The 144,179-nt window shown below is 38.1% G+C and overlaps 1 protein-coding gene across 1 annotated transcript; it reads left to right on the forward strand.

The window, feature by feature from the left end:
* Positions 1–22,366: 22,366 nt before the first annotated feature.
* Positions 22,367–113,241, forward strand: znf804a (zinc finger protein 804A). The gene is made up of 4 exons (XM_067443572.1): positions 22,367–23,085; positions 102,964–103,107; positions 107,230–107,360; positions 107,763–113,241. The coding sequence occupies exons 1-4, from the start codon at positions 22,975–22,977 to the stop codon at positions 110,764–110,766; spliced, it is 3,390 nt and encodes a 1,129-aa protein (XP_067299673.1). The 5' UTR covers positions 22,367–22,974; the 3' UTR covers positions 110,767–113,241.
* The last annotated feature ends 30,938 nt before the right edge of the window (positions 113,242–144,179 follow it).

Here is a 144,179-nt window from a genome sequence, read left to right on the forward strand (position 1 = left end):
CCAGCGTACAGTTTGTAATAACACAATAATCATAACGTGTTGTTCATTATAAAAGTGGGATTATGAATTATATTGAGAACGACATACATACAAAGCATGCCGCAATATAAATAACCTTTTTTAGCCGCATTCATCATGAAGCATGCATGAGTTTTAAGCTACACTCACTTCTTCTGGAGGGGCAGCAGAAACACAAATAGCTAGTTTATTCAGAAGCAGCTTTTTAGCAAAACCTGCTTTATACTGACTCTTGGTTATAAAGCAGTCTGGTGAGAAATGCTTCGTGGTTCGCGCAAACATAAAAGCATTGACAAAACAAAACTCAGCCACTGTGTCTTCAGCGGTTCGGATTTAGGAACATCAAAATTACTGCTGTGTTCATTATTACACCCACGAACAGAACACCACAAACGCTTAGATGACATTCTGCTCCAGCTTATCAACAATGGCAGACTGTGATGAGCTTGCTCAGGACGGGTCAGATGTGAAACACTGCTGTCAATCAACAATTGTGGGAGGGGTGTCCGACCGTGTGACGTCAATGTATTGACGTGAATTGAGACTAGTGGTGGGCGATAATGCAAAATTTGGTATTGATCCAATATGTCAGTATTTCTGATGTAAATGAATGATCAATTTTTTTAAGCAATATATATTTTTTTATCAATGTATTGAAGTCCACAATATTAATAGTAATTAGGCACTGTAGAATAAATTGTAGAAAAGCTCAGCATTTTCCTTGTCATGTGTTTGTATAGGTTTGTAGTGTTGCCATAGTATCGAATGATCTTTTTACACGTTTTACAAGTTGCAGTATTATCATTTAGTGCCATAAAATAGCTCCACACAACGCTTCTCTTCCTCTCGGCCATCCTGGTCTCTCATTCAATGCGATATCAGCTTCGCTCACTCAGCTCGGAGCGTTGTGTCAGTGAGTCACGTGACGACACAACAACGAATCACAGCAGAGCAGCAGGAGGGGGGGGAGTAGTAAAGTGGGCCAGGATGTAAAAGCAGCGTTTTTGTTCAGGATTGTGGAGATAGAAGACACAAGCAATGTATGCAAATTCCAAAACGAGTATATGAACTTAGAGGAAAGATATTTAAATTAAAATACTGATTCAATTACAACTGTATTGATCTGATTCCAATACCAGTATTGGCATCGATATTATGACTTTATCAATCTGCCCACCCCTAATTGAGACAGGAGAAAACGTATAAGGAGATTAAAAATAAAAACACTGGATGGATTTTTATCATTATATGATGGTTGTGTACAGGCACTGCCAACACATTTCCATACAGTCAGCTTGTAAAAGTGCATGTACCATTATATGACACCTTTAAAACCTACACTAAGGTAGTGGTCTGTTTTTCGCTGTTTTGCACAGGGGGTGTTATTGCAATATACCTTACATGTCTGTGGTCAGGATATTTGTTTTTGGGAGTTGCAGATATTCCATTACCCAGAGCTGTGCATGAACACCTCCAAATGCTCCAGCCGGGAGGATCAGCACTCCTTTCAGTGGTAGATGAATGAGATGAACTAAGATAGGACAGAGCTACGGGGGAGATGCTATCATATGGTCCATGTTGATGAAGAAACGATAAAAATCCCTGCTGCATCAAAGGAAGAAAATGTGTTTAACCCAGGACTCATGGTAAAAAATTCAGTAAACCATTTTAGGCTAAATCCCAATGGACATGAGTAGTTTACTTGGGAGCACCAATGTTAATTAATTGGCAATGTGATAAAAGTTGAATCCATTTGTAAGTTAGTTTAACTGTGCTGGTGAGTTTTAAAAATTTTTAACGGTTTGTTAATTTTTTTTATAACTTTTTTTTAAATGCATAATTTAGATAGCTGAGCTGAAAGTCTTCAGTGCTACACATTTCACTAAATAATGTGACAATGTTCAGTAAACAGAACACATACAAATCCTTTAGCTTTATATTTTAGGTTACTGTGTCTTACATCACCTTTTTTCCCCTCTAAAATGCTTTCTGGGAGTATTCACTGAATCATGCACATGCACTGAATGATTTGGTGCAATTTGAATTTTAAACCACTTGAAAGGATTTAGGATTTTCCACAGGAACATGGCAGTTGGCATGTTTCCTGTGCTGGCTTTGCTCATGGTGTATGGATATTAAACAATGACAAAACTAGTACATGCAGAACAAAACCCATCCCTGGAGGACGAGGAGGTGTTGGGGTTTCTCCACACCAGTTTCACCTCTGCAATTACTGACAGAACCCCCGAGGACTTGGGAATAGGAATACTTGGAAATAAAAGCAATTTAAAATATAGCCTTAGACATCTTCTTGGGAAATCCTGCTTGTCAGATTGAGGGAAGAATGGGATAAATTATGCTCTTGCAAAGTAACCTATAATGGACTATTATAACCTAACCTTTACATTATTTATATAACTTTAACTTTTTATTCCTTTATTATAATTTAAATAAGCTTAAAGGGGACATATCATAAAATCTGACCTTTTGCATGTTTTAAGCTATACACACAGGGTAACTTTTTGAGCAATGTTGCCAGGCAATGTTCCTGAATGATGTTGCTGTGGGCTTTTCCCCATTGGGAATGGGCAAAGAATTTCTCTTTGGATATCCAGATAGAAACGTGTTGCCCATTCTCAATGGGAACGTGCCCAAGCAACATCTTTCAGCAACATGTCAGCTTAAGTGCTATAATCGGGCTCCTGCAGCATCTACCAAACCAGAAGACGTGAAAAAGGACAACTCAGTAACTTTGTTTTGGTGTAGTATTGGGAGTTTTTATGTCAAACAAATTGTTCCAGCAAACTTTTATTTGTTTTATTGAGTTGGTGTAAACGGATTTGGAAAAATGTATTTCTTGCATTGTTACTTTTATGCATTTCATCTTTATTTTGTTCTGCAAAACAAGGGGGAAAAAAGTAATTTTGTTAATTATTAATTTGAGAGTTCGCTCTGTGAGTGACGTCATTGGTGAGGGACTGGTCGCGCCTGCTCTCTCAGAACAGAACAGTCAGGTATGTCTTTGAAGTGCTCTACATTAAAGAGCGAAAATATGCTGTACTAAGATAAGTTTTGAGATGATGATAATTCTAGAAGTGTTATGGAATCAGAACAAGTGTATGTATTCATTTTTCGCCAGGGGTTAATGTATTTTTAGAGTTTTATAGATTGCACGTGTTTGTTTAATGTTGCCGCCCGCGCGCCGAATTGAAGCGCATGTTTTTCATTGTTAAAAAGTTTCTCCACTTATAATTTTGGAGGATTGAGTCTGTGGAAATGTAATGTGTAGTGAATGTGTATAGCCATTATTTTGAATTTAAAATGCAAGTTTATAGCCATTTTTTTTTTTTACCTGTTAATTAGATGCATTGCAGTTGCTGTTTGGGAGGGCAGTATTTAACATGTATTTTCTAATCCATCCTTCAGCTGGAAAAGAGTTAACCTGAAGGCGTGAGTTAATTGTCTGTCCTCTGTTAATAAACTGCAGGTATGTTGAACAACAACACAAATCCACTATACGATTTAACGAATTGGGACATTTTGGCTATAATATTAACCCTTAAATGCATGACTGTTTTGCTAAAGCGGCCCAGATCAATATTTAACATGGATAGACCTCTAACTGTCGTGATAATATCCTGATGTTAGAGTAACACTTAAAGAAGAATAAAATAAAACCTATTTCATTACCTTTTGGAGCTTGGAAGGATTCAGTTTGAGCAGATGTTTAATACCATCATCATCTGTCCTCGTCAGAGCTCGTTTACCAGTATATTCAGTATCGGCCTCATATTCGCGATCTCCAGCATATTCTCCAAATTCATTTTCAGCGTCTTCAAAATCAATATTTTGATCACTGACAGCTTCTTGAGCACATACATCATCAAGATACAGTGACACTAATATTTAATTTTGTGTTTAGTACTTACTCTCTGCAGTAAATCACTAAGCCATTTCAAGTTTTGAAGATTAGAATTATTATTGTTTCGTTTTCTGAAATGTCACTTCATCATTGCCATCATCACCTTGTGGTGTTATAGATTAATTTATCATTGTGCAAAAAAAAAAAAAAAAAAAAAAAAAAAGAAAAAAAAAAAAAAAAAAATATATATATATATATATATATATATATATATATATATATATATATATATATAATATGTACAATCCTACACACCTCGGGTCGTTAGTGACCCTATACAATTTTGACAAAAACTAGTGAAAAAAAACAGGCATTCAATTATAATTCTATAATTTTTTTCTTGTTATATTGTTTAACATGGATTGATTGAGGAATACTAAGAAGGTTGATGTCTAACTTTAACAAATGAATGAGGAGCAGGGTAGTGAATGATGTCTTGGTTTGCTAACGACCCGATGTATGCATTTAAGGGTTAATGCAGATGAATGTACTGTTGATGTAATTTTATTTTTACAATTTAACTTATGTTTTGTGTAATGTGAATTCTTTTTTTTATTGAGTAAGAAACAGAAAGCAATGTATTTGTGGTACGAGACTTTATTGTAATGAATGCTCAGAACTGCCTGTGACTGAAAGAGTCAGCTGGAAAAGAGTAAACCTGAAGGCACGTGGAGGAACAGCGTCTGCAGTTTATTAACAGAGGACAGACAATTAACTCAAAGAGCCTTGTGTCAATGGTTCATTTGTGGTGCTGGGAGAAATCTGCTACATTGGTTAGCCTTTTTCTACACACATGTTTAAATATTTGTTTTCTGTTAGTTGTAAGTAGGAGTGTCCCCGACTAAGGATTTACACATTCGAATCAGAATTGTCGAATCTCTCTATGGTCAACTAGTATGAATCGTGTGTGTGAATGGGTTGGGAGGGGCACAACACTAGTCAGTAGGAGGGTAAAACTATTTTTATTTTCCTTTACATATTGCTCACAGCAACAAATTTTAATAAAGCGACCAAAACTGCCTGCCAACTAACAGACGAACTGACAACAGCTTTCTTATTTAGCTTTAAATAAAAGGTAATGTGGTGAATAAACATTCGTAAAACCTTTTTTTCATAACTTTTTAAAGCCGCGATCAAAATACAGAACATCACAAATATAAAAGAACGTTTTAATAAATGAAACCTAAAAAAATACCTGCCTAGAGAGGAAAATAACACTTTGAGTGCGTTTACATGTACGTTCTTAAGCCGATTATCCCTTAAGGGTTGTCGCACACCAGACGCAACGCTTAGCGCCGCGCAGACCTGCACCACATCTTTAAAATTCAAACACATTGTTTTCAATGAGTGTACATACGCTGCGCGGCGCTGAGCTTCACGTCCGGTGTGAGACCCCCCTAAATGTGGTCGCACACTGGACGCGAAGCTTAGCGCTGCGTCTCAGGTATCTCACACCGGACCCATACATTATATACACGCAAGCTCAATTTTGAATCGACTTCAGACAGAAGAGCTGCACGATGGGTGTATCTTAGCACTGGGTGAAATTAGTATGTACATTGACGATTTGAGGAAAATATAATATAAATTTAATATAAAACTTTGTAATAAACCCAGAAATGGCTCTGTGGAGCGGCAGGATTTTAAACAACTTCCTGAGTCGCTGTGTGCAGGCGGCAAATGCCGTTGCCGGTGTGTGTACAATCATTGAAAACAATGTGTTCGAATTTTAACGAATGACGACGCGCCACATCTTTAAAATATTGAGCACACGTATATTGCTAAAATGGTATGATCCTCGTTTCATAACACCCGCGAAGATTCGACTGTGAGATCATCATCGAATCTTCGACTATTCCGGGTCACCACGAGTTGTAAGGAGTGTTTTTTTTGTAATTCGCTGTGAATGCTGATCATAATCAGAGAGAGAGAGAGAGAGAGAGAGAGAGAGAGAGAGAGAGAGAGAGAGAGAGAGAGAGAGAGAGAGAGAGAGAGAGAGAGAGAGAGAGAGAGAGAGAGAGAGAGGTTAAGACTTTAATGCGCTCTACTATCAGTAATTGAACTCTTACAGTGATTTTCCTGAGATAAAATAGATGCTTCATCTTTTGAGAGATGAAAAATAAACTCTCACATGCCTGTCCTGTCTTGTTGTGCACATGTGGGTTTTGTGATGTTGAGCATGTGCTCATGTCATTTTCAGATCCCTCCCCCTTGTTATCTGATTAGTGTTTGATTTCTCCCACCTGTTTTCCCTCGGTCCCTGCCTCATTTGTTCCCTCTTATAAGCTCCTGGTATTTGTCAGTCTTGGTCGGATCGTTGTTATGTCTACGCCTCCCGTCATCCCTGTGATTCCTTTCTGGTGTGTTTAAGTTGTGTTCTGTTATTTCTAGTGATGGCCAAATGAAGCGTTTCAAAGCATTATTGCTTTCTGATACAATTGTGTCGAAAATGGTTCGTTACTCGAAGCTTCATTCAGATAGAAATTGCAGCACCATCTCCTGGTGAAGTAAATGTAATGCAACAAAGCTGACAACCATAAAATGCAAGTAGGCTTATGTTCACGCCCCGTTTATACCGGGTTTACCGAGGCGATCGAAGCTGAAACAGTGTTAGTGCTGTGAAGCTCGTTTATGTAGGTACATTTTACAGATACTGAGGAATTTCATGTGTTCACCTTGATAATAAAACATTAATGATGTGTGCGTGTATAATTATTTCTTTAGACAAGGACAGAAGATCAGACCAGCTTTAAAAAGCTGGAAACCATCACAGAAATTCTATTGGTTTCTATTAAAATACCAATAGGAACCGTTGGCTTTTACAATTTAAACCACTACAGATTTTTTTTTTCTTTGTGTGTGGGACATATTCCATTAGGATGTGATGCCCCCACCAATAGAACCCAACACATATCAGAAGAGACCCGCAGAGACCACAATAATTCCCATTACAACCAATAAAATTCCCATGAAAACCATTAAATGCAATAGAATTTCAGTAAAAGAGTTTTTTATTTATTTTTGTGTTATTTTATTTATTTATATATTTTTTAGCATGGCAGTATCATACAGAAATACAGCCGGCAGGTTTCAAACCTGTCAACACTGATTGGGCTGTCAAAGCAGTCAGGTGGTTCACTACAGGAGTGAAGCAGTTTGTTTGCTTCAGAAGGCATTTTCACGTGACTAGTGACGTAATGATACAAGCTCCGAAGCAGTGGTTCATTTCAAGGACCGTTCGAGTTTGAAGCAAGCTTCGGAGCATCGGTGTCAGACGTAACATCCCTAGTTATTTCTAGTTTATGTGTTTTGCCCCCTTGTGGGATTTGTTTTGTGTTTGTTTTATTTTTTGTTAATAAATCTTAATTTATCTGCACTTGAGTCCGCGCACCAATTTCCCTTATATGTACGTGACAGAACGATATGACCAAGCTATGAGGACTCAGCAGAGAAGGTCTTCCTCTGTGCCAGTTCCGGGAGTCCCTAGTCCGGTGGTCCCATTCCCTGTGATCCGCCCCGGCGTCCTGTTCTGACCGCACTGCCCTGGCAACCTGAACTCTGCAGGCCATCTCGGCCAGCTGAACTTTTTGTTTTCCCCATTCCTCCCTTGAATAAGAAACGGGCGCACCTTCAAATAGTGGGATTAAGTTAAAGAACTTAAATTGTTCTCTGTAGCGTTACCTCATACAAAACTATAATCACCAGAGAGGACTGCGACTGCAACACATCGTCACTCGGACTACTGTTGGTACCGCTTTTGACATTTTCACAATAAAGAAATTATTGTGATTACACTTTTGTTATGTTTTTCTTTATATATTTTTATTTTTTTAAAAAGTGATTATGTGTAGGTTTAGAAGTTTAAGTGAAATTAGTGGCTCAAAATATAATTTTAATGCTATATTGCTACTACGAAGCGTGTACTAACAGTGGATTAAAGCAATTTGCAACACAAGTTAAAACCAGAATTTAAACTAAACTATACCTGTTCTATTTCCATGCAGCATATATTCTCTGGCTCTGCAGGCATTATTGTCCGAGTCCAGTTCAAACTGTCCAGTTCAAACACCATTAGTTTCTGACATGTTCTGTTGTTGTTGCATGAGCTATTGAACCTCCGCCCTCTTCTTGAAAGAACAGGCAGGGTGCAGCAGCTCATTTGCATTTAAAGGGGACACATACAAAAAAAAACAACAACATGTTTTTGTTCACCCCCCAAAAGTGGCCATTGTATCTGTGGGGTATTTAAAGCTAAAACTTCACATACACAATCTGGGGACATCAGAGACTTATTTTACATTTTGTAACAAGAGGCATAATATGTCCTCTTTAAAATATATTCAAAACACATTTTATTTTTCATTTAAATGCTTGATTTATTGTAATATTTATTTGATTGATTTTAATATTTATTTATTTATTATTATATAATTATACTAAATTATTAAGGCAAAAAAAAAAAAGTTTTGATGTGAAAGGCTCTATGTTGCCTCGAATATGAAATGGCTTTTAGACGATCAATATTGTTGATTAATTTTTGGTGTCTCCCCCACTCACTTTATTATGCTTCAGCGTCACAATTGATTTGTTTTTCTTGTTCAAGTAGCAAAACATTAATCCGTTACCCTGACATACCCACTTTGAATATTGATAGAGATTATACATCTGCTTTTTTCTCCTCAGATGAATATCCTTCCAGTGATGAATGTGAGATTTTAAAACCAATTATAAATCACTTGTATACACCTTAGAAAATTGCATCACCTTTCGCTGTAATTTATATGAAGAACTGCCCTGTGTTTATTTTTTCTCAATGTGTTTGAGAGGAGTCAATGTCACTGTCTGTATGTTAAGAGAATGACTCTGCTTCCTCTAGGCCCTGTTTACACCTATTAAGATTGGTCACCATTAACACCATTTTGGTCGATCAGATCACAAGCAGACGAGACACATACCCATTTACTCCTGGTATTTTAATCAGTCTCTTTTTTCTACTTTCAACCATGGGTGAGTATTTTTTTTCTACTTTCAATCTATGGGTGAGTAGTCTAAGCCTCAGACGTCACGCCCACAGGCTGTTGACTAAACGTCTGATGCATAAGGCACACTTATCTGGAAACAATTTAGGAGTTTTAAAGTTGTCATCTGATCTGGAAGAATTCTACAGGATGTCCACGAGACAAGTGTGTTGCGTTCTTTAATGGTCCGCAATGAAACAAATGGAGTAATGGCAAACTCCCTCCTGGAAGAAGAGCGCCGTTGTGTTTACAACTGTGACATTGAGCTAGCCTGACAAGCAAGACCCACATCAAGATGTTGGGTCTAGAAACTCACCATTGACAGGGCTCAATTCGAGGGGCGGGATAAACGGTTGTCTTTCAAACTTCCACGCAAGTGGATAGCGCTACAACCAACCAGAGCAACGAAGAAGGCGAAGCGGAGCTAGTTGACAGATTAAACTTTTGCCGTATCCGGTCGGCAAAACTCAGAACACATCTTCCCTTCTTAAGTATGACTTTGGTGCTATTCTTTGTTCTTTTCTTCAAGAAAAGCTTAACTCTAAGTCTTCCAGAGTCGCGGTCAGGGCTGATTCGAAAGACAGCCGTTTGCCAGCTTCTTTATTTTCAAGTAGCACGCAACTCTGCCGTCATTATGTTAAGCCCACCCACCGACTGTATACATGATGTGATTGGCCTGATCAGAGTTTTGTTTTTACAGCTCAGAAGTGTATTGAGAATTGCTAGACGATACTCGCGGCAGATTAGATTTGCTGCATCTAGGGTGTGTCTAGATTTATAGGTCAACAGTGAGCACTTATCAGGATCAACTAAAGGTTGGAAGTTGACAGCTCCATTGTTACTGTAAACTTGTACAACGTTCTTGAATGAATGCACACCGGTCTGTTATTGAAGGGAAATCAACTTTACATTTTACTGACCCTAAACATGACGTGGGAACAAAACAATCTGTGATTGGTTGCTTTACATGTCAGTCAAACATCTTTAAACATCGTTAACCAATGAAAGCTTATAGAGTCCAGACCTTCTGCCGTCAGTCTGAAGAGCTGATATGTTGTCTTTTGATCTGATGGACAAAATAAGCTTGCACAGTAAATGTTTCGATTGTTTCTGCTCTGACAGCAGCGTTCAAAATCAAGAGTCGTGATAGAACATTGTTCTTGGTTAGTTCTTCGTCTTCAAACCAAACGTAGGTCTTTAGCCTTAAATCCTGTCTGGCTAGTGCGCTTTCCATAATGTTTACGCATTAGGTCAGTAGGCGAAGAGGCGGCGTTTTGTGGCTGTTTAAACACATTCGACCACATGAGGATCTACACCATGAAACCAATCCGGTTAAATGTGTCTAAAAGTGGTCGAAAGTGGACAAGCTTAAAACGTTTTAGACCCCATTTACACCTGTATTTAGTGTTGTCCACTTGTGATCCGATCGACCAAAATGCATCTTAATACCATGTGTAAACAGAGCCCTAGATTCAGGATTCCTGACATGAGGCCATAGTCTGATTCAGAATGAGGTGATGTATTTTTAACATACATGTTTGCTCTCCCCAGAGACTCTGAATGGAGGCACAATATGTATGCTAATGCGGTTTGTCTGCTCTGATAAGAATGATATCACTCAAACGTAAGAGAACGCACAAAAAAAGACTGCAGGGATTCTGATTCTATTCACTTGTGCATTTACACTTTTTTATGTCTTTCAACCACTGTGTTGTTTTACATTCTTTGTGTATTTTATTCCCATATAAAAGAAATTTTATATGATATAATTTGATATGAATTTAAAATGATCTAAGATTATAGAGCATGTTTGACACCAGTGTTGGGGAAAAACTACTTGCCTGCATTATTCAGTAACTTGCAAGTAGCTCAGCTGTTTTGAAAATATTATAATAACATATTACCAGTAACAAGCCACTTTTTTGAAATTAGACAAAATGATACATTGCTATATTTGTCGTATTGTTGTCACATTCATGTTGCTTTAATTTCTGGCAATATACTAAATAATAACAGGCCTAATCGTAATGTCGCTGTTCACTACAGCTTTAAATTGTTATATAACTTAGGGTATTATGCAAATTAAGAATAAATTGTAGAATAGAATTACAGCTATACCAAAGTTGCTTCCGCATCACAGTAAAGTAATGTATTAGCTTGTTAAAGGTTTTATGAGCTGCATTGTTGTATTATTTGATAAAGTGACCTGTGCTGTGGTGCGCTTATAATGTTGGTATAAATTTTTAAAACTAAAGGTTCTTAAATGGTTCTTTGGCAGGGTGTATTTTCCATGAAGAACCTTTAATATCCAAAGGAAAGGTTCTTTGTAGTAGGCGGCTGCATATATGAAAGAAAAAAAAAAAAAACACCTAACCCTAAAAAATTTCTAACAAAAGTCTTCTCAGCTGTTTTTTTTATAGTATTAGGTGTTGTTAATAACATACTAAAAGTTTACCAAAGTTTGACCACTAGAAAGGTGTAATTTTAAGGATGGCATCCAAGATGGGCAGGAATCCCTTAAAATATCCTAACTCTTTCATTATTGGACCTAGCCAAGTAACCTTGGTATCTAACCCCATGTTTTGTGGGTCTATGAATCCATTGGACTTGTCTAAACTGCACTGGCATGATTAAATACTTATAGAATACATGATTTTGTGGTTTTTATCTTTGTTTGGGGTGAATCAGATATCTAAACGATTTAGGCTATGTCATGTAACTCCTACTCAGTACGTGTTTTTGCTAAAACACAGACTTGACATTTAATGTTAAAGTTATTGCACCCAAGAGTAACTTAAATTTGAGTTGTATAACTTTGACCATAAACAGCTCTGAATTAGCCCAAAAAGAGGCCTGTGTGTGTACCCTCTAAAATGGTCACTCATTTCAATTTAAATGAGGTAATACATATGTAATGCATCATCTTTAGATATTTTTGAGTATAAAGGTGGCATTATACTTAACCCAGCAAAACTAAATTCACAATTTTCAGTGATTCAGAAGATGGTGGAAGAGAATAATGACAATTGATATTGCATGCCTCATTGAAATGTTGTTGGCAGCACAGTGTTTACCATTTTGCGCTAACAAAATTCATCCTTTACTACTTTAAAGGGGTCATGAACTGAGAAAGAAAAAAAAATTATTGAGCTTTTGAGACACCTAACCCCAACTGCTCCCGACGAGCTGGATGGTGCCTTACATGGCTGACATCACCGTCGGTGTATGAATGGGTGAATGTCAGGCAAAAATGTAAAGCGCTTTGGATGGCCATAGGGTCTGTTAAAAGCGCTATATAAATACAGTCCATTTACCATATAAGAGGTCATTATACTATAAGAATATCCTGTAAGTTTCAGAACTGAAAACTTCCCTGTTAGTTCCATAAAAGCTTTTATTGACACCAGGCCTAGCAAATGACAGGTTTTTCAAAGTGGGGATCTATGACGTCAAAGGGAGGCAAGCACCACCTCTGCAGAAGAATATCAATGCCTACTTCATCACTGCATGTTAAGCTCCGCCCACCGATTTACACATGACATGATGCAATAGAATAATTGAGAGAAAAGTACCAGGAAAAAGTACATTTCACTGAAGGGGAAGGCCTCAATGATATAGTGACAATGAGAGAGAAGACATCACAAATTATGTTGTTCAGCAACTGAATCTTTTGAAATTGAAAATGATGAGGAATCCCAGAAACAAGCAATCATTCAAACAGCTCCATGACCGAACAAAAGTAATATCAATTCCAATATTCCATCCGTTATGGATCAGTATCTGAGCACAAAGTCTCTTGAGCTTGACTCTGCCCTTTCATTTGTTCCGGAGACTCTCCGCGTACATTTTTTAATGGTCTTTTTGTGGTTAAGGAGACAAGCCGAAAGGTTGCAGAAAGGTTGCTCCAGATATGTTAGCGGATGACATAGATGTGCTGGACATGGCACTTCTTTTTGCTGGGGACAATGTTGACCACAACATCCTTACTATTGATGGTAATGGGACCTTCCACAGAATGGGAATAGCAGCAATCTCTCCAGGGCGAAAAAAGGACCGTGACAAATGTGTTTCTGCTCCCACATCAACCCAGGAATGTCATAGAGAACCATGGGGCCAAGGCAATGGCAGTGTTGTTTGGCAGAAAGAGTACCGATTCACTTGCCTCTTTGCGCTACAATCTCTTTAGTAAGAAAATGTTTACAGCCAAATAATTTGTTACGCCAGAATGTTTGCCTCCAACTAAGTCCTAAACCAAATACCACTGCCAAAGAGTTTACTTTCAGCTCATGGTGTGGATTTGAAAGGAAGGTGATATGAATACAGTGGATTGGGGATAGAAACTTGTGTACAACTGGTTCCCTGCCAGTTATGACCAGTACGAATGCTGCCCCAGAAAGCCTCCTACAGATAAATGAATGAAGCATTTATGTAGCGCTTTCATATGTACTACTGCACACCCAAAGCGATTTACAGTAATGACGGGGATCTCTTCTTAACCACCACCAGTGTGCAGCATCCACTTAGATGATGCGACGGCAGCCACAGTACAACGACCACAGTACTCTTCTTAACAACTCACCACACACCAGCGATAGGTGGAGAGGAGAGAGTGTGATAGAGCCAATTCAGTGGATGGGGATTATTAGCAGTCCATGATTGGTAAGGGCCAATGGAGGGATTTTGGCCAGCACACCGGGGTTACACCCCTAATTTTTACGAGAAGTGCCATGGGAGTTTTAATGACCACAGAGAGTCAGGACCTCAGTTTAACATCTCATCTGAAGGATGGTGCTTGTTACAGTATAGTATCCCATCACTATTCTGTGGTGTTAGGACCCACACAGACCACATGGTGAGCACCCCCTGCTGGCCTCACTAACACCTTCCAGCAAAAGCCTAGTTTTCTCAGTTGGTCTCCCATCCAGGTACTGACCAGGCTCAAGCTTGGGCCCTGCTCAGCTTCAGTGAGAAACCTGTCTTGGGCTACAGGGTGATATGGCTGCTGGCAGATTATCCACTGTAATTACACAACTGCATGCCAAACACAACGGTGCAGTTGCAGGGCAGATGGACTACCATGCATGCCTACTTTTGGCTCATGTCAAGTTGGGAATTGTGAGAATCTCAATAATCAACCTTTATGGGTGGAGTGTGATACTATCATGTCAGTATGGACCCTAATCTCTGAGGAATGTTTCATGCACCTTGTTAAATATAAGCCACAGAAAATTAAAGCAGTATCAAACTTTTCTAATTAGGAAAACAACCTATACTGCATGTATTTCAATCAATGCTGTCAGCTCTGATGTGTTTGGATGTAGTGACTCAATCATTAGTCATCTCGACAGTCATGCTCAGAATGTAAAGAGGTGCTTGCTCAGACCTTTATTGCTTAAACAATAAATTAATTCAGAAATAAAATAAAGACATCATGTGTCTTAATTTGGGGCCAAAAACTGGTGTCAAACTCAGAAAAACACAATATTGTGTCTGAAAGGATATTTTATTAACTGTATGTATACTGCATTATATACACATCATGCAGGTTTTTTGTGTGCATAGAAGCAAGCATACTTAAGCGAAGCTCTTAACACATTATACTCCATCAAGTCTATTGCGGTCTTAAAATTCTGGCCAGTTGATAATACCTAGGAATATCAAATTCATTTTCAGGCAGTCGATTCTTTTGCTATTTAGCACCTAATCTCTGGAACAGTCTTCCTAGCATTGTTCGGAATGCAGACACACTCTGTCAGTTTAAATCTAGACTAAAATGCATCTCTTTACTATGGCATACACATAGAACACTTTGAACTTACGTTATTCAAATCAATTGACTGATTGTTCGGCTGCATTATAGGTCAGCCGGAACCGGGAACCCATCCAATAACACCTGATGTACTTGTTACATCATAAAATGAGTAGCATCTACACTAATGTTAGTCTCTCTGTTTATCCTGAAGTTTACTGCAGTCGGCCTTGTCCAGATCGGATGGTGTACCTGCGACCAGACATGACCAACACATCCTGGAGTGTCTGCAGAACCCGTGTCAATTGATGTCTCCTCTAAATTTGCCTCAACGGCACATCATCCTCAATAAACCCATCTCGGCGCGATGACTCCGATCCTTCAAATATTTATATTCTTGTGTAGTTGATGCGTCATCCTCAACAAACCCTTCTCTTGCGTGATACCCCAAAATGTTGAATATTCCAATCTAATATGATTTCTGACCTATAAGGTTGCCAGAATAATAATCTTACACTGTTTTTAATAGGCCAGAGGAGAACTGGTTTCTCCCAAGGGTTATTTTTCTCCATCATGCCCTGATGGAGTTTTGGTTCCTTGCCACAGTCACATTTGGCTTGGCTTGCTCATTTGGGGACACTAAAATCTGATCTCTGATCTAAGTTATTTAACTAAATATTCAAATAAAATGTATGTATTAGGTCTTAATTCATTGTATAAACTATAGTACTGATCTACCAACATTGCCGCTATATGATAAATTAAAATAAGCTGATAACATCACCGTTTTCTCCAGAACGACTGCAGCCAAATCAAATTTTGGTGCAATATTGTCCTGTTTAACACTGTGAAGCTGCTTTGAAACAATCGTCATTGTAAAAGCGCTATGTAAATAAAGTTGACATAATGAATAATACTTTTCCTCCTTTGAGATGAAATAACAAGCAATAACAATCTATTTTTTATAATGCTTTCTTGTCTCATGATTTGGTTCAATTGCTAGAGGTTAAGTGGAATGAAAATGTGAAGTTCATTGCTCATCACCATTTACTCAATTGAACATGCAACAAAAAGTGAAGTCATGCCACAACAACGCAGTGTACTTTACTACTTCAAAATATCTAGCTTTGCATAATGCATACTCTAAAACAGCAGTATGCTAGTAATTCAGAGCATGGCTGTTAACATCACCACGGGCAGTAGAGAGCACCATACATCTTGCATGCACATCAACTTGTGTTGAGGGAGATGGTAGAAGGTAGAATCCGCCACAATATCAGCAATTGTGACAAAGACACTTGAAGCCACTATGTGTCATTCTTTATGCCATTCTTCCTGAATCACTCCATCGTCAGAGAAGATCCTCAGTGCTGTGAAGTGTCATTTACAGATTTCTTGCATGCAAGGAGGGTGTGCGCTTTATACAGCCACTGCTGAGTATTTTTAGTATCCACCTTTGTAGTTGCCGTGGAAGCTGTGCTAATAAACTGCTCGTCTCTGAGGCTCGTCAACTTTTCTGCTCAGAAGTGAGGCGAGAGCAGATCGGCTAGATGCAAGATTAGCACCCATAGGAATATCACACTCTGATATCAAGTCAGGCAGAGACGACTGTGTCCAGATCAATAATTTTCTAAAGGGTAAAGTGATTACTGTGTGGTTATTGAATTTGAGCTGCAACTGTAACACAGAAGTCCATTTACGCACTGACTGTAAAACTGGGTTAGAAATGACAATTTCCCGATATGACTTCACCTCAGATGTGGACTCATCCATTTAACTAATTAGTTTGTCTCTGTGCTTTTCGCTTTAGCTATCGTTGCAGTTATTTTCATAAATCGTAATGCAGACATGAATCGTAATGTGGCATCAAAGGTGTTTCCCTTTGAACTCTGTTTCTCAAGGTTTCATCAAAGGTTCAGCTGACCTTCTGTATGCGGCTGTATACAGACTCTATCAGAGTTGTTTCACAGGTTGTCACAACCCATTATGTCAGACTTGCATGATAGCATTAGGGCGACATCGTGACAGATATGTTCAAATAAACTTGAATACGACAGACTGTGACACGAGTTAAACCATTTTCGAATGTTCCCTTGTGCTTCAAATTAACGACTTAATTAATTTGAGAGCAGGCTACGGTTCAGAACGCCACAGCCTGATGTCCATATGGCACACTGAGAGGAAAGCTTCAGTTCATATCTGCCAGACAGTATAAAATTCTGCAATCCAAATGTGCTAGGAAATGAATTATAGTTTCGCTCTTGGAAGCTATTATTGGATAATGCCGTTCGACTATCGGGACACCTCGGTATAAAGTGGCTACTGGGTTTCTTTAGTTGCTCTTATACTAAGATTTTTACACCCCAGCACCTCGAGAGACTTTCTGCAAATATGTCTGAGATTAAGCGCGGTAGAATCTTCCAGCTGGTCAGACCCTCTGACATTGTCTGTTCTCCTGTCAGCTGGGTGAAGTTTGAGTAGTTTTCCCCAAGCAGCGGTCGGCTCATTGCTCCATATGTACTCTTGAGCTCAGAGCTTTAAATCTGTCGGAACTGTGTGGTTGTTGCCAAAAAGTTCCCTTGTTTAACAAAGCTCTCCGTGTGTTATCCTTTTAGATTCACTCCTCTCCCTTTGCCAACATGAGCTACTGTAGCGAAACAACATGGCATAGCTGCTGTTCAATTCGAAGGGAGAAAATCCCCCATGGTTATGCGTTTTTAGCTCTGAGTCTATATATTTAGGTGTAAGCATGGTTACACACACTCTGCATTAACTCTGTGCACTGTAAATATTACAGCAGTATATACATGTTACTAAGGTAGCAGTAATGGTGTTTCATTCATGAATGAATCAGTGCTTTAGAAGACAAAAATAAAGAAGACAAATAAAGTTAGATCAGCCTTGTTGTCATTTGTAACACTCCTCCTGGAGTGTCTTGAAATTTGTAGACACATTTTAATAAAGCATATTAAAGTCAGTATGAAATGGAAATCTATTGTCTAAATGCATGTTATAGATCTTCTTGTGAAGGATTTGTGATTTTTTTTCCCCAGTAACTTTCAAAACTCGATCTTCCAGTGAAATGACAAACTTCCCTCTGTTGCTGTATGCCGGACTTCTCCAATCATTTCATCTTCTTAAACCCCACCCCTTTCTTAAAATTAACCACAAACTCACATTCAGATTGGCCTTCATCCAATCAACAGCTGATAAACAGAACCACATCCCTGCTCAACATTTTCCCCCCCGATAATCCTTTACAAGATCCGTCGTTACATTGGTTGCAATGTGACTTTAAAGGCATGGTTCACCCAAAAATGAAAATTAGCCCATGATTTACTTACCCACAAGTCCTCCTAGGTGTATATGACATTTAATTAAAGCCTTCTGAAGTGAAGCGATGTGTTTGGGTAATAAAAATATTCATGTTTAAATCTTTACAAACTGTAATCTTTAACTTCAACTTCATAATGAGGGTGCTCCGATGAGGGCACTCCGGTGAGAATATGCTATTTCTTGCGAGAACCAAATTTTGCTTTGCTCTATCCTCTGCGCTTTTTAACTTTCGTCACTGAAACTTACGCTACGCCTACGTCCTACATCCTACATCCTACATCCTACGCTGAAATGCCAGCCTCTCATGAACACGCATACGACAGTTAGCAGAAGTTATTGATTACAGTTTGCTTTGTTCGGAAAGGCCTTTATTAACCTTCGGGAGCTGTGTGGAGCACATTTATGATGGATAGATGCACTTTTATTTAGCCAGTACATTTTTAAATATAACTCTGATTGTATTCGTCTGAGAGAAGAATGTCAGATACACCTGGGATTGCTTGAGGGTGAGTAAATCATGGGGTAATTTCATTGGCTGAACTGTCCCTTTAAGAGTTGTTTTAGTTATAAATGAATCAGTTGAGTGAGAGTTTCTATGATTTAATTCTCGCAACAGTGTGGCATTAATATAATGCCATAAATTACATGGATATTGGTTTAACCTGCAGAAAGAATCAGTGAACAAATCTAAGTAATCCTTTTACTGAATGGATTTAAAAGAATAGAGTTACTGACATAATAAGAGTCATTGACATAAAATCACCAAACCAATCATTTTACATGTATTAGCTTTATTTTATATAAACATAATAAAAAAGAGTAAGTTGTTTAATTAATTATACTTTTTTTTTTTGTATAGAGTTGCACTTCTGATTTAAAGTCACCATGAAATAAAAATGGATAATTCCTGTTATTTTTGTTTTTATGGAATATTGCGCCATTTATAATAAAAGTAATTTATCTTTTCACGTCACTTTAAAAAAATATATTTATTTGCCGTCATAATCTTTAATCAAAGTAACTTCCTTCCCCTCTTGTAGTAATATCTCTTCTCTTTTTTTGATGATCACGTTTACTGGCATGATGGCAGGACAACCTATCAATCACATGACATCACTGCAATAGCAAACCACAACCATTCAACGATCCAATCAATGCTCGTAGGACAAAATTCTCGCCGACTTTAAACCCTGTCCACAATCGGTTCTATTGAAAACCAGAATATGAACCCCTCAGCAGAATTCCTGCTCCTCTAACAACATCACTTCTGTTGAAAGTTTTCTGTCATGCCTGCAAAAACTTTTCCACTACCTCTGAACCACGCAGGGGGAGATGACAGCAGATCTGTTTAATTGCCATGTTCACAATTCCTGGAACTGCTGTGCTAAAACATAAGAGAAATGAAAGTTGTTGCATGCATGGCTGCATATTATAGAAGAATAATGGGGTTTTGTAATTTTCTGGTTTATGAAATGTCATGCATGTTGGGTGGGAGGCAGCGCTGAGGCGATCGCACAGGTAGCAATCAGTCAAAGCTAATTTCGTGTTTGTGCACTCGGCTCATTGTTCAGATCTGAATGCCATTATTATAAAGAACAAAGCCTGTCCTTTCCAACAACTGCGCTTTATCATCAGACCATGAAACAGCGCTGTAGTTACAAGATTTGGCTGTGTAGCTATGTCTTTGTTAGGGAGTAACTGAGAGAAATTACTTTGGATTGGGTCTGTATGTATAGTGGATGTAAAAAAAAAAGACACAAAAAGACAGAATGCACCTTTTACTTCAGGTTGTTGATAATGAACAGACACATCCTGCTTTCCGAGATAAAGTCATCATAAGTGTGCTGATTGCAGAATATATTAACATTGTTTTCTGAGAAGAATTGAACCACCCACACGTAAGTTATTTCTAAAGCCTTTACTGGTTGCACATTATCTTGAACTGCAGAGGTTGGTAGGCAGCTCAACGAGTATTGACAGAAAGACAGATGGAAACAGGGGCCCAATCTGCCTTATGTGCATGCCCTTAACTGAACACCACTGTATGCTGCATGACCACACCAATAGCACCAGCGAAGTGCAGCTTTTCACTTGGAACAAATCTCCCTGACAGCTGACAGGTCAAACTATAGGAGTTCTGAGGAAAACTTTCTTCCTCCTCTTTCTTACGGTTGCAGTTATTATTCAATGATATTTCTCTCCACAGAATCTTCTGTTACTGCAAGAAAAGCAGTCCATTTGACATTGTTTCCATTAGTTTACTCATAATGGTCTCCTTGTGGTTGCAGTTATCGGCTGGTTAAAGGGAATAGATGCTTCTTTATCGGAAATGCATTTGATGTTTTCTCTCAGCGAAATGGTCCACGCCACACTCATTACAAACCTAATGACTTAGTGGTCAATAAATGTATTTAGATAAATAATGAATGATGATTTGGTTAAGCATTATTTAAGCATTATACAGGCCATCTCAAAATCATCCATCTTTTGTAAATATGAGAAGTTTTCATTTTTGTGTAGGTATTGCTGAATTTAATTTTTTTCTTCCGCTGTTCTATTTTAGCATAAGTATGTTTTCATATATATGAACATTTCAATAACATTATAGAGCTATTATGCTATGTGATAGTAGAAATGTGTTAACCAGTATCTGCTATACTGTTTATATGTTAGATTTTAAAAAAATCAGCTACTAAACATAAAGCGTATAACATGTATCTGCGTTTTTTTAATTTATTTTTGTTGTTTACAATTGCTCATTCAGTCACATTCATAATGTATAGGGTAATAAAAAGTTGTCTATTGTACATAAAGTCTATTGTATATGAAGTCTATGTCTATTTATTATGTTCATTTTATTAACTCTATATATTTTTTGAAGTATTTAAGTCACTACATTTTATAATCAAATGAACATGGTAATAAATAGACATTATGTCATGGTTATTAAATATATTTTTGTGAGACAAATGACAAACCCACTGTTTCAAAGTTTTCAAGTCTGACAATTTTTCTTTGGAATGACGTCTACTTCCTTTGTATTAAAGAATAATTTTCAGTAGCAGGTTCAAACACTTACAAAACGAATAACAGCATTTGTTCTCCCATTTGAAATCAGCCCCTGATGGTTCATTTTAATTGGCAGTTGGTCACAGTGCTTTCCAAGATATCTGTCTTCCACTCCAGTCAATTATGCTGCAGCCTCAAACATGCCAAGACGTCTTTCTGTCGCTGTAGTTTCATTAATATAATTCACAAATGACATATTTCCCATCGTTTTATTTTTTTATTGCAAAGTTACAATGTCTCTTACCATATTGAAAGACACATTTGTACATGTGTGCACCCACTCGTCTTGCCCCTTACATCTGACTCTCCTACTGTATGCAATTTAGAATTGATTCAGAAACTGCGTTGCTTAGTTACGAGGCTTTATTGCACTTCTAAAATTGGGGGGTGGGAAGGAAACTCTCTCTCTCTCTCTCTCTCTCTCTCTCTCTCTCTCTCTCTCTCTCTCTCTCTCTCTCTCTCTCTCTCTCTCTCTCTCTCTCTCTCTCTCTCTCTCTCTCTCTCTCTCTCTCTCTCTCTCTCTCTCTCTCTCTCTCTCTCTCTCTCTCTATCCCTGGCATGTTTCATGCAGCCACATGCTCTGTAGAAGCTTATATGCTTCTCTTTCTTTTCCTTTCTGTTTAGTGCTGCAGTCAGTGTGGTTCTTAACTAGGCATGCACTGCATCCAGAGAACTCTGACACAAGATTCCCAACACTCAAATGGCACTCTGTTTTGAAGCTTGTTTCTTCCAGTCTTCATTAAAATAAAATGAGTTAAAAATTGCTGTTTGATCTTTCTTCAGTTAGCATCTATAATGTAATTTTCTTCATAAAGAAGTCATGAGTCTTCCGTTCCATTATATTAGCATGTAAATTATGATTAGAGTAGTGGCTTTATGGATTTCCACAGTTCCTCATTAGGAAGTACCCATTGTGTGTAAACTTCACCACCTGGGACTTTGATTTCCAGGTATCTGTATCCATAGAACATATATATCTTTTTATAGCATCTCTCGCACACATTAACCTGGTAAAAGATGGATGATAGTGGATGTAACGCATACCAAAGTGTCTCTCTCAGCGCCTCAGCCTTCCTTTACCTGCTCCTGACTGCTGCCTCAGCTCCTTCCTGAGAAAGAACGCACTCACGAGAAACAGAGAGAGAGAGAGAGAGAGAGAGAGAGAGAGAGAGAGAGAGAGAGAGAGAGAGAGAGAGAGAGAGAGATAGAGGGGACTAACGAGGGAGAGAGAGGGGGTGTGTGAGAGGAAAAAGATGCTGAATCCTGGTTGGCTGAAGAGTGGAGGCTGACTCAGTGTATCTGGAAAAACAGCATGTGACAGATGCAATTCTCATCCCAGCCCTCGCCATCAGACCAGGGGCTTATTTGCCATTGGCCCCGTTCATTGGACCGGCAATGCACGGTGCACTATAACACCATGCTTTCCTTTGCCAGACCCAGCGGAGCTCTCTCACTAGCGCGTATCACTTGCGCATCGAGCAGGAGACTCAACCCAGACACACTTCAACCCAGCGCAGAGAGACGAGACTGAGGAAGAGGAACGAACGAGTCAGCAGCTCTGCCTTACTCTCATTGCCGCTGCAGGGAAGAGGATAGAGCGGGATAACACATTTGCTGGAGGCTACTAAGAAGCAGAGGCACACCAGATAAAGCCCCCGAAGTGACTGTAACAGACCAAGCTGAAATGACTTATGTTTAAGAATCCGAGAGGATGAGGGAACACGCTCGCTCCGTTCCTGACTGAGGGAAAGTGAGCTTGTGCCTTTCATCTGAAACACAGGAACAAAAGAAAAGGCTTGTTGGGTGGACTTGTTTCTCTCTCTTTTTTGCTGGACTCTGTGCATGGAAGCTTCGGGTCCCCCATGGCGTGTTACTACATTGTCATCAGCTCCACACACCTCAGCAACGGACACTTTCGAAACATCAAGGGAGTTTTCCGTGGTCCCCTCAGCAAGAATGGCAACAAAAACTTGGTAACTACTACATCTCCCTTACAAATGTGTGTTTGGTCATGTGCTAAGGGATTGTTTACATAGGTCTAGAAGCCAGTAAACTTGCCTCTGGAAAGTTTTCTGTATGGTAACAGTTTACATGTTATAGTACATTTGACTATGATAAATTTAAATAGTAATATTATTAATATATGTATAAGTACACTATAAAATGTTAACAAGCTATTTCTACCTGATTTAACCCATAAAAATGGGCATTGTTGGTATGGATGAAGGAATTTAGGTTGATTCCGTGATGTTAAATGATACTTGAATAAAACCAGTTCATTTAGATGTTATCATATGAAGTTGCTCAAGGAAAGATCCTTCTGGAAAAGTGTTGCCAAATGAATTCATTTTTAGTACTTCCTGTTTACGAGGAAAGTTGCAGATGGAGAAGGGGAATCAATGCTCAGTGATCTAGCCTGTGACCATAACTAAATTCCTAACAGATGGATAGGGATCAAATTAATCTCTACTCACAGTTATGGCCTGGGATTTAGTTTAACCGTACTTTTTTCTGGCCTTGCCCTCTAAATAATCCTCCTGTTTGTGCTCCCACAAAACTGCCTCTATTTGCTCACTAACTCTCTGCTATAAACCCGCCATATCTAGGGCACCACAAAGGGGAATTTTAAAACAAAATCAGTGTTAGTAAAATATTATTTTTCATAATTACTCTAAGAGCAGTCTGAAGATTGTTTTTCAATTTGTTGGCGAGTTAAGCGGGATTAAAAATACAAAGTAATACGATGCACGATGCAGCCGTACAGTGTAATTTAATTAAAGCGCTCGGCTCTTGAAAGGAAGCATCTTTCAAAGCTTTTAAATGTGGAAGGGAAATTTCATACTCTCTTTCACCGCTTCCTTCTCAAGCCTTCCCGTGTCATCTCTGTCAGTTGAGGGGAACAGAGATTTCTTGACAGCAGCCTCCCCCTTTCAAAAGAATCAAAAATGATTGGAGATGAAATATTGAAGCTCTTGGCTCGGGATCAAGCGCCAATCCTGCTCATCTGCCTCCCGCCTCCAGCTGAAAGGCTAATGCTGAGGGAACGTTTGGGTGGCGTAACTGCGAAAGCAGCAACAGATTGTTTCTCAAGCATGGACGGAAAGTAGAATGAGGTTTTTGGTGGCCGTTATCGGCACGATCTCAATGCAATTATCAGATTTGACACATCTCCCACTCTGTTGCGGGAAGAACCTGGTGTCAGTGAATGTAAAATTACGGCGGAGCATTGTGTGCTTCACTGCCGCCAGTCTGTAACACGGTAAATTTCGTTCATTACTCCCTCTGCTGCATAGAGCAGCTGTAAATCTCATATACTTGCACACACACTCTCAGATGTATGGGTATGAAAGGCAGTCTAAGAAAGCTGTGCTTATCCCAGCGCTGGTGCAGTGCCATCTGGCTCTCGTTCCTGGTGCAGTGATATTTTAGTCCAGAAGAAAAGCTTTGTGCTGTAGAACATTTGTTCAGCGTGGCTCAGACGCAGAGGAAAGGAGAGGAGGAAGGATAATAACGATATAACTGCGAGAGTGTGAGTGTTCCCCTAGTCACACGTATGGCACTGTGGACTTTTGCGCTATGAAATCCATCTCTGTAATTAGAAGTTTGGCTCTCCCGGCTTTCTCGCCGCATCACGGGGCAGGGTTCAAGCAAAAGAGTTAACCTGTTGATAATGTTGAGAGAAAAAAGAAAATGATGTATGTGCGTATCTCTATTGAATGACCCATAACAGGGACTTTGACTTTAGACAGCTGTGGTAAAGAGATTAGAAAATTGCAAAGTTTAACACTGCTTTGAAACTTAAAACTATTACAAAATGGAATTATTATTGTTACATATAGCTATTATGTTTATTTTGTCATCAAGTAGATTAAAGGGATAGTTCACTCTGAAATGAAATGAAAGCCATCTTTTACTCTTTTACCCTGCTGTTGATTTAATGCCCTATGTCCTTCTATCCTAAATTTTAATAATAGTCCTGCATGTGGCCCTTTCTATAATTGCAGTGGATAGCGACCAGGATAAAACTTTACAAAAATTATACAAAAGTATGACGCACGACATATATGAAAAGTGTCCAGGAGGCATACTATAAGGTTTTGTGAAAAATAATCTATTATTCAGTTAAAACACTGAGCTCAGCCATTACTCTGTGCTCGTTCCTGTGTGAGGTCCTCATGCTCACGCACTGTTGTCATGACAACCAGTACACAATATTCACTTCAGGAGGTTTTATTATTAGTATTGTATTATTTTGTAGCATATACCTTATAGAAAAGACGAGAGTCACGTTTTTTTCTATTGAACCTGATTTCTCAAAATGTTGCGCGTGCGTTTATCTTGGGTGCCATGACGACTGTGCGTGAGCATGTCGTACTAGTCATTACACGAACGCGCACAGAGTAATGGCCGAGCTCAGTGTTTTGACTGAATAATAGTTTATTTCTCGCAAAAATCTTATAGTATGCCTCTTGGACACTTTCCATAAATGCTGCGCATATCACGGTATCATTGCATCATACTTTTGTATAATTTTGTAATGTGTTAACCTGGTCGCTATCCACTGCAATTATAGGAAGGAGCGTGTGCAGGACTTAGTTTTTGTTTTAAATTTCTGCTTTTGAGGTCGAAAAGTCATAGAAGGGCATAGGGCATTGAATCAACAGCAGGGTGAGTAAAAGATGGCTTTAATTTCATTTCAGGGTGAACTATCCCTTTAATATAACAAATTTTGAAGACAAGCAAAGTACTTCATATTGATAATTGCATACTGTCTATAATCTTTTGAATTGCTTTCTTTTATTTGGCTTTGTTTTGCTTTGCTTTTCATTTTGTTTGGTCCAGATGCGATAAGACAGTAAAAACCTCATCCTGCTGTATTAAACTCAATGAGTACCTGTTTGGAGCTATGCCACGTCAGTGGACTCTTATAAAGTCAGACACTGAGTGAGCACAAGCGCTTGAGTGGAACTTTGCCCCTTGATTTAGCGTTCATGAATATGCATATCAACGGTGTTATTTCAACGCTCGTATTGATTTCCTCACAGTCGCTGCTAAGTCAGCCCATCTCCCCACTGAGTTGTGATGTGAGCATCCATTTCCACTCTCTGTTGCCCCTTTTAGACACCACTGTGCTCTGAGAAAGAATCCTTATGCTGAATATGTATATAGTCACAGTGCCTCTATTGGCAGATGCATGGCGGAGTGAACAGGTGTTATAATCAGCTCTTGTGCTGATTGCGCAGGGGATCTGGGCGAGTATGTAGATTGGATGTTGCTAACGTGATATGCATAGAATTAAATTGCCATTGTCGCGCCGCTGTTTCCTTTTTGTCTCTTGTATTATGCCCTTTGTTGTGTGCCGCGAATCTGTGGCTTGCTATCTTCATGCCACCATCCAAAGCACAAAAGTCTGTGAAGCCCTAATCACCACCGCCTGTGTCCAAGAACTGAGGCAGCAGCAGACTAGCTTAATCACAGAGCGAGCGAGAGAAAGAGACTAAAACAGAGGGAGGAGAGGGAATGAAAAAGGGCAAAATGTTATTATGTTCCTCTTACCCTTTGTCTTTCCCCTGCTGGGAAAGCTGGCCCGACAATTTGCATTGTGGGAGCACAATGCGTATGTGTGTGCGGACGCACTCTGAGTTCCTTCCTAATTGAGAATTACAGCAGAAATCCAACTCTAGCCGTGACCAGGCCCTGTGCACCAGCTCTGCTGCGGGGTAATTAATGTAGTGGCGCGGGCGATTAGCCTCTGCAACCTTTCGCCGCGTTTTACCGCCCGGCTCCATCCAGGTGTGAGGGAGAAACGAGCGTTTAGATATCGCCCCATGCAGCATGCATTATTTACAGAAGGGGAGAACTCAAAGCTTGTCATCACTGCCGAATGCAGACAGATGTAGTTAACTTTACGCACGCCTGAGACAAATGTGTGGCGCGCTCTCACTCGGCTGATTAAAATTCACTCCATTCATGGCCTTCTGTTACTCATAAACGCCAGGTTCATTTAAATACCCTGAACGTGGCGTTTTGCCTTCTAGCGCTGCATCAATTTCATTTCACAGTGCTGTTAACTTTATAACAATGGAATCATTCTCTCTGAACCCTGCAGACACGGTGTTTGTTTCTTTGTGCGAGTGTGTGTGTTTTGGAGGTATTCACTGTGACAAATCAAATCTTTTGCCCCGGTTGTGTTGTTCTCCTTCTCCCTGCACAAAAAGAGGCACGGTGCAGATTCCAGGGGCCCTTATAAAAGTGCTAATCCCATGTTTTCTACTGACGGTGAACCCATTTTCACACTGATTCACAGAAAATACCCCATTGAATAAACTGTGTACTTAGAAGGCACAAAGGCACAGCAGGGTTTCACTGTAGGCTTGCTGCTGAGGTATAATAGCACAATTACACAGTAGCACGGCAGCTTTACCCTTTCTCCTTCCTGTATTCGGCTCACCTGATGTTCAGAGATGAAACGTTCGTGGCGATTCAATGCCGTCAACCCATTGCTGTCATCTTACCCTCATAAATATTTAAGTCGCTGGCCACAAGGATCTATAATTTACCTGCTGTTTCAGTGCAGAATAAGCGTCTAACTCGGTGAGACCGATCTCCTGCTCCGAAGCGCTCGTCTCTATATAATCGCTCGCTTGAACTTTGCCAGGCATTTTTTTCTACGCGTTGGAAGGGTTTTGCACTCGTAAGCAGTGGAGTAAAAATACCCAGCCCTGAGCTCTGGCCTTGTACAACTGAAGGGCGGCATATAGTGAGGCTTCCTTACTGCGTTCCTACCTCCTGGGAGACATTTTCTGCCATATCATTGCCTGTGACACATCCACTCTGACCCTGAAAGCTATGGCTCACTGAAATTAGAATTTTTGGCATTATTTACTCGTTTTTTGATCAAAACCTGCATGCTGTTGTTGTTGCTTTTTCCAGTGGAATGCAAAAGAAGATTTTTTGATGAATATTTATGCAGCTGTTTTACATTCAAATACATTTCAAAGTGACCACAAGCTTTAGAGAGTTGCATTTTTTTAAACATTTTTTAAAGTTTTATTTATACAGTGCCTCGCTTAAACTCAAGGTCGCTGTACACAAAATATGCACAAAATAGACATTCAGCTCTGGAAAAAAATTAGAGACCTTAAAATTGAGAAGTCAATGTTAAGTGGTCTCTTAATTTTTTACAGAGCTGTACGTATACAATGTAGAACATAAACATACAAAGATACAGAAGAGAAAAACAACTCTAAGCAGAGGAGGATTGGAAATACTGTAAGAAAATATATGTTTTTAGTTGAGATTTGAAGGAGGATACAGTAACAGTGTCGCGCAGAGAAAGAGGGAGGGAATTCCAGTTTCGGGGCCACAGCAATGAATGATCTACCAGCCATAGTAGAAAGACAGAAATGAGGTACAGTGAGTAAAGACTTAAACTTTTTTTTGTATGCATTTGGCAGACACTTTACTAACATGACACATTAGGGCTGCACAATTAATCGAATTGTGATTACAATTACAGATGCCACAATTATGTAATTGATCAAATGAGCAATAAAAAAAACATTACTCTTACTCTTACATTACTCTTTGTGCTTAGGAATTGATTTTTATTGATTTTTATTATTTTTTATTTAATGTTTTGTTTTCCCCCCCATTGTTTTCATTTTAGTTTTAGTATGTCATTATAAAACCATGCATATTTTTTTTTACTTTTCTAATTTAAAAAAGAAACCAAACCAATATAGTTTACATTTGAGGCATAATGCTATAGAAAAGCAATTGTAACATTCTGCTCTGAGAGACACAGGTATAGAGGATCCAAACATAGGCTTTATTGAAAGGTAATCCACAATCGTAGTCAAAAACAGGCAAATGTTCATACACAGGCAAACATAATTTTTTTGTTTTTATATAGCTCATTTCAAAGAACAGACATTCAAAGATAATCTCCCAAAATTTTGTAGTCCAGATAATTGAGTAAAGGTATTATTAAATTTGACATTTTACAAAATTCATTACATTGATCATAATTGACAGTAAAGACATTTGAAATGTTACAAACATGTAATAATGGTTTCTGTTTCAAATAAATGCCATTCTTTTAAACTTTCTATTCATCACATAATCTTGAAAAATGTATCGAGGTTTTCACAACAGTATATTAAGCAGCAAAACGGTTTTCAACATTGATATTAATAATACGATATATTTCTTGAGCACCAAATCAGCATATTAGAATCATTTCTGAAGGATCATTTGACACTGAAATAATAGCTGCTGAATATTATTTAACAATACAACAGTTTTCACTGTATTTTTTATTAACTAAATGCAGCCTTGGTGAGCATAAGAGTTATGAAACAAAAACTTAAATTTGCACCAAGCCCAAACTTTTGAAGGGTAGTGTACTGTACATTTTATCCTTATTGAAACTAAGAGTCTTATGAGCTAAACTCAGTACACCAAAATTGAATGTTGTTAATTCAACAGTTTTTTTTTCCCATTATTGTAGCATTTCTGGTTCCATGGCATGATAATTGGTCCTAATTGGATCCTATGTGTTTACAGTTAATAAAAAAGTATAACGTCAGAAGACTTTGAATATAGACTTTGAATAAAAAGCTTTGGAATTCTCCTTTTGTGTTAATAATAATAATAATAATAATAATAATAATAATAATAATAATAATAATAATAATAATAATACAAGTTTGGAATGACATTAGGGTGAGTAAACAATTCGTAATTTTGTGTGTGTGTGTGTTTGTGTGTGTGTGAACTATCCCTTTATTACTCCTTATGATTTTGTATGAATGCTAAATAATACAGATTCAGAGTGAAATATGCAGCATAAATGAAAAAAGGAAGGTATGGGAAGGTACAGGTGCAGCGCTGGAAAGAGAGCCTTGTGGTTGTGCCAGTAATTGAACGAGTCCCCATCGCTGCTCATAGCCACTCACCGCAATATGAGTGCCGAGAGCCTTTTAATGTTCCCCATTCCTTTGAGTGATATTATAATGCAGAGCATTCCAGCTGCCTCGTCTCACTTGATCTGATGCTTGATAGAAGTGAATCGCTTCTTTTCTTCCTTTTCAAAAAGATGTGCTGCAGACCGAGCAAGCTTGTAAACACTGAGTAACACAGCGGCAGACCCCGATCTCATTGAGCTTCACCGCTGCCCACCTTCCACTTTGCCGAAGACGAACGCCACTGGGCCGGGTTTGAGATTGAGTGCAGATGGGGATGCAGGGAAAGTTGCACAGAGAGGGACTGAGAGGAGTCCAGGTGACCACATATTTCTGATGAGCTCTGAGATAAGTGTGTAGGTGTTCACTGCACCTCCTACCTCTCGCTATCTCCTTTTATCTGTCTAGTATTCAGATAGGCTACTTCAGCAAGCAGTGATATTATTAGCGTGCTGAATACTAGGCCCTTTGTCTTTGACTCAAGACAATTAACTTCTGCTCTGCTCTCATCCTGCTCTCATCTCTCTCTCTCTCTCTCTCTCTCTCTCTCTCTCTCTCTCTCTCTCTCTCTCTCTCTCTCTCTCTCTCTCTCTCTCTCTCTCTCTCTCTCTCTCTCTCTCTCTCTCTCTCTCTCTCTCTCTCTCTCTCTCTCTCTCTCTGCCTTGTAACACTCTCTTTTCCACTTTCTTTCAAAATCCAACACTAATCTCATTACTATTCATTATTATTTGTGTGGCTATGGCACATTGACTGTACATTTTCATTCATTTGGAGAGACACCAGAACGTATATTATTCATTTATGGACAGCATCTGTTATTCATGGCATTTATAGCTTGATTTTATTGTATGTATAACATGAGATATTTACGAGTAATTGATAAATACTAAAAAACTAAAGTCATATTAACACACTGAATTTGTCATATTTACCTAATTTGGCATTATATTTCATTTAGTGTGATTTCTGATCTGTGTGAAGTCTGAACCACTGTGCACACAAATCAGTGGATGTTAGACTGTAACATGCTGTTTCATTTTATTTCATACTTGTTGAGCATTGATGATAATTAAGTTCAGAAACGCAAAGCACAAATTACTTTAAAGCTGCAGTGTATTTATGAGGATATAATACAGCAATATAATATGCATAACTGTGTTTTTCAGTGGTGTCTAAAGATCTTACATAATAAGCTGTTTTATTACCTTAATGAGTATTTTCTATCAGTGAAGTCACCATTTTTCTACAGTCATGTTTCTACGGTAGCACCAAACAGACAAACTGCTCTACAGAGCGTTAGCTACTCTCTGCTGTTTCATACAATGACATATTTGTCCTCTGTCGGCCACCATAGCTTCTCTGTAGGGCGGGGTGAGCATGGCTGGTTTGCAAGTCCACTATGCCGCTAAAATTTACACAGTGCCCTTTTAAGTCCCATCAGAAAGCTTAATTCTTTTAATGTACAGAGAAGAATTGTCAGGTCTTTTTATAACTCATTCATTGAAAGTATTTTGTCTTTTGCCTTTATTTGTTGGTTTTCATCATTGTCTATTAAGAACAAAAGTCGTCTACAAGGTATTGTCATTATGTGCTCAAAAATTACGGGAGTTCCCTTACGAAGCCTCACATATTGTACTATGAACAGCAAGTGCTGAGAATGGCACACAAAATAATGGGAGACAGCACACACCCGTTGCATTTGGACTTTGAGTGGATGCCCCTGGGGCGGAGTTTAAGGACAATTAAATGTTCGACAAATCGTTATAAATTTACTTTTGTGTCTGAGGTGGTTCGTTTATAAACAAATTTGGTTAATTAATTTATTAATTTATTAATTTATTATTATTATTATTATTATTATTATTATTATTATTATTATTATTATTATTATTATTTTATTATTTTATTTTTTTATTTTGTGTTTTGAATGTTTGAATGTATATGTGTTAGTGTTAAATGTGAAGCACCATATGAGCCTAAACTAATTGCCCTAAGGGGATAAATAAAGCTCTAAACTAAAAAAAAAATAAAAAAAAAAAAAATAAAATAATTTAATAATAAAAAAAGCCATTTTTAAAGAATGTCATTATCATACAGATTTTCTTGCACCGTAGTCAGTCTGTGGGATTGGATAGTTCACCCAAAATTGAAAATTGTGTCATTTACTCACCCTCAAGTTGTTTCAAACCTTCACAATTTCTTCTTTTGTGTTCAGCAGAAGAAATACATTTATACAGGTTTGGAACAACCTGAGTAAATGATGACACAATTGTCAATTTTGGGTGAACTATCCCTTTAATACAGAAATATGCTGATTTGGTGCTCTATATATATTTTTATTCTCAATAATGTTTTCAATAATGTCTCAAAAAAACATTTGAGTTGTGTGGCTTAATATTGTGTGGAAACCGGGATCCTTTAAAGGGATACTTCACAGCTTTTTCATATTAATGTTATTTCCTTAACTAAAACGAGTTGATACATACCTCTCTCTAATCTCTCTGACGCGCGGTGATGATCTGATTCACTATGGTACCAAACAGAGATCAAGTTAGAAGGGACCAAACACCTCCACGTTTCCCATATTTAAATACAGTTACACGAATAGTTGAATGACCTAGTATGGTGACATAAAATAAAATGTGGCACTTTTTTTAAATGTGGATTAAAAAGGAGAACTATAATGTATGGCGGAATAGCACTTCTCAGAGTATTTCGACTCGGCGCAGTAAAAAGTCCCGGCTGAAGCATCCTCCCTCACATCTCCCCCTTACCCTCTCATTTCTGTCAATAGTTGATACTTGATCATTCAACTATTCATGTAACTATATTTAAGTAGGGAAAACATGGAGGTGTTTGGTCGCTTCTAACTTGATCTCAGGTTGGTACCATAGTGAATGAACTGGGCTTAGTGCGCTAAGCTAAATGCTATCAGATCGTCACTGCACGTTAGAGAGATTAGGTGCACGCACTGAGACGAGAGAGGTATGTGTCAACTCGTCTTAGTTAAGGGAATAACACAGTTTAATATGAAAAAGCGGTGAAGTATCCCTTTTAAAAAGAAGAAAAAAATAACAGCATTTGTTTAAAACTTTTTTTCAGTTTAATGCATCCTTGCTTAATAAAATGGTTTATTTATTACAAACAAACAAACAAACAAACAAACAAAAACTTGGTTTCAATAATTCAATAGTTCTCTCTGACATTCTTAAGTAACGTTGCAACTATGCCAACTACCAAAACTGACAATACAACTGTACTAATTATTAGAATATATTTGAGGGCAGTAAATGTCTAAACACTTTGCATGAATAGAAGAAACCCCAATATAAGCACATACCAAAGTGTCTAGAGCAGATAATGCTGCAGATGGTCCAAATGATCTCAATGATTCAGTGCCATAAACTGCACAAACTATGGCAAATCCAGCGACTAGTTGTTATCCAGTACGGGCCATCTGAGACGGACACAAAATCTAAGCAGGTCTGGTCCATGCTGCTGAATCATAAATGTCCCAGTGTTAATTTACCATAAAATGTTGCAGTGCTACATTTATAGCACATTTCATTGTCAGCAAGTAGAATGGTGTGCTTTTGTTGTGTATTTAAGTGAGTAAAACTTTTACCTTAAACTTGGTTTGCATTTTTCTTTAAATATGGTGCAGGGTGCTATATTAGTACTGTAACCAAATTAACATTATATATATCAACTGAAACTAAATACAGAATTAAATTTGAATAAACTAAAAGTACAACCCCACTCTTTGTGCCTGGAAAGTGAGCCGGTGTTTCTAAGAGTGGCTCTCCTGTCTTGTAATGTTCTATTTTCTTCTACTCCAGAGAGAGAGAGAGAAAGAGAGATAGAGAGAGGTTTAAAGTCTCCTTTTGTGGTTGTTAATTATTCAAGTGTCGTCACCTTCGTCTCTGGGCAAAATGGAGTCAGACTGGGGCGGCAGCGCCTGTGCTGTCTATTGCCAGCTACCTCTTAATCTGCAATCATTTAGATCTGGGAGGCGGAGTCAGGGTCAGACACTAGCGCTTGAGCTTGATAGCAGATTGATTTATGTTTAAGTGTATGGAATAACTGTAGGAAATAGATCCATCAGAACTACCTAATCACCATGAACATTCACTCTGCTGATTATATTTTTCTGGGTAGAATTTCAAAGCACTTACCTGTGTGATACATTTATTTAGCTGTTGAATATTAAACAGCAGCTTGTGTGTGTGGGGGGTGGGGGTGTTCCCCCCATGTTCCCCCCATGTTCCCCCCATGTTCCCCAAACTTGGCAGCCGAAATCCTTGTCCTTGTGGGAATCCATTACACCTATGGAAAGTCCCCATAAAACATGGAAACACAATGTGTGTGTGGGGGTCTGTGTGTGTGTGTCTGTGCCTGTGTGTGTGTGTGTGTGTGTGTGTGTGTGTGTGTGTGTGTGTGTGTGTGTGTGTGTGTTCTGATAAGCTGTTTGATGCTCAAGGAACAGTTGTGTTGCTTAATATGTTTGTGTTCAACCTTGATTTCATAAAGTTCAAAAGGACAATATTTATTTGAACAAATAACACATTTCTTTGCTGTCAATTTTGATCAGTTTAATGCATCCTTACTGAATAAAAGTATTAATAAAAATAAATAAAAAAGATCTAACTGACTCCGAGCTTTTGAATGAATGCATGCCTAATTAAGTTATAATATTAAATCATATTGCAAATCCTCTGGTTATTATTTTGGATCTCTTCCCCATAATTACGTCTTCCCATTCTGTGAGGGCTATGATCTGGACTTCAGAGAAGAGAAAACCACCAGACTTTCATGTGGTAGCCATGGCGATTATTGACATTTAAACTCCTGTTTCAAAGCTTTAATAAACACCTAAGCAGATAACAAAGCCATCCTTGTTGAGGTTCGGTTCAGAAAACCGGTTGACTTGCGACCCTGGGATTCAAACGTCGTTGGTGTCTGTCATGCGTTTAAAGCCTCTGGTGTTTCACTTCATATATTGCACATGCACACGATCACAGCAATTTCACGCCTTCTGCCCATGAGCTCTGGTGTGAGACTGCTTGTCTTGTGGTGTGCTTGGTGAGATGAAAGTTTTACAAACAAATGTACACACACAGCCAAATAAGAGAGGGCCGTGACAAGGTTTCAGCCATAAACTCCGTAGCATTTGAAATCGGGATGAAAAGTACAGCTGTTATTGTGCATAGGCCCTTATCTCACAGGTTGAGAGACAGTTTGAAAGAGAAAGTTTTAATATGTGCATATTTCACACCGCAGAGGCACACGTTGCATCAGACACTGTTGAAAGGTCTCTCTGATTGTGACACTGAAATACTGCAGGATCTCTCTCAGCCTATGAGGCTGACCAAAGGACAGGTTGTGTTTGTGTGTGTGTGTGTGTGTGTGTACACGCTATCCTATAATCCCCCTCTCTCTCCTGATGGCATTTTAGGACAGTCTCCAATGCAACCTTTGAATGACCCCTGAAGTCTCTCCTTTCTTAATGATATCACCAATCTCACTCTAAACTTTCTTCTCAAGCATTTTTATTGTAGACAATGCTGTCAGCACTGGTCCAATAATCAATATCACACATAGAAACGGGGCTTTAAATCTGAAGATAGATGTATCTGAGAGCCGAAAAATAAGATCGAGGAGCTGTATTTGTGATTGAGATGCTCACAGTGCCAGAAGAGACTGATGACAACAACAAACCCTCGCATGTTTCAGCTCGGACCATTAATTCAGGATCTTGCCGACATATGGTTTTCACCTAATGCAAATAGCGCATCTGACTGACAAACAAATGCCTTAAAAGTGGACGTTTGACACATTACACTTTTTTTTTTTTACACCCTCAATTAGGTCTTTCTTTTGCTTTACACAAAAGGCTCTGAAGATCACATAGAGCTTCAAATGCTCTAAACCTGCCGGTGATTTGTAAGGCTAGTTCCTCTGTACCTTCATTAGAATTCTCCCATAGAAAAAGCATTGATTTTTTGGGGGGTCTGGCAGCCTAGCAGATCCTCAGAATTTATCTTCCTCTGGCCTCTCATTTAATCTCTGCTTGAAACAACAGCAGCGGTAATGGCAGTGGAAGGATCCCGGGGAATGTGCATGGTCAGCGTGAAGAGAGATAGAGTTGGTGCTGGCTGTGTAAATTAAAGCAGCAGAGCTCAAAGAGACAGTTTTATGGAGCAGGTCCCTGTGTGTGTGAGAGAGAGTATCTGTGTTTGTGTGTTTCGATTTCTGCGTGCGGGGTTTCTATGTGTGTGGTGCTGCGGTTGAGAGCGTAAATGTCATTTCAAACACTTATCCTCTTTATTAGAATGTTTCCACCTGTGTGAAAACATTATCTCCTTTATAACTCCCCATTTCCTCTGAATGGCGAATTTGACCCTGTTTCGATACCTACAGCATCTTTCACCTTAATACATATTCAGTACTGATTTAAAATGCATTTTTAGGTCCTGCATCTCTCAATATCCAGCTCATGAAATGACTGCTTCATCGCAGTTCTGGGCTTGTAAGAGCAAACCACCTTGAAATTGCTTTAATGGGATTTATATCTCATCATTTACTCACTCTTGTTTTGTTCCTAACACACACACAAATATATATTTTGAAGATTGTCTCAGCTGCTTTTTTCAAAGGGGTCAAAAAAATCAAGGACATGAAGGTAATGTAAAATTAAGTTTTCTGAGGCAACGCAATCATTTTGTATAATGCTAGAAAAAAATGTCCAAAAAAATTATTTTTTTTGGATTACCACAGTTTGTTATTTGGGCAGTCCCATTAAAGGGACACATCGTACCTTACCTGTCCTTTAATATTAGTAATGTGAACCCTTAAAGAGATAGTTCACCCAAAAAAATTAAAATGACCAAATGACCCTCAAGCCACCCTATAGGTGTATATGACATTCTTTTTTTCAGACGAATACAATCAGAGTTATATAAAACAAATTCCAGTCTAATCCAGGTTTTTTAATACACAACGTTTGTGTAAGAAACATATCTGTATTTAACACGTTATAAAGTAAAATATCTAGCTTCCGCCATTACGCCCGTATTCAACTTATTAGGAAAACGTAACTGGCGTGATGATGACGTCAGACGTAGCATAAGCATTTTAAACTGTGAAAGGCGTTACACTTGCTTGTGTGACTTTTCTTGAGGGTGAGTAAATGGTGGGATCATTTTTTTAAATTGGGTGAACTATCCCTTTAAGGTACTACTATGAGCCTTTTAGGGGTAGATAAGGTACAAAAGTGCTCCTTTAAGGTTACTACCCCATTAAAGGTACACTTCTTGCTATTTTTTTTTTTTTAAGTGTATGATAAATAGATTGAATTTAGGTCTTTATTCACTCACAAAATAAATGAAAACATTGAGCAATGCATGAAGACACAGACTACATTAAATATGACATTAATCAATGTTTTGATTTGATTTGAGAGGCTTAAATTTCAAACTGTTCATGACACAAAAGGAGCGTGCTTGCTGTGCGCATTCAGAAGGCTCGGGATATAGCAGTCAAATCATATTTATATTCACTACCTTTATGTCCTTTTTGGAGCTCAAAATATTCAAACCTCACTAATTTTCATTGTATGCACAAAAACAGTTGTTCAAAATATCTTATTTTGTTATTTCACAGTAGGCATAAAGTCATGCTGGTTTGGAACAACACGAAGGTAGGAAAATGATGAGGCAAATTTTATTTTTAGGTGAATTATCCCTTTAATACATATTTCAAACCTGATTTAAAATGCATTCTTGTTTTTTTGCAACGCTCAGTATCCAGCTCATAAATGGAGTGCTTTACCGCAGTGCTGGGTTTGGAAGTGCAGACCACCTTGAGATGTTTCGGGATACAGTAATGCATTGTTTTAGTTTCGTTGCTGCTGTGTTTATACGTGTAGTGGCTCTGCTCAAAAGCTCCGGTGTTTGTAGAGTGGTGGACTAAAATTACATGAACGGGAGGGGGTATGCTAGGACCCAGGGGAGGGGTCGGGTTCGGCTCGGCTCAGAGCCTGGGCAGGTGCCAGGAGTTGGCTTATGTTCTCGCAGTATCAGCAGAGGGCTCCGACACGCGGAAGGTAAAAGCATTTCTCCGACCCTGTAGACTTTCTTCCCAGTTATCCCACACCCGCTTCATTAAAAGAAGACTGCTGGGACACAGGAGAACGTACGATGGCTGTCATTGTCTACATAATGAGTAGCTTTGCAGGGCATCTTTGTGTGTTTTATAAAGTCTTTGCTGGAGGCTGTATCTTTGTTGGACTACCCACGCAGCTAGCCTCCCTCTCCACCCACTCCCCTCCTCTCATCTGTCAAAGTAGTGCCCACATATCAGACCACTTTCTTGTTTAATGAAATTCATTAGCCAGAGCATCTTAAAAGCTGGGAGACTAATTAAGCTTCTTTTTGAAATGCATGACAAGGGGGAACATGTATTGGGATTCTACATCGCTGCCAGAGGCATGATTCCCTGCACTACAGTAGTCAACAACGGACCCTAGTGAGACAAAAGGGTAGTTTTTGCAAACAAAACGTTGTTTTATCTATATTATTAAGCAAACAATTACTGACTTGGAAGCTTTGAAGGGATTTTTACCTCTTCATTGCGGTCTAGAGGCATTGTGTCAGCCATTGTGCCTGCACAATGCTTTTGTAAATATTGGCGCGTTTGCCTGAACACTCTGCTCCCGTGGTCTTGCTTTAAATGGCACAATGACTACAGCTGTCACCGCAAAGCGGGGCGATGTTCGCCCTCACATCGCTTGCTCACTATCCAGCCTCGATTGTTTGCCTCAAAATAACCCGAGCACAAGTTGCTGCAGTTTAATGGAGACGTGCAATCTTTCAGTATCTTGCTGTGCGGCGTGTACAAGCTCTTCGATTGCCCATATTTATCTCAGGTTCAGGGGCACTTAAGGGCTCTATTTGTGAGGCTCAGATAGCATCTCATCGCCCGCCGTAGAGGTGTATCTGCAGTGTACATTTATAAGCTTGATATCTCCGTGTTTAATAATTAATGTGTGGTCAGTGTTTCTCTAGCACTTACAGCCATCCCCTGTAAAAGCAGATTTGATTTGCCATTCTGGATTGCCCCAATCAGGGGCACAGAGAGCCGTTCACGCACTGACTCTGACATATGCGATGTGGAGCTAATGTTAGAACTGTTCTGGCGCCTGTCCAGGTAGAGCTCGGTTATTGTATTGGGCTGAGTGCGCTAGTCGCTAATGCAATTCATCTTTGAAGAGCAGTAGTAATAAACAAAGGCATAGAGGCTATGAACTGACTTAAAACCCACGCACATAAAAATAGAGCTGGGGTAATAAAGGAGCCTGTTGAACAGATTGTGGTATTATGACACGCTGTGCTCCTGAACTGAAATGTGAAGAGAAGTTTTAGTTTGAATGGAGGGGAAAAAAAAAAAATCAATGCTTCAATGTAATCCTGAATGCATACAGTATGCGGCAACTAATTTCTTTGTTTAGTGATCTTTTTATGTAACACTCCAGGAATTCTTCTGTTAAGACACTTTTGATTATATGAACTAATTGTTTTCACATTTAGTTTTCTTACATTTAAAGGACATTTTTGTTAAAAGAATAATCTGGGTTTAAAACAAAATAAGCTTAATCGACTGCACCTGCAGCATATGGTTGATTAACACAAATGTTCAACTTGTACCTCTTTAAACTCAACTCTTGTACCTTTTTAACATTTGGTTTACGGTGAGGCACGTACTCTACTACTGCAGTGAGTAGTACGTATAGCCACATAATGTAAACAATATAGCATTTTCTGTGTGGTTATATTTACATTTTCAACTTGTTGCCATGACAACACAACACCTAAAACCCTGTAAGAACTGTTTTAATCATTTAACAGAAGACTTAATGTAAGTGATTCATTAAATAATAAGCTTCTGCGTTTAAATCCATTCACTTACATTTTAAGTGCCTTGTGTCATAAAAAAGGCATGAGTTAAATGAATTATATTTTCTGCTTATCAACCTTATGTCACAAATGTTGTTTTGAACTTGAAATATTCCTGTAAGGCCACTTGTTTACATATATTTATCCCTTTCTATCTGTGAATACATATAGGCAATGTGTCATTTCGGGATTTATATTTAGTAAGAATGTATATTTAGTAAATGCAAGCTGTTCATGCTTTCAGCAGATGCATACTTTTATAATAGCAATCTACTTTAACTATAACAGCGATACTCCTTTTGGGGCATCTTAGGTTACAGGCACATGTGTCCATTTTCTATGGGGACATTCCAGCCGTAATGGTTTTTATACTGTATAAACTGCATATTTTATCCCCTACACTGACCCTACCCCTAAACCTACCCATCACAGGAAACCAATCTGCATTTTTACATTTTCAAAAAAAAAAAAAAAATAGTATGTTTGATTTATGTTTGACTTAGTATGATTTATAAGATGTTTTCCTCATGGGGACCAAAAAATGTCCCCACAAGGACAAGGATTTCCGATATTGCCATCGTTGTAAGGACATTTTGTCCACATAACGTAAGGTTTAACAGGCCACACACACACACACACACACACACAAGATGCATGCACACACACACACACACATACACGCACACGTTATTTTTCTATCATGTTTGGGTCTTCATTTTAGATTTTCATTAAGACATTATTTATTATGTTTATTGAGCCGTTTTCCTCATGGGAACCATTGGCTGCTCCATAATGCCGGTGATTTCAGGTTTTACTATTCTTGTGTGGACATTTGGTCCCCACAGTGTAGACAAAACCTGATCTAGATGAATCTCAATTAACATTAAAATTCATGTTCATTGACAAAACAAGGATATTTACAATTAATATACATAATATACTAATCATCAATTCGTGTATGCCGTGGTACATTGTATATTATACACTGTAAAAAAACACTGGGTAAACATAGGACAGAACACATGTTGGGTTTAATTTTACCAAGCAAATTGGGTTGTTTTTTTAACCCTTGATTTAACCCAGCATAGCTGCATTTTTACTATAATACTAGCTTATTTATATTATATAAAAAAATGAAATACTTGAAACAACCACTAGCTTGCATGATAATTAATTTCTTTTCCGATCATATTTTACAGTATATCATATTTTATATAAAGTTTTTAATGCTGGGTAACACAAAAGCTACCCAAATACTGAAAAAATAACCCCCCAATAATAACCCAAAAATGTTCAATTCAGGATTTGGATAGAAACAATAACCCAATGTATTTTTTAGAGTGTAGGTAGAGAGGAAGGCAGCTACTTTATAGGGTTAATAAGTGTTGAATACAGGATCCGTATCATATAATTGACTTATCCGTCCTTTACCTGTGGTAAATCATCTGTTTGCCATCAAATGGCTTCTCTGTCAATCTTTCTTCTGTTTTTTCATGATATGATCACACCCTGTGCACATCAGCAGTTCGGAGGCAATTCTCTCACGCCGCTGATCCCAGACATATATTCGCTGGAGCAGTGACCTCCAACTTAATGTCTTTCTCCTCTCAGATGTCATAGGCTAATCAAAGCCCTCATTTCCATCGGATCGGGCCTATCGGATCTGTTTTTCAAGGCCAGGGGTGCAGCATGTGAACCGGAGTCACCCTCCGCCACGCGCGCGGCTAATTAATGCAGAACGTGTTTGTACCTGACAGCGTGATCTATTATTGATCAAAGAGCTTATTACTGTTGATTTTGGGTCTTGTGACATTTGCAACCGCAGTTATTTTTCTCTGCAGAAACTGGTGGCATTTGTGCTCTCGTTTAAGAGGGAAAGACACTTGGCTGATGACTGATTAAGAGGGCTACTCAATAACAACAGCCTGATTCTCTGAAGGTATAGTCATGAATCCTAAGCGGAGAGCAGTGCTAAAGCTATTATACCAATGGATTTCACTGGCTAGCTCACTCATTTATGAATATCCTGTCATTATTTGCTCCGCGTAATATTGTTGGAGAAGTCTATGATGAATATCTTGGTCACTCTTTTCCCTACAAGGAAAGTAAATCATACATGTGGTCCCTAAAAATGGATAGTTCACTAAAAAATTACAATTCTGTCACCATTTAATCACCCTCAAGTTGTTCCAAACCTGTATAAACGTATTTGTTTTAACCAAGCAGATCGCACCCTTCTTGGGATCTGCTTGGTTACAAACATTCTTCCAAATATCTTCCTTTGTGCAGAAAATATACAGCTTTAGAACAACTTGAGGGTGAGTAAATTATGACAGAATTTGTGTGTGTGTGTGTGTGTGTGTGTGTGTGTGTGTGTGTGTGTGTGTGTGTGTGTGTGTGTGTGTGTTGTGTATGTGAGCTATCCCTTTAAAGATGTAACAGAATTAATGACTTTTTTTTTTCTTTCATATTGTTATGTACATTGATAATAAAAATAATGTGGGGCAGGGCTTGATTCTATATATTGGTTGTAGATTGGATGGATGCAGATCAAACCAATCTCATGGGAAAAGGTAACAATTTGAGGTGGTGATTTTGAATGAATTCCTCCAATGTGAATTATATATATATAATTTATTATCATTGTTTTATTAAAATGAGGGTCTATCCCTAAACATAACACAAACAGGTCTTTTGTATATATATATATATATATATATATATATATATATATATATATATATATATATATATATATATATATATATATATATATATATATATATATATATTTATATATTTACAGAAACAGTTTGCCAAAATGTAAAATAAAAAAAAAATAAAGAAAATTGTTTCTGAAGATCCGAATGCAAGCTTTGTAGTCGGTTTTACAGTTTTTCTCAATTGTTTACACACATTTTCTGAAAGCATGCCTCATGTTCTCAGAACTCTACAGACAAATAAAAAAAAAAAAAAAAAACACAATGGGCAAAACCCCTCAATTCTCCTGCAAAATGAAACTTTACATTCAAAACAATGTTATTTCTTCGTATAATGGGATTTTGTTTTCAAATGACACACACAAACCATCATATGTATAGAGATTTATAAGAACCAGCTGAACACTGATGTGCTCCATGTAAAACACTATGATGAATGTAAAACACTTCTCCATTCATCATAATGACTTAGGCCTTTTTTTGGTTCAGTGTTACATTTACTACAGACAGTACACAAATAAGTGTGTTGTAAAATATCTGAGAATATTATTTTTATACTCAGAACACACAAATACACGGTAAAATGTTATTTTATTTTTCCTGCAAAAACAATGTACACAGTGTACATCCCATTCCCAGCCAACACAAAGTTGCACATACACTACATACAAAACAACAGAATAATTTACTGTATACAGTGTTGAGAGTATGCATCAATTGTGGGACTCACTTGCACATATTTTTATTGCAATTCTTTGACTCTTTCTGAATTGCGTTCAAATGGCACCTTGTAGACCTGCTTCATCCGGAGATGATTTTTGCGCAAGACACGGTCCAGTGTTGATAAGCTTACCCTATCAATATTTTGAAACCTCATTGTTTTCAATAATTTTTTATTTTTATTTGCAGTAATGTTATGGCTTTGTTTTCTAAGACCATGTTCATGATTTCAGTTTCCTGTTCAGGAGGCAGAACATGTTCCCGACCACCTTGTGTTGGTAATCTTTCAGTTCTGCCAAACAAATAGTAAAATACTGTAAATACAAAGTAGGTATACATTTCCTAAATACTTGAAACATACTTTACAGTATTTTTACAGTCCTACAGAACAGTCCACAGGCAATACTGTACTACTGTACTCATTGAGTACTGTATTGATATGCAGTACTGCAATTTTCTAGTGAGAGTAGATTTCTTACCTATTCTCATTTCGGAAAGTCCGGATGATGGATGCTACAGTGTACCTGCTCAAATGTGGCTGTACTCTTTGTCCACCCTCCCTCATTGTTAGACCATGGTTGACCACATGATCAACCAAAGTGGCAAAATAGAAGAGCTCACCTGTTGCCCTTTTATGCTAAAGTTCTGATTGCTAATTGTAAAACTGTGTGACGGGTGTTTGCCCTTGTGATGAATCAGTGTGCATATTTGAATGGCAGTGTGTTTCTTGTGAAAATAAATTGTCTGCATGAAAATTGTGCCAAAAGCAGAGAATTGGGTGTAGTGTTCTGAAAAAAGTGTGTGTTAGAACTGCAATTTGAGTGTAAAGCTGGAACTGTGCTTGTAATTTAGCATAATTAGTTCAGGGGGTTGGTGAATGAGTTACATGTTGTGGTCATTGTGTCTCAAGTACCAGAATTTGTGTGTAAACAATTGAGAATAACTGTAAGAAAGGGTAAGGTAGGTTTAAGTGAACTAAGTGATTGGAGAAGTCCAGCAGAATCTCATTTACCCGACTTTACCTTGAAAAAGTAGTTCATGTTTATTTTAAGTTAGATCTTTTCAATGAATTGACTGATCCAATTCACAAAACTGGTTTAAATGATTTGTTAACTCAATGATCAAATCACTGACTCAATGATCCGGTCATACACTGTAAAACATGTTTTTTTTTGGGTTTTTGTTGGTTTTTGTTGGTTTAACTTAAAAAAGTAAGTAAACTGGTTGCCTTAAAATGTTGAGTTTATTGAAATAAAAAAAAATTAGTTGATACAATGAAATTTGTTTAATAAAAGAAACTCAAAATATTATTTTATCTGCACCACATAAAAAATTGATAAATCATTTTTGATTCAATTTGGCATGTTTCAATCCATCATCACATATAAAACACACACAATTACCCAATATGCTTACAAAATCTTTTAATAATATTTTAATAAAGGTTGTCGAATCTCAAAAATGTTTCATTGTATTAACTCAAAATTGTAATTTCAATGAACTCAAAATTTTAAGGCAACCAGGTAACTTTTTTTCTAAATATTTTTTTTTAAAGTGTAGCAGTGAACAACCACTGAACTGGAAGGTTATCTTAAAACAATGACTTTAAATTCAGCCTTCACATAGCACACAAGTCATATAGAGATCCTTTATGCTACGTTTATGGTGCTTTTGAACTCCCCATTCATTCACTGTAAAAAAAGTTACAACCTTAAATTTTTAAGTACATTCGACTTGGATGTTTAAGTTATTTCAACATAAATTATGTTAAACTATAAAAAGTTGAACATTTCTTAACTTATTTTGATGAGTTAAAACAATGTAAAAACACATTTTGTCATAGCTTATTGAACATATAATTTTTTACTGCACGAAAAAGAGCAACCCGAATGTTTTTCAGAATTTATTCTTCTGCATTCAGCTGTTGAAAGAAAACAATGGTTTGGAACAACATGAGGGTTAGTAAATTATGACAATTTTAGTCAAACTAACTATTGGATGACCAATTAAACTTTTGTATACAAGCGCCTCCTATCGCACTGTTATTTTCAGGCAAACACTCACAGGGAGACAGAAATGCCCTCTCTTGGCAGGCGTCTTGTTTGCTGCCAACCCCTCGATCAGACATGGAGTGAAATAAAATTGCAGAGTGCAATATCTGCAGCTGTTGTTCAGCTAGTGTCAGCTGAAGGTCTGATATGGAAGAGAAATGGGTTTCCCAAGATCCCGCATGGAGTCTGCAACCTATCAATTCACTCCTTTCATTTCACATCCACTGTCCTGTATCTAAATAATGTGTATTATATACTTCCTCATACGTGAAGGGGAAAAGCAATCCTCCTCCAGTTGATAGATTCTCCTGGGCACAATACTAGCACCTCTTCTTCTGTCTGGGGGTACAGAGTGAAAAAGACACAATTTACTGATTAAACTGGACTTGTATAGGAGCTAGATGCTTGTGCAGGCACCTTGGGAATTTTAGATCCATCGAATAAGTGTGAATAATTTGCAGACGGAAAGAAAAAGTGACAGGGTGCTGTTCAAAAGACAAATGGCTGTGTAAGAGGAAGAAAGCTACAATGAGTATTGATTTCTTTTGTGATGGGAATTCATTTTGCCACAACTAGCACCAGATTGGCATATTGTCTCCGTGCAGGCTTGCTTTCCATTAAAAATCACCTTGTTTGACCTTTGCTCCATTGTTCATCCTCACTGGTGGTTGCCTTTCTGTCAGGTCTTACAAATCCGAGAGGTCGAGACTGACTTTCTTGCTACATCAAAGTACATTCATTCATTTACTTATTCATTTCTTATTATTTTATAAATGAGGAACATTGTACATGTTGAAATGTGACCCTCCGTCAGCTGAACAGAGGGATGACAGATTTCTATAGGCTCAACCGCATTGGGTGGTACGGTGCAGCTCCAGAAGGCAGGAGACACCCTCAGCGTGTGGCCCAGTCGTGGTGCTTTATCATCTCATTTCGGCTGCGTCCCAGCATGCCCCACTCTGTGCGTGAAGCAGGCAGTAGGCATATGAGCAGTTTGCAGAGCTCAGTGTTCAAAATTTAATTGGACTAAAAGAATCTACATACAGCATATATGATGCGCCTAATGTGATCTGACTAATTTTGCGGACTGAATGAACTATGTGACATGAAATTCAAAGCTTTTTTAAGCATTACGTACATAGAAAGACGGAACGTTTTCATACATCAACGACATTCTTACTCTGAGGAGTAAGATTTGTTCACAAAAGTTGTTTTTGTTATTAAATGCAATTGTTTTTGTACATTGCATTTTATCATTCATCATGTCACCGTTCTTTTTGTCCATGAAATGTTCATTCTGTAAATGACAAATATTTTTTTACTGTGTATTTTGTGATACAGACAACCTTGTTTGTAAAAAATGCATATGTCCTCCACAGAAGGAGCATTTCGTAAATGCTGATTCACAACATGGATTGTGGACAACTTGCATATCTCATTTAAAGATGGAGCATTTGATGCATGAATTAGCATTTTTGAGTTAAGTGCTGACTTTACAATTCAAGTGATGAAATGCTACTTGCTTTTGTCTTTCTGTGTGCAAAATGTATTAAAGTAACGAAATATTATGCTTTTAATCGCATAATTCATTCAGTCCAAGTTGTCAAGCTAATTTGAAGTTATCAAGCTTTTAAAGTTTTAAATTTTGAAGTAATCATATGGCTTATGCAGTGGTTTCCAAACTGGGGAACGCCCGAAGTCACACTATAAAGAGGGCGGCACGATAAGGCTAAGAGATAGTGTACAGTCATGGTGATACAAGACCCAACTGCAAAATGATCCTGCTTATTATAGTCACATACGTTAGGAACTTATTTTGAACATAAAACAATCTGACATATTTTAATAGCGCAAGGTGTCTCGCAGTACTGTCGCGTAATAACAGACAGCTAGCTGGCGTGATTTAAGGATCAAAACTGAATATTGCAGGGAGCCATGTAAAATCCTAGATAAATGATGCATGGTTCTGCACAAAGCATGGATAAGTTTATGAAAGGACTGCCAGTGCCAGATAAACGTAAAGAAGACGATGAATCTACTTTAAACTACCAAAGCAATCAATAGCCCTTTCTCAATTGTGCCTTCTTGTCCAAAACGATCTCATGGTAACGCGTATCAATAGTACGAGTGTAAAATCTCGTAGAATGGATATGCCAAAATGAGTTTTGCCGTGGATATGCTATGCAGTTTTTTTTGTGTGCATGTGATACGCACTTTATGGCTTGCATATGACACACTCTTGGGTAGGATTAGGGTGGTGGGGTTGGGGGTTCTTACGTATAATACGCCGAAAAGTGCATATCATATGCACGCGAAAAAACGCGTACCATATGCAAGTCAAAACTCATTCTCTTGTCTGTACTTGTGAACTTGTGAAACGTCATCAGTCGCTGCCCAAGTACTGTTTCAATTGAAAGTTCACATCTTGCCAAGTACAGTTCAAAATCATTGGATGTGTTTTTGCTCTGCCTTTTTTATCAATAGCTCTTTCATGCAGCCTTACTGTTTATGTATGTCAAAAAACGAACAGAATATGCCAGGCTTAAAATTGTAATGTAATATTGCATTGTTTCTTAGAATGAAGAGATTTAAAAAAAGAACAAAAATGCAAACGCCTTTTATGTTGCAATCTGAACAGTGCCATTGCCGTATACAGAGTAAAACTACCAATTAGATGAGCACAGGTCCCTTCACTTCTTTCTTTCTTTCTTTCTTTCTTTCTTTCTTTCTTTCTTTCTTTCTTTCTTTCTTTCTTTCTTTCTTTCTTTCTTTCTTTCTTTCTTTCTTTCTTTCTTTCTTTCTTTCTTCTTCTTCTTCTTCTTCTTCTTGTCAGATTCTCACTCTCTCTTCAAATGTCGCACATTCTTGTCGAGCAAGCTGTGGCGAGTTCACAGTACAGTGAATTAGAGTGCCTCTATCTCACAGAAAGGGCTTTGGGGAACATCCCACGCCACCGTCACACACTGGCAGTCCTGGACAGATTAGATACGGTAACCCTAGCAAAACTCGCTTTTATCCAATTATCTCTGTTGTTTTGCTGCTATCTGGGCCAACAACAGCCACTCTCTCCTCTCCCTTTCAATCAGCTATCTCTTTATCTGCGGCTCAGATTCTGTTACACCCATACATTGCTGGATCTTTGTAGTGTGTCTCTGTAGAGGCAGGGCAGAGTGACTATGACCATATTAAATATGCTAGAGCTGAAGTATTCACTCTGATCCTCTCTGCCACATCACAAGACAGAAATACACTCCCTCTCTCTGCTATGGCAACCTCGCATTCAGAGTTCTTTTGATTGCTATCCTTTTTAGAATGACGGCGCTTGTAATGCGGTCCCTGCTGACTTGCAACGGAGCAGAGTAGGTTAGTTACAAAGGCATTAGTATATTTTTAGTGCTCAGTCCTGCAGCATTTAATCTTCCCTCACTCTTGTGAATGTGCTTCATGCTGTTTGAGGCTCATAATGGAGCCTTTTCCTTTTTTTTTGCTGCATAGGAATATCTGTTGCGTGACCGTGTGTGGGTTGCTTCACGGGCCGTTTGCATATGTGTGTGCGTTTCTCTGCGTTCGGGTGTGGCAAGTCATTGTGTATGCCTCCACGTCTCGGACTCCAGAGGGTCTGTTACAGAGACCCTTAATTGGGGGGTGGGGGGTGGGTGGGGGGAATGCGGTTACAGATGAGCAGTGTTTGAGTGCAGAGGGATTGAGAGAGAGGAATGTAGACGCTCAGGGATTGAAGCAAGAAGTCATTATCAGTCAGCGTGGAAACAAGCTAAGAGGAACAACTAAATTACGCTAACCCACCCGCACAAGCCAAGGATAATCTTATAAGAATATTACACAAGTAAACAGACAAATGCGTAAACAATTATTTTCAAACTGCATTCAAAAGAATGCACAAAAGCAAAGGTGTGCTTAGTGATTCTCTCTGTTTATGTCGTGTTGGTTTTTCTTGTTTGTTCGCCTGTTTGCCTCTAACAACACCATTTGAAAGCAAAACAGCATCTTTCTCTATTGAAAATCATTCAAAAGTAGCCATGTGATTTGACTAAATATATGTATATATAGAGAGCATATGAAAAATGTAATTGCCTCCAGCAGTGACTATATATACATTTAGTCAAAACATATGGCTACTGTGGTATATTCGAATAGTCACTGCTGAAGGCAATCACATTTTTTCATATCACACTTTCACACTTTTTAAAAACGCACTATTCAATTCTTTATCTGTAAACCTTTTTAATTAGAAAAACCCCTTAAAATAGCCTATTTAATTATACATGTTAAAATGCATGGCCTTTCGCCACGCTCCTTTATGAACATCTGTGATCACACATCAGTTTCTATTAATTATCAAGTTATTCTCTCTTTTGTTAGGTTGCTTGGAAACCATAAATGGTCTATAGTAGACTGATGAAATATATTAAAGCGATATTTATTTAATGAACAATTATTTACCTTGTTGCTGTTGTGTTCCTTCACGTTGGGCTTAAGCAACTCTTAACCTTTGTACTCTAACATTACTGTAATTCAAGGCCTCTTGAGAATTATTGCTTTAATTTACATTATTAGTAGATCGTCATTACAGCACTGAAATACAAACAAAGCCCTGGGATGAACACATTGCTTGACCTTGACGAGAGGTTTGCTTACCTTCAATCTTTAATGTTCGCCATGGAGAGGTTCAAGATTACATGCAAGTTTAAAATGTAGTGATCCCCTGGGTGGGGTTGGTGTTACAGTCATGCTGGTCATGTTTTTGGTTGTTGTATGTCTGCCGCTAAAAGTTTAATATTTTGTCATGTCTCTTTAAAACATTTCCTTGTAAAATAACGGTAAAATACGGGCAGCAGTGTTTTCCAGCAATCTACTGTAATTCTATGGATTATATACCGTGAAATTGCTTTACAGATTATAACATAAAAACAAAAAAACAGTATTTTTTTTAATTTTACAGTAAAATATTGGCAGCTGTCGGCAGCAATACACTGTAATTATACTGTAATAATACTGTAAAATTACTTTGTGGTCATTTAGTGTAAAAATACATACAGTACATTTTTGTGATTATTTCGGTTTATAATAAAAACGTTGAGGTAAAAACAACTCAATTTGGGTAGTTTTTGGCAACATAGCTCTGGGTCAGAAGGGAACCCCAAAATAGGACGACAATTTAAACCACAGGGGAAATTAATAGAGTAAAAAGAGAGGCAACAGTAATATGCTAATAAAAAGGTGAACATTTATTTATAAGAAAACACATTAAATGGACAATTAAAAAAACAAACAAAAAAAAAACAATATGGATATTTGTAAGAAAAACTGCAGAAAATAATACAAACTCAATCTGTTTTGTTTAGCTATAATAATCAATAACGTTTAAGAACAAATTTGACCAATTATTTAGTTACTTTTTTTCACGTACCAACAAGAACTAGATGGCCAAAACCACCACGCTTAGGGCCACCAAGAAATACACAGTTTGAAAGTCTTAATAAACACAAAAATTTTGGAATAAATTATGTACTACAGTGAATCTAAAGGATTTTACGCTATCCGTTTAATGCGTTTATAATCACTCTCAAGCGCTCAGTTCAGTTACAGCTTATCGGTCACTGTTCAAGTGATGTGAGGAAGAAAAAAAAAAAACTTGCCATGAGTGCTACAAACTTGGATAGGAAGACTTATTAAACTCCTTTCAGCACAATATAAGTTGTTGGATTTTTACTGCCACTATGTTCATTTCAGAGTAGAAACAGAGGGAGTTTTAAACGGATATAGGTACAGACACATTTTTCATATTCTATGTCTGCATGTCAAATTATGGATGTGAATCAATTGTGGAATGCATTTTTGTGCAAATTGGGTTTGTCAATTCATACATGCAAAGAGCCATTGACAAGTAATAAACAGGGAACTGAGATAACATATTGACGTTATGTCGCAAACGCTCAGCAAAACATTAAAAACATTTCCAGCGTCGCTCATTGTAAAACATGAGAATTAACTGAAATGAAAACTATTGCTCGACAAACGGAGATGCATTCCTCTGTGTTAGATTTATCAGTCATTGAAAAAAGTGGTGAGGGCATGTCTCCACCTTCCTGTAGCAGACGCATTTTCTTTTCTTTTTAAAATAAAAACACACTGACTTATGAATTGTGACATGGTGAAGATTAATTGTCTTGTGTTGTGATTGTGTTTCCCAAAGGCTTTTTTGCCATCCTGCTGATTGACACTTTGAATGTCTTGCTCTCACCACTGCTTTATTACGCAATGTGGCCTTAGCAAAATGTTAAGTTGGGGGAGGGGGGTGATGATATAATATTGTTCCAGGCCCAGACCTGACACATAATTAGATAAGCTATAAAAAAAAACACGCGCAAAATTTGACAGAGAGAAGGAGAGGATGGTCATAAAAAAACCTATTACAAGCCAGATTCAAATGGCTTGGAGCTTCTTATAAAAACCCAATCATGATATGGCCTCAGCTAACACAAGAGCAGCGCTCACTGATGTAAGCATCAGAGGGGATAAGAAAAAAAATCCATAAAGCAAAATGAGATCAGATTAAGAGAGAATGTTGCTGTTCTAGCCCCAATAGCGCAGGACTCAGGGGAGTTGATGGGGAATTCCTGTGTTCTCGGATCTCAAAACCACTTCTATAACAACAACTCCCCCACAAAATGAAATCTTTGTTCGTTTTGTTGCTGTCAACATGTGTCCACATCTTTGATAGCATTTCTGTACAAAGCCTTCCATCGGTGTGTGTACCTCAATGAATAGTCTCAAATACCGCAATGACTGACCTTTAGGATCTGGCTTGTGGTTATGTTTTCTGCGTTTGGCTTTGCAGTACTGCCACTGGTTCAGTTTTAAACTTGAGATTGCAGACTCTATTTCAAAGTGGCTGCAAAAATAAAATAAAAAATCCTTTGATCACTTTGGCTGCGTGCACATAAAATGGAACTATAAACTAGATTCATTCTCTAGCTCTAGCATCTTTCCCATGCAGTACCTTATTAATATTTATGGATTAACCAAGACGAATTTGTATTTGGAGGGTGGTTTGAAAGCAAACGCTCTCTGACTGGGACATAAAAAGCCCAGTTTACAACCAGTGCTCTGATTTTTTTCTCATGTTCAGTGAGAATTTCACATTGAATGTCATTTGATATATAACATGCTGTTTCACAGTTGCTGTCAGATCAGTCAAGGCGCTCGATTCTAGTAACATTGTAGCAACAGATGAATAATTAGTAGCTTACATACTGTACCTTTTCACTCCATCAGACTGTGTACATCATGTGAGTAAATTCATTGTCATGGTGCCCAGCGTGAAGTGGAACGAACCTCTCTCCAGTATCCAATGCCAATTTTTCCACATGCACTGATATAAAAACACATTTTCATTGATTGCTTTCTCATCACTTGCAATGAACTTGATGAACAAAAATAACTGGTCAGAGAAAAAGACAGTCCCGCCCCCAACTAAACACCATTGGTTGAGCTAATGTTGCTGTGTAATGTTGTGATACTCAAACAAACATTCATGTTCTTCCAAACCTGTATTTCTTTCTTCTGTCCTGAATGTTTGGGGATTTTTTTTTGGTCTATACAATAGTGTTGCTTTGGGCCCCATTGACTTTCATTGAATGGACAAAAAAAGAAGAAAGTAAATCATGCGGATTTGAGTTTTCTTTTGTTCGAAAATACACACTTCGGCTATATATATAAGAAAATAACAGATTTTCATATATTCAGTTCACACATAATTGGTCTAGACAAATCTTTTTTAGATGTAAAATGATAGATCATCAGGTACAAACACTGCACTGGTGATATGCTTGAAAATTCACTAGCCATGTCTCTTATATCAACATAAGATACAGATTGTTCCTCACTGCAGGTGAACTTAGTTTAGCATTAACAGCAGGAAACATCTGCTACACTGATAAATCACAAGATTCGGTGGCTTTTTATCTTTTGTCTACTTCAGAAGTACAAACAAGTACCTGTACAGGTATGACAAGAAGCAATGTCGATTGCTGTAAAACGAACTTGGCATAAGACTGAATAATAGAGAGTCTATAAAAATGTGTCAGATTCGATAGCACCATAAGAGTCTATAACTATTAAAACTGCTACCGAGTGTCAGTATACTTGCCATTTGTGCTTTTATTATTGTCACTGTATTTCTATACTATATATTCCCTTGGTAGTGGTAGTGTTTCATATAAATCCACTTATAATTCTTACAGCTTCTCACCGCTGTATGAAATTGAGTTTCGCTCCTTTAAACCCTCTAAAACAGTACATCGCCACCGCTCCCATCTTAACCCGTTTCTGAGGTCAGTAAAGGTCATATTAAAAGGAGATTTTGAGAGCTTTCACCTTTTATTTCCCCTTGGAACAGCAGAGATGCCTGTATCAGTTCCTGTGATTGTGGCAGTCAAAACAGAGCTGACATTTCAAAATGAACCGAGGACTGAAACCGATGCAGTCAAAAGGGGCCAACACTTTTAAGTGCAAAGCTATAGCCTTTTAGACATTTCACAGTCAGTTGTGTGCCTCAACACTGTTTGGGCTTAGAGGCTCCTATTGCACTGTCACCTAACCTCAGCACATATACACTTGCTCTTCTATCCTATGCCTTAAAGAGATGGTTCACCCAAACATTCTGTCATTATATACTCACCCGCATGTTCTTCCAAGCCTGTATGACTTTTTTGTATTTTGCATTTTTTTTGCTTAGTGCGATTTTGAAATCACAACGGCTTTAATGAGATACATATATGCACTGCATGCTTTAGAGTGAAGCACAGCACTGTGTGCAGCTTGTGATATTTTTGGGAGAAATTAAATAAATCATTAGTCTGTAAAATGAAATTGCTATTTGTGACCCGTGCTGACAAGTCGCAATGCGCACATTTTAAAAAATGAGTTGTTATTTTTGATGTATGATTTTTGTTGTTGTTGAATTTGACAAAAGAATACTAAGCTACACCTGTTTAAAGTTGATATAGTCATTCAGTTCCCTAACCAAACGTTTACACAAGACATAACAGATAATATTTGTGAAAATACTTGCCAATACTGATATTTTGAAATCTGTAATTCTGTTTGTGTGTGTATGTGTGTGTGGGGGGGGGGGGGGGGATGTTTTAGAGACATATGAGAACACAAATGTGTATAATGACATAGGTATTACAAGGAGAGGGTGAAATATGAGGACATTGGCCATGTCCCCACAGTTTAAAATGCTTGTAAATCATACATGATTGTTTTTAGAAAGTAAAAATGCAGAATGTTTCCTGTGATGGGTAGGTTTAGGGGCAGGGGCAGTGTAAGGGGATAGAAAATACGGTTTGTACAGTATAAAAACCATTACGCCTATGGAATGTCCCCATATGTCACAAAAACAAACAAAGTGTGTGTGTGTGTGTGTGTGTGTGTGTGTGTGTGTGTGTGTGTGTGTGTGTGTGTATGTGTGTGTGTGTGTGTGTGTGTGTGTGTGTGTGTGTGTGTGTGTGTGTGTGTGTGTGTGTGTGTGTGTGTGGTTCGCGCTATGAAAGGCATCTTTGTGTGCACGTGTCTGATCTGTCAGTCAGCACAAGTGAGATCGTTTTCATGGACAAAGGAAAGATACTCCTCCCAGAAAACGTACAAATAAAGATACTTTTAGATGTTTAATTGCATTGCATTTAAAGCATTGGGATTGCTAAATGTTAATTAATTAATTAATATTAACTAATTGATTAAGTCATTTTGAATTAAATTCATATCATGATGTCTTTATAAATCATTAGCTAATGATTAATTAAAGCAGACAAGGAAGTTGAAATGCATGGCTTTGACCCCTTGTGGTAATTAACACATTCATTTACATTATTAGTTAATATAATACGTTATGGTTACACTTTATTTTGATAGTCCACTTTAGACATTCTACTAACTATGAGTAACTTTGCAACTACATGCCAGCTAACTCTCATTAGAGTATTAGCATACTGTCAGTAGACTGGTAGGTTATGGTTAGGTGTTAGGGTTCGGGTTAGTAGAATAAGTTGAATTGAAGTTCGCCAGTTTACTTATAGTCAGTAGAATGTCTGTTGGGGAACTGACAAAATAAAGTTTTAGTAAATATTAACCAGACAGTCTACAAATACTCTAATGACAGTTAGTTGACATGTAGTTGCAAAGTTTCTTATAGTAAGTAAAATGTTTAAAAGTGTACTATCAAAATAAAGTGTTACCTATATTATTAAGGAATCAAAACATTATGACACATTTAACTAATAACAATTTAATGATTACTTCATCTATTTATCATGTAGAATCTTCATTAGTTGCTGATGCAGTAATGATTAATAAATGGGTTAGTTCACCATTAGTAATACATTAACTCTGTGAGTTTTGTGAGTTAATGTATTACTGTATATTAGTGCATTAATCAATGCATATTAGTGCACCAGTATTGTAAAGTGCTACCCAGATATTTTTTGTCTATATAGAATGAAGATCAACATAGTCCAAAACACCATCACAAGACCTACTGATTTTCATTTAAAAACTTTCAAAATATTTTACGTTGCCGAAGAAAGTCACAGATTTAGAATGATATGAGGGTGTGCAAATGATGACAGAATTGTATTTGTTACATGTAAATTTAAATAATTGGCTTCTGTTGGTGTAGATTGTGAAGTATCAGACACAATTGCATTGATACCGATGGGACACAGATCAAAGCACTCAACACTAAAGGCAAAAGATCTCATTTTATTGCTAATATGTCAGAGTAATGCCTTTTTACGTGGTTTGCAGTTGTGGTTGCTCAGATGTACGGATTGAGTCAGTGTTGTCAGTAGAGCAGCATGTGATATCAGTGATGTACAGATGTACCCCATGTCCTCAGAGACCTCCGGCCCAGATGCTTCATCTTCCTCCCCTGACCGCCTGCACGCAGCTGCCTGATCGTGGACTCTCCCAGCGAACATAGCCCCCGCTGCTGCTAATAACCCACGACAGGATCCCAAACAACAGACTGCGCACAGCTAGCGCCCGAGCCGCAATGTTTATAGCTCCTGACACCTGATTCCCGTTGTCCTTGGGACTTATCAGTCGACGCTTATTCGCTCTGTTGTTGTTCGTGTACCACTGAGACCTCTGTATCGCAACACCCCCCTCCAAAAAAAATCTCAGATTCCTCCGTGATTAAAAGTCTGGATCCTTAATCAAATTCCCCCTAGCAGTGCTATTTCATTAACTTGATAAGAGCATGCTGAACAAGGGGAGTCTGGGTGCTTTGTGTGCAAACTAGGCTGTGAGCACTCATAATCATCATTCAGTCCTGGAGTGAACATCTCTGAACATCTGGAGAGATTGTGTGGTTGCTGAGGACCAGCATGTCATGGAAAAAAAGTTGTTCACTCACATTAGTTCTGCTTGTGATGCGGTTTACACATCATTTCCAGTGCTGGCTTCTCAAAGGTAGATAATTTGTCAGCGGGGCTCAAGATGAATAAATTATCCAGTGTACTTTTAGATTGTTTATTAGAGCATACTGAGCAGATTCTTTGTTTCAGAGATTTTGTTTACTTGTGAAACAAAACGATTTATGACTAATTCTGCACTGCAAAACAGTTCCTTGTTTTCCAAAAAAAAAAAAAGTATTTTTTTTAAATGAGACCTAATTATATTGTGAAGCAAAATTATAAGTATACAGTATTATGTTATGTTATATTATATTAATATAGGCCTTTTATGGGCCAGATTTACTAACAGCTTGCACCAACGCAAAATCCTATTTTGGCGATTAAATTCAGGATTTACTGTGTGAGTAAAACATTTGCGTTGAAAAAGGCTTGGGCGTTTTTTTTTTTTTCTTTTTTTCTTTTCTTATTGCATTATTACTAATTGCATATGTATTTGTAAGAGTTTCCCTTTCAGATGCAAAATTCATGGGAGGAGAGTATTTAAATGAATCACACAATGTGATTTACTAAGGTTTGCCATGTCAATTTACTGGTGTTTGCGGCAATTATTTACCACCCAAAAAGGGTAGATTGCATTGGTCATTATGAAAACGATCCAGCTGTGTCTGTATTCTTTAATTTGCACGTTGTCAGTAGATAACGCGCATAACGTTTTACTCTTATTGGCGCTTTTTTCCCGGAATTCCGCTCTCACAATTATTTGCCTGTTTAGTAAATCTGGCCCTAGAACTTTAGGCAACACTTTACTTTAAATCCTTTATGTATAATGCATTGTTAAGGTATTCATAATGTACAGTATGTTATAATGCATTATATCTTTTTATACATAATTGTAACCAAAGTTAAAATGCATTTTAATATTCACCGTTTTCTTGTTATATCCGAAACTGGTTGTTTGTTGTGTTTTATTGCATTATACTTTCTAAAGGTGTATTATAATGTTATATATCTGTGATCACAATTATACATGAGATCATGCAATGCAGTATAAGGTGCATTGGAAGGCATAATTAAATGCATTAACTCTTTCCCCGCCAGCGTTTAAAAAAAAGTTACCAGCCACCACCAGGGTTTTTGACCATTTTCACAAAAAAATGTTATTGCCTATGACATTTTTTTGTTTAATGAATATCTGAGCATGCAATATGTCAAAAGAAAGAGCATATCTTCTTCTTTAAAAAAACATGCATTCCTTTTTTATCAACAATTGAATATGGGTAAAAAAAAAAAAAAAAAAAAAAAGCATTTTCAACAAAAAGCTGAGAAAATCACATTTTTGTGAAAGGCTTTATCCACATCCAGATCAGATTCAGAGCGATGATCAAACACAGATGGAGTAGATCGAGTCCGTCAACACTCCTAATGCTTGCACAGTCCTGTAGCTCATCCTCGGTCCACATTTCATTCAGTAACATTAGATAGTTTTGATTCATATGCTGTTTAATGATGATGATATCATCATTTTAGATTATTTTATGCGTACATACGCTTGTTTTACTGTGTCTTCCTCACATGTGTTTTGATCATGAGATTAGTACTCATTTAGAAGATGCGTAGTAGCGCCCCCTAGCATCTAACAGTGAAAACATGGAAACCCGGAAGATTCTGTGTTTGGCGGGGAAGCGTTTTCTCACAAATAACGGAAAATTATGTGTTTGGCGGGGAAAGAGTTAAAATACTTTTATCATGCATTATACATAAAGGCTTTAAGTAAAGTGTTACCAGTGCAATTTTATTTCATAGTAACATTTTTGTAAGGGATAATGTACACCCAGCTGGTTATCACAGAATAAACCCCAACAGAACCCGAGATGAAGCGGACGGGTCTTGCATCATTTTGAAGGGGTTTATTCTGCTATAACAACTGGTTGGGTGTACATTATCCCGCTTATTACACGGCTACTTGTCTCAAGTAAATTAGACACAAAATATTGTCTTTAGTTTAAAAATTTAATTAGCTCTTATGCAAAGCTTCTATGAAGAAAAACTCTTCCATACTGCTTTAAACCTTTATCTATTGCTGAAGAGTTGTTTATTTTTTTACTATATATGTAGAAATTAATGCTGAAAGGGATAGTTCACCCATTAATAAAAATTAGCCCATGATTTACTCACCCTCAATTCATCATGTATATGACATTCTTCTTTCAGATTAATAAAATCTGAGTTATATTTAAAAAGTCCTGGCTAATCCAAGCTTTGCAGTAGTTGTAGCTCTGCTTTTGAAGTCCATAAATAACGTGCTCCACACGGCTCTGGGGGTTTCTGAAGTGAATCACTGCATTTGTGTAAGAAAATGTCCATATTTAAAACTTAAAGCTCCGGCAATCGCCTTCCGTGGAAAAAGTGCTGAAAGTGGCTTCTCGCAATTCAAGATACGTACGGCCGCTTGAACTGCAGAGGCATTTTCAACACTTTTCCCATAAATTAAATATGGAATGTGATCGGCCGAAATGCCTTTATACCCCCCGGAGCCATGTGGAGCACGTTATTTGACGGACAGATGCATTTTTTTATACACTTCAACATCAGATTTATATATCTACTGCCATTAAAAACATTGGATTAGCCAGGACTTTTTAGATATAACTCAGATTTTATTTGTCTGAAAGAAAAATGTCATATACCGGGGAGAGCGGGGCACAACCTAACGCTTTTTGACTGTCCCAGTTGGTGTAAATCCACTTGGGGTTTAGAGTATTTATTTTTGTGGTTTTGTTTATTTAACACAGTGTATAATTTTCTTGATTTACCCCGAAAAATGGAAGTGAGGTGTGACAACATGCCCCATAGGTGGGGTACATTGTAACATGAGCAAATGAAAGCTTAACATGTTATCTGATATAATGGGGGGAAATTTTCAAAAACAAACTAAAATATTTTGCTAATAAAATACAATTATTAACTTTTTTAAATAAAATATTTCCATTTTTTTATCATTACAAATACACATATTTTTCATTTTGACAACAAGCACACCGCTAATACAGCTAATACAGGGGTGCGTTTCCCAAAACCATAGTTGCTAACCTGTTAGCTTGTTAGCTGGTTGGCAATGGGAAATTGCATTGCAACCACAAAGTTGCTAACTTAGTTAGCAACTATGGTATTGGGAAACGCACCCCAGCATAGTTAAAAAAAACAGAATAATAATAAATAATTTCTGAACATTGACTCTCAGTCCTTATTTACCCTCTTGTCATGGTTTCTCAAAAGAATTCATAAAAGTATAGAATATAATATCATATTTCTAATAGGGGCTCACGGTAACACAGTGTTAGAATGCACCACACCTGTGGGACTGCGCTTTAAACAGTGGCTTACACCTTCTGCTGTTAGATCAGCATTAAAGAACGATCTCAACTGTTAAATAACAGATATAAGATTCAAATAATATCAGATTTCTCTTATTTTAAATAAACACAAAAAACTTGTGAAAAAAAAATGTAAGTAAGAAATTTACTTTTGCTATGTTAAAATAAATGGTCGGCGATATTTTCCAAATATTTTTTTAATTTTGGCGCTATTTTTTCTCTATATATTGTTGATATGTCAACTAGTATATACAAAAAGTTTCGTCATCCTGGCATGTGTAGAAAGTGTTAAACCATGCGTGTTACAACTAACCCTGTGTTAGGTTGTCCCCCGCTCTCCCCTAACCCTTTAAAGTAAAGCGTTACTCGTGCAGTTTTACTTCATTTTACAACATTTATCTTATTTTAAGGATATTGTTACTGGTAAATACAACATTAATTTCCATGCAAAGATAACAGCTGCAAGTGCTACATTTTGACTGCACAGAAGTTGACTACGGACAGTTGTAGGATATCAGGAGTTTCACAGAAACACAGATTGTAGGCAGCTGGACAAACTTTAGTGTTTTGATTGCTTTCCAAAATGTCAAAACCTTCTCTTTTTTCCTCCAAAAGAAGTATTTTTAGCAATTATCTTAGCTCATCTGTTTTCCAGAGGTAAATCTTGAGAACCTTGGCGGTGCATTGTGTTGGCATAGCTGAGGGTTGGGATTCGGAGCTCAGGCAGACTTCAGACGAGACGAGACACAGAAGACACATTATCACATCTCTGATCACATCTACACGCAGTTCAAAAATACCACTCCAAACGCTTACTTTGCTGCTTTACGTGAGCGCAGGTTCTTGTGTGGAAAGACGGGGTTCTTTTTCTGTTTCCATGGTTGCTTGTCTTAAGCCTGGTTTTGATAAAGCAAACGCTTCCCCAAGAGATGGAGACAGCGAGGATTAAAAGACTGAATAGAGGAGCACGAAATTTCTCTCCGAATCCGAACCGCGGATGACAGTGTCCTGTAAGAATTGTTCCACTCGTTTTATTAACTATCGAGAATTATTCCATTTTCTACAATTTCCATCACACTGTGAGAAGAGAAAGGCACCCACTTGTTTAATTGCCTCTCACTCGCAAACAAAGGCAGGTAGCTTGCAATCAGTTATAGAGAAAGAAGAATGCACAGCCTTTTGTCAATTTGAAGGGTTCTCCTTAAAGCGTTGACACACGTGTTCATTCTCAAGTTGCCCGTTAAAGCTGCAGAGAGGAAAATGAGGCTTCCAGCATGGCTAATTGATTCATTTGACAATCAGAATAATTCACGTCTGGTTGATTTCTTTCAAAGGTTAGCATGGCCCTTCGTTTCGAGATTTGATTGTAGTTCATCTACATTGCCCTGCATGGGAAATGGAACAGAGGAGCACATGCTGTTACTGGATTTCAGCTAGCTTTAATGTAATGCTTATGCACTTTATTAATTACCTTTGCTCATTATCCTAGCTTCTATGGCCTACATACAGCATTCTCATTATTTGGTAGAGATAATAGTTTTCATTGTCATTGGAATTACTGTTTCAGTAATTTTGCACCCTAATGATACTCTTGACGTGTAATTTACTTTTTATAGAACCTTGGTGGGGACTGTCTTTGAGAGAACCTGCCTCGCAGCTGAAAGGGAAACCAGCCATAATTACAGCTCAACACTTGCTCACTGATGGGGACAAACATTTTATGTCAGAGCAAAACCAGAAAAAGAAAAAAGTAGTCCATATTTGAAAACGTTTAAAATAAAAACTATAAACAATCAAAAAACAAAAAGGTTACAATGTTATCACAATGCTAATGTTAAACCCTAAATCAAACCAAACCCTAATCCTAACCTGATAAGTACATTTAGTTACTTAATATTACTCAGTACTTAAATATGGAATTGCAATGTAATAAAGACACCTTAAAATAAAGTATAACCCAACAAGTACTGACATACATAATTACAGTTAGTGTTAGGGTTCGGTTTAGAGGTAGCTGCTTGTAATTATGCATAATTTATTGTTATTACTAAAGTAATATGTAAGATGTGTAACAGCGGCACTGCATAGTACCAACAAATGTATAATAATATTATAATGATTTATATTATTTTGATTTATCACCTTCATTTAATGTTATTTTTCAATAATCATTGAAGCTCTTAATAAAAGCCACGCTATAATATAATAGTTTATTAAAGCATAAACATACTTGTATGTAAAAATGTAGAATATTCTATTCTAATATATATATATATATATTAGATTAGAATATTGCACTATAAATTTTAACCTTTTAATAAAATTGTCTGCTCTCCCATCAGTTAAGACTGAAATCTCAGTCTTCATGGGGTCTACAAAGGTTATGAGTTACCATATAATGCCATCACAGCTGAATCACAGCTGTCAAGCCTATATGTCACAGTAATTGTTTGCAGAGGCTATCTGAGACACATTCATTACTGGATCACTGATCATTCATCACTGAATGAATCAAACTGTTTTATGGGTAATCCATGTGCTGTGACAGATTGTAATGCAATGTCAATAACATTATCTTTTCAATATCCATTCTCAAACCAAATGTTTTTGAATGTCTACTTTAACAGGAAATATGTATGACTTAATCAAACAGATTTTCCTCCACAGATTGCAAGGAGGAGTTGGAATATCAGGACATTAGTTTATGGAAATGTAATTCATGATTCATTTTGACAAACCATTTTGGGAATCAGTTCCCACAAAGCATTGTTAATCAGTACAAACTGGATCTGGATCAGCCATTATATATTTATATATATACAAACAACCCATTTTTTATCCAAACCCAATGGGTCCATTCAATGGGTTCAAACAACCCAATTTTGTCCATATATATCCCAGATAGCAAGCGGATGTGGGCCACTTCAGGCAATGATGCGGCACTGCAGGCCTTCTTATGGCCCGGATAAAATGTATGTGAGCCTGATGTGGCCCACAAGTAAAATGGCAAATATGGCCCAAATATTTTAAATCACATGTGGGCCTTTTTAGGCAAAGATGCGGCACTCATGGCAATGTGTAATTTGAATATGAGCCTAAAGTGGCCCATATGATAATTAATGAATATGGCCCAAATATCACAAACCAAATGTGGGCCACCTATGGGAAAAATCTGGCAAAACCGACAATGACTAATCTGGGTGTAAACCAAATATGGCCCACATATGTTGCAGCAAATGTGGCCCAGTTATGTTATAACATATCTGGGCCAGTTTTGGCACATATGAGGGACAGTAATCACTGGCAAATCTGAATGTGAACCTAAAGTGGCCCACACTTGGCAAAGAAAATAAGGCCCGAATACTTTACATCAAATTTGGGCCACATTTGGCAAATATATGGCAAAGTCAGCACTGGCTAACCAGGGTGTGAGCCTAAACTGGCCCACACATAGTGCAGCAAATAAGGCCCAATTATGTTAAAAACTATCTGGGCCATTTTTGGCAAAGGTGAGGGACAGTAATCACTGGCGAATCTGAATATGAACCTAAAGTGGGCCACACATGGAATTTGCAAATATGGCCTGGATACATTATACAAAATTTGGGCCACATTTGGCAAATGTATGGCAAAGTCAGCACTGGCTAACCAGGGTGTAAACCTAAACTGGCCCACATATAATGCAGCAAATGCGGCCCAATTAAGTAAAAAACACCTGGCCCAGTTTTGGCAAAGATGAGGGACATTGATCACTGACGAATCTGAATGTGAACCTATTGTGGCCCACACATGGCAGAGCAAATATGGGCCGAATACATCACAGCAAATTTGGGCCACATTTGGAAAATATATGGCAAAGTCAGCACTGGCTAACCAGGGAGTGAACCTAAACTGGCCCACATTAAGTGCAGCGAATGAGGCCCAATTATGTTAAAACATATCTGGACCAGTTTTGGCAAAGGTGAGGGACAGTAATCACGAACAAATCTGAATGTGAACCTAAGGTGGCCCACACATGGTATAGCAAATATGGCCCGAATACATTACATCAAATTTGGGCCACATTTGGCAAATATATGGCAAAGCCAGCACTGGCTAACCAGGGTGTACACCTAAACTGGCCCACATTGAGTGCAGCAGATGAGGCCCGATTATGGTAAAACCTATCTGGGCCAGTTTTGGCAAAGGTGAGAGATAGTAATCACTTTCAAATCTGAATGTGAACCTAAAGTGGGCCACATATGGCATAGCAAATATGGCTCGAACACATTACACCAAATTTGGGCCACATTTGGCAAATTTATGGCAAAGTCAGCACTGGCCAACCAGGGTGTGAACCTAAACTGGCCCACATATAATGCAACAAATGTGGACCAGTTTTCTTAAAAAATATCTGGGCCAGTTTTGGCAAAGATGAGGGACAGTAATCACTAACCAATCTGAATGTGAACCTAAAGTGGCCCACACATGGCATAGCAAATATGGCCTGAATACATTACATCAAATTTGGGCCACATTTGGCAAATATATGGCAAAGTCAACACTGGCTAACCAGAATGTGAGCCTAAACTGGCCCACACATAATGCAGCAAATGTGGCCCAGTTTTCTTAAAAACATATCTAGGCCAGTTTTGGCAAAGGTGAGGGATAGAAATCACTCGCAAATCTGAATATGAACCTAAAGTGGGCCACACATGGCATAGCAAATATGGGCCGAATACATTACACCAAATTTGGGCCACATTTGGCAAAAGTACAGCAAAGTCAGCACTGGCTAACCAGGATGTGAGCCTAAACTGGCCCACATATAATGCAGCAAATGTGGCCCAGTTTTCTTAAAAACATATCTGGGCCAGTTTTGGAGAAGGTGAGGGACAGTAATCACTAACAAATCTGAATGTGAACCTATGGTGGCCCAGACATGGCATAGCAAATATGGGCCGAATACATTACACCAAATTTGGGCCAGATTTGGAAAATATATGGCAAAGTCAACACTGGCTAACCAGGGTGTAAACCTAAACTGGCCCACATTAAGTGCTGCAAATGTGGCCCAATTATGTTAAAACATATCTGGGCCAATTTTGGCAAAGGTGAGGGACAGTAATTACTGGTGAATCTGAATTTGAACCTAAAGTGGCCCAGACATGGCATAGCAAATATGGCCCGAATACATTACACCAAATTTGGGCCACATTTGGAAAATATATGGCAAAGTCAACACTGGCTAACCAGGGTGTGAACCTAAACTGGCCCACATTAAGTGCTGCAAATGTGGCCCAATTATGTTAAAACATATCTGGGCCAGTTTTGGCAAAGGTGAGGGATAGAAATCACTCGCAAATCTGAATTTGAACCTAAAGTGGCCCAGACATGGCATAGCAAATATGGCCCGAATACATTACACCCAATTTGGGCCACATTTGGAAAATATATGGCAAAGTCAACACTGGCCAACCAGGGCTTGAACCTAAACTGGCCCACATTAAGTGCTGCAAATGTGGCCCAATTATGTTAAAACATATCTGGGCCAGTTTTGGCAAAGGTGAGGGATAGTAATCACTCGCAAATCTGAATATGAACCCAAAGTGGGACACACATGGCATAGCAAATATGGCCCGAATACATTACATCAAATTTGGGCCACATTTGGCAAAAGTACAGCAAAGTCAGCACTGGCTAACCAGGATGTGAGCCTAAACTGGCCCACATTAAGTGCTGCAAATGTGGCCCAATTATGTTAAAACATATCTGGGCCAGTTTTGGTAAAGGTGAGGGATAGAAATGCCTTGTAAATCTGAATATGAACCTAAAGTGGGCCACACATGGCATAGCAAATATGGCCCGAATACATTACACCAAATTTGGGCCACATTTGGCAAAAGTACAGCAAAGTCAGCACTGGCTAACCAGGATATGAGCCTAAACTGGCCCACATATAATGCAGCAAATGTGGCCCAGTTTTCTTAAAAAAATATCTGGGCCAGTTTTGGCAAAGGTGAGGGATAGAAATCACTCGCAAATCTGAATATGAACCTAAAGTGGGCCACACATGGCATTGCTATGCCTGAATACATTACACCAAATTTGGGCCACATTTGGCAAAAGTACAGCAATATCAGCACTGGCTAACCAGGATGTGAGCCCAAACTGGCCCACATATAATGCAGCAAATGTGGCCCAGTTTTCTTATAAACATATCTGGGCCAGTTTTGGAGAAGGTGAGGGACAGTAATCACTAACAAATCTGAATGTGAACCTATGGTGGCCCTGACATGGCATAGCAAATATGGGCCGAATACATTACACCAAATTTGGGCCAGATTTGGAAAATATATGGCAAAGTCAACACTGGCTAACCAGGGTGTAAACCTAAACTGGCCCACATTAAGTGCTGCAAATGTGGCCCAATCATGTTAAAACATAACTGGGCCAGTTTTGGCAAAGGTGAGGGACAGTAATTAATGGTGAATCTGAATTTGAACCTATGGTGGCCCAGACATGGCATAGCAAATATGGCCCGAATACATAACACCAAATTTGGGCCACATTTGGAAAATATATGGCAAAGTCAACACTGGCCAACCAGGGCTTGAACCTAAACTGGCCCACATTAAGTGCTGCAAATGTGGCCCAATTATGTTAAAACATATCTGGGCCAGTTTTGGCAAAGGTGAGGGATAGAAATCACTCGCAAATCTGAATATGAACCTAAAGCGGGCCACACATGGCATAGCAAATATGGCCAGAATACATTACACCAAATTTGGGCCACATTTGGCAAAAGTACAGCAAAGTCAGCACTGGCTAACCAGGATGTGAGCCTAAACTGGCCCACATATAATGCAGCAAATGTGGCCCAGTTTTCTTAAAAACATATCTGGGCCAGTTATGGAGAAGATGAGGGACAGTAATCACTAACAAATCTGAATGTGAACCTATGGTGGCCCACACATGGCATAGCAAATATGGCCCGAATACATTACACCAAATTTGGGCCAGATTTGGAAAATATATGGCAAAGTCAACACTGGCTAACCAGGGTGTAAACCTAAACTGGCCCACATTAAGTGCTGCAAATGTGGCCCAATTATGTTAAAACATATCTGGGCCAGTTTTGGCAAAGGTGAGGGACAGTAATTACTGGTGAATCTGAATTTGAACCTAAAGTGGCCCAGACATGGCATAGCAAATATGGCCCGAATACATTACACCAAATTTTTGAACCTTAAGTGGCCCATACATGGCATAGCAAATATGGCCTGCACATAATACACCAACTTTGGGCCACATTTGGCAAAAGTACGCCAAAGTCAGCACTGGCTAACCAGAGCGTGAGCCTAAACTGGCCCACATATTATGCAGCAAATGTGTTTTTGGCCAGTTTTGGCCAATAGGGACAGTAAATCTGATTGTCACCCTAAAGTGGCCCAGACATGGCATAGCCAATATGGCCAGAATACATTACACCAAATTTAGGCCACATTTGGCAAATATATGGCAAAGTCAGCACTGGCTAACCAGGCTGTAAACCTAAACTGGCCCATAAATAGTGCAGCAAATGAGGCCCAATTATGTTAAAACATATCTGGGGCAGTTTTGGCAAAGGTGAGGGACAGTAGTCACTGGCAAATCTGAATGTGAACCTAAAGTGGCCCAGACATGGCATAGCAAGTATGGCCCGAATACATTACACCAAATTTGGGCCACATTTGGTAAATGTACAGCAAAGTCAGCACTGGCTAACCAGGGTGTGAGCCTGTTAATAGTTAATAACATTTACAGCCATGTTTGCCAAATATACAGTACAGTTGACATGTAGCCTGACAAGCCAGACCCACATCAAGATGTTTGGTCTGGAAACTCATAATTGGCAGCTCAATCAGAGGGGCGGATAAATGGCTGTCTGTCAAACTCCCTCTGCACGCGATAGGATAGTGCTACAACCAACCAGAGCAACGAAGGTGAAGCAGAGCTCGTTGATAGATTAAACATTCGCCGTATCCGGTCGGCTAAACTCCGAACACATCATCCCTTCTTAAGAATGACTTCAGTGCTGTTCTTTGTTCTTTTCTCAGAGAAAAGCTTAACTCCAAGTCTTCCAGAGTCGCGGTCAAAGCTGATTCGAAAGACCACCGTTCGCCAGCTTCTGTGTTTACTAGAAGCACGCAAGCGCAACTCTGGCGTCATTATTTTAAGCCCCGCCCACCAACTCTATACACGATGTGATTGGCCTGACCAGAGTTTGGCGTTTACAGCTCAGAAGGGTATTGAGAGTTGCTAGACGACACTCGCGGCAGATTAGATTTGCTGCCGCTAGGGTGTGTCTAGATTTCTAGGCTAGTTGACATGGAAAATATGCCATAAATATAATTACAGTTAATTTAGATGTATAGCTAAAAATGCCCACATTTGAAAATATGGCATAGTACTTTGTAACGAAATTGGGCTATGTTTGATAGGATGCAACTCTTAATTGTACAGTTTAATCTGGACAAAAAGACTATATCAGTTGTGGATTGGCCTGCCTTGTGATAAAAAAAAGTACATAACTTTAATTGTGTGTGTGTGTCTGTATGTGTGTGTGTGTGTGTGTGTGTGAGGTGTGTGTGTGTGGGCATGTTTTTGTTAAATATCAGGACACTGATTAAATGTGTATTATGACATGGGTATGACACATGTGGGAGAGGGTGAAATATGAGCACATTACCCATGACCCCATTTTTCAAAATGCTTATAAATCATACAGGATGAGTTTTTTTTTTTGTTGAGAAAATAAAAATGCAGAATGTTTCCTGTGATGGGTAGGTTTAGGGGCAATGTGTGTGTGTGTGTGTGTGTGTGTGTGTGTGTGTGTGTGTGTGTGTGTGTGTGTGTGTACTTGTTTATATTATATTGTAGGGACCAAACAATGTCATATAAACCTGAGATCACCAGCCAGCGGTCCCCACAATGTAAACGGATTCATAAACATACTATGTTTTTTGAAAATGTAAAACTGTAGCATGTTTCCTGTGATTAGTGGTAGGGGCAGAGTAGGGGGATATAATGTACAGTGTAAAATCCATTACGCTTATGGAAAGTCCCCACAATTCACACAAAAAACAATGTGTGTGTGTGTGTGGTCTAGGTAAACCCTATGTTATGGGGACACAAAAATGGCAATATTTGAAATCCTTGTCCATGTGGGGATGTTTTTGGTCTCTATGAAGAAAACTAAATTACAAATTATGCTTTTTGAAATTTAAAAAAAAAGTTTAGATTTCTGTGAAGGGTAGAAGTTTTAGGGGTAGGTTTAGTGTAGGGTGATACAATATACAGTTTTTACAGTATAAAAATCATGTTTGTGTGTATACTGTGTACACACAGACAGCTACAGTAGGTTGAAAATGTGTGTGTGTGTGTGTGTGTGTGTGTGTGTGTGTGTGTGTGTGTGTGCGTGAGCCTGTTTATGTGGTTTATGAGGACACAAATTTGTATAACTACATGGGTATGACACTGGTATTACACTATAAATGTGGTTTATGAGGACACAAATTTGTATAACTACATGGGTATGACACTGGTATTACACTATAAATGTGGTTTATGAGGACATATCAAATGTCCTCATAATTCGAATGGCCTTAAAAACATACTAAATGATGTTTTTTTGAGAAAGTAAAAATGCAGAATGTTTCCTGTGATGGGTAGGTTTAGGGGCAGGGGCAGTGTAAGGGGATAGAAAATACGGTTTGTACAGTATAAAAACCATTACGCCTATGGAGAGTCCCTGTAAACCACATAGACCAACGTGTGTGCGTGTGTGTGTGTGTGTGTGTGTGTGTGTGTGTGTGTGTGTCTGATTATGAATTGTTTGCAACAGGTCAAATTTGTGAACTGTTTTTAATGTTCCTGACTTGAATATTTGGCTGAGATACATTTTGAGTTGCTGTATGTGAAAATCTTTGTCATGATTTTAAGCAGGACATATTCCTGGGTCAACATATGTATATATTTATCCTGGAACACAATTCCTGTCATGAAACATAGTCCTAACCCCCTAACCCTAACCTAACCCAGAGGGAAATGATAGGTAAATAACTAGCACCAAACCCTGCATTTAAACATAAACTTGACATAAACTTTAAGCTTGTCACTGAAATATGATTTGTTGATTGGAATGCAGGATTAACAATGTTATAAATATCCAGAAACAGCCTTGTTGAAATCACCTTCACCTGTAAATGTATGGAACTAAGGCAGTGTCATCTTATAAACCGCTTCAAGTGACCCTGATATTCTAAATTATTATAAATAAAATACTCAATTTGTCTTTCATTTTTGCTAAATATTGACTTAAATATTGAATATTATCTATATCATATATGTCCTGTCCTATAACCTGTCAGTATATTAATTGAGATATGCATTTAAGAGTAGGCTAAATGAATGACAAATCAGCAAAACCTGCTATGAGAACATTTTATTGTTATTTTGAAGCCAACTTTTTTCAACCCTTTTTTTTTTGTTATGCTTTCATTACAAAAAACATTTTTTATCCCTTGCTAGAATATATATATATATATATATATATATATATATATATATATATATATATATATATATATATATATATATATATATATATATATATATATATATATATATATATAAAATATAATATAATATATATATATATATATATATATATATATATATATATATATATATATATATATATATAATATAATATAATATATATATATATATATATATATATATATATATATATATATATATATATATATATATATATATATATATATATATATATATATATATATATATATATATATTTAAAATCAACTGGTTCGAGTTCCTATTTCCGGCCCTTTAAATTTAAAAAATAGCCGCGGAAAAGGCGCCCAAAAGACGGAGCTGCAGAGGGGGATTATTGTTTGGAGATTTGACGGTGGAAAACGGCAAAGAAAGTTAAGGTAAGATTTAATAAAAAAAATATTGCTTCGTTTTGGGGATTGCTTCGTTATATTCAGTTGGAGTAACTTACTGCATGTTATGTGATATTAAAACGTTAGCTAATGAAAGCTACAATTGTTAGCTATCAAACATTAGTTATTTTGTCAATTCAAAACTTTTGCCATTGCCTGAAGGATTTTGTAAGTGACATAACGTTAGGAATTCAAGTTGATTATCGTTAGTTCACCTCTCTTTCATACATTTGTCACGTGATTTTTGATAATTACTAACTGCTAAATAAATGGTGATAAAATATTAATATCTGTCTGTTTCATTGCTGTACTAACGTTAGTCTATGCGGCTCTCACGTGACAAAAGTATGAACAAGGCCTAACGTTACCAGAATAACCTAAATGAATCATCTGTTTCTCATAATTTGTTATTTTGCCTGCAATATGTATAGTTTTTATTATCATTATTTTATTATTTATTTTAAATATGAAGTTGTTATCAAAGTTTGCGCTACTTGACGTGATTGCTAAATGATTTAAAGATCCAAGTCAGTAAAATGATCTGATCTTCCCAAAAGAAGTCCTTTGAACTGAAAATCACATTGTCTTCTGCTGAAAAAAAAGCATAGACCAGCATGATTTCACTTTCACTCACTGTATACCAACCTGCAGTCAGTTCTGTATGGTCAACGTATTTTCCCAATTATAATGTTATAATTATAATGTATAATTTGAAATTCATCTATGTATAAATTTGACATTAAACTGCACTAACTAGTTGTATTACTTGTATTACAGAAACAACAGGATCACAGAGCAAGCGAGTAAGCTGTAGAATCCCACTTCAACAGATGGCTTCAAATTGCAAGTGAGACAGAGGGAGAAGAGAAAAGGAGTAACGAAAATGGACACGCAAGTAATTTACACGGTCTATTTTACTAATTGTTTGTAATCATTTGGAGTAAATCCGGGACTACACTTCACTTCACTTGTTAGGTCTATCTCATCTATTTCATCTTTGTTAATAAAAATTAGAAGAAATATGCAATAAAAAACAGTAATAGAAACTGTATATATATATATATATATATATATATTTTAGGGATGCAACAATACAGTTAGTCCACGGTTCAATACATAACCTTACTTTGGTTTTTAATCACGGTTTTCCGGTTCGGTTCGGGTTTTTTTTTTTGCTCTTCTATTCTTAGGTGACAGGAACAGAAAAAGGTTAAGGAGAAAATGGTTTTTATTGCAATACTCTTTCTTTATTTTACTTAAAAGACTTGAAAACCCTTACTTAAACTTAAAACTTTACATAAAAAAATGTATACACATTCCCAGTGTATTGTATTAAATAAAATAAATATATATAAAGATTTACAGTGGCAGCTCAGAGATGTACAGTAGCATTTAAGTATGAAATTGAATGAATAAATGTAGAGTATAAACGTAAATGCGGGTAAACACCCTTAACGTTAGTGCATATGATTGGATATTTGCTCAAATCAGCGCATAGACTCAGGCAAACCATTAAAAAAAGAGCAGAATAAATAAAGAGGAATATTCAAGGGGGTAATCTAGCGCTCGGAAAGCGTTCCACCCATAGGGTGTTTAAATATTTTCTCCCGTTGCTTTTGGCTCACTATGGGCTTCTCCCCATTCTTCTATGTACTGGTACTATGTATCAGGTGGTCTTTGGTTTGAATAACAGTCTATGTGAACTTCTTCCGATCCGCTATCCCCGGCACACTTACCTCACTAGAAACACGCATATCATTACTGGTAAAAAAAGGAGATTAAAAAGCGCTGGTATGAGTGCAGTGTGCCGGGGACCGCGGATCTGGAATGAGCTGGATGAAAATTTGAAAAACTCAAGCTCAATTTCGTCTTTTAAACAAAACCTCAAGAAACATTTACTAAACTTGTATGCATCTTCCTGAATACGTACTATTTTTCACTCTGCATGTATGTCAGCAAAAAAAAATTAAAAAAAAGAAAGAAAAAAATGTTCAACCTGAAGGTATACTGTTAAACAAAATTGCATCTGTTAACTGGGATCTCTTTTCTTTTGTTGTATGAATGTGATGTATGAATTTTTGTTTCTGTATCTTTCTGTTTTGTTTGGTTTGTCATGACCCCCTAGTATAAGCTTTAGATAGCTTCTTTGGGGATCAGTTCACATTATGTTTACTTTAAGTGCATATGAATACATGTATGTATATGTGAATAATATGTATATATATGTATATATGTGTGAATATATATGTGAATGTGAATATAATGTGAATAAACTGTCACTATGTAAAAAAAAAAAAAAAAAAAAAAAAAAAATTTCAGTAAATTTCTCCCTTGACTTGATCAGACCATTGCTAACCAAGCCATCACCTGCTGTTAGCATCCCATTGACTCCCATTCATTTTTGCGTCTTTGACAGTGAATAACTTTACATCAGAGGCGTTTAAAGACTCAATTTGTCCATTGTTTATTTCTAAAGAAACTCGACGATGCATAAAAGGCTCCATTACCTTTATCTTACACTATCGCCCCGCAGAAGCTGTTTTTGTAAAAATAGGCTAACTATTGCGTCATAACCAACACGACTGTCGCACAGTAGAGAAATTACCGTATAGACCTGAGGAGACGCTCGCAGGCAATCTTTACTGTATATGAGGCAGTCGGGGGGACGAGGAGACATAAAGTCTGATAAAGTCAAGGGAGAAGAATGGGGAGAAGCCCATAGAGAACCAAAAGCAATGGGAGAAAATATTTAAACAATGTGATTCAGATTTCACTTTCCACAACTACTAGAAGACTCACAGTGCGATCGCTGCTTTCAGACCTGACCAAACGAACCGCACCAAAGAGGAACCGAACTCTAGTAGGATTCAGCCCAACTAACTACTAGAAGACTCACAGCTGTCAGACAGGAGGCTCACGTCACATCTACGTCCTCAAGCTCAGTCTGAGTCTGCGCAGTTCGCTCAGCCATCAGGAAGTGAGTGCCTCTGATTGGCCTCATTTTTCCGCCGTTGAAGTCAATGGGATAGCTCTGTCCATTTCTTTTACTGTCTATGGGAATATTTCAAACGGGGGGAAATGGAAATAAATAATTAAATGCAAAACTGAAAAAAAAAACACAATTCACCAGCGCATATTGAACCATGAATGCCGTACCTAACGGTTCAATATTATATTGAGTATTGTGGCATCCCTAATATATATATATATACAGCTCTGAAAAAAATTAAGAGACCACTGCAAAAAAACTAGTCCTCAGAGTTGGGGAACATTGTCAGAGCAGAAGGAAGCATGTTTTCTTCTACACTCTAAACACGCTGGGTTAATAACAACCCAAGTTGGGTTGAAAATGGACAAACCCAGAAATTGGGTTGTTTGAATCCAGTGAATGGACCTTTTCAAACAACTCAATGTGTGGGTTTGTCCATTTTCAACCCAACTTGGGTTGTTATTAACCCAGCATTTTTTAGACTGTAGGACAACCTTGTACGTGGTTTAATTCATGCGTCCTTCACAAAGACAAGTCTGCCCAATTCAAGCATTGCTGAAGCACTCCCAGATCATCACCAATCCTCCACCAAGTTTCACAGTGGGTGTGAGACACTGTGGCTTGTAGGCCTCTCCAGGTCTCCGTCTAACCATCAGAAGACCATGTGTTGTACAAAGCTGAAAATTGGACTCATCAGAGAAGATGACCATACTCCAGTCCTCTACAGTCCAATCCTTATGGTCTCTTGCAAACCTCAGCCTGGCTCTTCTTTGCTTCTCATTGATGAGGGGCTTTTTTCTAGCTTTCCACAACTTCAGCCCTGTCCACTGGGAGCCTGTTTCAAACTGTCCTCGCCGTGAACTTCACCCCAGCTGCCTTTTGCCATTCTTTTTGTAGGTCACCTGAGGTCATCCTATGGTTGTTGAGTGACATTCGAATGAGTTGGTGGTCATTCCAGTCAGCGTAGAGTCGTTTTCGCCCTCTGCCAGTCTGTAACTTTGTTGTCCCCAATGTCTGCTGCTTGACCTTGTTCTTATGAACCGCCGTCTTTAAAATTTTAAGGATGGAAGCAACCCGACGCTCACTGTATCCCTATGCCAGTAAAGCCAGAATATACTTGCAGGCTTCCATACTTGTAGAGATGCTGATTAAAGAAAAAAATTGCAGTGGTCTCTTAATTTTTTTTCCTCCCAGAGCTGTATAGATATATTTTAGTGTTTTACTTACCTAAACTTTTTAGGGAAGAAAAACAAATAATCAAATAAAATAAAAATCAATGTTTAGTCTTTAGTGTGTTTATTACAAATGAATTGATCATTATTAAAGCTACAAATGTAGTTCAGTTAAGAACAGTGAGTGATTACCTTTTTTCTTTTATTGTTTCATTAACATAAATATAAAGACCTAATTCACAGATCTAATATAATGTTAGACATCATTTCCCCAACTGCTCCCCAAATGTTCACTTAAAACTGCATTAAGTTAGCCTGACAAGCCAGAGCCACATCAGGAAGTTAGCTCTGGGAACTCACCATTGACAGGGCTCAGTCCGAGGGGCGGGATAAACGTTGTCTTTCAAACTACCTCTGCACGCGATAGGATAGCGCTACAACCAACCTTCTCGGAACCTTCTCTGCCGTCATTATGTTAAGCCCCGCCCACTGGCTCTACACACAATGTGTTTGGCCTGACCAGAGTTTGGTTTTTACAGCTCAGAAGTGTATTTAGAGTTGCTAGACTAAACTCATGGCAAATTAGATTTGCTGCCGCTAGGGTGCGTCTAGATTTGTAAAATAGCATTATGTAACATTTGCAGTAAGATATCCCAAAACCACTAGGCCAATACTACATATTTTGTTCAGTTGAGAACCTTCAATATCCCAAATGTTTCCAACTATTTGTAAATCGTGAGAAAATTGCTATTTTAACCAAGGAACCGGGACGTGTGAGGGCGTCGCCTAACGATGTCATCATATCTCTTAACCCTCGGTTTCTGGTTTTATTCTGCTGATGCGCTTTACTCCGACTGTAGTGTTAACAAGTGTCACAGCAGCCGCTGAGTGAACGCACAGAGTAACGTCATAACAATTTAAAACTCACTCAAATGTGTTATATGATAAACAGAGCTGCGTTACCTCATACTCATTACCAGAAAAGCAGAAATAGTGCCGGCGACTATGGCATAATCAAAGTTTTTCGCGCTGCTCGTGAGGCTTGTGTTGTTCATCTCATTAACAATCACTCCAGCAGCCTTGCTCAGCTCCACAACACTCGCTCCTGCTCTGCTTCACACTGCAGTAACGTTAATAGGGATGTAATGATAAATTGTTATATCGCATTAATAAAATGTGACTATATGTATCGTTGATGGAAACGATATGATTTGCAATATAGTTGTTTTATCCAACGCTCAACTTGCTGTAGTAAGCCTATTTATAAGGTACAATTTACCCAGACACAAATTTACAAATGAACCTCAAATGTAAATTCTGTCATAATTCTCACCATAATGTCGTTTTTCGTTTAACTTCCAAACACAAATGAAGATATTCTTTATGAAACCCATTTTAAAGTCCATTACTCTCAAACTTAAACGATGCAAAAAATAAAGTAATCAAGTGGTCTAATCCAAATCTTCTGAAATCTTCAAGTCTTCTGAATAGACACATTGGCCCTCATTTATCAAAAGTGCGTACACCAAATTTCCAGCGTACACCTTGCGTACACCCAAACCCACGGTGACTTTGAGATTTATCAATATGGACGGTGGCGTACAGCACGCTCAAATCCTACGCCAGCTCAGGAGGTGGTGTACGCACGTTTGAGTTAGTGGGAAAATACGCAGAAAAACAATTCCTAACACCACAAAACGCACTGACAAGATATGCTATATGACCCACTGTTAAAAACCACAACAACAACATTCAGTGTTTATTTTTGTGCAACATGAACGTCAATGTTTAATTTGTGTGACTTTACCAAAGCGTTTGATTTGTAGGCATATGTATTCTTCCAGTCGCGAGCCTGAGAGCTTTATCTGACGTTTCAGGCCCGCCTGGCCCGGCAGCTGCGCACGGACTGGGACTAAAATAATTCAGACTGACAAAATAATAAAAATTACCTTCTTCTTTTAAATAATATTAAAATCAATAATAACGACATTCTTCTTCTAAATAACAAGCGTCGTTAAGAATAAGAATAATAAGAATAAGAATCATACTAATTGTCATGTAATTATTAATGTGAATGAATCTGACTCCACATCACATCATCATCACTATTGTACACCCCAATACATGTGCCGTGATACGAAATTAAATGCTAATTGTTTCAAAACGTGCTGTAAAATAATGCATTGTGATGGTGCTTTATCTATCATCGAACAGCTATTTAAACTGCTGGAGTGCGCTTCTCAACCCCCACACTATTAACAGTACTCGTTATTTGTGTCCATATTTTGTTTTTGTAGGTGCCTTTATTCCCACTCTTTAAACTCTCAAATAAAACAATTTCGGGTTTTTTTTTTCCACTTCCCTGGTGATGGTCTCAATGGGCACGTCTCAATCATCTCACTAGTTCAGTAGTCAGAGCACTGATCCGGGAGTCAGCCCCTTATGCCCTAATCAGTGCCCTGACTAGTGGACTCGTGAGATGACTGAGACGCGCCCGATCTCCACGTCGGAGAAGTTTCGCTTCTTTGCCGTCTTCTGTTTGTCCCTGGCGTAAAATGAGGGCGTGGGGGAGGCGGAGACTTGAATATATAGGGGCGTGTTATTCTAATGACGATCGTTTTCAGCCGCCGCATTTATCAAGGGCAGGTATTGCGTACACCTGGATTGCAGAGGTGCGCACAGCTTCATAAATCAGGCGGTGAGAGGAGTGTACGCATAATCTTACACCAACATATACACCCGTTTCTACGCAAGATTGATAAATGAGGGCCAATGGCTTTATGTGGTGAAAATATTTAAAGCTACACTGTGTGATAATTTCCCCCATCTAGTGGTGAAAAGGTATTTGACCAACCAGTGATTATTAGTTTCTGTTCCTCTCAATTCCGATTTTGTTTTAACTCCTACAGTGGCCGATTTAGTCCAAGATTAACATGGCATCCAGTTCAACCTCGTCCATGAGTGCCATCGAGTGTTAAAACGCGAAAGGCGAAGCTTGAATTTACGGGTATGTCCCTCTTTGGCTAATGTACTTTCAAGATGGAGGGGCAACATGGCGACCGGCATTCGAACCCCTCACCCGTATGTATTTTCAATGGTATATTATAAACTTACGAGAATACTTTATTACTTGAAAGAAGTGCATTACATCACATTACATACATTAATTAGCACATATTTTTGAAAGAACTAAGTGTTTTTAGCTAAGAATAAACTAAAAAAGTTACACAGTGTAGCTTTAACACAGTGAACATTCTGTAGTAAACACAGACGTTCAAATGATTGCGTGACGTGCGAAAACAACATGAAAGTGAGGTAAAATTCTTGGATGAGCTAAACATTTACAGTTTGAGAGCGGCCATTTTGACACACTTTCTTGCGATTAGAACTGTGATTGATTGCATTGATCATCTGAAATGCATGCACTGCTGGAATGACCCTCTTCAAAGTGAGAGCGCAAACATTATTTAAAGCGGCACTCCTCCAAAGTCAAAGCGCAAACACCATTTAAAGCGGCAATCCTTAGTGAAAGCGCAAACATAATTTAAATCACCAGATCACATTTAGTTTTAGTAGTATGATTATTCAAAGCAGTTTAGATGGTTCATTCTTATACTGCATTAATAGCAGGAACAGCAGGACATAGCGAGCATGAGCAATGCTGCCTGCATTTAAAGTGCGAGTAATTCGTGAGGGATTTTTGTTTTTTAATTTACAGAGTTTCAGTGACACTATTACATTAATAATCTCATTACATAGAATCATACAATGACAAAACATAATGTTAAATATAATTAATAATAATGCAATGGGGGAATATTTGTGGGTCCTGATAATAATACACAAATAATAATATAATAACAATAAAAAAGTACAAAATAAAAATAAAAACTTTATTTCGGCTTATCGGGATACATATCGTATCGGGATACATATCGTGTCGGGAGTTCAGTATCGAGATACATATTTAATCGTGACACGAGTGTATCGTTACACCCCTAAACGTTAATAATCACTTCCATGAACATGATTTCTGAGTCCTATCCCGGTTTTTTTCCTACCGGCTGTGAGGTGAAGACCACATGTCCCAAGATCTTTCCCAAAACTGACCTGATTGTCGCTTGTGCAGATTAATATTAAGATCTGTTTGATCTTTCTGAATTGTAGAAATTAACCAAATGATACAAGGATCAGTAGTTGTTTCTGCACTGAAAGTAAATCCAGACACGATTAAAATCAACGTTTGGGAAGCCAAATTTTCAGTATTTTTTGCACAAAATAATAAATCATGTCAATAAAACCCTAATTTTAGTGTTTAGGATGTTATAATCTATATACATAAAAGTGACATACACATTTTTATATAAATATGGCAGCGATAAGGTACAGTAATGGTTTTATTTGGTGTATTCTTTGCTAACAATCTTTCATTCTTATCCCGAGGTTACCATTGTCAGCTGGATCTGCTCCAAATCCAGATCAGATGGTGGACCTGCACCTAGACATCAACGCAGCCCTAAATGTCAACAGATAACATGTCAACTAGACAATTCCTAGAGACGGATCCCCTGTGAGGAACTTGCTAACAGCCATCAACACAGATCCTCTGTCCTCTGCACAGACCCCTAAGGCCAGCTTCAACTCCATGTCGGCATGTTGTATCCTGATCTTCAAGCTGGTGGATCTAGATGAAATATTCTGAATTATTGCAATCCATAGTCTGACTTGTAATGCAGCCTGAATCATATTCACACCATGTTCGTTGGCCAGAGACAACTGGTCCCCCAACTCAGCCTGGTTTCTACCAAGCGTTTTTTCTTCTCCATTTCTGTCACCTGATGGATTTTGGGTTCCTTGCCACTGTCGCCTTAGGCTTGCTTAGTTTGGGACGCTTAATATTCTACAATAGGGGTGGGCTATATACTGGTAGATATGATTAACTGGTAGAAATGTATCAACTGCTACTGATTTTGGACCATCATCTCTATCGTAGTTACGTTGCTGTTCTGCTTGTGTGGTAATGAAATCTTATCATCTGCCTGCATTTTTAAGCATTATGGTTAAAAAACAAGGGATTTTAAACTGCTAAAGTGCAGTAAGCAGTGAAAGACACCTCGTTTGACGACATGTGCACGCTGTCAGAGAGACTGTTTCTAAGCACAATTTTTTTGTATCATTGGCAGCAAGAATTACAAAATGTCTATGGTATTTCTAATGTCTATATAATATTGATTTAATTGCACTGATGCTATTGAAGGAGAACTGAACTGCGCTGGATCATGTTTTCTGCAAAGCTGCTTTATAGCAAATTGAACTGATTTCATAATTGATGAACCTTACACAGTTATTGAACAGAACTGAATCAACACTGACCTGACTTCAGCTGTGACACTATTTTCTTTTTAGGGCTGCTTTACTGCAGAATTTAACTCTGTTTGAATAATTAAATAATTATTTTCATGTTTATTCCTGTAAATCTGCTTTGAAACTTTATAAAGCATTAACAAAGAAAGGTAACTTGAATTGTGCAATGGCCTGATTGTGGACCAGATTTGGCAAACAGCATGTGGGCCACATGAGGATTGTGTAAAAGACCAACTGTGGCCCACATTAGGGTCAGTTCTGGTTTATATCGACCAAAGCAAGGTATTAGATCTGGGCCGGACCTGGGCCAGAATTAAATTTAACTGTGAGCCATATGTGGGCCATTTCTGCTTCATGTGTTTTGTTCATGGCTGACATGTGGCATTGCTATTGCTTGATTGTGGCCCAAATCTGGGAAACAAAAGTGGACCACTCAAGTGCCATCATTTCACATGGTATGTGGGCCAGAGCAAGGTATTAGATATGGGCCAGACCTGGGCCAGAATTAAATTTAACTGTTAGCCAGATGTGGGCCATTTCTGCTTCATGTGTTTTGTTCATGGTTGACATGTGGCATTGCTATGGCTTGATTGTGGCCCAAATCTGGCAAACAAGAGCGGACCGCCCAAGTGCTATTATTCCATGTGGTATGTGGGCCAGAGCAAGGTATTAGATCTGGGCCGGATCTAATACCTACACATGAAGCAGAACTGGCCCACATCTGGGCAACAGTTGTGGGCCAGTTCTGCTTCATGCGTTTTGTTCATAGCTGATATGTGGCATTGCTATGGCTTGATTGTGGCCCAAATCTGGCAAACAGGAGCGAACCGCCCAAGTGCCATCATTTCACACAGTATGTGGGCCAAAGCAAGATATTACATCTGGGCCGGATCTGGGCCAGAATTCAAATAAACTGTTGCCCAGATGTGGGCCATTTCTGCTTCATGCGTTTAGTTTATAGCTGACATGTGGCATTGCTATGGCTTGATTGTGGCCCAAATCTGGAAAACAGGAGCGGACCGCCCAAGTGCCATCATTTCACACAGTATGTGGGCCAAAGCAAGGTATTACATCTGGGCCGGATCTGGGCCAGAATTAAAATAAACTGTTGCCCAGATGTGGGCCATTTCTGCTTCATGCGTTTTGTTCATGGCTGACATGTGGCGTTGCTATGGCTTGATTGTGGCCTAGATCTGGCAAACAGGAGTGGACCACCCAAGTGCCATCATTCCACGTGGTATGTGGGCCAAAGCAAGGTATTAAATCTGGGCCGGATCTGGGCCAGAATTCAAATGAACTGTTGCCCAGATGTGGGCCAGTTCTGCTTCATGCGTTTTGTTCATGGCTGACATGTGGCGTTGCTATGGCTTGATTGTGGCCTAGATCTGGCAAACAGGAGTGGACCACCCAAGTGCCATCATTCCACGTGGTATGTGGGCCAAAGCAAGGTATTAAATCTGGGCCGGATCTGGGCCAGAATTCAAATGAACTGTTGCCCAGATGTGGGCCAGTTCTGCTTCATGCGTTTTGTTCATGGCTGACATGCGGCGTTGCTATGGCTTGATTGTGGCCTAAATCTGACAAACGGGAGTGGACCGCCCAAGTGCCATCATTCCACGCGGGTAGTGGGCCAGATGAAAGTGTCAAGTGTGGTCCGGATCTGGGCCAGAGCAATTTTGCTATCTGGGCCAGATGTGGGCCAGTTCTGCTTCATGCGTTTTGTTCATGGCTGACATGCGGCGTTGCTATGGCTTGATTGTGGCCTAAATCTGACAAACGGGAGTGGACCGCCCAAGTGCCATCATTCCACGCGGGTAGTGGGCCAGATGAAAGTGTCAAGTGTGGGCCGTATCTGGGCCAGAGCAATTTTGCTATCTGGGGCAGATGTGGGCCAGTTCTGCTTCATGCGTTTTGTTCATGGCTGACATGCGGCGTTGCTATGGCTTGATTGTGGCCTAAATCTGACAAACGGGAGTGGACCGCCCAAGTGCCATCATTCCACGCGGGTAGTGGGCCAGATGAAAGTGTCAAGTGTGGGCCGGATCTGGGCCAGAGCAATTTTGCTATATGGGCCAGATGTGGGCCAGTTCTGCTTCATGCGTTTTGTTCATGGCTGACATGCGGCGTTGCTATGGCTTGATTGTGGCCTAAATCTGACAAACGGGAGTGGACCGCCCAAGTGCCATCATTCCACGCGGGTAGTGGGCCAGATGAAAGTGTCAAGTGTGGCCCGGATCTGGGCCAGAGCAATTTTGCTATCTGGGCCAGATGTGGGCCAGTTCTGCTTCATGCGTTTTGTTCATGGCTGACATGCGGCGTTGCTATGGCTTGATTGCGGCCTAAATCTGGCAAACGGGAGCGGACCGCCCAAGTGCCATCATTCCACGCGGGTAGTGGGCCAGATGAAAGTGTCAAGTGTGGTCCGGATCTGGGCCAGAGCAATTTTGCTATCTGGGCCAGATGTGGGCCAGTTCTGCTTCATGCATTTTGTTCATGGCTGACATGCGGCGTTGCTATGGCTTGATTGCGGCCTAAATCTGGCAAACGGGAGCGGACCGCCCAAGTGCCATCATTCCACGCGGGTAGTGGGCCAGATGAAAGTGTAAAGTGTGGGCCGGATCTGGGCCAGAGCAATTTTGCTATCTGGGATATATATATATATATATATATATATATATATATATACAGGGTGCGAACTACGGGGGAGCTAGGGGGAGCTCGGCTCCCCTAAATAAGACATGGACTCCCCTGAAAACGTGATTTGAGAAATTTTGGGGGGTCTCAAAAATATTGACACAGTGTTATTTTGAGGTGCAATTTCAGTTTTCTGTAATGTGATCATCGTGGATTATTATATGTAAAATTGCTAAAAATATATAATTAATTCATGCATGACGGCAATTTAAATCTAATTCACTTCCATAAAGATAACTATACATGCTGTTCTTGTCATGACCATCAAGGTGTGGTGGCGCTGCAGTGCAAATTCCACTCATGTTTAGTACATGTCAACGCAAAGATTCGTAGAAAAAACTAAAACGAATATCCACTTCTTGATCTTGGATTTCTGGAAGAACAGCAAAGGAAGCTGACCCCAGGCCTCTGTGGTCAATTCTGTGATAAGGCATGTTATTCCCAATTATGTGTTGTGACTGGGTTGATATAGGTCTGCGCGACTATCGATGTCCTAATAAGACTAACGTTAATTAAATGGAGGAATTATGGTATTCTTCTGTATGACGAGTAACTTCAACCGTTCATGTGAACTCAAAGACAGCCGGATGCTTTGTTTATAGACTATTTGTGGGCTTTTTGACCTATCAATTCTTGTTTTTTCTTCCTTCATTAAAATCAAAGATGTTCTTTAATGATTGTAAATTGTATATTAAGAGTCTCCGCAATGCATTAAGCAATAGATTGACCCGTTCACCAGTGTGTGAAGGAATATACACGTCCTCTCTTCCACGCGCACCCCCCCCCCACACACACACGAAAAGTGGGCTCCCCCAAAGGCCACGATATAGTTCGAACACTGTATATATATATATATATATATATATATATATATATATATATATATATATATATATATATATATATATATATATATATATATATATATATATATATATATATATATCATCATGTGCATCATGTTTCATGTTTTTAACATATGCTTGCACATTTTATTTGCACAGACCACCAACAAAATGATGTTAATTTCATCTCATAACATGATATGTCTGAATACTCAGACTACAGGCTCAGACTAATGGCTGGAAGGTGTGCAACGGTTTAATACACAGGTAGTTCCAAGTCAGTTGAATAACAGTTCTATATGAACATGCTGTTTTCACTGAAGCGCACACACATAAGTCACTCACACACAGAGAGCAGAGATCACGCTACTCACACACAGAAACAGGAGTACAGAAACACTGCCGTCTGACTTTTAGTATAAAACAGCTTCACCAATCAATCGCTACATTATATTTCTCAACTACAAAGGGGTAACATCGCTATTCCTCTGTTAGCTTCATTGTTAATAGAAAGAGACGCTGAACAGAGATAGATGTCTCTCTCTCTCTCTCTCTCTCTCTCTCTCTCTCTCTCTCTCTCTCTCTCTCTCTCTCTCTCTCTCTCTCTCTCTCTCTCTCTCTCTCTCTCTCGATAATAACAAATACTATAATTAATTAATTCAAATAAATGCAATCTTACGCAAAACGCTACCTCTCTGTCTGATTCAATACGGGCAGAATGCTAGATCTAACTGACAAAAAAAACCTGTCAATACCCTTCCAGTCAAATATTGAGCTCCACACTTCAATAACCGCTTAAAGTTGTCAATGCTAGCAAATTACCATGATATAATCTGACTTTAATGCACTTTGCGGATGTAGTGCAGTAAAAAAAAATTTAGGGAACAACTAGTGGTGGATTATACCAAATCATATTTGCCAGTAGAATTAGTTATTTACACTGCTTTACCCTAATGAAAGTCCTAAATGAAACTTCCCTAACTTTCTTTTACCCTTTTTTTTGTGTGCATATTATTTACAAGCAAGTGTCATAACACAACATGATTCATTATCAACAAACCCTGTAGAACTCGTCACCAATCCTTGTTCCGGGTCTTCATAGTTTAGAAATTAAACGCTGTCTGTGTGAATGTATGCAAACCCTCTTCAGATATTAAATGATGCCGAGATAATGATGACAACAGAAATATCAGCTCCCATTGATCTCGGCCCACTGATCTTGAAGTTGTTTTGCGTATTCCTCCTCAGTCCTGCACTCTTCTGTACCTAGAGCCCTGTTATTATAATCCTGCATACAGATCCCTGTAAGAGAGCTCTGGGGAAAGAGAGCAGAAGTAGGTCATTAGAATTATTTTACATTTTTCCCCCCTCATTTTTTGTTCTTTTTGGTCTCTGCTCCAGTTCTTCGGGGGTGGGAGGGGCAGAAATTGGGCCTCAGGATATTCAAATGGTAATCACATATCATGTCATCAAAGCCAAGACATTCTTTTTTGTGCTTTGAAGTTTATTTGTGCCTGTTGTTTTTGTGTGTTGTCGGTACATTCGATTTGACCAGCGCTTCAAAATCAAACGGTATTCTCCATGCTTCAGGGAAGATATATCTGGAGAAAGCTAGCTGTTAGCATTCCTCTTCATCTCTTGCTTGGCCAGCACAGGACCCACAGTGTGGTACACTACCATTCAAAAGTTTGGGTTCAGTTAGACTTTTCAGCTCAAAGAGGTCAGAAGCAGTAATACTGTGAAATATTTTTACGATTTAAAATAGCTTTTCCCTTTGAACGGTCGTATATGTGATTTTGAAAACTGCGATTTTTGCTCATGAGCGCTTAGTTTTGTTGCTAGGTTACTCAGATCCATTCAAACGGTGTCATAAATGCCATGATTGGCAGATGGCACTAAAATAACATGGTCTCAAACCCTTTGCCGTCCTGAGATTTGACATGAAAAGAAACAGACAGGGATTTTTTTTTAAATATTTTTCCAAAATCCATTTAACGCTTTTTAGAGCACTTTGTGGTAAACATCTGCTGTGCTGAAATAAAATGTTTTTCATTGAAATGTTGCTACCGAAAAATAAGTTAAGAAAATGCTTATGAATGGCCATCGATGGAGAAAGATGCTTTCTACTGTCTGACATTATTACTTGAACGTTTGATTGTAGGCTGGGAAGTCACTCAATCCTACACCCCAGGAACGTTCAGTCTAGGGTTGGGTATCGTTTAGTTTTTTTTCGATTCTGGTTCCAAACCGGTACTTTTAAAATGGTACTGGTGCCTAAACGATGCCTGAACCGATACTTTTTTAAAAAAAGATCCACAAAACGACGGTGGATGACAATAAAGATGTCATGAACTGGCTTTTTTATATACTGTTGTCTGAGGTTAACTAATGATGTTTGTGTGGTTTTTACATTCAAAAACATCATAACCAACAAGTTATAGGCTATTTTTTTAGACTGCTTTTGAGGCTCTCTCCAAAACGCTGGGTTTTGATGGGTGTGCTGCACTAGAGACTTGGAAGTAAATGCCTAAATATTTAAGTATTTGCATATTTAATGAGCTTAAGCTCCCCTGTCAGTTCACATGAGGGAGAGGAGAGATTGAGGGAGAAGCGGCAACCGGAATGATTTTCTCAGTCACAGGTCTCGTAAATGTCTTTATCAAACAAACACAATTATTTATTTCTCATCCACCCGCGACTGAGATTGATCGGCCTGCCGGGCTTTGCGAGCCCTGGCCCATACGTGTTGGAGTCCAGCATGTGAAAGGTATGTTTCTGTTAGACACATACACATAAGCAAAATGATCTATAACAATGCAATACTACATATAAAAACACGTTTTACTCACATAAGTATATTGCACAAATCCTGTCGGATCCAAATCCAGCATCGACCAGAGATTTGTTTTCAAACGATCCCGCAGTGAACTGAAGTGAACATGTCTTCCCCACATGAGCTGGAACTTCATTAAAAATAAAGTTCAACCACACATTTCTAATATTAGGACCAGAAGGAAGCTTATGCAGCGACTGTGTTCTTCCACAACCAGGAATAGCGCAATATCTTGCTATCTTCCTTGACATGTTTATTGTTGTTGGCTAGCTAGCACGAGCCGATCAGTTCCATGAGTCGGTGAGCGAGGCTACTGGATTAGATGTGCTGTAGAGGTGGTGTTTCGTAGCGCTATGACATAAGAATAAAGTCAAATATTGTTTTCTGGGTCTGGTGTATATAAATGCTTTTCTTTGACTAACAAGGAAGTTTTCAGCTCTGAAAATTACAGGATATTTGTGTATTACCATGACCTGTTATATATCAAAAGCTCAAGGGAAAGTTGATTTCTCAATTCATCACCCCTTTAAATAATTACTTTATTTTTTATTTTTTAAATTAAACAATTTATTATAATTTTGAAGTATACTTAAATATATAAATAGATACAAAATACAATTCACTTAAATTTATAGTAAAGGCTAAAGCCACCTAACCCAACTACAATATGCCTAATTTAACACTAAATAACAGCACTTATACTAGTGATTTTACAGCACTAATAACAGCTAAGTAGTCTTTAGTTCAACCAGCTTTAGTTCAGCATTATTTTGCATTAATATGACCATATTCTCTGACTTAGAACGCATCGCCTAGTTTCTATGGCAACACATCGTGCTTCTCACATGACACAGCAGCCGCAAAAGCGCTGTATGACAGCTCAGAGCTCAGCTGTATCTATTTTTTTTAGTTCAGAATATTCACATCAACAATAACAATAACTTGTCTATGTCATGAACTATCTGATTTAAAAAAAAAAAAAAAAAAAAAAAAAAAATTGTGTAAGTGAATGTGTTTTGTTATAATGATCATGTTAGTTGATCTATAACGCGTGATGGGCGCCGCCATGTTAGTTTGCGCCTCAGAGAGTCGGATCTGTCGGATTTATCTTGTAAATTCATCCTCGTCTCACGAAATACATGAAAGTAAGGGAGAGAAGAATAGAGTAAACTATATATTAACTTATATGTGTCTGATATGAATAAAACAGTCACAATTATAAGTGTCAGAAACAGGGGTGCCGCCAGAAATTCTGGGCCCTATGGAAAACAAAATTTCTGGGCCCCCTACAATTTTTACAGATAAAATTTAACCCAATAAACATGCCCTGTATACTTTAAAAAAGATATTTAGCACATTGCATAGTTAAAATGTCTAAAGATGAGTACAAAGCCTACAAAAACAAGAAACAAATATAGAAAGATGTACTTGTTTACATAAAAGGGAGAACATTAATTATCTCAATTGCAATTGCAAGCACAACAGAACATATTGTACACATATTGACATATATTTTACATGAACAAGCTTTAGCTGGGTCCACCTGCTCAATCAGGAAACATCAGCTAGAACTAACTCATAATTAAATCAGTCAAGGAATAAAACTAGCTAGGGCAAAAGGGCTCAAAATCAAGACACACCAGGAGTAATGCCAGGTGTGTCTTGGTATTACTCATTCAACCTATTGTAAGTCGATTTATCATCACAAGAGTCTTGAAAATATATTATGAAGGTTGAAAAGTTACCTAGTGCTGCTTTAAGAACATCAAGTAAGACAGCATTGATCGTAGCAGCAGCACTGTCACGTGACAGAACATGGCAAACTGATTTTGTAATTTTTGAAGCGTGTAGATTACTTTTTGTTTCGCGCTCAGGCTCACCTTGTTCATTTGAGACGGGGACGGGGGGCGTGGGAGAAGGGTGTGCAGCAGCCACTGAATCTGTGTCTATGAGACATGATAACCCGGAGACAGCACATCAGAGATGTATTGTTGGATGTAAATTATAATTCAGTAATTATTTTAGCTAGATAAAAGCAGGTCATGTAGCAACAAAAATAAGTAGGCTAACTCTGAAAGTTTTGGAATAACGTTAGAGGAATAGGGCAAGCTGCCTTTCTTTTTGAAAAACTGTGTGACATACTGTAGACTTCGGCGTTCTCTGTCTTCTCTTTCCTTCTTTCCGTTTTTGATGCCCCGACATTTGATGTGACATACCTGCGTGTGTGACTGTCTGCGCTTCATCATAGCAAGTGCAATAACCAAGAGCTCACGCTAGCGCGGTCCGCGCAGGTGGAATGAACCATTGTGAGGGAGGGGGGAGAAGGTTGTGACTGACATTTTGAAATTAGTTTTTTAAATATAAAATCTATGGTCAAAACGGACAAAATACACATTTACTGCATGAGGGGCCCAAGCACATTTAATGTATGTATAAAAAAGAGAAAATAAATAAGAAAAGAAATAGGGGGTCTGCTCTTCTGGGCCCTAAATCAGTCTGGGCCCTTAGAATCGTCCTAACCTTCCACCCCTTTACGGCGCCCTTGGTCAGAAAGGATTGTTATTGCCTCTTCCATTGTTATTGCCTCTTGTTTTTGCTGCTACTTATGTGCATTTAAATGTCTGAAACCTAAAATAAACATAATGTGGTTGAAAACACTGAATCGTTGTGATATGTGACAAGCGCTGAGTGTGTCTCTGGCCAGAGCGCGAAAGACGGCACCGAAGAAGAAGAAAGCTTGATGGCACCGAAATGAGGAACCAAAATCTGCGTTCGGATTCGGTCCGGTACATACCGGTTGTATAGGTACCGGTGCTATATTACACCGGGTTTCGGTACCCAACCCTAGTTCAGTCTGAATAGCTTGATTTTCTGACTTAAAAGGACAAGAAGCTCAGTCTTGCTTGTGGAGTTAACAGACTGAAAGCATTTTCTGAACACCCTTCAGACCTTTGTGTTTTCCCCTTAGCCTTTATGTGATATGTGTGGCGTATGTGTCTCCTGGCCCGTTTCTCTGTGTCATGCTGTGATTAAATGGTTGTTTCAGTGGCTGGGTCATGAGGCCTTTCGACATTATTAAGACAGAAGTGGCTGGCAGGGGCCGGCTGGCGCGATTGGAAGGATTAATTACAGCCTGTCTCATTTCGGCAGAGTCTCTCTTATTATTATCGATTGAGGTGGTGGAGATGAGACTTCGAAGATGCTGCTCATTTGAAGCAGAACGCTGATGCATAGGCAGCGCTAGCAGCTATCAAACTGAGGCTACTCATTTATAACAGAGCGACTGCGGACTGGAGCCCAAACTTAGATTAAACCCCGTCACGTTGCGCTTTAGTGTGGCTCATGCACATATGTTACACTCAACAACGTAGCGTGATTTGAGGGATGAAAGGTAGGGCCAGCACAGCTTCATGCGCTCAGTCGTGATTGACCGTGATGGAGTGAGTAGACTCAAAGCTCACAGGAAAGGCATCACATAGCTCTGATTATAGAAAAGCTTATTGAAGTCATATTATAGCTTAGATGTTGTTCTTCACCTGATGTGACAAGAGGTCAGGGTCTAGATGGTTAGCACGGCTGTGTTAGCTCCTGTTGCTAAAAGGTGCGCAAAAATGTCTTTGTCCATCGATGGCCATCTAAATAAATAAATACTTAAAAGGAACATACACTACCGTTCAAAAGTTTTTCTTTAAAGAAGTTAAGGGAACTCTTTCATAGAGTGTTTTTTTTTTTTTTTTTTTTTTTTTTACCAATTCAATTTTATGTTTTTAGAACGAGTAATGCCAAAAGCTTTATATAAAGTGCACTCTGAATACTTATGAATGGCAGAAAGTGCAATGCCTAATATGGCCTTCAAAACGAAAGAGCCGATTGTTGCTTACTAAAGTCACCGCATCACTGCAGCTGCCATTAGAAGCTCTGGGTGCTATAAAAACGGGCAGTGTGCACACATTAGCTTTGTCCAGGCTGATTATTATTATTATAATTTTTTTTTTCTTCCCATTTTCAGGCATTTAGAAATACAATTTATGAGACAGTTGATGTCAGGTTTCATTGGTGATTTCAAATATGAAATGTAATCATAAGCTTGGCGAACAGAGTGAAATTACTTGTCTTGAGGGGACTTTGGTAATGCCTGGTCACTGATTGGTTCATGACCCCTAACTTAATCCGATTGAGCTTCAAGCTTCACATATTATTATTATTAGTAGTAGTATTAGTATTATTTCATTTACGTCTTCAAAGTGACCATGAACTGTCAATCCGTTTTTCATTTTTGTTTTGGTGAGAAACAGCCACAGTGGATGTGAGATGAATGAATGAGCAACACACAAACAATCACACACCCTCCACACATTGATGCCTTGATGCGCTAATGCACACAATCATATGATAATCACAACAACCGGCAAGAACACCTAAACACATTCAAAACTACACAAAGACATATACACACATATACACTGCAACCAAAAAAAAGAAAAGAATTAAACCATTTTATTTTTATTTGAGACTTCATATCATCGTACCTTTTGTTTACATACTTGCATTGCTCACTATTCAACAGTTCACAAATTATAGGTCATAATTATGGTTAAAATATGAGGATATATATATATATATATATATATATATATATATATATATATATATATATATATATATATATATATATATATATATATATATATAAATATATATATATATATATATAAATATATATATATATATATATATATATATATATATATATATATTTAGATATATATATATATATGATTAATCATGATTAATCAATTTGACAGCACTAAAAATTTTTATGCAAAAATCTTACATTGAGGAAGAGCAAATTTCAAATAGGTGAAAATTGTTTTGCTCAGTAGAAAAAAATATCAGTTCTGAAGGGTTCATCAATTAAATAGATCAGTTAACATGAAATAACAACTAACAATATGTCTACAGCATTTATTAATATAGGTTAATATTGGTATTAAATCTGAAAATAGGGCGTGTCGTGATAACAGATCCCAAAACAGCCAATCAGGACAATTCTCTTTGTATGTGTGCATGCTTTTATGGTTTTCCTTGAACTTGAGGTGTTTGTCACTTAATATCTGATCGTATTGTTACGCAATACATTTCTCCTTGCCCATGTTTAATGTTTAATACAGATGAGGGCTGGGAGTTCCCAATGCAAAACTCCAAAGCTCTTGTCCAACTGAGATGAATGGAAAGTTTCTCCAGATATTATAAACCTCCAATGATGAGAAAATGGTTTATTTGTGACATCTCAACAGAAAATGTATGGGATTCAAACCTAGTAAGAAAAACACTTAAAATGAGATGAGCACCAGTAATGGCCTTGTTTACAAGCTTGAAGCTTGCGAGCTGCAGAAACATTCAGACCTGTAAGTCCTGCACTTCACACTCCCAGCACACCATCATGCCAATGAGAGAATTAGCAAATTAGTCATCTTTCCTCATCACTGTCGTCTGTGGGTTACTTTTAATCGTGTTTGTTCCAGCTCACATTCTATTGCAGTATTTACAAGCATGCCACTGAATGAAAATGTGCTACAAACTCACTATGCACATGTTTTTGTGACTTATTTGCTTACCTCAATGTGATTGTGCAAGAACTACTCATGTTGATTTTTGGAGCGTGCTGCCTATGTAATTTCCTTTTTGTTCTGCATACGAACATATGGTTTTATGGAAAATGGAAATTCTTTTTCGGTTCCATATTGCATTTCAGCTTCAGTGTGGAGCAATATTAATGACAATACCGGCATTTAATTATTTATGAATATGTATGCTTAAGATGAATATGCATTCATGAAATGAATATACATGCATGAGATGACTTTGATTTCCTAGGTGCACCGTAGATCAATAATTAGTGCACAATAATAAGTCAATCAATACAAACCGAATATTAGCTATGAAAGAGAATCATGTGATTTGAATCTTTGAGTGTCTTTGAGCATGTTTCTCTATTTTTGACTGGCTGCTTTAGCGCTCAGTGTTTTTTCCTCAGATACAACTTCCACAGCACCTGACTACAGCTGCATTATTTTTTTTGAGACATTTGGGAAAGGCTTATCAAGCTCAGCTTCATCAAGCAGAAAAACGTCCCTCTAATTGCTGCATGCTCCCTGTGATTTATCCAAGCTCCCGTGTCGTGTCTATGAAAAGCCAAAGAAAAACATACGCTGTTCCCTTCATAACCTCAGTTGATTGCAGATGATAATTATCACATCTCTCCCTCCCTCACAATAGGAGGGCAACCTTAGGAAAATTAGCAGCTGTCAAATGGAGGCACATCTCCCCTGACTGCTTGTCAGCGTAGTCCCACACCCTTTCTCCTCCTTTTTTGTCTCTTTCTTACTTTTTACCTTGTCAGTGGGTACTGTGCAACTTTCCTTCAGGAATTGCAGCTGCGAGTCAAGGGCATTTGATCGTAGTCTTTACAAGATAAATCTTTTTTTTTTTTTTTTTTTTACTCCCTGCCCCAAATCCACAGGCACAAAGCGAATGGAAACCAGCTTTTAACTCAGTCCTGCGTGTAAGTGTGTGTGCGTGTGTGTGATCTCCCACTTCTCTCTTGTCTTAATTCAACTACATCCTCTCCCAGTGCCGGCCGGGAGGCTAGTGCTTATAGAGGCCAAATTGTAATGCAGATCACTTTTGTACAAAACCTCACATGAGACGCTTACAGATCCCTTATGTATAAACCGAGAATATAAGGCTGAATTTCTCATCTAGCACCTAAATCGGCCTTGTCCCAGTCAACTTATCGTTTAGTCGGGTCTTTAGGGATTCTTTTCTCTCCAGGCTTTGTGTCTACAGTCTACACAGCCTCCAATTACAACCCACTCTCTACAACTACTAGAAGCAACAACAACATCAAAAAAATGCTTGCAATGTGTTTGGAAATTGGTGCAAAACCAAGCAAATACATGTTTTTTTTGTTTTAGTTTTTTTTTAAGAGGTGCATGAATAAGGAACTAACATGCAGGGCTGTGGACTATATGGACTATGACTATAATGTACACATAATGTAATGTGAAATAAAGAGTTTTGACATCATTTTAGTTTAGGGTCTAATTGTTAGTAGTATTTATTAAATCTAATTATAATGCACATATATAATGCTTTATTCTGCACAACCATATTCTACATCCCTTAATCCTCAATACCTAAACTACCTTACTAACTATTGATAAGCAATAATAATTGTTGGTCTATTATTTATTGTTTGAACTTAAAAAATTCAGTTATCTGGTTGCCTTTTGAAAAATTTGAGTTCATTGAAATTAGAGTTAATACAATGAATGTGATTGGTTTAATAAATAGAAACACAAAATATTATGTTATCTGAACCACATTAATTATTTAAGTTGATTTGACAAAATATAAAAAGTTGTGATAAAAGTCATAAAAACATTTTTTTTACGGTGGTATTTCTTAAGGGAAAAGTTATAGTTAATATTATATCATTAATATTAATTATTAATTCTAATATTAATATTTGTATAAACCCACCCAAGCATAATTAAGTATATTCTCTGAAAACCATAATATAGCTTGGGCAATTGCTTTTAACTTAACTAATTTAACTTGTTTTAAGGATTTTTTACTGAAAAACCATCAGCAAAAATACTAATTTAGGAATTTATTTAAATCCTAAATTGATTTAGGATGGTGATTGCTCTGACAATATTATCAATATGCTTTAAAAATTAGAGTTAATAATATTATTTTGAGTTACAGTACCAAGACAAACATGTTTTAGTCTTTTACTTCTTTATGACAGGCATTTTGCTGTCAAGACCATTTTATTTAATATTTTTGCTATAGTTCATATTCATATAATTCTAAACCCAAGTATACATTTTTATAATAAAAATGTGAAGAAACATATATACAACAGTGATAGAACCCTATGTTTGTTTATGCATTTCATACTGAACTTGCAGCTAATGAATATGAATGGTATTCAGTGCCATGCGCACTGCTATATACAGTGTGTGATACTGTATATCCCCACGGCAATATTTATTCAGAGGTAATGGTAATGCCTCTCTCAGATATGAAGTGTTTCACATGACAAAACACAGCTGAAGGCTGTTTTGAAACCCTGTGGTAAATGAAGCTGATGTACCCTCTTCACCCTTAATAGAATAAATGCATTCCAAGTTAGTCAAGTTACAATATACAAAGTTCAAGAGTGAATCTCTTGTGATTTACTTAAGCCTGGGGAAACAGTCACTTGCCTTACCATCAATTTAAAATGAAATGCAATTCAATGGCACATCTAAATTTCTAGCTTCTTAAATAAATGTACACAGATGTACACCAAAATTATCCAAAGCATATATCGATTCTCTTCAAATTAAATAGCTTTATTGGCATAACTGTATTTAGTACACTATTACCAAACCTGGGAATAATATTATTAACATGACTTATGTACACTGTTAAAAGAGGTGAATTATTATGCTAAACATGGCCAAAAAAAAAAAAAAAAAAAAAACATGATGACGTATTTCTGTGCCAATTCTGTATGCCAAATACAAGTGGTTTTTTTTGTTGTTGTTGTGTATTTTCCTTGTTTTCCGAGTATGGCCCTCAATGACATCATAAAGGCCAAAATTCCTTGTATGGGCATTTCTCCCAAATGAGCGTGTACGCACATCAACCAGAGCAAGAGCCAGAGAGTGCCTATCAACAAGCTTAGTTCAGGTTACAGAAGTCGTTGGCAACCCTGTTTTTTTGTTTTTTTAGATCACAAAATCAACAATGTCACTACAGAAGTGTGTTTTTGGTTGTGAGGGTAAGATAACCTCGTTGACCTTCCCATAATAACCCAGTGTTAAGGAAACAGTGGATGCAGTTTTACCCGGAGCAGCAACAGAGTTCTGCAAGTGTTTGTTTGTTCCCTGTCACGAGTCGAAACCGCAGGCGGCCAGTGAAACTGCATCAAATGTCTGTTTTGTTTTGCGATATAATGTAAACTACACGAACATATAGTGAGTCCAAAGTTATCCAGGGATAATGCCATAATGTATTGTGTGTGTGTCATAGGTGTGTGTGCTTGTGACTCTTTAGCCCCACTTACTACACACCTCCACGAGTTTGTCTGGCTATCACCAGACCAAGCTCAATTTAAGACTGAACATTGGTCTGGGGAGTCTGCTCTGTATTTTCTACTGCACAAGAGGCGTGATAAACAAGCATTATTCAAATTACTCTGAAGGCAATTGTATAGTCCTTTAACCAATCAGGCCACAAAAGTTGTGATAACGAGCATAATTCATATAACTCTGTATGCAGTTGATAAGTCCTTCAACCAATAAGACCACAAGAGTCGTGATCAACGGGCAACGACACATCACTTCTCTATCCGTCGTCGTGTTAAACCCACCAATAGCGCGCCATGTGGATAAGCCAGATTGTGATTGGTTCCTGCCAAAGTGTAACAGAAGCAGTAGAAATGAATGTACAGGTTTCCAGACTGAGTTGCAGAGCGAAATCCAATCACCGGCAGATCAGGCTGGGTTTACCTAGTCTAGGTACAGCATATCTGCCTTTAATAAAGATGATAAAACTAAAGACTCTTCAGAGATTTGAAGGATGCAAGTACTCTAAGGTACACAAAATTAACATGAGAAACTGTGGAAACTGTGTATGTTATGTACCCTTTAATCATACACTGGTGTTCGCATTCCACATAGATTTCTTGTGCAGTTTCTAGTGCAGTTACATTGTCCTAGGAGCAGTGTGTCATTGTGTTGTTGCTGGTCGAAAATTGCGTTATCACAAATCTTATCAAATGTGTAGCTCCCTAGACACCCACAACACTTTTTCTTAATCCACATACAATTACACGTCGTAATCAGGTGGTCGCTGGAAGAGCACATTACAGCAAGAGAGAGCTGAAGACAAATGCAAGAGCTCCCATCATGCCCTCTAGAGGAGACTCTTCAGTCAATAATGGAGATAGATTCTGTGTGTGTCAGCAATTTAGGAACAACAGCCAACAGGAATCCCACCAGAAGGGATACAATTAATCACAACAGGCGAGATGTAAGCGTCTGCTCAGAGAGATCTCGCTCTCCCGCAGTCACTGCATCATTATTAAGGCTGGAGCCTGTTGGGTTTATTACGCTGCTTCAAACTCAGAGTGCAGTTTCTGAAAATGGCTTCACCTTGCATTTCCGTGAAGTGTGGCTTGAACCATTGTCTCGTCTATAAACTGTAGGAGCTGTAGCGAGTGGTATGCTATTAGGAGTGTGTATTGAGAACAGTACAGCCAATGTTCCATCACATCTCGATCTGCTCGAGGAAGAGTAAAATTACTCCTCTAAAAAAACAACTTGAGTGGGCGTAAACAAGCGGATCATGTCAAAATACATTTACACTACGGTTCCGCCAGCCATCAGAGTCAGTTGTGGGGTTTTTTCTGTTTGCTGTATTGAAGTGGAACTAGTGTACACAGTGTATATTTTAATTATAATTTTAATTTTAAAAGACGTGAAAGATGAGAAAATGTGATGCTTAATTAAGAACTGAATCAGGCTATTGAGATTACTGACACTGTTTAAACACACAGAACAATGTAATTAGATGAACAATGTAAAAGTAGAAAGGGCCATATGCAATCATTTTCCAATCGTATCCTATTAGAATTATCCCCACACTTATGTTAGTCAAGGTTTCTTGCACCCAAGAATCTTAATTTAGTTTTAAAATGATTAGAATATTAACATTATTTGACTGACTCTAGTTACAGTACTTTGTTGGTGTACTTTTGATATTATAATTTATATTGTGTATCATATTATTGATATAATACGCTGTCAGAAAAAAAGGTACATTTCTGTCACTGGGGCAGTACCCTAAGGTACAAAATCGAAAAGGTACTAATATGTACCTTTAAGGTTCTGCTATGTTCCTTTAAGGTACTAATTTGCACTCTTAAAGTACTCATATGTACCTTTTAAGGTAATAATATGTACCATTTAGGGGTGAGTAAGGTACAAGGATGTACCTTTTCACTTTTGTACCTTAGGGTACCGCCCCAGTGACAGCACTGTACCTTTTTTTCTGAGAGTGTACTATTAGTTATATACATAATTAATTTTGATTAATTTGAAATACTATTATAGTAGAATAGTAGTATTATTATAAGTATATTATTATATTTTAGTGACCTCCCGTGTAGCTCATAATTCATCAGTGAGGCTGAATACGGAGTAGTTTGGTATGTATTTTAAATGGGCAATCATATGTTGCTGTGCTCATGACATTTTCAGAAAGTGTTGCCATCATTGCTGGTTAATGTAAAAGGCTGAAGAGTTTTCACTAGAACTGGCTGAAAATATGCATGAGATTGACAATAGATTTGCCCGTAAGCAATGTGCAAAGTTAATATTTTCTATTTCCTCATAAATTATGCGGGAATCTGTAAAAATGAAATGATCCCTGATGAAATTGCCTTTTTGATTTTCTCGGCTAGATATTGTTCTAAGGCTTCAGGAAATGTGCATTAATTAATCAACAGGTTGTTTTTAATTAATTTCATTCGAGACAGGGTTTATTTTACTGTTTAATTCATGAATCACTTTATGATATTTTGTGAAGGACCATCTTCGTTTTCTCAAAAAACGCTCTCAACCCTCCGCTCAGAAATTGCCCCTTTTCAGAGCCACATAAAAGACATCACTCATAACCCAGGTGTGCTATAAAAAGAGCAATCACAGTCTCTCTGATCACCACTCATGTACCCTCATGTCAATCATATTTTGTCTTTATGTTTCAATAAATTTCTGATGGGAGGTGGCTCTGTGGTTCCCACCCTTGTGATTGACCTTGTTAGGCAGTCCCATAAATGCGTAAAGAGCCACTTGATCTTCAACGATTCGTGTTCTCGTGCTTGATGTTCAGTACAAAAGAGAAGCCATGTTAAGTAGCGCTTTATATTTTGGAGATGCATTGTGATGCTTCAGAAGTGTGCTATTTATATGAACACCCCCTGTGTGTCAACCCATCGTAGGATTTGTTTTAAGTCAGGCAGTAATCCACTGTATGTAAATACCCTTGTCTTTTGATGTTTTAATAGAATGCCAGATTGAAGTCTGCTGCTACAAATATTCAACAAAAGACAGATGTTTAGTTTGCAAAATGTTTCTAAATGTGGTCTGCATTCATTATTCCTGCATTAGATTAGTCTTGAGAAAATGTATAAGAGATAAGCTCTAGCCCATAAGGAGGACATTCTTTAGAACACATCCATTGCACCTGAACATCTGAGGTGCGGATGGAGTTTCACTTCAGTGCAAGGAGGTTGCAAATGTACCACAAAAAATAGTTTACGCTGACTTTATAATGCACATAGTCTGCATAATGCACATGCAATCACTTACAGGAATCACAATAGCAGCCAACAGTGTTAAATGTGCTGGAAAATGTAGATTGATTGTTGATTTTTGTGCTTGGCCTACAGAAAACCAACCAAAGGACTGGTGCAGTGAGACTGAACTGTGCTCACAAAAGCAAACTCCATAATGCAAGCATCTGGTGTTTTAATATAGTATGCTGATATTAGTCCAGTCACAAAAAATTATCTAATTTACCCACTTATTTTTATTTGTTGTTAGTTAGGTGTGTTACAATGCGGTTGCTAGGTGGTTGGTTTGGGTGTTGCTATGTGGTTGCCAGTTTATTCTTCTACCCCAAAGTAAAAAGTAAAAAAGTTGGGTTTCGGAAGTAAAACATCATTCATTTTGCCCATAGAGATTTTAAAATAGCATTTGTTAAAGAGTTATAAGCAATGAGACAATCAGATATGAGGTGAATCACAACACTACAAACTTTAATTTGAAGCAACAACAAAAAAGTCGGACAAAAAGAAAAAGTACAAGATTGTGTACTTAAAGGGTTAGTTCACACAAAAATGAAACTGATGTCATTAATGACTCACCCTAATGTCGTTCCACACCCGTAAGACCTCCGTTCATCTTCAGAACACAGTTTAAGATATTTTATATTTTGTCCGAGAGCGTATATGCAAGTGAATGCACACTTTACTGTCTATGTCCAGAAAGGGAATAAAAACATAATCAAAGTAGTCCATATGTGACATCAGTTGGTTAATTAGAATCTTTTGAAGCATCGGAAATACATTTTGGTCCAAAAATAACAAAAACTGTGACTTTATTCAGCATTGTCTTCTCTTCCTTGTTTGTGTTCAATCCTCAAATAATGATTCAAACGGTTGTGAATCATTGAAACGATCATATATCGATTCGAATCATGGATCGGGTGTGGAACAACATTAGGGTGAGTCATTAATGACATCAATTTCATTTTTGTGTGAATTAACCCTTTAAGTACAAAATCTTTTTCTTTTTGTCCGACTTTCAAAAACTTTTTTGTTGTTGCTTCAAATTAAAGTTTGTGGTGTTGTGAGTCACCTCATAACTGATTGCCTCATTGCTTATAACTCTTTAACAAATGCTATTTTAAAATCCCTATGGGCAAAATGAATGACCTGATGCGCGGACGGGCACTGTTGCACTCTATTCCCTAGACGTGTTTCTGACCCCTCATTCAATGCAATTATATAGGCTTTTTTCACCTGTTTTACAGTCTGCCAGGAAAAACTCAGATAAATTTCAAGAATCATGTTCCTATAAACAGTTGAGATGCATTATATGTGGTAATTTAATTATGCGTCTTGTTCTAAGTTCACTTTGCCTTTTTTTTTTTTTATGATAATGTGTGTGTTTTTAAAGTTATTTTTTATTAGCCTAACCTTAGATTTTGCCTATGGTCACATGCCCTTGAGAACAACCTCATTTTATTTTGAAATATTGAAAGGAACAGAGAGGTATGGGGGATTTCTCAGCTTGACACAAAGTTGTTGTTAAGTGGCTGCTTCCCCCCATGCAGAGATTAGATCTCTCTGCTGTGTAAATGAGTTCACAGCTTCACACCACATCACTTGTGTTTGTGTGGTTTTTTTTTTAATCTATCTTTTCCACATATGAGTTGTTTACTTTAGCTCCCAAACATTTCTGAGTTGAAAAACAAATTGCTAAAGCCAACTTGGATTTTTTTTTCATGTAAAAAATCCCTTGACTTCACTATTATCTTGAGATCATGGGTGTTGCTAATAAGTCTACAAAGCAAGAGTGTGCTTCACATCAGTCCAGGTGCTCACAGAAGGACTTTCCCTGAATAAGTAACCATTTCCTGATACATATAGAAAACTTTTTTGTTCTAACCTTTCAGTGCTATTGAGCTAAATAAAATAAGGGTCACTTTCCATAGCACACACAGATAATCAAGCCATTCAGTTTTCATTACCTGTAAGCTAGCCACTTATTAAATACAATTACACCGCAATTTTTGTAATGCTGTCTCACAGTGGGAGTGAGAGAGAGGGATGTTATTATTTTTACATATCACAGACGTGTATTTAGCAGTAACATATTCTCACCTAAGATGAGTGAGAGACAGACTATTTTCACAAGGCATCAGATCATTTGAATGGGCCGGGGTTCCCTGTTTCTCAGTCTAATGGGTTTGATGCAGCAGTGAAAAGCTCACGATCATTTCAGTAATAACACCAGACATACGTTTGTCGGCTTTGACTGATGATGCCAATCGTTTATCATTTATTGGCCATCTCATTCTGGTTGACAAGTTTGATAGTTGACTTAATCATCCTTGGCTGATTTACTAGTCCTCCTCTGCATGCTGTTTTTCACAGAAATGACAGGCTCACATTTGACTCTACGCTAAGTTTTTTATGGTAAACTGATTCCAATTAAAATGGAAGTGCTTTTCCTCTTCCCTGTGGTCATTTGGATTAGAGACCTTTATATATATATATATATATATATATATATATATATATATATATATATATATATATATATATATATATATATATATATATATATATATATATATATATATATATATATATATATATATATATATATATATATATATATATATAATATTCTTTTCTTTTTTTATCTGCAAGTTTCCATACACCCAGAGCGTTAAATAAATTAAATTTGAAATACAATCTGCCCCTGGTGAAAGTATTCCCATCTAAAATATGTTGTAAATCAATATTTAATAAAGAGTATTAAAGAAGAGGAAGAAAATGAGGATGGCATCATGGGAGCTGAGTTCTTTTTTATGAGCATCATTTTCAAAGAAGAGCACCACAAATATTCACCCTCTAAAATTATGAATATATATATATATATTGATATCAATATGACAGCAACATGTGTACTGTGTATATACAAATTTGTCTACTAATATCTCTGTGTATATCTGTGAGTTTATTTGACCATATCTAGCAAATAGAGTTTCTTGAGGGAAGAAAATCTCACTATATTAATAGAAAACATATTCACTCACATGACTATATGTATACAATCTAAAAATAGCTGGAAAGGACACTTCAGTTGCTGTCTTGCATTATGGTTTCCCTCATCAATATTTTGTATTATTATTATTATTCTTTATATAATTATATGTTGTTGAGTCATAAGAAAGGCAAAAACATTTTCAACTTCTACAATATCTCAAGTCAAGGTCCTGATGAAGGACATTACATTAAGTGTCACTCTAAATTATGTGATTTCATAAAATGCTTTTAAAGAAGTTGAAAGCAATTATCCTGATGGATTATGATGTTTACTTTTGCTCCAGGATTATGCTGAGAAGGGGAAAACCTTGGCCAAAGCCCTGGAGGACCTCAAGGCCAACTTCTACTGTCAGCTGTGTGACAAACAGTATTACAAGCATCAAGAGTTTGACAACCACATCAACTCGTATGACCACGCTCACAAGCAGGTAATGGGCCCGTTGTCTCCCCCTTGAGACTTGCAATGCATAGCAATAATAGAGTGTTTTAGAAGATGACAACAAATGGATTTTGTAGCACATGTGTACAGCACCAGACAAATGGCTTCTCCTTCGATTCGACTTCAAAGAGTCAGCAGAGTGGTAGTGGTCTTATAGAGTTTTAATTTAGGAGGCCATAGATCAAAAGCAGCCAGGACAATTGGAAGTCCTAATGCTTTTTTGTGTTTGTTTCTTTTTAGTTGTTTTTCTCAGAGCAATGTTAAACCTCTTTCGCAGCATGCTGCATAAACAAGTGACCCGTTCTCAAGCACTGCAAATGTATTAAAGGGTTAGTCCACCCAAAAATGAAAATTATTTAATTAATTACTCACCCTAATGTCGTTGGGCACCCGTAACACCTTCTTTCATCTTTGGAACACAAATGAAGATATTTTTGTTGAAAGCTGATGGCTGAGAAAGGCTTCAGAAAGGCCTCCATTGGCATTCAGAACATTCACTCACAAGACCCATAAAGGCACTAAACACATCGATATAAAGTCCGTCTCACTACAGTGGCTGTACAATAATTTTACAATGCACGAAAATATTTTTTGTGCGCACAAAAATCAAAATAACGACTTTATCCACCAAGTTTTTGACGTGAACTCGACGCATGCGCGAGAATATGACGCTGCTTCGCTGTTCAGATGACCCGGAATTCTACCCCAGTGATCGGCAGACCTACACAGAAGACAATAACTTGGTGGATAAAGTCATTATTTAGATTTTTTTTTTTTTTGTGCACAAAACCTATTCTCGTTGCTTCATCAAATTATTGTACAGCCACTGTAGTGAGATGGACTTTATATCGATGTGTTTAGTGCCTTTATGGGTCTTGTGAGTGGAAATGTACTGAATGTCAATGGAGGCCTTTCTGAAGCCTTTCTCAGCCATCAGCTTTCAACAAAAATATCTTCATTTGTGTTCCGAAGATGAACGAAGGTCTTACGAGTGTCCAACAACAGGAGGGTGAGTAATTAATGAAATAATTACCATTTTTGGGTAAACTAACCCTTTAAGCCATAAAGCCAACATGCGTAAACTTTTGGGAATATCTCAAAAGTGTCATCCGTATCCATGCAGATCCACTGGATATTCAGTTTCATTTTAATTCTTTACATTCAGAAGGTAATTGACAAAAAGCTTTTTAGAAGCTAATTTACAAATAACTTTCAAAAAGTTAGATAGGTAGGTAGATGGACGGACGGACGGACGGACGGAAAGACAGACAGAAAGACAGACAGACAGACAGACAGAAAGACAGACAGACGCTAGATAGATAGATAGACAGACAGACAGACAGACAGACAGATAGATAGATAGACAGATAGATGATAGATAGATAGATAGATAGATAGATAGATAGATAGATAGATAGATAGATAGATAGATAGATAGATAGATAGATAGATAGATAGATAGATAGACGGACGGACGGACGGACGGACGGACGGACGGACGGACGGACGGACGGACGGACGGACGGACGGACGGACGGACGGACGGACGGACGGACGGACGGACGGACGGACGGAAAGACAGACAGAAAGACAGACAGACAGACAGACATACAGACAGACAGATGCTAGATAGATAGATAGATAGATAGATAGATAGATAGATAGATAGATAGATAGACAGACAGACAGACAGACAGACAGACAGACAGACAGACAGACAGATAGATAGATAGATAGATAGATAGATAGATAGATAGATAGATAGATAGATAGATAGATAGATAGATAGATAGATAGATAGATAGATAGATAGATAGATAGATAGATAGATAGATAGATAGATAGAACACTCCACTTTCAAATTTCCCAGAATGCATTGCCTTGTTGAATTTGTTTAAATTGTAATGTAATTCTTAAATTGTGAGATAATCTCCAGCGAAAAAACGTATAACTTTAGTGCCGTTTCACACTCAGTATGTTGATTTAAGAACTGCCAGCATCTAAAAATAGCAGTGTAACCTTTAATAGCAAGTTAAAGCTTTAATTCCACCACTTGTCCTGCTGTTTGATATCGGCCCTGACCCCTGTATGCTCTGACTCACTCAGAAACTAAATGCATGGAGTCTCTGGGGCCTGCGGTGCTGTCAATAACAGGGCTCACTGAACTATTGACTGAACACCATCTACAAACCCTCCACCCATGACCTTGCTATTGAACACTGCAAAAGAAGTGAAATGAATGGATTATGAAGGAAAAAGCCACTCCCCTTCGTTCTGTGATGCCACACTCACTAGATTGTGTCATTCAGATGTTTGTTGCATGGCCTTCTGTCTGCACAGTTCAACCTATTCTACGGCATGAGCCCATGCTACCATTTAGCTCCCCAACGAATGGAGTTGATGGATGAATGGCACAATTTACCTCTGGACCTGGCAGAGCATGTCTGCCGAGAATATAATGGAGTATGGGAGACTCACGGCCCCACAGGAAGCCCAGAGCTACAAAAAAGACTGGTGTTCCTGTCAGTGTGTGAATCATCACTGCCAAGCCTTCACTGTCTGCCTTTGACTGGTCTCAATGTTGCTTTTAATTAAGAATACATGTCCGGTCAAAAAATTACTGCGTTAAAATTTTCATTCATTCTCAAGTGGCCTGTCAGTCATGTCTGCCCCCACTGTACATGAAAGGATTTCACAGGGTATTTGCAGTACAGCTCTCTCACACCAGGGCTGCATCCGACTATAAATGATGAAACCACATCCAGTCATGTGAAATACAGGCTACACGCATTAACCGCTCATTCCAGAGCTTCTTTCGCCAAATACATTAACAATCAATGAAGAACAGCTCCTCTAAGCAATGCACCTGAGAGTCAAGTAAATATAGCCCACGCCAACCTGTTTGCTATTTTCTGCAAGGCTGGCTGACAGTGAACCAGCGCAGTGGATCAGGCCTGAGTTTGCCCATACTGTGCCAGCAGAGAGCGACAAGATAGGTGCTGAAAGATAGAGGGCAGGTGCATAAAGAGACCTTATCCTGATGGGATCAAACTAGTTACCCTGATGTGCCCACTCCACACTGAGCGGTCCTTTAACATGACAAAATTATATCTGATGTGACCGCCTCGCATTCCCCTGACTATGAGCCCCAGCCACGGTAAATGCAATCACTGAAGCCTTCTCAAATAGGAGAGGTTACAGCGCCACTGAACTGTGTATAACTGTGCAACCTGAGCAGAATGCGTAATGTTGGGACGGATGACTCTTCTTGGTTGCCTGGAGAAACCATCGTTGTTTTTACTTCCAGCTATCGCTAACACAAAATCTACCTCGTGTTACGAGTAAATCTAACACATAGTCCAGCCTGCTAAATAAATGCTTTTTAGAAGAGATTGTCATATGTCTTAAAGCTAAGCATCAACTATTAATGGATAATTGAAAGAAAGCTTTCAGGATTAATTGGATGTGATAACTGTTCTAGAGCTGGTTGTTGCTTGGAGACATCTAGTGCTTTCAAAAGGATTGTAGTCTTTAAGCACCCATAAATATCATATCCTTTTGAATTATTAATGGAGTTAATTTATATTATCTAAGGAACTTAATGGGAGTGTACACTGCATGTGCAGACGTAATCCTAATCGATACATATCCCACTGCCTGAGATGTATTTACGGCCCTAGCATCAGAACCTCCTGGCAGCTTCCATCAATCTTGCATTCAAAGCGCAAAGCCTTTCAGACCAGGAAACAAACGCAAATTAGCATCACTAAGTTTTATCTAAAATAAATAGGACAATTTCATGGAGTTTAGCAACCTCATCCTCAGCTTCTTTTCATTTTCACAGAAAATGGATTTGATGAAACATAGCATTGGTGTGCAAACACCTTAATTACCTTCCTTCTCTCTTGAGGAGATTTTTAATCTTTTTTGTTGTGTATCGCTCAATGGGTGATACACAGTGATACCCAGTCTTCGTAATGAAAGGTTGTTAAAGCATGGAAAGAAGATTCATGGTCTCAAAGAGGATTATTATTCAAATAGCTTTTGTTGCTTTGGCGTAGTTGACATACTGAGATAGGTGAATGAATGAGAAATTCTTTGTCCCCCTCAGAGGCTGAAGGAACTGAAGCAGAGAGAGTTTGCCCGTAACGTGGCCTCCAAATCCAGGAAGGATGAGAGGAAACAGGAGAGAGCTCTCAGACGCCTACATGAGCTTGCTGAACAACGCAGAGAGGTGCAATGGTGGGGGACGTTTCGCAAAATTTTCATTTCCATATTTATATACAATGTGCCAGTGTATACATGTACAGAATGGGGTCTAAGAGTCAAGAGAGAATTTGCTATTTTTCTTCTGAAACATTCTTTGAAACATAAAAATAAATAGAATGATATGAAAAAGTTAAGATGAAAATATTCTGTTCATGTTCACTCCTTTGTACAAAATGTCAGATGTTCCTGCTTCCATTGAAGCACAAGAAATACAAAAAGTCATTTTAGATTCCACGGCACACTCATCATGTTTCCCTGTGGAGCCCAATCTTCATTATCACCCATTTTTTTGGTTAGTTAAAAGTGTAAATGAAACTGACACATGCATTTCATGTTTTTTTCCCCTGTCTTTTCTTCCTCTCTTTTCTGATGCAGTGCCCCAGGAAGTGGCCCTATGTTTAAGTCTACTACGGTGGCAGTAGAGGGTTCTATCAGGGAGTCCTGCTGTGATGATGCCCAAGAAGAGAACCACAGCAGTGTGGCTCAAGATTCAGGGGGTCAGATCCATTCCAACAGTTGTGGCTTAGCTAGTAAGCAGTCACAGTGGCCGTACAGTGGGAGGGCCAAAAAGCAAACTTTCAGACGCAAAATTGCATTCTCTTTTTCCTTTCCAAAGAAAGCGTCTGTTAAGCTTGAGTCATCAGCGGCAGTTTTCTGTGAGAGCACGGAGGAGGGACCGATGGAACGGAGCTGCAGACAAAGACTCAGTGCACCCCCTGTCGAGCTTGACCTCACCGACTCCCCCATGGAGGAAAAAGTACTAAATTGTGAGGAGGCAATTTACAGCACTGGCACACAGCAGGGCAAGCACTTCCAAGAAAGTGACAGCACCGGAAGTCAGGGGTCATCAGATATGCCTGTGGCGAGGGAGAGCCCCTCGTCAACGGCCTCAGATTTGTGTGCTTTGCTCGTTTACTCAGAGGATGTGCCCAGTCCAGCAGTCTCCCTCATAAACACTCCCCCCTTTCGTTTAAACAGTGCCGATATTGTTCTTGACTCTGAGGACTCTGTTGAGAGCCTGAAAAGCAGCATTGCTGAAAGTAAACCTGAGACCTCTGAGGATGTGACAATAGAGGAGAACAGCAGTACAGAGGAGGGGCACTCAAACACCAGTGAGCCTCCGGAAAAGACTTTCTCAGATGTGTCACCTAAGAATGATTCTGCTCAAAAACAAAAACAAGAACAAGTGGAGGATGCAACTGCAAAGACACCTCCCCCTTTCACAAAACCCAGCCAGCCTTTTTTCTCTGTCCTAAGCAGAGATGGTAATACCATCTTCCAGTGGCCCTCTGAGATGGTGACCTTCACAAGGACAGAGCCATCCCTGTCTTTCAGTTGCAACCCCCTCCATTTTGACTTCAAGAGGTCAAGAATTAGAAGGTCTGCTGACACTCAGGAGATGACTGAGCCCAAAACTGATGAGGAATTATCTGTCTGCTCAGGTTTAAAATCCTGCCACTCTGAGAAGCACATTGAGGAATCCACAGCCAGCCCCAGAAGCAGTCCCAGCCAAGGACCTGAAGGCAAGGTCAGAAAGTGTTATCAGTATTCAAGTGACACAGAGAGTTGTGTCAGGCTGAAAACACATGACAGGTGTAGACATTCCAAAGATTGGATTCATGCTAGTAAGAGGGCGGAAAAGAAAATGCGGACCAGGGATCGACGTCATTACAGGAGCCACAGCAAAAGGAAGCGAAGGAAGCGGAAGAGAAGAAGAGACAGATACCGGGAAACAGAGAGCAATATGGTGAAATCTAAGAAATTCCACAGACGACCTGAGTGTGTGGAAGGACTTGATAGCCAATTTAGAGGCACCACTTCACAGCAAGTGCATCCATTAGAGAAGTCAAAGCAATCAGCTCAAAATCAGGCCGAGGACAGCAGCACAGCTCCCGTAGTTGAGGAAGGGGTGGGAGGCAGGAGGCAGGAGGCAGCAGCAGATGTAAACGGCTCAGCGGGCTGCATCATTCTCTCTGATGAGTTCTGTGCTGATAGTGAAAAGGTGCTTAGGAACAGCAGGGAAAAGCCTGACAATCCAACTGCAGGGGAGCTAGCGACCACAGGACAGTGTTCTCACAGCCACTCTCAGAGATCCACTGCAGCCGAAGGGTGCCCAGAGGAGACACCTTCATCACAAGAGACTAACAGAGATGGTCCATGTGAAGGACAAAGTTTGAAAAGACGACGAACGGATTCTCTTAGTGATGGAGATGAGTCTTACGACCCCTGTCAGTCGCCAGCAGGGATTTCTGATGGGTGCACAGAACTTGAGACTAGGAGGAAAAGAAAGAGGCAGTCACATGTCCAAGATCAAACCCTATGCCTTGCAAATGAATGTCCTGTTGTTAAAAACAGTGTTCTAGAAGAACAGGATAAGGCTGTGGAGGAGTCAAGCATAAAATGCCTTGTTTTAGAAGGCGTGTGTGACAGCTCAAATGGGTCAGGCCAAATTTCATGCAGTATTGATGATGTAGAGAGCAGTGCGGTTGATCCACAGACATTTACTTCCATTAGCAGTGCCCTGGGTCACACTGTGGTAGAGAGCAGTGACTGGCAACGGAGCTCTTCCTCTCAGATCAATGCTTCATGCACCAAGGGCAGTTTAACTCTACTGGAGACAGATTCAACACTCTCGAAAGAGCCAACAAAGGATAATAGTAACATCCTCAGTAGCGAGTCTAAAGCAGCACAAACCCCCTTAAAGAACTGTAACAAGTATTCAGCGGCTGCTCAGGCCTGCTTGCTCGATGTGAGAGAGTTAGCCCTGCATAGGACTGAAAAAGCCACTCACGACAAATCATGTCAGCACAGCATTCAAGCCCCGCTGCAGAGATTTCACCAAGGCATTCAGGCTGAGGAGAAGTTGAGCAGGGAGTGCTTCCACACCACCAGCAGCCTGTTCCAACCTTCTACATCTTTTCAGGCCCCCTCAGAAAGCATGGAGAGACACTGTCTCCTGCAGATCCAGAGCCATGGACAGGTGCTACACCAGCAGGTGTTCCCCACCAAGCTCAAATCTGTCATATCCAGGCCACATCTGCCCATGTCATCTGCTGTCCTCCATCCAGTTCACCTTCCATCCTCCTTGCCTTCTGGTTCCATCACAATACGCCACACCATACTACAGCACCACACCGCTTTCCTGCCCCCGCAACCCCCTATCTACCCCCAGGTAATGCCTGTTTCTCGACTCCCCCTGGGGCCGGAGATCTGTCGGCCATCTGCACCTACCTTTGTGACCCCTCCGCAGGTATCGGTAGTGGCACCTCCTAGTATTCACCCAATGACTGTGACGTTTCATGCCCTGCCACGGCCTGCCATGTTTCCGCCAATGTTGCCCCCTCATCACGCTGTCATTCCCCTTCAGCCTCTCTTCTAGCTCTACTATTTCTGTGTAACACAATGTATTTTGTACTGCAGTAGTGAGTGAAACATCTGCAGCACTGCTCCCTTAGTTTAGAAGTTTTCCATGGGTAACATACAAAAGAGTTGTATTTGCAGTTTGGAAAGAATGCTGTTTATGTGCCATGTTGTCAGTAGAGATTCATGCAGAAAATAACTGCAAAATACTTTTATTAGGAAATATATAACTCCCCTACCTGATTAAGTGCGATACTTGTTTTATTAGGATTTGTTGTTAAGAAGATTTTAACCGATTTTAATCACCTCAAAGACCATCTTTTTATTGGATCAAGAGCAGCATGATCATTCGATACACAGTTTAGGTGCACATCTTTGTAGAAATAAATGATAAAATATTATAAATTCATATATATGTACAAATTAGTTTATATAACTCAGAGATAACAAAATAGTGTTATAATAATAATATACACAATAACAATAGAATATTTGATGGTTGATTATCTGTAGTAATATGAATACAGAAAGTCTTAAAGGGTTTAAGTGTTATTAGGTGCAGTTTACAGAGCTTTATAGTAAACCTGCAGAGAATTTACGTAACACAGCATTTAAATGAATCACAGTGGCACTAGTGTGCGATAGTAATTACTACTTTAAATATAATGCTGCTGTGCCTGTCGAAGGCTAGCGGAATGCAGCAAAAATAGCGCTATGCACCATGTGCTACGACAGCATCATGTTTAACACATACATAATGCTCATTTTTATGAGTAGTTTTTATGCAAATCAAAAAGCCCATAGCATGTAATGGGAAAACTGAATGTGACTTTCGAAAGCTGAACGGATATGGGCAAATTATATTTCTTATTTTGCTAATCAGCCTCAGTGCAGTGAACAACCTCAACAAACACATAATTACGGTTAAGTTCAGGCTACAGAAAGTATTATGTGTGGTGTAATATGTACTTCATATTGTAGATCTTACATGCTGTTGCCTAAATTTTTTGAAAAGAAGCACAAAAATTACCAAGTGAAAATCCATACATGGGTGTTTCCTGTATCCCTCATAATTGTAACCTGCTTGGATTAGGAGAACATAGGCTAGATCTATCTGTAGAATATGAAGTACCCTGCCCTGTAGCAGTTATTGTTTTGTTTTGTTTTGGTTTTTTTAGCATAAATCTGAATGGTTTACAACAAACAGTCAAATAACCTGCCATGTGAGGTTGGTGTTAACATTAACAGTTATTCAAAATAAGCATATACAAGGCAATTCCCCTTCTCAATTCATTTATATTTTTGGTTTGATTTACATATTACATGTAGGAAAAATATATATATATATATATTACAAGCCTTGGTGATAAAATGCTGGTAATATTATTAATTCTAACAAATATTTAACAGAAATTTATTGAAATCCTGCTTCAGGGTAATTCCAAAACAGAAGTTTGGTTTTGTTAGCAAAGCATTCAATTTCTCCTGCTTGCATCAGATGAAAGAAGAGACTAAACTCAAGAGAAGGATTCATTTACTTATTTAATATACTAACTTCTAAGATACTTGAATCCAAAAGCAAGTCAAGTTAGCTAGAGAAGAACCGTTAAAATTCTCTGTCTTTGAATTCTCACAATCCTTTCATTTTCAAAGGAGATGTGTTGAACTGGAATTAATGACTTAGTTTTATGGATTTTGCAAATAGCCATATGGAAAGTAGACTGTGCTTAATTCTTGATAATTATGCTCAACCGTATGTTTTTTATTAGATATCTTTTTTTCTTTTTTTTTTGCTTTTTTTTATAAAACAGAAAGAAATTCATAAATAAAAAGCTATACAGCTCCACAATGATATAGCACCACTACTAGTGAACAAGACTCAAGGTTATTTCAAATGAAACAATAACCACAACAATAATACATATTAACAGTTAATAACTGTATTCAATGCCTAATGAGTAAATAATAATGATGAATCTGTTAATGTGACGTAGACGGATTCTATTACAAATGTCCCAGAGGAGGAATTTAAGCTGAGCTTCAGTCTATTTATTTTCTGAATAACCTAAAACCATGTACTTGTATTACTTAATATATGTTTTTTGCATTAATATGAGGTGGTATATGAAAATAAAAAGTGGTGTAGATAAAGAGAGAGACTGATGTTTTTATAACATCTGCTCAGCAAAGCCCTGAATACTACTAGATTGTCCGTTCTTATGCTGATTCTTGAATCCTAAACAGGAAATGTTACCGTTTTTGTTTCCCCCGTAGTCGAAAGTACATGCTTTGGAAAATTGTATATGCTGTAAATCAGTACTATTTATAAATCATGTAATATGTAATGTACATGTACATATGTTTTATGTTTTTATTGTGCCAGGTACCCTGTATGTATGAATTATTTAGATAAGATAAAACAACTATGTTTTTTACGCCACTTTGCCAACTGAATGATGCTAAAGTACTATATAATAAAACAAAGAAACAATCACTTGCTTTCATGTGTGCCCATTTAAGATTTGTTTTGGGGTTCATCATCAACACACAACAGAAAAATCCACAGTATATGACTACAAACACACTGGAAATGCATGCTTTTTGAAGCCAGGGAAAATCCAGGGTTTTTGTCACTGCTAGGAAAGAACTGTTAAATATTTCATCTTAAGGTCTCACACAAGTGATGCAGAGGTTATTGAGCGAGACAGCCATGGTCATTTTCTTGCAACTTTGAGGCAGTGTTAGACCATCGGAAGCTTGAGCTTCTACTATGCGAAGCTTAAAATTCACACTTCAGTCGGCGGCTTCCTGCAGCAGCTCTCTGTGAGAATGACATCATTATGCAGAATTATTCTGCCATCCTGTATGAGACTGATTAGCTCAGATGTTCCGCTGTTATTTCCCCTCCAGTCCTTGAGTCACATCTCTCCAAGGCTCCTCTGTTGTTAGACAGCATTACCTTCTTTCTGCTCAGCTACAATCGCGGGCTCTCTGAGCTATTGTGTGTGCCGACCTTTTTTACTCAAAACAGCACTTGGTAGATTTCCTCATACTTTGTGACTCATAGGCCCAGTCACAGCACTCCCTTGTGCCATTTTGTTTCCTTGGAACGGATGCAAACGATTTCTGCACCCGCTACCTCTATCCCACAGAGCTAAAACATGGTCTTCCTGCTGTCCACGCTACAGTTTAAGCACTTCTCCCTGAACCTGGGCGACCTGGATGATGGCTTCCAGGCACATGTACTTGTGAGTAATGAGCTCAACAACTAACGTCCATGCTGATTTCCTTTTTACATACATTGACATGCTGCATTTGCATAAAGCCTTTGTTATATAAAAGCGGCAAATTGTAACATTTTGCAATCTAGAACGTTGTGTTCGGAGCGCATCTTGCCTGCAGACTTATGGACCATCTCTTTACAAACACCCACGTACGGCACTGCCTCTCACAGCCAGGGATAAACAAATGCCTGGCTACCCTCAGACAAAAGCATTCTCTGCAATCTTGAGCATTGTACCGGTTTAATCATGGTTTCCTATTCATCAGAATCGGAGCATTATCATAGTCATCTTGTTTGTTCGTTGATCAGAGTCTCACATTCAGAGGATGGATCCTATATTGGGGATGCCAATTAACAATCGAGGCATCTCATTTGTGTCGTCTCGTTATCCTTTTTTGTTTGTTGCCTTTCTTTTTATTTTCCTCGCAAGGTCAAGGAAATACACAAGAGAGCGTTGCAGGAAACTGCAAAGCACAGCCTCACGCAGGACTGTCAAGCTGTTAAATAAAGTTTAATTAACGCTTCCATTCTCTTAGAGCAGGTTTTTATTACTAAACGAAGATGAGCTCCTGGATAATTTCACCCTCATTATTATAGAATGAAAGGATAGTCTGTGTGGCTCTGAATGGCATGAGAAGCATCTGAATCAGGCACTATAACTATTAAATCTGGCTTCAGTTTTTATTAGACACCGTCTGTGGTGTGTATTAAAGTCTGACCTCAAGTGTAGCTCTTTGTAGCTTTTCTTCATAGGGACTGCCTGGGACTCTTAAAGTGCTCATGTTGCAGCGAATCCCACAGTAAGTCAAATAAATTGTCAAGAAAGTTATTGCTAACCTCAATAAGAGCAGATTTGACAGTAGCAAGCTTACAAATTTCATTGCCTGAAGTCTCTACATGAAAAATTAATAGCGTATAAAGAAATATCAAATACTATAAACATCTAAACACATTCAAGAATCAGAGTTTCAGGCTAATGAATATGAAACCAATAAGCCATGACAGGTCATTCATTTTACCACGGCTAAAACATGTTCTTAGACAGAACATGAACTGGATTGCCTAATTTCTCTTTTCCCTGTGAAAATCACTGACCTATTTCCAGTAAATAGTTACATTTATGATTAGCAATTATTGGAATAATCAATAATATACAGCACTGCATAGATTGTAGAATAAATGCTGTATACATATTATATGTTGTACGTCTGTTCTAACATAAGATGTACAATGTAAAACGTTTTAATTATCTGTTAAAGGTGCCCTGGAATGAAAAATTGAACTAACCTTGGCATAGTTGAATAACAAGAGATCAATACACGGACATCATACACTGTGAGTCTCAAACCCCATTGGTTCCTCCTTCATATCCTTCATATATTAATCTTGTGCGTGAAAAACATCACAGAAAAATAGACAAATTGCAACATAACACCGACTGTCACGCAACAGTCGGGATTATTAATATGTACGCCCCCAACATTTGCATATGCCAGCTCATGTTCAAGGCCAGGCGGAACTGCGCAACCGAATCATCGGAAGTGTTGCGGGTATTGTGAAAAAACAGGTGTTAAGCGAGGATAGCGAAAATGGCAGATCATGGAAATAAATGTTACGTTCCAGGCTCTGCAGGGGATGTGAGTACTTTTCATACCCTTCCCACAAAACAAAACTGTCAACAGGCATGTTTGATGTTTATCTATAACTATATACCACAACAATTTAATTTAAAGTTGTTTGTTTGCTCAGCCCATTTCATCAAGGACAGTTTTTCAACCTGTCTGGGACAATATCAAACAGGCTTCTCTCAGCGGCTGATACTGGAGAAGCAGCAATTTTATCCACTTATTGACTGTCTAAACAATTTCTGATTAAATTGAAAGTTTATTAGTTAGACAACATTAACAATAATATCCCCTGTGTTGTCTAGATGCAAGATGCTGTACAATAACAATAGGAAACTCCAAGTAGCACATAACAGTTTGTCAAATGACAACTAACAACAGTTAATATTATTTCCTGCCAGTGTTGTCATATAATTCTACAAAATACAACCACATATACATATGGCAATCCCAAAGTGAAGAAGCTATCATTGTAAAATCATACGGTGACGTATTACAATAATTAAAATATTTGTGCAATGCTAAATACAAAGTTGTGACTGCAGACATTATGGGCTAACGTGCAAATTTAATGTTACATGTTAGTTCACATTAGCCTGACAAGCCAGACCCACATCAAGATGTTTGGTCTGAAAACTCACCATTGACAGGGCTCAATCCGAGGGGCTTTCAAACTCCCTCTGCACGCGATAGGATAGCGCTACTTTTATGGCACTTTTGACAATACATGTTGTTTCAAAACAGCTTTACAGTGATAGGAAAATAATGACAAAATTAGTTTTGGCTGTACAGTTGCTAGAGAAAACAATTTTGTCAATGCAGCCAGATGAGTAATATAGTTGAATATTTTGGGTCCCACAAGCAAGCCAAAGGCAACAAAGGTAATGGTGGCAAGGAACCAAAACTCCAGGTGAAAGAATGTTGGTACATATAAGACAAAGTCTGTGCTAACATGAGATAAAAATGTAAAATGTTTTCTGAATCAGAATTCACTATCTGTTAACTATCAGTTTCATAATTTGTCATGCAGCAAAACAATAATTGAATGAATATACTGCGTGTAATTCTCATAAAAATGTGCATCTAGAACATGACTGTAAATGCTTTTGTAAAAAGAGTGGGTGTGAAAACAGAAAGTACTTCATTGCTCACTTCACTGTTCATTAATTAAACAATGTAATACAAACAGTTTGAATAGTGTTCCCTTATAGTAATCGAATTTCACCCTATTGAAATTGTACAATGTCGACCCTTTAATTAACCCTTAAAGGGATAGTTCGCCCAAAAAATTAAAATTACCCCATGATTTACTCACCCTCAAGTCCTCCTAGGTGTATATGATGTTATTCTTACAGACTAATACAATTGGAGTTATATTAAAATATGCCATGGCTCTTTCAAACTTTATAATTGCAGTGAATGTGAACGTGTGTGTGTGTGCGTGTGTGTGTGTGTGTGTGTGTGTGTGTGTGTGGGGGGGGGGATCTCATATTTCTTCTGCAAACTGTGTTCATGAAAGACAAGCGTTCCAGTGTAGGATGTAGGATGTAGGCGAGGCGTAGCGTAAGTTCCATTGACGAATGTGGAAGCGCAGAGGATAGAGCAAAACAAGACTTGGTTCTCCCGAGAATTAGCATATTTTCAACGGAGCACCCTCCGGTGCTGGAAAGCCAGTCTCTCATGAACACGCGTACGCGTATAAAGAAATATCAAATACTGTTAAGTTTAACATTTTAAATATTCAAACATTAACAAACATTAACAATGAACATTCAAATGTACACTGTAAAAATTGACAGGAGTATTATTTTACAATAATTTCCTGCTTGGGATCTTTGACCTTTTATTCTGATCTAATCCAAGTCAGAAGTGTGACAATTGGAAACAAAAATTTGTTAAAAACATTGACATGCTAGAATATAAATTAAGATATTTGGCTGATTTTAAGTTAGCCAATCTATACTATTATTAGCGTATTTCAGCATAAAGATTTACCAATATCTTATTGCAAATTCATAATTGTTTGAAGATGGATATTTCACAATAGTAAAAGCAGCTGGTGAGATTTAAATTCGAAAGGTGTGACATCATCTTGCAACACTAGATTCTCTTTTGTCTCTTCCATCACCCACTGATGCACAGACCAACCTGGTCTCACAGAATTCCTTGAAATGAACACGGACCCTTAACTCAAAATCTGTAATTTCACAGAATCGCCGATCATTCCGTGATTTGTCCACAGAATTGATGTCATTGGCAGGCAGCATCCGTAGTCTACACACAGATTCCCTGTTCCAACACCTTTTGTCAGCATAGTTTTATTTACATTTATTTTCTTTTTAATCAGACACATTTTGAACTCGTATTTCCAAACCTTCCCTAAACCTACCCATTTTTGTATTATAAAAAAACAGGATATAACAGGCAGATACGACTGCAGGCACAATTTATTCAGAAAGTACAAATATTCCAAGTTTTCAGAGGCCAAACGATTGGTCTGCTTTGATTGTAAAATGCCATTGGCTCTCGTGTGTCTCGTGACCGATCACATCATGCTAAAGAGTTGTGTGTATCATTTGAATGAGAAATATGAGTGAGTGTGTGTGTGTGTGTTGTTCACAAAGGAGCGCGATCATCATTTCAACGACTAAAATTTTAAGATCAACTCTGTTCTTCACATGAAGATATCGTATGTCTTCAGAAGACTTGGAATGCAACATGAGTTAATACTTTTATACAGTTTTTGGTCAGTTTTTGCAATAAAAACCTGTGACTGTACATTTATTTGCCTGTTTTTTGTTTTATATTGTTGAGAGTGGGCAGGTTTAGGGTAGGAGTGGAGTTAATTGCTCTAAAATATAAAAGCAGGATATAAATATTCATGAAATTATGTCTCCTTTTAAAAATGCAAAGCATTGTATCAGGAATCCCATTCTGTAAAACCATGGATTTTGAGTTAAGGGTCCGTGTTCATTTCATATTATGCAATGTAGAATACAGTATGATATTGTAGATAAAAATAAAATAAAATAAAAACACTCTTCCAAGAGTGCAGTTAGACAAGTTAGCCCTACTGTGGAATTACTGTGAAAGTAATCATTATTAATTATTTTTTAACCTGGAATATACTGTAGTTTAGCAGTGTTCATCAACAAATAAGCTTTTAATCATTTTATACCATCTGTAAAAAATTATTTGTAGATTTTTAAGAAGTACATATCTCATATTTCTATCTGATTAGTAACTAATGATTTGTTAAGCATTGTAATGTTTTTTAAAGGTGCCCTAGAATGATTTGAAACAATATGTTAAATTGTTCTCTGATATCTACATATCTACAGAGAGGGTATGTGGCTTATTTAAGGGCAACAATTGTCCAGATACGGTTTTAAAGGTCCATTTACAACCCTAGAAATTGTCCCTAGGATGTAATGCTCTGTTTTACCTTATTTGGAAGAGTCATGAATATCAATGTTGAGCTCTGCTCTGATTGGCTTATGCAGTTCAGTTTTTAGTAAAGCGGCTCGTGAGTCCTGACACAACTCAGACCGACTGAAATTCACTTTAAGCAGAACAACTCAAAAGGAGATTGCTAAAATGCCTCTTACGTGTTTATTGGTGTTTTCAGAGCATCTGTGTGTGAGAGAGAGCCCGCGTGCATATGGTTGCCAGATTGGACATGTTTAGGTAAAACACTGGATATTATACGTGTTCTTTTCACAGAAAAGCTCTGTTTGGGGATTAATCCAGTACCTGTCCTGTAGACCCGTTCGCAATTTGGTGTTGGGGGAATTTCTCATTTGAACTGAGTTAGTGGGTCCCTAGACATGAAAAATTACAGAGGTGCTCGTCCGCCATAGTGCCACGAATGACGTAGTGGTCAAATCAAATATGGCCGCCGATGGATGATGATGAAAATCCAACTTCTATGTTTCTGAATGTATATACACATGTAATACCTCCATTTAGACTTCCTATTGTATGTGGAATTAATTTCTGATATTGTTATGACCATAATGGTTGAATTTTGACCTTTAACAGGCATGGTCAAGGTAATTTTCCTATTCAGAAGACCTTGGCCATAACTTGGCCATTATTAGGAATAAAAGCCAGATGCAATAAATTTAATTCTACTAAATCTGACATTTAACATTCATTGCTAATATTGTTTTTAACATTAAGGATCATCTTGTCATTGAAATATCAAGGTCAACATATTTTTTTATAAAAAAATATTTTTTCTTTATAGTCACTTATTATTGTTTCCTTCAATTATTTGTTTTAATTATAACAAGACATGAAGAGAAGAAATGTAACAATTATAAACATCCTCTTTGAAGTTTTAGTTTAATTGGGTGTTAGTACAATGATATAAAATAAAACAATTGGGTGCAAATAAAACTATGTAGCAATAGCCTGACAAGATGTTGGGCCTGGGAACTTCCCATTGGCAGGGCTCAATCTGAGAGGCGGGATAAACGGTTGTCTTTCAAATTCACTCTGCACGCAATAGGATAGAGCTACAACCAACCAGAGCAACGAAGAAGGTGAAGTGGAACTAGTTGATAGATTAAACTTTCGCTGTATCCGGTCGGCAAAACTCCGAACACATCTTCCTTTCTTAAGAATGATTTCAGTACCGTTCTTTTCTCAAAGAAAAGCTTAACTCTGAGTCTTCCAGAGTCGCAGCCAAAGCCAATTCGAAAGAACGCTGTTTGCCAGCTTCTTTGTTTACAAGTAGCACGCGGAACCTCCGCAACTCTGCCGTCATTATATTAAGCCCGCCCACCGACTCTATACACAATTTGTTTGGCCTGACCAGAGTTTGTTTTTTACAGCTCACAATTCAACGAAGAGTTGCTAGACTACCCTGGCTGCAAATTAGCTTTGCTGCCGCTAGGGTGTGTCTAGATTTCTAAGCTAAAGAAGCAATAAAACTGATACAAATTACATCATATCAAATTAACTAAAAGTGCACCATATAGTCTGATTTCTCTCAAAGTGTACTGTATGTGTTCATGCATGTTAGTGGGATGGGTTTTTACAGGATGATTTTTCCATGGCAGAATATGGTGCATGAACTTCAGCAGCACAAAAGCCACATCGGCGATTGTCACACTTGCCTGCACACTTACTTAAGCCCCTTTCACACTGCATGTCGGACCCGCAATATTCCCGGAACATTGCCGGGTCGCCTTCTGTGTGAAAGCAACCACGTCCCGGGATTGATTACCGAATTCGACCCGGGTCGGGGACCTAGTAATATTGCGGTATTTGACCCGGGACGTGCGCTGTGTGAACAAAAGCCGAAACTAATGCCGCAACGTGTACGTAGTTATCGTGCGACTCCTAGAGCTTGTTTTTTCAATAATACAACCCTGCAGTGCCAGAAGAGCTAGTCGGTGTTTTAAACGCAGAGTGTTCGTATACAAAAGAAACTAAAATGAAACAAGCAGAAATGTGTGCAAACTGGACACAAGTCGAGACCACGGAGCTCCTTACTATCCGCGCTGAAGCTGAGATCGCTCGCCATTATACGTCACATCCGGATGTCACGTGTCAACTCGACCCGGGACCGTTAAGCGTTGTGTGTGAAAGCGCACATATTACGGTATTTCACTGGCAGTGTGAATGGACCAAATCTAGCGGCCCAGGAACAAATGCCGGTCGCATAATCTGTGTATTTGCCGGAATCGCAGTGTGAAAGGGGCTTTACTGTGAGCAGACTTGGTGGTATGGACTTCAGACATTTTGATGGCAGGGGTGTGCCAAAGTTGCAAGCAAGTGGCATGTTGTATGAACCAGAAGAGCCCCTCGTTGGATGTGGCCTCTGATCCCACTACTTGTGGAAGGGAGAGCATCAATTCCAGAACTTCCACTGGTGTAGATTTCTATCCTGAAATCATCAAATGTCTTAGCTGCATCTTGCTCTGTCAAGGTGTCTGCCTCTTCAAAGTTGGCTAAGTATTGCACTGGGTCAGAAACCATAGCAGTATGTTTAGTCCCCATGTTGTTCATACAGTCATCTCCAGTCAGAATATGTCCTTTAACCACTGTCTCTGAAACATGCTGTTTCATGCATACTGAGCTTTTTACACTGTTAAAGACTTGGATTCCCATCCTAAACATAGACAAAGTTTCAAAAACTAATGTTGGACGTTTGATGGAGTATTTCTGTGTTAAAAATACTCCTTCCGGTTTCTCACAAGTTTCGGAGAGTTTTTTTTCGAGTATGGCTCGGCTTGACGTGGACAGAGCGGAAGGTCCTTGTATGGGCCGTACGGGCTCTTCTCCCGGTAGGGTGAGCGCGCGCGTGTGACTAGAGCAAGAGAGGAAATGCACGCCCATAAACACTTCGCACCGCTCTCCACTTTATTCCTATGGGTGACATCAAGCGACTTCAACGCTTCCGCACAGCATTCTGGGAAGGCAGCTCTGCATTTGAACCGATTTGAACGCAGAAATGACGGGAAGCTTCACAACATCGCTTCAGTCGCGTCGCAAAGTGGATCTCTACACTTACTGCTGTCAGGACTTCACCAAATCATACAAAGAAGTGTGTTTTTGATGGAGCGGTCCCAGCGATAAAGGTTGGGTCCTGCTTTGGAAGCAGCCGGTGAGTTAAACTGCTTCAAATGTCGATGCTGTTGGCTATCGTCGCATGAGTAAACATCAGTAAACGACACGATTGCGTGCTTCGTCATTCAAATGCGCTAACGGACTCCATTGTTGTTCTATGTATAACGTTACACTAGTATGACGTGCAAAACCGTTTTGCTTGCTACTGCTAAGTTTAGTCGCATACAATAGTCCATAAACCGAATCAAACTGCGAGTAAACACACACAAATCCTGCTGTTAATTTTTCTCCTGTTCAATTTATTTCAGCCTCCGAATCTGATTCTGGATCATATCTGTATTAGCTGAGATAGCCATGGGTTTCTCCACGCTTGAGGACGTCAACGCTTTGTCCGCTCTCGTCATTCTTTAGCTCCGCCCACTCGATACGCCTCCAGCCGCTCGTTTTTTTCCGGAAAGACTCTGTACAGCCCATATTTCTTTTATAAATATAATAAAACTAGACTTCTTAGACTAGAAAAGACTTTTCGGAGATATGAAGGATGCAATACTACTCTATAGGTACTCAAGACTGACATGAGATTGACTGAAACTGAGTGTTTCACCCCCCCTTTAAGGTCAAAATCACCCAATATGGTCATATCAATAGCAGAAATGAATTCCACATACCATAATTAGTCAAAATAGAGGTATTACATGTGTATAAACATTCAGAAACAAATATGTTGGATTTTCATCGTCATCCGATGGCAGCCATATTTGATTTGACCACTACGTCATTCGTGGCACTATGGCGGACGAGCACCTCTGTAATTTTTCATGTCTAGGGACCCACTAACTCAGTTCAAATGAGAAATTCCCCCAACACCAAATTGCGAACGGGTCTACAGGCCAGGTCCAGGATTAGATTTGAATGACAGAAATCTGGCAGCCGCAAGCACGAATGCTCTTCATTCCCTCAGACAAAACCACAACCAGTGATTTTAGACTCTTCTTTGATATTGAATGTTTATATAATGTTAGTCACAATGTAGGCTACGCAGTGACTGTGATGTACTCTGAAATACAAACATGCAAAAACATCATACTTAATATAAATATATACAGTATATATTTTTACAAAATGAATAGCCTTGTCAAATGACTCTCGTTTTAACTTATGGTGGAAAAGGTGACTGGTACTTGGTGTTTCCTATTGTTACTGTACTAGCATCTTGCATTATCTAGACAATGCGGTCTCTCTAAGAAACTTTCAATTTAATCAGAAATTGTTTAAACAGTCAATAAGTACTTATTGCTTGCAGGAATACAGTTGTAATTGCCACTTTCTTCAGTTTAAGACGCTGAGAAAAGCTTGCTTGAAATGGGCCGGGCAAACAAACGATCTTGAATTAAATTGTTGCGGTATCCGATTATAAATATCAGCCATGACTGTTGGCGTGTTTTATCTGTGGGAAGGGTAGAAAAGTCCTCACGTCCCCTGCACAGCCTGGAACATGACATGTGTCCATGAGAGCTGCAGTTTTTGCTATCCTCAAGTGTCGCTTGTTTATCTGCAGATCCCGATAATTCGGCTCCGTCAGTTCCGCCTGACAATGCACATGTTCGGACACATGCAAATGTTGGGGGCGTACATATTAAAGGGTTACTTCAGCGATTAGCAAATGGCTTTGTATCAGTAGAAACCCTGGAGAATATTCAAATTATTGTGCTTTCCCCCCTCATATCTCCCTGGGACGAGAGATTTATGCATTTTATTTCTGGAAAAATTCCTCCTATGATGCAAAATGACGATTTTTGCATCATAGGAGGAATGTTTGACCAGAGGCTAAAGACTACAGCCAGCAGAGGGAGCCATTTCCGCATGTTTTGAATCCGGCATTGGGGGATGGGAGATAACACTCAGCTTGCAGGGAGAGCTCAGCTTGCAGACAGGATCATTTAAACGGAGCTATGGTGAGCAATGTAAGTCTTTTAACTTCTCAAATTCATTTCTATGAAAGTTAAGCTTGCAAAGGCATGAACTGAAACGCACCAGACTGAACTTGCGTTGTGAATGTATGCCGCGAGTGTAGTCGCGATTACCTCAGCTCTCATCTACCTCAGCTCTCATCACTCGTGCAGTTAGTGCTCAGTGCTGTGATACTCGCGCGGTAACTCACTCATTATATTGAACAGACACATTCAGTTTTTAATTGTAGTGTCTTCTCTAACTCAATCACAGTAATGAAGTTGGTGGCGTTGGGAATGGCCTCACAGGGCAGCAAAGCATTCTGGGAATTGTAGTCTTTCAACCCCATGGGACAAAAATACATTTTCTGTCTTTTCTCAGTCTAGAAGACACCAAATTCAAAAATAATTTCACATTTCTACTGCATTGATGACCCAGTTTAAATACAGATTCATCTTCCCAGCGCTGAAGTACCCCTTTAATGATCCCCAATGCTTTCGTCAGAGTTGGCGAATTATAATGGTTCAGAAGTTCCACATCAAATTCAGTTTGAACAATGGACAATTGACAATGAACAAAGGACAATGCCAACATGGCAGATTCAGAATATATATGCAACACACCTATATAACTATTTCATTACATGTATACAACTTTATTACATGTATACATGTAAGGAAACAGTTATAGAGGTGTGTTGCATATATATTCTGATTTTGCCATGTTGGCATTGTCCTTTGACAGTGTGATCTTTGGCCCACTGGCACATAAAACCCCACATTCCCCCATGGTGCTGATGAAGTGCCTCAGATGGCGTGCACCAGGTATCATCTGCCTACTGTAAGATGAATACTGAGTGTACATTTAACTCATTTGACTTCTTTTTGTTTGCGTACTGCATGTAGTAGGGAATTTATTGCGCTGTTTCAGTCACATCACCGAGCTGTGTGAACATCTCCCCTGTGAGTGGAAGGAGGTCACAGGATCTCTTTCTGAATGGTTTGTGATGGCTATGAATTGCCTGGGTGCTCTCATGACACAGGCTATCTTCATACTGGCCCCAATGACTGTCCCCTTAGATCACTTTATTGATCCTGCTGTCACGGATCTAAATGCACCGCACTGGTACTGAGATGATTTCTGTCAAAATAGGGGTCAGTGGCTAGTAATTTCACTAAGCTTTTCAATAGAGAGGCCTCAACCTAGATGACTATTATATTGCTATATATATATATATATATATATATATATATATATATATATATATATATATATATATATATATATATATATATATATATATATATATATATATATATATGTATATATATATATATATATATATATATGTATATATATATATATATATATATATATATATATATATATATATATATATATATATATATATATATATATATATATATATATATATATATATATATAAATAGTGTCATATGGTCCTTAAAAATCATTTTAATATGATGATTTACTGTTAAAGAAACATTTCTTGAAAAATGTTTTCAACAAATGTTGAAAAAAAGTGCTGGAAAAAAATGTAAATGGTGAGCATTTGTTTGAACAATGTAAAAGTCTTTAGTGTTATTAAAAATAAAATAAATAAATTATCCTTTGCTGAATAAAAGTATTTCTTCAACAGTCATTTATTTTAAAATAAAATCACACTAACCCTAATGTTTTGAACAATAATGTATAACAGTCATTTTTATATTATTAATAATTTTATATTATTTATAATTAGTTGAAATCTTAAGATATTTTCTTTTTATATGTTTATATGTTTAAATTTGGTTGTGTGTCTTTATTTACACAAAGAATACCATTAGGATGTAGATTGTTATTTTAAATTATAACAGCAGAATACAAAATAGCATTTGTGTTATCATTCATTCATCTACCGGTAACCGGTAGTGCCTCTTAGATTATTATGGATTTCTTGAATATTTCATATTTACATTAATACTGTCAAATGTTAATGTCTGTAAATGATTTTACAGTATTAAAGATGCACGGACATCTTTAGTAGTATTAAAAATACAAAGAGTATTAAAAAAGTTTTATCTTCTCTATATTGCCTTAGTTTGTACCCTCTTAACCTACGCCCCTATTTTTGAGAATTTTTTAAAAATGACATATGTCTGCACCTCTTAAACCCTATGGTCTATATTCATAAATCTGGTCTTATTTTAAACTAGACACCTAAAATTGTGTTACCCAAGAGTCATAATAACTCAAAGTAGTATAGGAACAGAGTAAAAAAAAGGAAAAATATACATGAACGTTTTTTTTTTTTTTTATCCCTTAGGGAAAAAACTATGACATTTTAATGTTGAGGCCCTGGAAATAACCTAAATATAGAACTATGAATGTCTGATCGTGTTTTGATTCAAATTTGAGGATGATTATCTAAAAAATATAGCTTCCGTAAAGCTTTTATTTGGAAAAAGAAAAAAAGACTAAGCATCCTTTCAAAAAGGCCCTTCATTTCAGAACAAATTGTAATTGTAAAGAGTAGTTTTTATTCAAATAAATCTGCAATAAACTGCAAATTATAATGCATTTACAGTTCCTGGAAAACTAAAGCAACTATTTACAGATTTTACAAAGTGTAAAAAAAAATAATTTATGAATTTGTTGATAAAAACATTCTGTCATAGAGTCTTCACACTCCACTGCTATTTGTGCCTAACACTGACAAGCGCATGCCGGTTTGTGAATGTGAATGAAGACGTAACCACTAGTAGTTTCTGTTTACATAATATTGCGCAAGATATGATATTGGCCGATAATGGCCTCCTTAAAATGTGCAATTTGTCTCATTTGCAAACAAATTGTGTTCTACAGATGCAGATTACAAAGTGTTCACCAAAATTTCATCTAACCCTTTCCTCTCTGGTGCATTTATTGCAAAAACTAGTTCAGAACATGAATCTTGAGGGTTTTAGCTTTCAAATGATGCATAGTTTGTGATAGTTTGTGAAAGTAAATAAAAGGAGAGACGCGCACAATCCAAGAAGTGCTCAACAACCCGAAGATTGCACAGTTCCAAATACTGGCCTGGCCTACATAATCTTATTGTTCTTTACCTTGCTGAACACCAAACCTCTGGGCAGTATTGAGTAATGTGTTAAGAACATTTTTATGTTTTTATTTTCTGTTGCTGTATATTTGGGATATTTCCACCATAAAAAAAGAAAAGAAAAAAGGAAGATTACTTAAAATGCTCCAGTTAATTCTCCCTTTGAGTAAATTTAACTGAATGAGCTTCTTCTTTCACCTATGCATGAGGAACAGGCATGCCAGTTCACTTCATCATTTTTTAGATCGCCGACAATTTACGCAATTAAGGTAATTTAAGTTTTTCACATTAATAACCTGATGTCACTTGGTATTGGTCCTCTAACAGTTCTTTAGGCTATCTTTAATTAAATGCCAAAATATTCCCTAACTGTGGGGGGAAATATGTGAGCATTCTTAAAATAGTGTTGCCTTAAGTAATACTATGCTTCATTTACAAATGTGCCATTGACTGGCTTTGGCAGTAACTCTTAGAATCTTCAAGGGCTGTTAAACAGCATTTTTCTCTGGCTGAAATCATGTAGCATAATTTTAAGTTTGAAGGCTTTACAAATACAGTCACGTTAACCCCACTGATAGTTTATGTAATATGAGAAAGCACAATGAAAAGAATAACACATAGATATGTGCTTATACCTATATACGCAGATGCTGACTCAAAAATTGCAGCTAAATTTTCTTGACAAGACTACCAAAAATAACTGTATATAAGGATAATTACTTAAATGGCAATTATACCAATGTGATGTCCTGTCATGTGAAATTCTCATAATTAAGAATAATTAAGTGCAGTAGGTATCTGACAGTTACTCAACTTTGTGGTGGAATTGCAATATGCTTAAAATAATGCTCTCAGAAGGCATTGCTTTTGTATTAAAAAAAAAAAAAAAAAAACATCATGCAAGCAAAGTGAAAACCACTGTTGCCTTGGTGAAGTGAGTCAAACGGCCATGTTAAATGAGCCAATGTGAATAACATGCTATGCTCTTCTAGAGAACCACTACATGAACATTTCTCCCCAGTATTTTTCCCATCATTGTCCTAACCATGCCAGAACAGAATGCCTCTGCTTTACAAAAATGCCTTATTTAATTAACCTTTGCCCTCGCAACTGACACACACACACACACACACACACACACACACACACACACACACACACACACACACACACACACACACACACACTCATGTTGGTCTATGTGGTTTACAGGGACTCTCCATAGGCGTAATGGTTTTTATACTGTACAAACCGTATTTTCTATCCCCTTACACTGCCCCTGCCCCTAAACCTACCCATCACAGGAAACATTCTGCATTTTTACTTTCTCAAAAAAACATCATTTAGTATGTTTTTAAGGCCACTTGAATTATGAGGACATTTGATATGTCCTCATAAACCACATTTATAGTGTAATACCAGTGTAATACCCATGTAGTTATACAAATTTGTGTCCTCATAAACCACATAAACAGGCTCACACACACACACACACACACACACACACACACACACACACACACACACACACACACACACACACACACACACACACAAACTGCTTCTCAGTGCTTCGATGTATTCACTCAGTGGACCAAGATCAAGCGTTGTTCACCATTGTATGATGAGGGAAAGGGCAAGAGGTATCTATTAACTGGGGATTGGCTGTTATCTCCTTCCCCTGCAAAACAGGCTCAGCCAAAATGCAAGTGGCTGGATGTGTATGTCATAAATGCTGGCTCAGTGAGGACTGAATATGCTTAATGTCCTCTAACAGGACCAATTCAACATAATGGAGACATTCCTATGGGTTGACTGCTATTTTCTTTATTGTCTTTTATGGGAAACAGGCTCTCGCTGCCTGTAAATCACGTATTATAATATGATGAAAATCACTAGCTCCACATTAAGTGAAATTCACATAAACTGCAAACAAGGGCATCATGCATCATACGACAGTCCTTCCTAGACAAGAAAAACAACAACAACAACAATATAATATTCCTAATATAAGAATAAAGGTAGGATCACATTTGTGAAATTTCACTGGCAAAATAGTCTGTTCTCAAACCACGAGTAAAAACGAGTAAAATGGCATAAGGAACTTCTTCACCCACATGGAAACTCACAGTCACGCTGATCCCTATTGAAATAACAGGAAATTGGAAGAAAAATTTTGTAGAGCAGCAGTAAATGTGGCCTTCTCCATTAACTATAGACCCGATATAGTCCGGTTACGAGTAACACACAGCTCACACAGACGTCCCCTTCAAACAAAGGAGCTTTCTGTTGGTTAAAGGGGGTCTAATGCTATTTCATGCATTATGACAGTGTGACAGCTCTGCAGGGCTGTTTTGACTGCATGGAGTGGAGCATTTTTGACTGTGTGGATCTCGACGAACATGCGGATGCTGTCACGTCATATATTAACTTTTGTGTGGATAATGTGATCCCGACAAAACGCGTTAAACAGTTTGCTAATTCAAAACCTTGGATTACAGCTGAAATCAACAAACTGTTAGTGGATAAAGAAAGAGCGTATAAAGCAAATGACAGGTATGGAGGGAATCTGATTCAGATGGAAATACAGATGGAAATCAAACGGCAAGAGACAATAAAAAAGACAAAGTTGAACATCACCTCAGGGAAAATAAGGGTGTTTTCACACTTGGGTCCTCTTTTGAAACAATAAAAAAACAAAGTGGACCAAGAGGTGAATCCAGGGAAAAGGGACCCATTTCTCTTTACGTTCACACTGCTTTTTTGGACCTTGTCCAGTTCAGTGTTTGACGGCTGACCCTATGGCCTTCAACATTTCATCCCATTCACTTACATTGTTTGTTCCTCAGTAAACAATATATTTGTTTGTAAAGATTATTAGGGGTTCAAGCACGAAGTGCTTGAAAACCTATTGTAATTGTGCCGGTTTGTATTCTGCCGTAAAACGCATTGTGCAGACCAAACCGTAAGGGCTAGAGACTTGAAACTTGGCCAATAGGTAGTACAAAAATCGAGGAGAGGTTATCAAATTATGAGCCAGATTGGCCCATAGGTGGCGCTATAGCGATCAATTGTGCGAAACTGCTCATAACTCCTAGACCGTTGGCTGTAGCCTCAAGTGCCTTATATCGCTGGAATCCCTGGCTCAAGACGGATTGGCTCGCGAACACCAATTTTGAGATATTTTGTTTTTTTTTGAAAAACCTACTTTTGAAAACTAGTCCCTGGTTTTTTGACTGATTGGAACCAAACTAGTGCAGAAATGTTCTCTGGAGTCAGATTATCAATAATTATTAAAAAATAAAAATAAATTTTGATTCATTTTTGCTAAGGGGTGTCAAAATGGATGTTCAAGGGGGAGCCTATTTTATTAATAAAGCTATAACTCAAGAAATAAATGAGATATCAACATCAAACTTGGTACTCATTTGTATGGGCTCAGTCTTTGGTCACAATAAAAAATTGCAATGATCGGGCTCTAGTTGGCGCTTTGATGTAAAAAAAAAAACAACCATAAAAACGGCTATAATCACCTGAACGTTAGTCCAATTGACTTGAAAATTGGTGTGCAGTGTCTTGGTCCAAGGCCTCATGTAAATATCTAAGGATATATGAGGACTATAGGTGGCGCTATAACTGTTAAAATGGTTTAAAACCTTTATTGGATGTAAATGGTCTTTTCCATCTGTTATCATATATTGTTCAAATAATTTGTAAGATCTCATTCTGACTCTCTAGGTCAATACTTATCCAAAAAAATAATAATTTTGCATTTGGATGGTTAAAATAGTGTCATATCAATATGTGACTTTGACCAAGCGTACCCAAAGCCTTTAACTCCTTAATGAATGTTTAGATCTTCTCAAAAATAGTGACATATAACTCTAAACAAACATTCAAACTTTTATGGAGATTATAGGTGGCGGTGAGATATAGGTGAGATTATAGGTGGCGGCCCATGGGCGTCAGAAGCAAATAAAAAGTGGCTTTTATTTACTAACCTGGACACCACACGTGGCCATTGAATGACCACGAACAGGTAATAACTTGCATTTTTTATTTGTTAATATATCACTGTTTTTTTCCCTTTTCCTTTTCCTTTTTTTTTTTTTTTTTTTTTTTGTGTGTGTGTGTGGGGTGTAACGCAAGCGTTACTGAAAATGTACCGAGTAAAATATTACTGGAAATTCATTAGTAATGCCTTACAAACTTTTTGCGTTACAGCAAAAAGTAATAAGTTACTGTAATGTATTACTTTTGTAATGCGTTACTCCCAACACTGTTTGTGAGAAATATAAGGGCCATAAGACAAATGAACTGATACAAAAGCTATAGGAGCAATAACCTTATGGGCAGCGCTGTGTCACTTTCAACACATAAATGTCGACACAAAAAATGGAAGTCATTCAACCCCTATTACGTAGATGTGATTTCCTGCATTATGGTGCGTTTGAGGCCATATCCTTAGCTTATATCAATAAAAGTCCTCAAACCAGTCAATACAATAGCCTAATAAAAAGACTGTATTAATTTAACTGCCATAGAAATCAACAGTTTCACAGATAATGAATAAGTTGCATATGTATTATGCTCCATGTCCAGATAGAAAAAGTGCCTTTTACTAAACGATTGATTGGGCCAGAAAAAATTACAGAAATCATTGATTTGTTAACCGTGGCGATAGAGTAGGGGTAAAACACGTCATCATCAAGTTTTGATGCTAATCGATCAGAGGTTCGAATCCGTCACGCTCTACTCCCTTTTCCCATCACATATTAGATCAGAAAGGCATTTATTTTCAATAAAAAGGAGAAAATATTAGAAACGGGGAAATAAAGCGTGTAACGTGTTTAATAATAAGTGTTTCTCGGTTAAAGGTTGGTAAACAGATGTGCTGAATTAGAGACGATAAAAGTGAGTGGGTCCAATATCATTGGTCTTAAAAAGTGGGTGGGTCTTGTCCCACACACACACAATGGTTCCGAGTCAACGCCCATGGGGGGCTCTATAACTATAACAGCTTTGAAAATCATGCCTTTACTATGTGAAATTTCCTGTATATGTTGTAAATGGTCTTTTGATTCGTTTATCATATAATGTTGAAATGATTTGTTAGATGCCATTTGGATGGCTATAATTGGGTCATTTCAATATGTGACCTTGACCAAGTGTCCCTGAAAGCCTTTAACTTCTCAATGAATGCTTAGATCTTCATTTCATCTGAGCTCTCAGTTTTAATTAATTTAATGCTTAAATGCCTTAAATACAAAAGATCTAAAATGTTTAAAGGCCTTAAATGCTTGAACCCCACTAAATGCGGCTTGCAGCTTTAATTAATATTATTATTATTATTATTATTATTATTATTATTATTATTATTATTATTATTATTATTATTATTATCATTATTATTATTATTATTATTATTATTATTATTATTATTATTATTATTATTATTATTATTATTATTATTATTTATATCATTGCTACATATACTGTTGAAGGTGCAAATTAAATAAACTTTCCAGGTAAAGTATAGCTATGCCTAAAAGCTATGTAGAAATGGAATAATCATAAACAGAGTGTCTATTCACACTAAGTGCAAATAGTGTGCCTTGTTGGAAAGTGCTATTCGTATTGGGTAGGGTTAGGGGGAGGGCTTTTAGTGTTCCTTTAAGGTGGCATCCATTTAATAACTTAAATAAAAATAATAATTCACAGTTATTATTGCATCCTGTTAATGTACAACAATACTGAGGTGAAAATAGCATGTATCTGTCAAAATAAAGTATAAATTACATGTAATTACAAGTTATATTACAAAGAACTGCAACTTTGTATGGTGTAAATAGAATATATCAAAATTTTCAGTTAGTAAATAATATCTACATCTATTTGCACTTAGTGTAAATATCATCTATCACTAAGAAAATATGTTGATATGTTGTAGTGCAAATAGCCACTGCCTATAAATAAAACTGCATATTCTTCACTGTATGCCGTACTCCACTGATTCTGAAGATGTTTACATTCCCTTAAGACAAAGCCACCTGTTTATGTGAAACTTGTGGTTTCTTGACAGTTTAAAATTAATGCAGTAAGACTGCTAAAGATAAATATTCAGTTTAGTACACGCGCTGTGACAGCTCGCTTCTATGCGTGCGCTTCAGGTGTGTGCGCTCATAACACCATTTTAAACTGACAAGGTGCCGCGTCTCAGTTCGGAAGCAGTTGAAATTGCAATAAACAAGTGCATGGCTATGTTGTGAATGAATAATTTGTAGAGATTTGTCAGAAGAAGCAGCCATGATGAACAGCCGGTTTGTACAGAGGCATTTGATAACCAAACTACATTGGAATTTGCGAACAGAAAAATCAAGTAAGCCCATAGCGGTTTGTGTTCAGATTGCGTGTTTTTAGCTAACCGTACCATAAGATTAGATCGAACCGTACCCAGACCGCCTCCCGTGATGGTCTCGGCTCGGTTCTCTTTAAAGAGGTCTGAGATCGTTTAGAGTGTTCACATATGGGCCAAAAATTACACAAACCGCTCTCAGACCTCTAAAAAAGGATCAAGTGTGAAAACTCCCTAACTCGCTTATGGCGTGGAGGTGTCACAGGTAAAAAATCACCACCTTAACACCACGGTACACACAGTCGAACAAGTAAATGACCTGAATGAACACTTTGACCGATGGGAGAGTGGCGGGCCAGTCAATCCAATCAGCCTCGATGGAAGAGCAGGTGCATCAGTCAGGGTAAGCTGCGAGGAAGTGGGATGGATCTTCTTCCATATAAGGACACAGAAAACTGCTGGCCCTGACAGGCTGGAAGGCACCATCCTAAAGAGCTGCAAAGAACAACTAAGCCTGGTGTTTAGAGGACTGTTTCAGAAATCACTTGACATGCACAAAGTCCAAAGATATGGAAAACAGCAGAAATATTACCACTTCCTAAGAAACCCAAGCCAGTTAGAACGATTTTAGACCAGTGCCACTCACTGTTGCTAAGTGTTTTGAGCAGATTATTTTAAATCATCTAAAAACCACAAACCCAAGCCTACATGGACGCATTACAGTTTGCTTATCGAGAGAAAAGGGGTGGGGAAGATGCTGTCATGACCCTCCTGAATGGAATTTACAAACAACTTGAAACACTTGCCTCACTGCATCTTGTTCGCAGAGCTCTCTTCAGCTTTTAACACCTTCCAGTCACACATATTGATAGAGAAGCTGACAAACATGCGCATAAATATTCGAAAGTGGATTCTAGACTTTTTAACAGGCAGACAGTGATGTGAGGGCGGGTCATAGTCCGTCAAGAGCTATCATGACAAACAAAGGGATTAGCACAAGGATGTGTCATATCACCATTTTATATACTTATGGTTGTGTTAGTCACCATTCCAACTGTTCATTGATAAAGTTTGCAGATGATGTTGCCCTAGTTGTTTTTTTTTTAACAGATAATGAACAGGATTACAGGACTGAGGTTAATCACTTCCATTAATGGTGCAACCAAATTTCTCTCATTTTAAACATAAAAAAAAAAAAAAAAAAATGGTGGTCGATTTTAGGAAAGGGCCCCCTCCACTGCAACCTGTTACTATTCAAGGGACAGCTATTGAAACTGTGGAGGAGAATTAGTATCTGGGTACAACTGTTGATCACACAATAATCTGGTCTGCTAACACACTAGCAAGATATTTGAAAGCATAGCAACGGCTCTCTTATTTAAGGGAAATGCATAGTTTTAATGTAGATATAAAACAAAGTTTTATGTAACTTTCATTCAGAGTGTGGTGACTTTCGTCATCCAGTGTGTTGGAACAGGAGCTTGCTAGACAAGGTGACTAAAATGGGCAGAAAAATGACTGGATACGATGTGTAATGCATCTCCATCCTCACAGATCAGTATACCCTCAATTTGGCTCTGAGGATATTGGATGATCCACTCCATCCACTTTGCTCAGAGTTTTCCCCCCTGCCCTCTGAATGCCTCTAACAAAAAACAAACATGCCATTACATAATTTGTGCAGAGGAGCGTTTAGTTATTGAACAGATCAGACACAGACACATAGACATTTTAAAAATGTACACTACTAATTATTTATTAAATTATTTTTTAAATTTATTTTAGCTGGACTGATGATTGTAATTTACCACCATTACTGCATTGTTGCTGTTGTTTATGTTTTGTTTTCTGTATTCTCTTTGTCTATAATTATGTTGGATGTTTGGTATGGTTTAACTTTTATTTTTAGTAAATGTTACTTGTACTATAAAGTTCAATGTGGCTCCCTTGAGTGTAAAAAAAAAATCCCCTCAGGGCAATAAAGGTTTAAACAACACAAACGTATAGTACATCGAAAGTTATCCAGGGATAATGCCATTATGTATTGTGTGTGTGTGTGTGTGTGTGTGTGTGTGTGTGTGTGTGTGTGTGTGTGTGTGTGTGTGTGTGTGTGTGTGTGTGTGTGTGTGTGTGTGTGTGTGTGTGTGTGTGTGTGTGTGTGTGTGTGTGTGTGTGTGTGTGTTTATGACATATGAGGACATATTGTGTATAATGACATGGGTATGACATAGATATTACAAGGAGAGGGTGAAATTTGAGGACATTGGCCATTTCCCCACTTTTCAAAATGCTTATAAATCATACAGGATGAGGGTTTTTTTACAAAATAAAAAATGCTAAAGTAAAAAGTAGGTTTAGGAGTAGGGGCAGTGTAAGGGGATAGAAAATACGGTGTGTATCTTATAAAAACCATTACACCTGAATGTCCCCATATGTCCGCCCACCGCACACCTGCACAAGCCTGGCTGTTTTCGGAAAGGAATGGTTCATTGTATCTGTCTTTTATAAATATGATAAAACTAAAAGACTCTTTGGAGATATGAAGGACGCAATAGGCTACTACTCTATTGGTACTCAAGATTAACATGATAAACTGTGTGTCTTATGTACCTTTTAAAGATTTTAATTGTGTGAATAATTCCTATTAAAATGACTAGATTTTGCACTTGAAAATTTGCCAACATATACTAAATGTGAGTACGCATTATTATGTAGTCTAGTGGTAAATTGTTTGGTTATTCCACAAATGCAACTTAAATATCAAAGATACTACATATTGGCACCGACTCTGAGTGGGTCACCTGGGGCCCCTTCAGTTTGAAGAGGAATGATGCTTCTGACTGCAAATATGCTACCTTACTGTGTGGGGACATATTGATATCCAGGTCGTGAAGAGGTCTCGGCGTTCCCTCAAGAGAACAGCTGTCATCAGGTGTTCTACATGAATGACTCGTGCAGCATCCGTCACATTCCTAACAAAAAGCAACATATGTTAAAGGTTTAGTGCACCCAGAAATTCAAGTCTGTCACTATTTACTCACCCTCATACCAAACCTCTGACTTTTATTTCTGCGGAACACAAAAGATGATATTTGAAGGATTTTGTTTGTGTCCATGGAATACTTTCACTGTATAGACAACAACATTGCTAAAATGGTTCTTGTGACTTCCACAGAAGAACGAAAGTTACATTTTGAATAAACTATCCCTTTAATTGTCAGGTATGTTACACTCATAACTTAAAGTACACTGATGAAAAACACCAAAATTACAAGGTAACCAAAACATTGGCTTTAAAATATTATTTGTTTCATGTAGAATTAAATACTTTTTAATAGACTCGCAAACTATTTCAGCTCTCTCTGTTTCACAAAAGCGCTCTGATCTAAATAGTTTTAGATAAGCTTGTGGATGTGTTGATGGAAGCAGGTACAAGTGACAGGTGCAGATTTGCAGCATCAGAAAATCAACAGTATGACTCAGGCTTTCCCGCTCTGCTTGTTCTGCTAATAGCCTTCATTTTGGTCCAATTGCTCTTGACAGCTGCAGAAATAAAAATGTGGTTGCAACTCTATAACATAAAGCTTTATGATAGATTTTCTCTTTTCACTCAAGCCCCCCCCCCCCCCCCCACACACACACACACACACACACACACACACCCCAGGCTATGGGTGAGTAGTTTGATTTCTCTAACGATACTGTCACAGATTAATGAAACGAATCATGCATTCATAAATGAAAAATTAACTCCATCGGCATTGACATGGCAAATTCAGGGAGATCTGTTGAAACGTGTCTATCATTATGCTTCATTTGAAAGAGCAATCATAATTGCTAAGCGATGATTCCTGCTCGCTCGTTGTCCATTTACCCGGCTAATAACAGGGCTTAGCATAAATGACTGCAGTACAAGTGCTTGGCTAGATTAAGCGGAAATGCGCTATGATTGAGCGTGTCCCAAGTGCCTCAATAAGGGGTGAGTGTGAAAGAGAGTGAGGTTTGAGCTTGTGTGTGTTGGGAGCTTCTTTAACACACTTTTCTCCCATGAGCGCTCCAAGTATTTAATTGCATTTAATTAATTGTGGGGGGAAAATAAGCACTCCCAAAACTTGACCCCATCGCCTCAGGGAGGAAAGTCCCAGCCGGAAAGTGTCCTGGTATCAGGACTGCTTAGATAAAAGTAATTATGTGGAATTATCCAGAAATCGATGATGGGAAAATCAACAGTGTGTTTAAGGGAGCTGAGTAGGTGAAGCCTGGCCTGAGTACTGAGCGCTTGTGTTTCAGTCCCACTGTGGCAAACATGTAGCAAATATTCAGCAAACACAGTGACAAACCTCAGTGCTAAAATTCAAACAGCACAATTGCGTGTGATGTTACCTTTTATAAAACAGTATAATAAACAATAAGTGAATTGTGATTAACCAAGATTTTAGACACAGTACTGCAAGTTAATTTGTCTGTTTTTTGCTTTGTCAATGAAATGAAGCCACAGAAGAATCACTAGCAAACACTAAGTAGACTTATTTCTGGATTAATCTTATTAAACAAAAATTATCAATGAATCATTCATAATGAATATTTGAATATTTCTTTGTGAATGAATCTGTTAAAACAATGAAAAATGAAAAAATACCATACTACTGTACTCTTACTATTTCTGCCATATATAGATAGAAGATAAATATGTGGTTAACATAATGAGAGTAGTATACTAAAATGCTATTTCATATTCAAACAATTTGGTTTCTGAATGAATCAGTGTGTTTTGTCAATGACCCATTAATACAGTAAAGACCTACCTCACCTACTGGCATATCGATGTAATGACGATTATAAGAATCTTGGTGTTGATGAAAATTATGGTTGTGGTTTTAATTATACTGCATTTCATTTAAGTTAAAGTGCTTTGCTCTGAATGGCCAGATGGCCCAGTCTGTTGTAATTGGTCTACCGTATTACCATACTATTACCATAAGTGAACTTCAGCTGAGGCATCCTCAGTCCTCAGCGTTTGTACAAAGTTTAAAGACAGCAATGATGTCGTCAATTTTACCATATCAATCTGTGTGAGTCCGATGAGGAAAGATTGGAAGAACTAGTTATTCAACCCGAACCTCCATCGCAAAGATGACTTGAGCAGGATGTTTCTCAGTGATGCGCTACTTAGTTTGAGGTATATTATGAGATGTTGCAACAGTAATTCCTCACCATCAGCATTAACAAGAGTATGTCATTAACAAACAATGTGTAAATTTCTAGTTTATTGTGATGCACAAGCGTAAAACAAATCTTGCTCTATCCTTTATCTTTACACAAAGTAGAAAGAATGACAGACAATCTACATTAAAGGGTTACTTCAGTGATTTAGCATTAAGCTTTGTATTTAAACTGGGACATTAATGTAGTAGAAATGTGAAATAGTTTTTTTTTACATTTTGTGCCTTCTCAACCCACTCTCGATCCCAAGGCGTCAAAATCCAAAGCATGGTCAAGTGCCTTCTGCGTCACAATGAAGGCGCTAAAGGTGCTTCAATAAGAAACCTTCACTTCAATAAGAAACCTTTGGTGTCATACACATACGCACTGGGTATGGAAATATTATCATCATGGTGAAATTTATTTTTTGATTTATTTATTGAAATTATTTATTGGTTTATAAATTTTGCCATTATGACATGTTGGAGTGTGCTTCTCAATTAAATCAACAAGCATAATTTAATTTACATTTATTTTATTTACGCTATTTAGACACGTTTTAACATGTCACACAACCCCACCCCATCCCTAAACCTACCCATTTGTGTAAACATGATATAAAACACAGGATATAACATACAACTGCATCCCAGAGTTATTCAAAAAAGTTAAATAATCCAAGTTTTCCGAAGCCAAACGATTGATTTGCATGAAGAAAATCCCCAAAAGCGGTCAGCATCTCCATCGGCCGAAGATCATCAACAAACACATCAAATTTCAAATATTGCCGCCTGTTACATGAGATTTCATAGTGAAATTGTATTGGCTCTCGTATATCTTGTGACCAATTATGTCATTAGGTCATCATTGATTGTAAAATGTCATTGGCTCTCGTGTGTCTTGTGACCGATTGCGTCATGCCCCAAGAGTCTTTTGAATTATTTGAATGAGATATGAATGAGTTCGTTCACGGGGCAGCGGAATCATCATTTCAGCGATTAAAACATCAAGATCAACTCTGTTCTTCACATGAAGACATCGTATAACTTCAGAAGACTTGGAATGCAACATGAGTTAATACTTTTATACTGTTTTGGTCAGTTATTTTGTGATAAATACTTGTGACTGTACATTTATTTGCCTGTTACGTGATTTATATTGTTAAGATGTGGGTAGGTTTAGGGTAGGAGTTGGGTTAGTTGCTCCAAAATATAAAAGTAGCCTTTAAATATTAATAAAATCATGTCTGCTTTTACAAAAGCAAAGAATTAAATGCGTCTGTGTATGACGCCAAAGGTTTCTCATTGAAATGAATGGAGCACCCATCGCGTCGAAAAATGACGCCAAGGGGCAACTTTAGCATCTTCATTGTGACGCGGAAGGCACTTGAACATGCTTTGAATTTTAACGCCTTGGGTGTGAGACCGGGTTGGCCTTCTAGACTGAGAAAAGATACAAAAACATTTTTTTTGTCTCATGGGGATGAAATCATTTGCCCACTGTGATCATTTTCATAAAACGATCACGGGGACGATCCTTTGAATATACTCCCAGGTTTCAACTGATGCAAAGCCATATGCATGTATTTGCAGAAGCATTCAAGACAGTAATAACTGTGGTAAGCCAGTAAGCTGGAAACTTACCCAACATAAAACACAAAACTATGTATTTTGAACACCCGTTAGAAAATATATACATCAATAATTATTTATATTTACAGGTTGTGAATGGTAGGAGCTGGTCCAAATAAACTGGGTATGGAACCATCTATCAAGAGCAAGCGTTTCACAAATCCCAGGTTGGCCTGCGACATTTGAGAAGCAGTCTTCTGTAAAATGACGTGTTTGAGGACATGACAAGTTGTTTACGATTCGAAGTGGTTCAGAGTCGATTCTTTCTTTTGGGAGACAATAACTTTCCAACTTTTGCAAACCACAAACAGCATACTGCATGAAGGGAATATTTGAAAAATGATGCTTTATTAACAAGTTTCGGGAGGAGCACTTTCAGATAAATGACACAAGTGGAGAGCATTCAGCTAATCAACAATAAGAGGTATATTACGCAGCAGTCTTACCTCTGTTCATTGACATTTTATCAGCATCCCTCCACCACCCCTTCTTCACACTTTTAGTTCTAACCACTTACATACACAGGGGGGTAGTCTGGGTTAGGGCCAAATTCCGAGCTCGAAGCCCTCCCCTCGGACAGCATGCCAAATACGCATTTAAATGTACTTTCCATAAATTATATGCAAGTGTGAACTCGTGAAACCATAACAGGGGCACTTTAAGGCATTTCTACTTAATATCTTCTGACCATCTGTCGTCCAAGACTTGAAAGATGGTGTGTAAAGAATGGCAACTGGCCACTGTTTTTGTGAAACTCTTCTAAAAGATAAATGGGACGAACAATCTACAGTTTCATAGACTTTGTGGAGACATGAAGACAGCAGCCATCCCAGAACCACAAGTGCATTTAAGTGTGCCATTTGGAATAGAGCCGGGCACTCAGATATTGGTGAATATAGTTGTTGCTCTTAATAAATAAATTACATTTAGTATTTTTGTACAAAATGTTAACATTGTAGAATTTGCACAGATAATGTTAATGCTTTCTCTGCAGCAGTAGATAAGGCTCTAGCAAATTGCACTTGAGGGGTGTCACTTGAGGTGTTGAGCCCTAATCAGTAGGGAGTTTTCAGTGCAAATCCAGCATTATGATTGGGCTTCTCCAAGACCCACTGCCCTGTGACAGAGTAATCCCAGCTTTTAGAAACACTGCCGACATGGCCATATTTTTAGGATTTGCCAATAGCACTATGACCTAATTGCTATGGAAACTACCAACTGAGACAGGCGTTGATTCTCGTGTACTTTCTAAACTGGTTTTTATCCCAGTTGTAATCAGATCTGACACAGACGGAATGGCACTGTCACATTAACCACAATGCATGAGGAAAATCTTTCTCGTTTTGATTGGGCAGTGATTTTATAATCATTATTACGTGTGCCGAAAATGAAAATTATGTCATTTACTGCGTCTCAAACCTGAATGACTTTCTTCTACGGGACATAAAATATATTTGACAAATATAAGCTATAGTGTGTTTTTTTATTTGTTTGTTTTAAAACACCCTAGCCCCCGCTTTTCTTTTCTTTTTGTGCAAATGACCAAAAAACTAAATAAAAAATTAACTACATGAACATGAAAACTGAACATATATTAAAACAAATGTTTTGGGTGAGCTATCCCTTTAAAGATACATTGTTTTTTCAATCTATTTATGATTGGATTTGTTCTGATAAATACCTAATTAATTATTAATTAAGCACAAGTATCTAAATGTTTTTCAATCCCAATGTTGGAAGAAATTATATAAAAAAAATAAAAAGAGAAAATCACGGCCTTTTGTTTAATTCGTGTTCTATTCTTTTCCCTGTTGTATTGCTAAAAGACAGTATTGATGGTCAGCTGGAAACGAAGGCAAGATGAGGGCTGCACATGTTTTCCAGCCCTCTCCACATTACCCAATCATTTAGTCTTCATCCTAATGTCAGTATTTTACAAATAGTGGTGGTCTACAGCATAAAAGCAATTTCACACAATCTCTGCCATTTCCATATGGTAGCTAATGGCCTAACAATCAGATTAGGCGAGATAGAGATGGACGATTCAAGAAGCTATTGCTATTGTCTAATGGTGTAATCAGTACAATGCTGGGAGAGGATGATTCTTCTGTATTGTCGTCCGAGGTTGTATACCAGCTGGAAAATAATTCCAAATTGTCTTGACTTCCTTCCCATACCTTGTTCAAGAGAGGTTAGACGTGTTATGCTGGCAGATGATCTAATTGAATCATAGCTGACGGTCATACTACTATGTTGGGTGAAATATCTCTCCCTTTATAGATAGGATGTCCCGGTACTGAAGTCTCTCATATTTCCACTGCAGAGACAAAAGTGCATGGCCCAAAGAATGAAAAATGCAGTCGTTAAAAATTACCTCTCTTATCTCGGAATGTCATACACCAATGGACCTATAATGGCAAATCAGCGCACTACATTTTCATTAACGCAATAAAAATCAGAAATCAACTTCAAACTATTACCCATTCAATGTGGCAATCTCCTCCCCATCTCTATTTAAATGGGCAAGGTTATTAGAATTGGTAATTGCATCGAGCACATTACGCCACGTTAATGCAGTTCAATAGGTACTGTAATTGTTTGCTTGCGGGCACTGAAAGAGAAACCAAACACTTGAGACAGATCAGCTGAGAAGAGAATTAGAGAGTATTGTTCAATGCATCTTAATATTACAATTGCCGCAACGCGGGGCGTGTTGGTCCTTGCGGTGCTTCCCTCCCCCCTCGCAACACCCAATCTATTTGCCCAGATCACACAGACAGCCTCCATTATGGAAATGTCGGCTCAGAGTGGCGTATTTTTCCAGTCTGGTCAGGCCTGGCTCAGCCATGCCCTGAAGATGAAACTTTATTCACTGACCATAAAGACCAAGCTACTGTTCACTGCACACTGCTCATGCTCAGGGGCAAAACACAGACCAATTCCCAACTCACATTTTCCAAGGTGTTGAATCTTCCCTCGTAGGGATTCACATGATTTCACATTTCTAGGTGATTGGATGCATGGCCAGCCCCCAGTGAATGACTCTCATCAAGCTAATGCATGGAAAAAGACCACCGGAGAGGCTCAGAGCATGCATTGTGAATGCAGACGGATTATTCGGACCACACATCCTACAACATACATTCTGTCTCTCCAAAACCCTGGCTCTTGATAAAGGTTGCACTTCCCTCAAGAGCCCGAGTTAAAAGGGCCAGATAACAAGCAACTGCACCCACTCAAAAATTGCACTTGATTTTTTTTTCTTTCCCTGTTCCCTAGAGAAAGAGGCCCAGTTACTGAGAGCGACTTTAATTTAAACATTCTAACTTTTCAAGCCCAGGGCCGCTTTGATCTATGTTTGATTTGTTTTTCCTTTTCAGGCCTGCATGTATGAGAAAGGCCACTGGACACAAAATGCTAAGTTAATTCAGAGACCACAATACAGCGAGATTTGTTTGTGACTAACAATATCTTCTACGTTTCTATATCCTTAACATGATTTACACAAGTAGGACATGCTCCTGGAGCAACATCCTTTGTTTTTTTCTGGAACAGTATTTCTATCAGTCAATCATTCTTCTCTGTTTTTCTGGGGTAAAGTTGGAATAGGGTTAGGATTTGTTGCCAAGAATGTTGTCCCAGAAAATGTCTTTTAAAAAAACCTTGTGTTAATCAAATAGTGCATATGCATTTTTAATTCCATTATG

The sequence above is a fragment of the Pseudorasbora parva genome, chromosome 5 (assembly GCF_024679245.1).
Source record: "Pseudorasbora parva isolate DD20220531a chromosome 5, ASM2467924v1, whole genome shotgun sequence".
Taxonomy (NCBI): Eukaryota; Metazoa; Chordata; class Actinopteri; order Cypriniformes; family Gobionidae; genus Pseudorasbora; species Pseudorasbora parva.

What these genes read in the sequence shown, in the direction of transcription:
- znf804a (XM_067443572.1), top strand. Translation starts at nt 22,975, where the DNA reads ATGGCGTGTTACTACATTGTCATCAGCTCCACACACCTCAGCAACGGA. An exon ending in AGAATGGCAACAAAAACTTG is followed by an intron (nt 23,086 to 102,963) that starts GTAACTACTACA and finishes CTTTTGCTCCAG; the next exon opens with GATTATGCTGAGAAGGGGAA. An exon ending in CAACGCAGAGAGGTGCAATG is followed by an intron (nt 107,361 to 107,762) that starts GTGGGGGACGTT and finishes TTTCTGATGCAG; the next exon opens with TGCCCCAGGAAGTGGCCCTA.